At 37.9% G+C, this 101,943-nt stretch overlaps 2 protein-coding genes across 5 annotated transcripts; both read right to left on the bottom strand.

Moving 5' to 3' along the window:
* Nucleotides 1-27,840: 27,840 nt before the first annotated feature.
* On the bottom strand, nt 27,841-55,897 carry Phlpp (PH domain leucine-rich repeat protein phosphatase). 2 transcript variants are annotated; one of them, XM_073967059.1, is made up of 3 exons: nt 55,233-55,897; nt 48,579-48,732; nt 27,841-30,553 (listed from the first exon to the last, which is right to left on the bottom strand). In XM_073967059.1, the coding sequence occupies exons 1-3, from the start codon at nt 55,491-55,493 to the stop codon at nt 27,978-27,980; spliced, it is 2,991 nt and encodes a 996-aa protein (XP_073823160.1). In that variant the 5' UTR covers nt 55,494-55,897; the 3' UTR covers nt 27,841-27,977. The 2 variants fall into 2 exon arrangements, with proteins under 2 accessions (XP_073823160.1, XP_073823161.1); XM_073967060.1 differs by lacking the exon at nt 55,233-55,897 and having other exon boundaries at nt 27,841-28,395; nt 28,453-30,553; nt 48,579-48,726.
* Nucleotides 55,898-84,624: 28,727 nt separating this feature from the next.
* LOC141393696 (uncharacterized) lies at nt 84,625-91,566 on the bottom strand. Of its 3 annotated transcripts, none has more exons than XM_073967058.1 (3): nt 89,511-91,566; nt 86,749-87,240; nt 84,625-86,677 (listed from the first exon to the last, which is right to left on the bottom strand). In XM_073967058.1, the coding sequence occupies exons 1-3, from the start codon at nt 90,324-90,326 to the stop codon at nt 84,950-84,952; spliced, it is 3,036 nt and encodes a 1,011-aa protein (XP_073823159.1). In that variant the 5' UTR covers nt 90,327-91,566; the 3' UTR covers nt 84,625-84,949. The 3 variants fall into 3 exon arrangements, with proteins under 3 accessions (XP_073823159.1, XP_073823157.1, XP_073823158.1); XM_073967056.1 differs by having other exon boundaries at nt 89,478-91,560; XM_073967057.1 differs by having other exon boundaries at nt 89,496-91,560.
* Nucleotides 91,567-101,943: the final 10,377 nt, after the last annotated feature.

Raw genomic sequence — 101,943 nt, 5'->3', positions numbered from 1 at the left:
TAGAAGCCTCCTACGGAGGTCTTCTATTCTATAGAAGCCTTCTATGGAGGTCTTCTATTCTATAGAAGCCTTCTACGGAGGTCTTCTATTCTATAGAAGCCTCCTACGGTGGTCTTTTATGCTACGGAAACCTCCTAAGGAGGTCTTCTATTTTATAGAAGCTTCCTACGGAGGTCGTCTATTCTATAGAAGCCTCCTATGGAGGTCTACTATTCTATAGAAGCCTCCTATGGAGGTCTACTATTCTATAGAAGCCTCCTACGGAGGTCTTCTATTCTATAGAAGTCTCCTACGGAGGTCTTCTATTCTATAGAAGCCTCATACGGAGGTCTTCTATTCTAAAGAAGCCTCCAACGGAGGTCTTCTATTCTAAAGAAGCCTCCAACGGAGGTCTTCTATTCTAAAGAAGCCTCCAACGGAGGTCTTCAATTCTAAAGAAGCCTCCTACGGAGGTCTTCTATTCTAGAGAAGCCTCCTATAAGAATAAAAGACCTCCGTAGGAGGCTTCTATAGAATAAAAGACCTCCTTAAGAGGCTTCTATAGAACAGAAGACCTCCGTAGGAGGCTTCTATAGAATAGGAGACCACCGTAGGAGGCTTACATAGAATAAAAGACCTCCGTAGGAAGCTTCTATAGAATAGAAGACCTCCGTAGGAGGCTTCAATAGAATAGAAGACCTCCGTAGGAAGCTTCTATAGAAAAGAAGACCTCCGTAAGAGGCTTCTATAGAATAGAAGACCTCCGTAGAGGGGCTTACCGTAGGAGGCTTACATAGAATAGAAGACCTCCGTAGGAGTCTTCTTTTAAATAGTAGACCTCTGTAGGAAGCTTCTATAGAATAGTAGACCTCCGTAGGATACTTCTATAGAATAGCAGACCCCCGTAGGAGGCTTCTATAAAATAGTAGACCTCCGTAGGATGCTTCTATAGAATAGAAGACCTATGTAGGAGGCTTCTTTAGAATAGGAGACCTCCGTAGGTGGCTTCTATAGAATAGAAGACCTCCGCAGGAACCTTCTATAGAATAGAAGACCTCCATAGAAGACTTCTATAGAATAGAAGGCCTCCGTAGGAGGCTTCTATAGAATAGAAGACCTCCGTAGGAAGCTTCTATAGAAAAGAAGACCTCCGTAAGAGGCTTCTATAGAATAGAAGACCTCCGTAGAGGGCTTCTATAGAATAGAAGACCTCCGTAGAGGGCTTCTATAGAATAGAAGGCTTCTATAGAATAGAAGACCTCCGTAGGGGGCTTCTATAGAATAGAAGACCTCCGTAGGAGGCTTTTATAGGATAGAAGACCTCCGTAGGGCGCTTCTATAGAATAGAAGACCTCCGTAGGAGGCTTGTATAAAATACAAGACTTCCGTAGGAGGCTTCTATAGAATAGAAGACCTCCGTAGGCGCTTCTATAGCATAGACGACCTCCGTAGGAGGCTTCTACAGCATAGGACACATACGTAGGAGGCTTGCGAAGCATAGAAGACCTCCGTAGGAGGCTTCTGTAGCATAGAAAACATCCGTAAAAGGCTTCTATAGCATAAAGGACCTCTGTAGGAGGCTTCTGTAGCATAGAAAACCTCCGTAAAAGGCTTCTATAGCATAAAGGACCTCCGTAGGAGGCTTCTATAGCATAAAGGACCTCCGTAGGAGGCTTCTATAGAATAGAAGACCTCCAAAGAAGGCTTCTATAGAGTAGAAGACCTCCCTAGTAGGCTTCTATATAATAGCAGACTTCCGTGGGGGGCTTTTATAAAATAGCAGACCTCCGTAGGAGGCTTCTATAGTATAGAATACCTTCGTAGAAAGCTTCTATAGAATATAATACCTCCGTAAGATGCTTCTATGGAATAGAAGACCTCCGTGGGAGCCTTCTACAGCATAGGACACATACGTAGGAGGCTTCTGTAGCATAGAAGGTTAACGTAGGAGGCTTCCATAGCATAGAAGACCTCCGTAGGAGGCTTCTACAGCATAGGACACATACGTAGGAGGCTTCTGTAGCATAGAAGATCAACGTAGAAGGCTTCTACAGCATAGAACACATACGTAGGAGGCTTCTATAGAATAGAAAACCTCCATAGGAGGTTTCTATAGAATAGAAGACCTCCGTAGGAGGCTTCTATAGAATAGAAGACCTCCGTAGGAGGCTTATATAGAATATAAGACCTCCGTAGGAGGCTTCTATAGAATAGAAAACCTCCATAGGAGGTTTCTATAGAATAGAAGACCTCAATAGGAGGCTTTTATAAAATAGCAGACCTCCGTAGGAGTCTTCTTTAGAATAGAAGACCTCCGTAGTAGGCTTCTATAGAATAGAAGACTTCCGTAGGAGGCTTCTGTAGCATAAAAGACCTCCGTAGGTGGCTCACATAGAATAAAAGACCTCCGTAGTAGGCTTCTATAGAATAGAATACCTTCGTAGAAAGCTTCTATAGGATAGAAGGCCTCCATAGAAGGCTTCTGTAGAATAGAAGACCTCCGTAGAAGGCTTATATAGAATAGAAGACCTCCGTAGGAGGCTTCTATAGAGTAGAAGACCGCCGTATGAGGCTTCTATAGAATAGAAGACCTCCTTAGGAGGCTTCTATAGTATAGAAGACCTCCTTAGGAGGCTTCTATAGTATAGAAGACCTCCTTAGGAGGCTTCTATAGAATAGAAAACCTCCATAGGAGGTTTCTATAGAATAGAAGACCTCAATAGGAGGCTTTTATAAAATAGCAGACCTCCGTAGGAGTCTTCTTTAGAATAGAAGACCTCCGTAGGAGACTTCTATAGAATAGATGGCCTCCGTAGGAGGCTTCTTTGGAATAGAAGACCTCCATAGGTTTCTATAGAATAGAAGACCTCCGTAGGAGGCTTCTATAGAATAGAAGACCTCCGTAGAAGGCTTATATAGAATAGAAGACCTCCGTAGGAGGCTTCTATAGAATAGAAGACCTCCGTAGGAGGCTTCTATAGGATAGAAGGCCTCCGTAGGAGGCTTCTATAGGATAGAAGGCCTCCATAGAAGGCTTCTGTAGAATAGAAGGCCTCCGTAGGAGACTTCTATAGAATAGATGGCCTCCGTAGGAGGCTTCTATAGAGTAGAAGACCGCCGTATGAGGCTTCTATAGAATAGAAGACCTCCTTAGGAGGCTTCTATAGTATAGAAGACCTCCTTAGGAGGCTTCTATAGTATAGAAGACCTCCTTAGGAGGCTTCTATAGTATAGAAGACCTCCTTAGGAGGCTTCTATAGTATAGAAGACCTCCGTTGGAGGCTTCTATAGAATAGATGGTTTCCGTAGGAGGCTTCTATAGAGTAGAAGACCTCCGTATGAGGCTTCTATAGAATAGAAGACCTCCTGAGGAGGTTTCTATAGAATAGAAGACCTCCGTTGGAGGCTTCTATAGAATAGAAGACATCCGTTGGAGGCTTCTATAGAATAGAAGACCTCCGTTGGAGGCTTCTATAGAATAGAAGACCTCCGTAGGAGGCTTTTATAGAATAGAAGTCCTCCGTAGGAGGTATTCTTATAGAAGACCAATTGGTCTTCTTATAGAAAAGAAATATATAAGAGGGATTGGTCTTCTTATAGAATACCAATAGGTCTTCTTTTAAAAGACTTAGAGAAGTTCAATAGGTCTTCTTATAGATGACCATTAGGTCCTCTTCTTTTGGAAGACCAATTGGTCTTCTAGGTTATGACGCAGTCGTCCATTGTCGACCAAGTCCTTTTCTTAGTCGCTTTGTTACTTTCCAAGAAATGTGAATGTTTACTGGTGTTGTCATTGTTAATGTTGTTGTTGTTGTTGCTGTTTTCTCTATTTGTTGTAGTGTTGAATATTTACCAATTGATCTTAATGTGACACAAATGATACGACAACTAGTACAGAAACACAACAGCAACAACAGCAACATGGACAATAACCAGCATGAATAACATCAACATCAGCTGAATCAGCAGGAGCACTGACTCGGACATACACACAGGCTCATACATACACGGAAAATATGCAAGCTAAAACGGAAAAATGGAAAACACAAATGCTTACAAACCTTAAATAAACATTAATGCATAGCAATACACACACATTTACATTATGCACACACACACATAAAATATGTGTGTTATGAAAATATTGCACTGCCAGCAAAAAGCTAAACACAAAAATAGGAAAATGGCATCAGATTACCAGCACGTTACCAAGCTTTGGGAGATCGAAATTCCACATTCTGCAACGAAAAAGAACAGCATCTATAGAAAGCATAATGTCTCTATTGTATGTTGGGTTTGTTAGTGTTTTTGTTTTTTTTTTTTTTTTGACTTATACCAATATAAAAAAGACTTCTGACATAGTTGAACTCTTAGATGGAACATTATTATTTTCTGTTCCTTTTTTTCTGTTAAGGAACTTGTTTGGCAAATAATACTTGCCACGGAACCCAGGACAATGGTATATTCTAAAGAAAAATGCTATTGTATTTTGTTTGTAAGTGTGTGTTTGTATGTGTGCATATTTGTATTGGTCACCAAATATTTAAGAATAAATTTTTTTGTGATAAACATACGCACACACACACATGTGTGATTATTTTTTGCTTAGTAAATAGGTAATGTTATGCATGAATATTTTATCCAAATGCCCCCTAGGCATAGACAGATATATTTTTAGATACTGTCTACAAAGTAATTTTCTAAACATTTTGAGGCTTTAAGAATTAAAAAAAAATACTATTGAAAATAAATAATAGACAAAGGTCTAATGAATAACTTCTGTAAGAACAAGGCTTTTAGTCTTCTCAAAGAAAACCTTTTCTTCTTAATTAATATAACCTATAGGCCTTCTATATTGCTCTTAAATAAGAACACTCATTGTGGTTCTATGAGAAGAACTTTTATCCCTCTGTGAAAGTCCTCTACAGGAATACCTATAGAAGGAGAATATGTATTGGCTTCATATAAGAATCCTATTGATATTCTATTAGAAGACTTATTGGTCTTGTAAAAATTTCACGTATTAACCCACCTTGGATCAGGCAAAATGTTTTACAGAGAGCACCATAATCGTGTGGCTAATGAGAATAATTCACAGAATCAGGGTAGGTAACTCCTCGACCAACTAGACAAGACAACCCGAACATCAGCAATCCCACGGCAGCGGGTTCTTTCGTACCGGATTGACACGGAACCACATATCATCAGCGTTCCGGCCAGCGGCTGCCATCTCAGTATACATGTGTTTGTATTTGTTTCGTTTATTTGCATATCCCGGAATGCCTGCTCCGAATTATTTTGGTCCATGCCGGGACGGAGGAAAACCCAGGACCAATTTATTTGTGCTCAGTTTGTCACATCTGCATCTTCACCCATATCCAACCTTCGGTGTGATGCAATAGATGTCAGGAGTGGGTGCATCTAAGGTGTTGCTCTGGACTTGTCCACGTGAGGGAATACGGCAGGGACTATGCTGCTGCATGCAACGTGAATACAGTCCCCAGTGAGTCGTCGTCAGATTACGAAACTCCCCCGCAGTCCCCTCGACAGCAACAGCACACGCAGGATTTAACACCAGCCATTGTTGTCCCAATCCCAGAAAATGCACCCTTTTCACAATTTAATTGCAACGGACTCCAAGCTAAGATCGAGGAAATAGTAGATATCATGAGTCGGAAGAACATCAAGGTCGCCGCGGTGCAAGGAACCAATCTCAACAACAACTGTAGCTTACAACGTTGTGTTGGTTACAACGTGTTAAGGAATGATCGCACCAGAAGTGGAGTTGGGGGATTAGCTTACCTATTGCACCAGTCTGTCCAATACAGACCTATCTCGCTTGAGCCTGTCAATGACCCGTAAATGGAATGTATGGGGGTAGCAGTCAGGTGTAGAACTGCCGAGATAGAGCTGCTAAACGTATACATCCCGCCGGGAAATAGCTGTATCTCAGACTAAGAGCCTGACATTAGTCCGCTTTTGGAAGGGCATAATCGTCTGGTTCTGTGCATTCGACACTTAGAAACGAACAGAGGGGTACAGCACTGGCTAAACAGATTGAGAGCTCTGCGTTTTGCGCGACCAATGAGGACGCCCATACCAGAATTAGAGCAGAGTATCACAGTTCGCCATATAGCCATCGTTTTACCTGGTCTGACAAATGACGTTACCTGGCAACCCTTCATTTCCCTTGGATCAGACCATCTACCCATAATTGTATCCATTAGCAGACCATCAGATTTCATCAGCTCTGAACGCCGCACGTTCGTCAATCATAGGAAAGCTGATTGACCGAGTTTCAGAGAGTTCAACAATCACCGCTTCAGAGAACTGCCCAATCCTTCTGTTGTTCGGGTAGCGGAACGGACGTTCCGAGACATCATCACTGCTGCAGGCGCTCGCCATATCCTATGTGCGTTATGAGCTTCCTCGAGCTAACCCCAACGACCCCAGAGTCAAGGAGCTGATACAGGAACTTAAAAGGCTGATCGTCGAACATATGCGGAACAAGTGGTTAAATCACCTGAAGATTTGCAACATTGGGGCAGGAATAATTGAATTGTGGGCAACGGTTAAGTCACTTTCAAACCCTGGACGGATGGAAGATAGGACCTCAGTCACGTTTGGCGACGTTACGTTGACTGACCCGATGCAATCTCCACGGAAATGCTGAAGCAGCTGGATGAGCCGGCATTGGAGTAACTCACTAAAGTTTTCAACTTGTCGCTAGCCACCCTCATTGTTCCCGAAGTCTGGAAAATGGGCAGGGTGGTCCCGCTACGTAAGCCATGCAAGGATGCCAGCTAAAGTGAATCGTACAGGTCGATTTCGCTTCTGTCGACCGTGGCAAAGACCCTTGAGACCTTAGTCCTTCCCAGTATCAGGAATAGCTATCAAGTTGCCGATCATCAGCATGGATTCCATAAGCAGCAAAGCAAGACAACAGCGCTGCACGCCATCTCCACACATATTTGTCGAAGACTCAACCAGGAACGGCCATGTGACAGAACAGTGTTGGTGGCGCTTGACTTATCAAAAGCCTTTGATACTGTCAAGCACTCCATGCTGTTCGAGGACATCGAGCAGACAACCCTCCGGCCAAGTCTAAAACGTTGGATAATCAACTATATGTGTAGTCGCCAGTCGTATGTGGAATTCAGAAACACGAAATCCAAACCCCGTAGAGTGAAACAGGCAGTTCCCCAAGGAGGGGTGATATCTCCGGAACTGTTTAACCTCTACCCTTCCTGTATTCCCCCCCTCCAGACGGCATCGAGATTGTAACGTATGCGGATGATTGCACGATCCTGGCGTCAGGTACCTTCCCTGATGACATCTGTGAGAGACTGAACTCCTATTTAACCGATCTTACCACCTTTTTCCACGCGGGGAATATGCAGATTTCCGCCACCAAATCTACAACCACTCTGTTCACTACATGGGCAGCGCAGTTTGTAAGAGAATTGAATGTCGTGATCGACGGTAGCAGAATTCCGACCACAAACTGCCCCAACATTTCAGGGGTCACTTTCGACACTATTTTCAAACTGAAAAGTAGGAACAAGGTCCTCAAGTCCCTAGCTGGCAGTCCTGGAGATAGACCCAGAGCCAGATTGATCAGAAGAACAAACATAATAATAAACACTGTTACAACAACAGCATTTTACCTTGTGTGTTACTCCAAATTTGCAATCTAAGATATAAAGTTTATACACATCTTACGATAAGATACGAAAATTTGAGACTACCGTAAAGATGGATACATTTGTTTATGAAATACAATGGAATAACTTTTATCGACGTTGGGCGCCACTTAAAAATCTTTTTGTATTTTATGCAACTAGTCCAACACATCCTATTATACCGTTAGTCAGCAATAAAAAAATATACGAAAAATGTATAACCCGGTCTTTGAGAACTACAGTTGCAAATGTTGTTGACGTTGGTCAGTAGGAGTTCTGACAGTAGTCCATAAATAAAACTTATGTTTCTGTATCTTCTAGGCATTTTTAGTCTTGTAATCACCTGCACCGACTTTAGCGATTTAATGATTTTGCGATTTTCAACCGAATTTAAGGGTTCTAACCCATTATACCAGCATTAAGATCTATTTGCACTCATAACTATGGAAAAGTTAACAGAGACACGCTAACAAACATTACATTAAAGTTATGTATACATTTTTTGCATATGATGCCGTCGCACAGTGGTCCCACTTGTATGGAAAAGAGTGCCAAAAATAGTTCTAATCGAGCTACCGCCTCCAAATTTTAAACGTAGGTTTATAACAAGCCAAAAAGATAAAAACCCATTTTTAGTGGATGTAGGTCCATATTTGGGTATAGCTCCCATAGAAAGGTACCGCCCGATTTGTGGTATTTTGACGATTTTGGCCAAATTAACCAACCGATTTGGATGCTATTTTGCATTTTGAGTTCTGAGTGAATAAACTACCTCCTTGCAAAAAATATTCAATATAGGTCCACGTTTAGGTATAGCCGCCATATAAATGTACCCTCAGATTTTCGATATTTTGACAATTTTAGCGAAATTTTCAACTGATTTGGCTGTAATTTGGCATTTTGAGTTCTGAGTGAACCAAATACCTCCATGCAAAAATGGTCAATATCGGTATACGTTTAGGTATAGTCCCCATATAAACGTACCTCCCGATTTTCGAAATTTTGACGATTTTACCCAAATTTTCCAACCGATTTAGCTGTAATTTTGCATTTTGAGTTCCGAGTGAACAAAATACCTACTTGCCAAAAATGTTCAGTATAGGTCCAAGTTTAGGTATAGCTCCCATTTAAACGTACCTCCCGATTTTCGGAATTTTGACGATTTGACGGGCGTGGTGTAAGAGGAATAACTTAGCGGGTGGCAGATGGGGGCAGCTGGACTTTTTTTAATCGTAAACTGGAGACTTTCCCCTGCATTCTAAAAAAAATTTCGAGACTCACAAATGCTCACAACGTTAGTAAAACTCAACATAAATTAATAGTAATTATATTAAAAATTGCAGAAAAAGTCATTTATTAAGAATTTATTTTTAATGAAGTTAGAAAACGAATTATGAATTTGTTTTTTCGTAAAAACATTGCCAATGCCATTACCTATAAGTTTCATTTTGAAAATTGCACATTTACCTCTCCAATTTGTTATAATTTTACTCATAACCTACGAATGCTTGGCGGATGTATTTTTCGTTTTTAATGCCTCACATACCAATCACTACTTCTTCGACTTAACTTGGCGTATAACCGCTGTAAATTTACAAAAATAAGGCTGGATGTTAAAAATTTGATATGTTTAGAGAATATTTATTTCAATCGCAATAAAATTTGTCGCCATCAATTTTTCGATTTTTGTCCATGGGCGGAACCACTGTGCGTCGCTTACATACCCACATTATTGCTTCTGAAAATATTCGGTACGAATGTTGAAAACGTAGAAAAACGTTATTGAGAAACTTTTTTGTCGATACGCATTGTAAGCAGCAGAAAAAATTACATACATTCAAATGCATAAATATCTAACAGCAGTAGAATACAGTGGTCTGAAATACTACTAAAATGTCCATGATTGGAAACAAGCAAATGCGAGTGGTATTTCGACAAAGATATTCATTAAAAATACACATATTCTTGAAAACTAAATCCCCGACTTAAAATATCCTTGAGGAATCCATGTTGGTGGAACAAAATATATTTATTCAAAGGGCATAGTTGTTAGGACAAATGGTCCTCCGACATAAAATATTCTTTAAAAGTCAAAATTTGGTAGGCCCAATGGTCCTTTCGACTTAAAATATTCTTTAGAAGCTCAGATTTGATAGACCAAATGGTCCTTCGACTTTAAATATTCTTTAGAAGCCCACATTTGACAGACCAAATGGTCCTTCGACTTAAAATATTCTTCAGATGCCCACATTTAATAGACCAAATGGTCCTTCGACTTAAAATATTCTTTAAGAACGCACATTTGGTGGATATTTTGGCCATTCGACTTAAAATATTCTTTAGAAGCCCACATTTGATAGACCAAATGGTTCTTCTACTTGAAATATTTTATAAAATCCCACATTTGATAGACCAAATGGTCCTTCGACTTAAAATATTCTTTAGAAGCCCATGTTTGACAGACCAAATGGTCCTTCGACTTAAAATATTCTTTAGAAGCCCACATTTGATAGACCTTAAAATATTCTTTAGAAGCCTACATTTGATAGACCAAATGGTCCTTCGACTTAAAATATTCTTTAGAATCCCACATTCGAAAGACCAAATTGTCTTTCGACTTAAAATATTCTTTTGAATCCCACATTTGATAGACCAAATGGTCCTTCGACTTAAAATATTCTTTAGAAACCCACTTTTGATAGACCAAATGGTCCTTTGACTTAAAATATTCTTTAGAAGCACACATTTAATAGACCAAATGGTCCTTCGACTTAAAATATTCTTTAGAAGCCCACATTCGATAGACCAAATGGTCCTTCGACTTAAAATATTCTTTAGAAGCACACATTTAATAGACCAAATGGTCATTCGACTTAAAATATTCTTTAGAAGCCCACATTTGATAGACCAAATGGTCATTCGACTTAAAATATTCTTTAGAAGCCCACATTCGATAGACCAAATGGTCCTTCGACTTAACATATTCTTTAGATGCTCACATTTTATAGACCAAATGGTCCTTCGACTTAAAATATTCTTTAAGAACGTACATTTGGTGGATATTTTGGCCCTTCGACTTAAAATATTCTTTAGAAGCCCACATTTGATAGACCAAATGGTTCTTCTACTTGAAATATTTTATAAAAGACCACATTTGATAGACCAAATGGTCCTTCGACTTAAAATATTCTTTAGAAGCCCATGTTTGACAGACCAAATGGTCCTTCGACTTAAAATATTCTTTAGAAGCCCACATTTGATAGACCTTAAAATATTCTTTAGAAGCCTACATTTGATAGACCAAATGGTCCTTCGACTTAAAATATTCTTTAGAATCCCACATTCGAAAGACCAAATTGTCTTTCGACTTAAAATATTCTTTTGAATCCCACATTTGATAGACCAAATGGTCCTTCGACTTAAAATATTCTTTAGAAGCCCACATTTGACCAAATGGTCCTCCGACTTAAAATATTCTTTAGAAGCCCACATTTGATAGACCAAATGGTCCTCCGACTTAAAATATTCTTTAGAAGCCCACATTTGATAGACCAAATGGTCCTTCGACTTAAAATATTCTTTAGAAGCCCACATTTGATATACCAAATTGTCCTTCGACTTAAAATATTCTTTAGAAGCCCACATTTGACCAAATGGTCCTCCGACTTAAAATATTCTTTAGAAGCCCACATTTGATAGACCAAATGATCCTTCGACTTAAAATATTCTTTAGAAGCCCACATTTGATAGACCAAATGGTTCTTCTACTTGAAATATTCTATAAAAGCCCACATTTGATAGACCAAATGGTCCTTCGACTTAAAATATTCTTTAGAAGCCCACATTTGATAGACCAAATGGTCCTTCGATTTAAAATATTCTTTAGAAGCCCACATTTGATAGACCAAATGGTCCTTCGACTTCAAATATTCTATAGAAGCCAACATTTGATAGACCAAATGGTCCTTCGACTTAAAATATTCTTTAGAAGCCCACATTTGATAGACCAAATGGTCCTTCGACTTAAAATATTCTTTAAAAGCCCACATTTGATAGACCAAATGGTCCTTCGACTTAAAATATTCTTTAGAAGCCCACATTTGATATACCAAATGGTCCTTCGACTTAAAATATTCTTTAAGAGCCCACATTTGATTGACCAAATGGTCCTTCGACTTAAAGTATTCTTTAAAAGCCCACATTTGATAGACCAAATTGTCCATCGACTTAAAATATTCTTTAGAAGCCCACATTTGATTGACCAAATGGTCCTTCGACTTAAAATATTCTTTAGAAGCCCACATTTGATATACCAAATGGTCCTTCGACTTAAAATAGCCATAGTCATTAACCACTGTGCCCCTATAAAACCTTGTCTATTCTTTGGAAAATGTTCCTGGGTTATGTTTTTATATATTCCATACTGGTCCTTTGTCAACCATAATAAATCGATATATACAAACATATATGTGTGTTTTTTTGTTTCAATACTGTCGCAAGGATATTTACACAAAAGTCTGTATGTGCGTGTTTTTCTTACATGTGCATACATTTGTGACTTTCTTTACATTTCTTATTTTATGTTCTCGACCAAGTTTTTTCTATTTTTCCTCCAGCTGCTGCTGCAACTCTCTAAACTTTACAATTCAATATTTGCGATTCTTTTTAAGAGTTTCTTCTTTTTTGTGAATTTATGTATGAAAATGTTCCCCAGTTTAACAACAAGAAGAACACAAAAAACGAATATGAACGTTGAGTGTGTCGGTTTTTTATTTCAAAAGTTTACAAAAAACCCCCACATCCATATTTGTTTGTTGTCCCCAATCCTCTAGGAGTAATGTGTGTGCATTGCTTTCTTTTCAGAGGGGGAATAACAGCTGCAACAACAATAATAATAGCAGAAAACAAATACAAGGAGTCTTTTTGTGGGTAGTTGATTTTTTGTTCATCCTCTACTACTTCTTCTTTATTATTGTCATCATTTGTTTTTGTTAGAGAAGAGTTCATCAGTGAAAACATTTCTACATGAATTGTGTTGTCCTTCCCATCTATGCCCTGCCATGAAAAGAACCCGGTGATTCTTCTTTGCCAAAACTACAATTCAACTGCAATTTTAAATACCTTACCCGAACTTGCTCTCTGAGTGGGTGTTGTTGGTGAGAGAGAATAAATATTGGGGTAGTTTTTGAGTTACATTGATGGTTACCCCAAATGGGGAAATTTTTAAAACAAAATGGGGCAAATTTTTATTTTTGCATTTAAAAAATGTAATGGTCCTTCGATTTAAAATATTCTTTAGAAGCCCACATTTGATAGACCAATTGGTCCTTCAACTTAAAATATACTTTAGAAGCCCACATTTGATAGACGAAATGGTCCTTCGACTTAAAATATTCTTTAGAAGCCCACATTTGATAGACCAAATGGTCCTTCGACTTAAAATATTGTTTAGAAGCCCACATTCGATAGACCAAATGGTCCTTCGACTTAAAATATTCTGTAGAAGCCCACATTTGATAGACCAAATGGTCCTTCGACTTAAAATATTCTTTAGAAGCCCAAATTTGATAGACCAAATGGTCCTTCGACTTAAAAAATTCTTTAGAAGCCCACATTTGATAGACTAAATGGTCCTTCGACTTAAAATATACTTTAGAAGCCCATATTTGATAGATCGAATGGTCCTTCGACTTAAAATATTCTTTAGAAGCCCACATTTGATAGACCAAATGACCCTTCGCCTTAAATCATTATTTAGAAGGCCACATTTGAAAGGCCTAATGGTCCTTCGACTTAAAATATTCTTTAGAAGCCTACATTTGATAGACCAAATGGTTTTTCGACTTAAAATATTCTTTAGAAGCCCACATTTGAAAGACCAAATAATCCTTCGACTTAAATATATTCTTTAGTAGTCCATATTTGATGGACCAAAAGGTCCTTCGACTTAAAATATTCTTTAGAAGCCCACATTTGATAGACCAAATGGCCCTTCGACTTAAAATATCATTTAGAAGACCATATTTGATAGATCAAATGGTCCTTGGACTTAAAAATGTCTTTAAAAGCCCACATTTGGTAGACTAAGTGGTCCTTCGACTTAAAATATTCTTTAGAAGCCCACATTTGATAGACCAAATGGTATTTGACTTAAAATATTTTTTAGAAGCCCACATTTGACAGACCAAATGGTCCTTCGACTTAAAATATTCTTTAGAAGCCCACATTTGATAGACCAAATGGCCCTTCGACTTAAAATATTCTTTAACAGCCCACATTTGATAGACTAAATGGTCCTTCGACTTAAAATATTCTTTAGAATCCCACATTTGATAGACCAAATGGTCCTTCGACTTAAAATATTGTTTAGAAACCCACATTTGATAGATAAAATGGTCCTTCGACTTAAAATATTCTTTAGAAGCCCACGTTTGATAGACCAAACGGACCTTCGGCTTCACATATTCTTTAGAAGCAAGCCCACGTTTGATAGACCAAATGGTCCTTCGACTTAAAATATTCTTTTAAAGTCCACATTTGATAGATCGAATGGTCCTTCAAGTTAAAATATTCTTTAGAAACCCAAATGGTCCTTCGATCGTCTGTAAGAAAACTTCCAGGTTTCTTGAAGAAGACCTTGTTGGTGACTTGTACGAAGACCTTCTTATCATCTATAAGAAGATCTTGTAGGTTTCTATAAGGCAGGCGAGGCTTCTTATGTACTTATGGCCTTAAGGGCTTCTATAAGAAGACACTTGTGGTCGTATGTAAGGATTCAGTCAGGGCTTCTTTAAGAAGGCATTTTGTTCATCAGTAAGAAGACCTATTGGGGTTTCTTAAGAAAACCTTGTTCTCTTTTGTTAGAATACCTTAAGAATACCTTAGATTTTATAAGAAGATGTCTGTAACGAGAATTTCTGAGCTTCTTTAAGAAGAATTTTTGGTAGTCTGTATAAAGACCTTCTAGACTTCTCTAAGAAGACCTTTGGCAGTCTGTTAGAATACTTTGGGACTTCTTTAAGAAGACATTCTGGGCTTCTTTATGAAGACCTTTTGGGCTTTTTCAAGACCTTATGGGCTTTTTTTTAATCAGTATAAGAATACCTCTTGGTATTCATTAAGAAGGCCTTTCCGCCTTCTGGTAAATTTTTATAAGAAGGTATTTTTGTCTTTTATAAGAAAACGTTTTGGTCTCGTATTAGACCTTCTGTAAAAAGGCCCAATGTGTATCTTCTGTCCTTCCTACATGCTACTGGCAACTCTGATACCATACGTAGCTCTTCCATGGCTCCTGAGCATTATCTATTTATTGGGAGAAGTCCTAAGTGTGAGTGATTGCAAATATGAGTGGTGGTCGGTCCTTCGTCTTGTTCCTGCTGCTGCTGTTGCCGTTTTTCAAAGTGCTGTGTGGCACTGGCTCAAGACTATTGTGACACCTTATTCCCAAGTCAACAGCAGCAGTTGTTGAGACTTTGTTGGTGTCCTTTCTTTTTCGTTTTTCATTTTTGTTGCTAACGTTGCTTGAGTACCAAAGCAATAGAGATGCCAACCCACAAAATAAAAAAGACAAGCAATAGCCCCCCTTTTAAAATTGACAACAGTATTCCTCCTTCTACCTTAAGTGTCATAAAAACCAAACTTATGGGGCTGATAGTAAACATCCCCATATTACAGACACTTGTACTCTACTCTCTTCCTTATCTAACCTCACCAATACACACAACATATGCTGGTGTGTTGGAAACTCCACCCCTTTATGGCTGCAAAGCCGTGTGCAGAGCTGAAATCCCACCCCCTTTGCTGAAAACTGCTGCTTATCTTATCAGGATGTCAATACCATCGACAAGGTATTTCTTTGGTGATAACAAAATATTCCAGCGCTTGCGTAATGGAAAGAATATTTCCCCTTTTTTACACACACTCAAAACTTTGGGCTTTGCGGTTTTCTAACATGAATTCAGCTTCGTGTTGTGGCTGAATCTGTTTGTGAGACAAATGTTCTCCTCCAGCAATAATTCATATGTGCTTTGTAACTTTTTTTCCAAACGTTTTCCATATTCCATCTTCAATTTTTATTTATTTACAAAGTATTTTTGTGCGTTTCTCTTCCATCTTCTGGGGTTCCATTTAGTCTTCAATACTTCACTTCCTTTTTTGGTACATTACTCATTCCAAAACCCATTTTTTGTTTTTTTTCCTTCGAAAATCATTCTTTGGGCGTTTTAAGCTTATAGAGGGGTTAGGTATGTAGGTAGGATTTGCTAAAAATCTGTTTTTAATGTTTCTTAGGTTGTTGGTTTTTGTTGTTGTTTTTCTACTGTTGCCAAACTTTGCAAATGTTTACACTTCAGAAGTGACGTCTATATAAATTTTTTCCTTTCACTTTATTGATAAGGCAGCGCGAAAGCAATAAGAAAATAGCAACAATATATACATAGATATGTATGTATGTAGATACCTAAGTATGTTTATATGTATGTTTGCACTTAAAAGCCAGTCTCCCTTCGTTTTTTTTTTTTTTTTTTGATACATATTTAATGTTGCGATTTTATTATTTATTTTCAAATATTTATTGATTTATAACCAACAATGCCGTTTTTTGAGAAACACTCACGGAAAAATGTTGGTTAAAGGCGTTAAAGGGCTTTGAGAAGAATTAATAACACCAAGAGAAATTTCAACGATATTTTTGACGAAAAAACAGCCACGTAAGCGTGCATTTTCCTTAATATTATTTGGAAGAACTAAGCAATTATCAACCATCGAGCACGTTGGTCGCCACTTTATATGCCATTCCTTTATACACTAATGAACAGCTTATTATTTCAATCAACAAAGTCTTTGATGTACACTTAGTCATAATCTGTCTTATACTCGTACCACTTGGGTGGGGGTTTTGGAAAATTCGGGACTTTATCGAGAGAAGTATGTAAGATAAAATTTTAGTGTTGTAACAAAGACTACTAAAACTTTAGTCGGAAAGGTGTATAAAGGAGTGACCCAAAATATTGTGGCATTTCGGCATCCCCTAGCAAAATTATATTAAAATTTTAACACCATTCGAAAAAAAGGCCTTAATTGGGTTAAAGAGCACACTTGTTGCACTTCTTCAAAGGAGGTACCTGGACCAACATATGAGCCGCTCAGTGCACACTTCGACTAACTCCACTTTTTGAAAAATTTGAGATTTTAGTGTCAAAGCCTTTGATTACGCCATATCTATTTATGATTATAATATCTTTCCTGAATAATAAAGATGAGCACCTTTAAATAACAAGTTTTTATTGACCACTGAATAATATGCAATTTTTTTCAGTGCACACTTCGATTAACTCCACATTCAAATGTAGCTCTGCTCGCAACGTGTACATTTTTACATGCAATGTTGTTTGTTGAGACCATAGATGGCCTTTAGAAAATTATGACGTATATAACATACATTTTTGATGTATATTACATACGTCGGAAACGTCGTAAACCTAGCCATGAAGAATGACGCTAACATAAAGCTAACATGGATTAATTACAAATATTGTTTTATAACCGAACTGTCAACATTAATTTTTATGCAAAACCTGTAATATATGTGTATAAAACTAAGTTTTTCGTTAATAAAAAAATGCAAGACCTAACTTTATTACTTTTTTCAGTGCACACTTCGATTAACTCCACCATTACCACAACATTACTAACGATTGTTTGTTGACTATTGTTTTTATTTTATTTTATATACCGTTAGATAAAAGCTATACCTGTTATTATGTATTTTACATTACATATTTGAATCCATATTATCAGGGGAATTTTAAAAAACAATATGCACTTCATCATTGATTTTCTCAACTTTTTGTTTTATGGAGTTAGTCGAAGTGTGCTCTGAACGCCTCATATGTAGATCTAATATTGGGAGTCATTCGCTTCTATTCCCTCAATTCTTCCTTATCCACATTTATTGGTCTCATAATGAGCCTCAAAATTGTCTTCAGAATGGGCTTGGAAATAGTCTTTAAAATTCACAATCCACGTTTATAAATCATAGGATGGCATATTAAATTGTCGTTAAAACTCGGAGTTTATAGACCTCAGAAAGAGCTTCAAAATTGTCTTTAAAAATCCACGTTTGTACGCCTCAGTATGGGCTTCAAAATTATCTTTAAAAATCCACGTTTGTAGGCCTCAGTATGGGTTTCAAAATTGTCTTTAAAAATCCACGTTTATAGGCCTCAGTATGGGCTTCAAAATTATCTTTAACAAGTGAGCAAAGGCTATAGTCGGGATGGGGCCGACCATGTGATACCCTACACCACTACCCCTTTGCATAAGCTTTTCACTGCTAAACATTTCTTTTAGGGAATATAATCCGACTACCACCAAAAATAATATGCCTCTTTCTCTCTGGGACCCCTATAAGCAACCAAAATTTCGTGGCCATCCGATCAAAATTACGACCTGTAGCTTGATTGCAAAGAATTGAAGAATTCGATGCATTATCGACTATTGTTGTATCTCCGTTGTTTGACCACCTTCGCCAACCTACTTTACACCAATGTAAACGTAATATTTTCTTCTTCCATTCACAGGCTTTGCCGTTGGAATACCACTACTAGAAGCCGATATAGTCACAAAGAATAAAACTTTGAATTTGTCTCCAAATGAGTTTTTCCCCATTCCGACCCCTAAATATTATCCGACTATCGCCAAAATCAATAGGCTTCTTCCTCTGTGGGGCCCCCATCTACCCTCAAAAATTTCGTCACCATCCGATCAAAATTCCAACTTGTAGCGTGATTACAAAAAATGGAAAAATTGGGTTTATTACTGAATTTTGCAATATCTCGGTTTGCTCACTTACGCCAACATACTTTGCATCAATATAAACGAGATCTTTTCTTCTTCCATTGACGGGTATTCCTGTTGGAATACTCCAACCAGAAGCGGAGATATTCGCATAAGAAAAAAAACGTTGACTCCACATAAACTTTTCGCTTATTCCGACTCCTGAATATTATCCGACCATCACCAAACTAAATTGGCTTCTTCCTCTGTGGGACCCGCATCCACTCCCAAAAAACTCGTGACGATCCGATTAAAATTGCGACCTGTAGCGTGACTACAAGCAAATCAGAAAATGGGATGCATTACCGACTATTGCGATATCTCTGTTGTTTGAGCAGCTATGACAACCTACTTTACATCGTTGTAAAGGTGATATTTTCTACTTTCCTTGCCAAGTTTTGCTTTTGATATACCTCTTAAAAAACAGAGATATTGGATTTGAAATAAAACGTAGACCTTTCCTCGAAATAAGTTTTTGCCCATTCCGACCCCTGAATATTATCCGACCATCATTAAATTCAGTAGGCTTCTTCCTCTGTGGGACTCCCATTAACCCCCAAAATTTCATGACGATCCGATCAAAATTGCGACCTGTATCGTGATTACAAAAAAATCGGAAAATGGGATGCATTATCGACTATTGCGATATCTCCGTCATTTGGTTACCTACGCCGACCTAGTTTGCATCATTGTAAAGACGGGATCTTCTGCTTTCATAGTCAGGCTTTGCTTTTAGAAATGTTACAACTTAAGCTGTGATATTCGTCAATATAATTAAAATCGCAAAAATGAAAAGTGGGGTTTTATTTGCTTCTATTGTGATATCTTCGTTGTTTGACCACCTACGAGCACCTACTTTACATCATTAGAAAGGTGATATTTTCTACTTTAATTGTCAAGTTTTGCTTTTGGTATACCCCATATAGAAGCTGAGATATTCGCTTTGGAAAAAAACGTTGTCTTTTTATCCACCTAAGTTTTTTGCCCTTTCCGACCCCTAAATATTATCCGACCATCACCAAAATCAATAGGCTTCTTCCCCTCCGGGACCCCCATCAACATGCAAAATTTCGTGAAGATTCGATCAAAATTGCGACCTGTAGCGTGATTACAAGGTTTAGATGGACAGACGGACAGACGGACGGACGGACGGACTGACGGACGGACACACATAGCCAGATCGACTCAGCTCGTCGAGACATTCATTTTGGTATATATAAGTATGGGTGTACGACCATTATTTCGATGCGTTACAAACTTTTTGGCCAAAACCAACTTATAATACCCTCCCCACATAGTGGTGTAGGGTATAAAAATCCACGTTTATAGGCCTTAGAGTGAACTTCAAAATATTCTTTAAAACTCCACGTCAATAGGCCTTGTGATGAGCTTCAAAATTGATTTTAAAAATCCACATTTATAGGCCTTAAAATGGGCTTCAAAATTTTCATTAAAAATCCACGTTTGTAGGCCTCAGTATGGCCTTCAAAATTATCTTTAAAAATCCACGTTTGTAGGCCTTGTAATGGTCTTCAAAATTATCTTTAAAAATCCACGTTTATAGGCCTTGTAATGGACTTCAAAATTGTCTTTAAATATCCACGTTTATAGGCCCTAGAATAGGATTCAAAATAGTCTTTAAAAATCCAAGTCTATAGGTCCCACAATGGCCTTCAAAGTTGTCTTTAAAAATTCACGTTTATAGGTCTCACAATGGAATTCAAAATTGTATTTAAAAATCCACGTTTACGGGTCTCAAAATGTTATTTTAAAATCTACGCTCAGAATCGGCTTCAAAATTTTCTAAATTGTCTAAATCCCCATTTCTAGGCTTGACAATGGGCTTTAAAATTGTATTTATAAATCCACGTTTCCAGGCTCGGTGAAGGGCTTCAAAATTTTCTTTAAAAATCCACGTTTATAGGCCTCAATATGGACTTCAAAATTGTCTTTAAAAATCCACGTTTCTGCTTGCAGATTCAAAAATTCTGCAACCTGAACTGGCCTCAGATGGAAGAATTGCACTAAGCCGGATAGGAACCGATGCCAAGATCGTACAATGATCCGCATACATTACGATCTCTACGCCATCTGAAGGGAGTGCAATTTTAGTAGGGTAGAGGTTAAACACTTCCGGAGATATCACCCCGTTTTGGTGACCTCCCCACTTTTGAATTATATAAATGGAGGAAATGCAACTTGATGTTGGACAACTGGGGAAATGCTTCTCATCATGGGGAGGAGTTGTGCCTCTAGAATCCTTGTTACTGGCGACAAGAAGGAGATCGGCCTCTACAATTCACCTCTGCTGGCAACCTTTCCTGGCTTCAGTTTTCCAACGTCCCAGGTTTCTGGTACAATATTGGCTGGTAACGTAGATTGAGGACACTTGTTAAATACTCCACCCCGGATTCATCCAGTTGCTTAAGCATTTCCAATGTGATCCCATGTGGGCCTAACCCTTTGGATGTTTTTGCGTTTCGGACGACGACTGCAACATCAGCCATCGTAAATTATGGTATTACGTCTTCGGCTGCGAGGGCTCTTATATGGCGCTTGACACTCCTCGTCGCCCTATCGCTCTAGGAGGCCTCTATAGAACAGAAGACCTCCGTAGGAGGCTTCTATAGAACAGAAGACCTCCGTAGGAGGCTTCTATAGAAAAGAAGATCTGCTTAGGAGGCTTCTATAAAATAGAAGACCTCCGTAGGAGGCTTCTATAGAAAAAAGGACCTCCGTAGGAGGTTTCTACAGAATAGAAGACCTCAATAGGAGGTTTCTGCAAAATAGAAGACCTCCATAGGAGGTTTCTACAAAATAGAAGACCTCCATAGGAGGTTTCTATAGAATAGAAGACCTCCATAGTAGGTTTCTATAGAATAGAAGACCTCCATAGGAGGTTTCCCTAGAATAGAAGACCTTAATAGGAGGTTTCTATATAATAGAAGACCTCCATAGTAGGTTTCTATAAAATAGAAGACCTCCATAGGAGGTTTCTATAGAATAAAAGACCTCCAGAGGACGCTTCTATAGAATAGAAGACATCCATAGGAGGCTTCTATAGAATAGAAGACCTCCGTAGGAAGTTTCTATAGAATAGAAGACATCTATAGGAGGCTTCTATAGAATAGAAGACCTCCATAGGAGGCTTCTATAGAACAGAAGACCTCCACAGGAGGCTTCTATAGAATAGAAGACCTCCAAAGGAGGCTTCTATAGAATAGAAGATATCCATAGGAGGTTTCTATAGAATAGAAGACCTCCATAGGAGGTTTCTATAGAATAGAAGACCACCCTAGGATGTTTCTATAGAATAGAAGACCTCCATAGGAGGTTTCTATAGAATAGAAGACCTCCATAGGAGGTTTCTATAGCATAGAAGACCTCCATAGGAGGTTTCTATAGAATAGAAGGAGGAGGCTGTAACGTGACCGTAGGAGGAGGTTTCTATAGAATAGAAGACCTCCATAGGAGGTTTCTATAGAATAGAAGACCTCCATAGGAGGTTTCTATAGAATAGAAGACCTCCATAGGAGGTTTCTATAGCATAGAAGACCTCCATAGGAGGTTTCTATAGAATAGAAGGAGGAGGCTGTAACGTGACCGTTTCATACACTTCTCACATCTCATTCGACCCGTATTGATATAGTATAGAAGACCTCCTTAGGAGCCTTCTTTAGTATAGAAGACCTCCTTAGGAGGCTTTTGAAGTATAGAAGGCTTCCGTAGGAGGCTTCTATAGAATAGAAGACCTCCGTAGGAGGTTTCTATAGCATAGAAGACCTCCGTAGGAGGTTTCTATAGCATAGAAGATCTCCGTAGTAGGTTTCTATAGCATAGAAGACCTCCGTAGGAGGTTTCTATAGCACAAAAGACCTCCGTAGGAGATTTCTATAGCATAGAAGACCTCCGTTGGAGGTTTCTATAGCATAGAATCGAAGACCTCCCTAGCAGACTTCTAGTATAGAAGTCCTCAATATGAGGATTCTATAGTATAGGAGACCTCCATAGGAGGCTTCTATAGTATAGAAGACCTCCGTAGGAGGCTTCTATAGTATAGAAGACCTCCGTAGGTTCAAATTTTGGCATTCCTAATATTTTGCTTAAACTTAGTTTAAGTTCGAAGATGGGCTATATCGGTCCACTCCTTCCGGTACCTCCCCCACAAAAGTTCGAAAATGTTCGGAAAATTTGTGCGCACGATAACTCTTGAAGGGAGTAACCGATTTGGTCCATACTTTACCAATCGTAAAATGTGCCAGACTTAGATAATGTTTCAATATAGACTCAATCGGCCCACTCCTTCGGGTACCTCCCACACAAAATTTCGGAAAAGTTCAGTTTAGGGCCATCTCTCGAATCGCTCTGATTTTTGTTGAAGCAACTTGCATTCGCTGCCTCAATTACGATGGTTAACGTTTTTTTAGGGGCAAGTCCATACTTCTTGAGCAAACATCCCGAAGGGTGTAAAAACCCCCCTATGGCACCATATGTAGTGGCTGGAGATCCACTTCCATAATGGTCAATGTAGATCCATTCCTTTTAGTATATCCTCCGCAAAACTTTTGATTTCCTAATGAACATTTTTGTCGGTTTAAATTCCCAAAATTTTTGAAAACCCATAAATACATACGTTTTTTTGGGAAAAAATTGTTTCAATGTATACAGGCTGAGGGTATATCTCTGTCGGCAAAGCCGACTGATACTTTTTTACTTTTCGTTGGGGAAAAAATCATCGAAAGACTCTGGCTACCTGATTTGCCAGGAGTGCGAGACTTTAACACGCTAAAATAACCCCATTTCATCGTTCCACAATCCCTACGGTACCGCCGTTTGAAAGCATTTTTTTGTAGGGTGGGAATGGTACTAGTGACCCCAGCTAGTATTTACATTGTTCTTCTAATTTCATCTTGCCGCTTTAATTCCAAAATTATGGATTTAATACATTCACATACAAAATTCCAATTTTGAGGTGACTCCACCATTAACTGGATTATGTTTTCTTCACTTATTGTACATCCAATTTGGCACTCCAAGTTCATTCTTTCCTCATTAAATCTAGGACACACAAATAAGACATGTTTGGGATCCTCTATATCTTCTGCACACATCGGACAGAAGGGCGAGCTATCGAGTCCAAAGCGGAATAGATATGACCTGAAACATCCGTGGCCACTTAAGAATTGGGTTAAGTAGAAGTTTAAATCACCATGTTGCCTGTTACACCAAGTTTCCACATTTGGAATTAGTTTTTGAGTCCACCTTCCTTTTGTGGATGTCGACCATCTCGTCTGCCACTCCACCACCATGGTTTGACTTGTGACTGCCTCCATGTCACTTTCATTGACCGTTGATCCACGTAATTCGAACGTTCGTTCCGCCTGTTTTGCCAACAGATCGATCGGCGTCATTGCTGCAATAACAAATGCAGCATCATCGGATATGGTTCTGTACGCACAACATACACGAAGTGCCAGAAGCCTATAAACCGAAGTTATCTTCTCTGGATACGATTTGTGTCTCAAGAATTTTGCCCAAATAGGTGCTGCATATAGTATTATACTTTTTACTACTCCTGCTAACATCTTTCTCCTTAGATATTTAGGTCCCCTCGTATTTGGCATTATTCGACATAGTGCTGCACACGTTTTACTCGACTTCAGCTTTATATAGTCAAGATGTTGCTTGAACGATAGACGGTTATCTGTCATGACTCCCAAGTATTTTAAGCTTTCTGCTGTTCTTATTATGCAGTTACCAATTTGTATTTCCATGTACTCCACATATTTCCGGCTTGTTATGAGGATGGCTTCGGTTTTATGTTCTGCTAATTGCAGTCCAGATGAGTTGAGCCATGACTTAACTACTTGAATTGTGGCTTCTGACACTGTTTTCGCTTCTTCTATGGTCTTTGCAACTATCACCAGAGCTATATCATCAGCAAAACCGATACTATTTGACCTTTCTGGTAGGTTTATTCTCAGAACTCCATCATACATAATGTTCCACAACAGCGGTCCCAGAACCGATCCCTGTGGTACTCCTCCTGTGACTTTGTGTACTTTGGCTCCTTCGTCAGTATCGTATATTAAAGCCCTTTTTCGAAAATAGTCTTTTATTACAGCTACTAAGTAGGGAGGGACATTGAGACGAATAAGGGCCTTCACAATGTTTTCCCAGTTTGCTGTATTGAACGCATTTTTGACATCGAGGGTTACAACCACACAGTATTCCTTTGTATCCTTCTTCCAACTTTTACATCTATTGCGGCTCTTGCAATATCAACGACCGTTTTTATAGCCTCCACCGTTGATCTTTTCTTCCTGAACCCAAATTGTCTTTCTGATAAGCCATCCGTAGCTTCAACGTAGTCTTTTAGTCTATTTCGTATAACGCTCTCCAAAAGTTTTCCAAATGTATCGATCATACATAAGGGCCGATATGATGATGGTGTATCAAGTGGCTTGCCTTCTTTAGGTAATAACACTAACCTTTGCCTTTTCCATATTGATGAGAAATATCCATATCGCAGGCAGGAGTTGAACAGCTGTAGCAGTTGATCACCACAGCATTCAACAACTTCTTTAACTGCAGCGTTATGAATGCAGCCTTAACCAGGAGCCTTAGAATCCTCAAATTTTGAAACGGCTATCCTTATCTCCGTTAGTGTAAAGGGTGGGTATGTGAAGCATCCACCGGGGTCGAATGTTTCCCAGGATGTTACCTTTTGGCGTGGAAAAAGATGATTTACTATATCTTCCAACGTTGCAGCTTCTGTAGGTGCGTGGCTTCTATAGTATAGAAGACCTCCGTAGGAGGTTTCTATAGCATAGAAGACATCCTTAGGAGGTTTCTAGAGCATAGAAGACATCCGTAGGAGGTTTCTATAGAATAGAAGACCTCCGTAGGGGGCTTCCATAGAATAGAAGACCTCCGTAGAGGGCTTCTATAGAATAGAAGACCTCCGTAGGGGGCTTCTATAGAATAGAAGACCTCCGTAGGGGGCTTCTATAGAATAGAAGACCTCCGTAGGGTGCTTCTATAGAATAGAAGACCTCCGTAGGGGGCTTCTATAGAATAGAAGACCTCCGTAGGGGGCTTCTATAGAATAGAAGACCTCCGTAGGGGGCTTCTATAGAATAGAAGACCTCCGTAGGGGGCTTCTATAGAATAGAAGACCTCCGTAGGGAGCTTCTATAGAATAGAAGACCTCCGTAGGGGGCTTCTATAGAATAGAAGACCTCCGTAGGGGGCTTCTATAGAATAGAAGACCTCCGTAGGGGGCTTCTATAGAATAGAAGACCTCCGTAGGGGGCTTCTATAGAATAGAAGACCTCCGTAGGGGGCTTCTATAGAATAGAAGACCTCCGTAGGGGGCTTCTATAGAATAGAAGACCTCCGTAGGGGGCTTCTATAGAATAGAAGACCTCCGTAGGGGGCTTCTATAGAATAGAAGACCTCCGTAGGGGGCTTCTATAGAATAGAAGACCTCCGTAGGGGGCTTCTATAGAATAGAAGACCTCCGTAGGGGGCTTCTATAGAATAGAAGACCTCCGTAGGGGGCTTCTATAGATTAGAAGACCTCCGTAGGGGGCTTCTATAGAATAGAAGACCTCCGTAGGGGGCTTCTATAGAATAGAAGACCTCCGTAGGGGGCTTCTATAGAATAGAAGACCTCCGTAGGGGGCTTCTATAGAATAGAAGACCTCCGTAGGGGGCTTCTATAGAATAGAAGACCTCCGTAGGGGGCTTCAATAGAATAGAAGACCTCCGTAGGGGGCTTCTATAGAATAGAAGACCTCCGTAGGGGGCTTCTATAGAATAGAAGACCTCCGTAGGGGGCTTCTAAAGAATAGAAGACCTCCGTAGGGGGCTTCTATAGAATAGAAGACCTCCGTAGGGGGCATCTATAGAATAGAAGACCTCCGTAGGGGGCTTCTATAGAATAGAAGACCTCCGTAGGGGGCTTCTATAGAATAGAAGACCTCCGTAGGGGGCTTCTATAGAATAGAAGACCTCCGTAGGAGGCTTTTATAGAATAGAAGACCTCCGTAGGAGGCTTCTATAGAATAGAAGACATCCCTAGAAAGGTAAAGATTACCTTCGTAGGAGGCTTCTATAGAATAGAAGACCTCTGTAGGGGCCTCTATAAAATAGAAGACCTCCCTAGGAGACTTCTATAGAATAGAAGACATCCCTAGAAGGATTCTATAGAATAGAAGACCTTCTTAGGAGGCTTCTATAGAATGAAAGGCTTTTATAGTATAAAATACCTCCATAGGAGGCTTCTATAGTAGAGAAGACCTCAATAGGAGGCTTCTATAGTACAGAAGACCTCCATAAGAGGCTTTTATAGTATACAAGATCCCACAGGAGGCTTCTATAGTATAGAAGACCTCCATATGAGGCTTCTATAGTATAAAAGACCTACATAGGAGACTTCTAGTATAGAAGACCTCAATAGGAGGCTTCTATAGTATAGAAAACCTCCATAGTAGGCTTCTATAGAATAGAAGATATCCATAGGAGGCTTCTATAGAATAGAAGACCTCCGTAGGAGGTTTCTATAGTATAGAAGACCTCCGTAGGAGGTTTCTATAGTATAGAAGACCTACGTAGGAGGTTTCTTTAGTATAGAAGACCTCCGTAGGAGGTTTCTATAGCATAGAAGACCTCCGTAGGAGGTTTCTATAGCATAGAAGACCTCGGTAGGAGGTTTCTATAGCATAGAAGACCTCCGTAGGAGGTTTCTATATCATAGAAGACCTCCGTAGGAGGTTTCTATATCATAGAAGACCTCCGTAGGAGGTTTCTATATTATAGAAGACCTCCGTAGGAGGTTTCTATAGCATAGAAGACCCCCGTAGGAGGTTTCTATAGCATAGAAAACCTCCGCAGGAGGTTTCTGTAGAATAGAAGACCTTCGTAGGAGGTTTCTATAGCATAGAACACCTCCGTAGGAGGTTTCTATAGCATAGAACACCTCCGTAGGAGGTTTCTATAGCATAGAACACCTCCGTAGGAGGCTTCTATATAATAGAAGACCTCCCTAGGAGGCTTCTATGGAATAGAAGACCTCTCTAGGAGGCTTCTATGGAATAGAACACCTCCCTAGGAGGCTTCTATAGAACAGAAGACCTCCGTAGGAGGCTTCTATAGAATGGAAGACCTTCGTAGGAGGCTTTTATAGAATAGAAGACCTCCGTAGGAGGCTTCTATAGAATAGAAGACCTCCATGGGAGGCTTCTATAGAAGAGAAGACCTCACAATAACAAGAACTGTTACTACAAAAACAACCACATCTTTACGGAGTTAAGTCAAAAGTATTTCCACAAGAATATTCTTCTATTAGTAACTTCTTTATTAATTCCTTACATTTTCTTACTTCTAAAATTTACAGGCTCCGCGAACTGAGTATTCTTAAACAAATATCCAAAAACTTATTTTCTTATTTACAAAACAACAACGACAACCACAAGCTCAAAGTTCCGTGGTGGCTACACCCCAATATTTACGCATACGATGTTCATGGTCATTGAAATCATCATCGTCATCATCCTCATCGAGATAGGAGCGTTCTTGGGTCACGGCAAAATCATATTCCAAATTGTATGGCATCAGACGTTGTAAAGAACCAAAATAGGCAGCATTGGGGCCACCACTTAACTTGCTGTAGCCAATACCACTCGACAAGGAATCGCGGCTTTTGGAATCCGAAAAGAAATTGTAACCCGCACCAAATGATCTGGCACTGCCGAAATGTTTCGAAAGAAATGAGACCTGTGACTGCTGCGGAGCACCACTCGTGCCCGGAGAGCTGTTGGCCAAGGGATTGGCAGCTGGATTTAATAATCCCACATTGGTTTTCTTGACCTCCGAGTAGAGTAACTGGGGTGAGCTGGTGGAAATAAATTTTGGGGTACTTGTCTTTAACAAATTCGATTTGTAATCATACCGCTCGGGGGTGGAACGTTTCCTGTCGGCATTGCGATTTTTGGTAAAAGATTTTGATATGGTATTCAGTTCCTTGTCGAACAGCAGTTGGGTATTCTGTTCCAGCATATATTCCCAGCATTTAAATTGTTCCTCGGAAAGGGCGGAATCAGTTTCATCTAACATTTCCATTTCGGTGGTCTCCTCCAGGACGCGGGCATGAGCCAAAATGTATTCGTTGTCACCATCTAGTTGTTTGGGATTGGCAACACTTAAGGCTGGGTCACTTTGTCCGCTCGGCGAGGAGCGATCACTGCCAATGCGTCCCGCAATTGAGGGTAGTTGTCGGGTGGTACCAGCAAAACGATGTCTACAATTTAGCGTGCGATCACAGCAAGCCCTTTTGCAAACATTTGGCAGGAGGGCCGTGTTCATGGAGTTGGCCACCAAGCTTTGAGGCTTTCGTCGTACCGTCTGCTTAAGCTCCTTGATCAGGTGATCCACATCCGTGCCTATGTTCTTGAAACGTATTACAATAACGCTTAGATTTCCCTCGGCGCCAAAACTTTGGGCAATATCTTGCACCCGCTTGGCCGCCAGCACAACATTCTCTTCCTTGCGCACTTCTCGGGCAATGCGATCAATGTCAAGAACGGACCGCACGCCAGTATTGCAGATTACCAGATATTCATCGTCATTCCCCAGGATCCATTCGGCCACAGAGGGATCGTTGAAGGTTTGTGAGCTGCTGGTTTTAAGTGTGGCAGGCCTGGCAATCAGTTGGATATTATTGGTACGCCTTATCAGGTAGGCTCCAATATCACCCAAACTGGCAACTCTTAAAACGTAACGCTTGGTTTTTTGAGGCCTAACCATGTCAAGTTTGGTTCGAGTATTTTCCCGAGATATGTGACAAAGCAAAGAGGCGGCGGGTGGTTTATCCGCCGACTTTTGTTGTGCTCCCAGCAGGGTATATTTCATATAATCACCCATATTCTCCTTGACCGTTCTCTCTTGCTGCAATAGCTTGGGAATCATTTGAGCCATTTTGCTAATGTGAGAAGATGTGTTGCTGGCGCTAATGAACATGCCGAACAGAGCCTCATCTGTGCGAAATTTACCCTCCCTCAATTGGATGACCAAAAGTTTGCGCCATTTTCCAGGGGTCTCGGAGAAACCCACCAACCAAGGGGGTTTATGACCCGCATGCGAATCTTTGGTCTCTGCCGTCTTCTTTGTGGGCAAATTAATGCGATTCTTTCCCGATACATCCACCAAACTCCATTTGCGTTGACTGCGGCACACGTTCACCTGCTGCTCATCCACCTGCAGCTGTAGATTACACGACAAGTCCAGGTATTTGAGATTTTGTGGGACCAAACTCATCAAATCCAAATGGTCCAAGTGATTGTGGGCCAAATCCAGGACTCGCAAAGTCGACAATTTACTCAGGGTGGGGGTAATTAGCAGGAGATTCGAATGGACCCTCAAGACTTGCAGATTTTTCAGCTCACAAATTTGTTCTGGTATTTGTTGTAACAAATTCCCCGACAACATCAACTCCTCTAGGTTTTGCAACCTCTCCAAACACCCCTCCGTTATTGCCGAGATCTTATTATAGGCAGCATATAACAGCTTCAGATTTTTAGCCTCTTTCAATACGTCAAAAATGCGATCATCCAAATTGTTGCTTGTCACCAAAAGGCGTTCCAGCACAAATTCGCTGTTCTGCAAATCTTTTTCCTCTATGGGTGGTAAGATTTGCAGCTTGTTGGATGATAAGTTTAACAGCTTCAGTGAACCCTTGGTTATGGCAAATAGATTGTCGGTCAATAATTGCAGTTCATTGCTTTGTAATTGGAGTTCTTCCAGCAAACGAAATCGTTCCGATAGCCGTTCTATGATTCGCAGATTGTTGTACGATAAATTCAGTTGTCGTATCCGATTGGTTTTGCCGGTAAGCAGGAAGTCGGTTACCTTTTGCAGCTGATTATGCGAGGCATCCAAAGTCTCCAACATTTCACATTCATTCAACCATTTGGGGAGTTCGGTGAAGTAGTTATTGGAGATATTCACATGATAGAGTTTGTTCGGTACCGGTGAGATGTGTATCAAATGGAGACCTGAGGAAGAATAAAAGGTTTGATTAGAAGAGGTTAAAATTTACTAAAGTGACGACGACTTCGTGGAGTTTTGAATAATGTTTCTTTTGATATTACGCTATCTTTACACGTGCACAACCGTGCCAAATGATGTGAACCTCCCTTGTGGCATCATTCACAATGAACGAGTGTGTAAACCATGTTATTGCTTGCCAATCAAACCCGACTATCTCAATCTTCAGAGCCAATCCTTTTGCCTAAGTTACGACTTCAATTACCTACATTATTATATCGACTAGAGACTCTGCACCTTGGAGACCAGGTGGGCATATTGTTACGGCCTGCTGAGAAGTTTGCGTGACCCCACCATAAATTTTCAAGATACGAGGAGAAAATATCTACCCAAATCGATGGCTCCTCTAGTCCATCTATCATATCTCTCTTCGAAAGGCTTCCGTAGTAGTACGACTATAAAACAGAAAAGAAAACCCTTTCGATACCTCTCGACAACTTCTTTATGGTCGCTCCTGTGGTTAGGATGAGCACAAGGCTCATATTTAATAAAAACGTACATATGCTCAACATGTTACGGAACTACTATTCGAGGAACAAGATCCGTAGACCTCTATTTAGCCAGAACGTGTATGTAAACCATATTATTGCTTCCCAATCAAGCCCGACATCTCAATCTTCAGAGCCAATTGGATTTTTAAGAATATTTATGCTCCTGAATTTTTAAGAATATTTTTCCTGGACTAGTAGATGCTCATTCATTTTTGGTAGTTCTTTTACTGGTCTATTATATACTCGTGGATTTTTAAAAATTTTTTCGTGGCCTAGTAGATGCTCGTAGATTTTGAAAAATATTTTTCCTGAGCTAGTAGATGATCGGGGATATATACGAATATTTTGCCTGTGTTAGTAGAGGCTCTGGAATTTTTAAGAATATTTTTCATTTGCTAGTAGATGCTCGGGTATTTTTAAGAATATTTTTCCTGTGTTAGAAGACGCTCTATAATTATTCAGAACATTTTTCCTGGACTAGCAGATGCTCGGGGATTTTAAGAATATTTTTCCTGTGCTAGTAGAGTCCTGAGAAGTTTTAACAATATTTTTCCTGTGTTAGTAGATGCTCGTGGATTTTTAAGAATATTTTTCCTGGGCGAGTAGATGCTCAAAGATTTTTACAAATATTTTCCTGGGCTAGTAGATGCTCCTGGATTTTTAAGAATATTTTTCTTTGCCTAGTACATGTTCCTTGATTTTTAAGAATAGTTTCCTGGGCTCTTAGAATGCTCCCAGAATTTTGAAATATTTTTATCATCGATTTGTAAGGTTTCGGCTTTCTCATAGTCCTCAGCCAACCTACATTTACAACTGGGCTTGGAATTGACTCTGGAGGATCCACCCACGAAAATGCTATATATTTTTTTTTTAAATTAGGGATCTTTTTGTAGTACCCTTCAGATTCTCCAGTCCTATTGTCGTTGTTTTTGTACAGCTGAGAGAATATGTTAAGATTGTTTCAACCCTAAGGCCTCTAATCATTCGCTATGGCTGATAAAATTATTATTATTATCGGAAGGAACCAGCTGCGAGCTCAATTTTGCGTCTGCCAACACGTTGAGCCGAATTTTCGATAACTTGGTCACACTTCAGCCGAAACATTTCATAATTCCCGTTCAATCTTCCCTTCAATCTGAGCTCTTCCAACTCGGTTTTTTGGTAAGAACCAATGAATCGTATTCCCAAAGAAAAGAGTCTAAGGGCGTCAACTCACACAAACGAGGCGACTGGGCCAACAGACGTACATTTAAAAAATATTTTTCCATATACCAACAGGCGTGGATTTAAAAAAAAAAATATTTTTTTCGTAGACCGTCAGGCGTGGATTTAAAAAAAAAATATTTTTTTCGTAGACCATCAAGCGTGGATTTTTAAAAAAAAATATTTTTTTCGTAGACCATCAGGCGTGGATTTAAAAAAAAATATTTTTTTCGTAGACCATCAGGCATGGATTTTTTAAAAAAAATATTTTTTTCGTAGACCACCAGGCGTGGATTTTTTAAAAAAAATATTTTTTCGTAGACCACCAGGCGTGGATTTTTTAAAAAAATATTTTTTTCGTAGACCACCAGGCGTGGATTTTTTAAAAAAATATTTTTTTCGTAGACCACCAGGCGTGGATTTTTTAAAAAAATATTTTTTTCGTAGACCACCAGGCGTGGATTTTTTAAAAAAATATTTTTTTCGTAGACCACCAGGCGTGGATTTTTTAAAAAAATATTTTTTTCGTAGACCACCAGGCGTGGATTTTTTAAAAAAATATTTTTTTCGTAGACCACCAGGCGTGGATTTTTTAAAAAATATTTTTTTTTCGTAGACCATCAGGCGTAGATTTAAAAAATATATATTTTTTTCGTAGAACATCAGGCGTAGATTTAAAAAATATATATATTTTTTTCGTAGACCACCAGGCGTGGATTTTTTAAAAAATATTTTTTTTTTTCGTAGACCACCAGGCGTGGATTTTTTAAAAAATATTTTTTTTTCGTAGACCACCAGGCGTGGATTTTTTAAAAAATATTTTTTTTTTCGTAGACCACCAGGCGTGGATTTTTTAAAAAATATTTTTTTTTCGTAGACCACCAGGCGTGGATTTTTTAAAAAATATTTTTTTTCGTAGACCACCAGGCGTGGATTTTTTAAAAAATATTTTTTTTTTCGTAGACCACCAGGCGTGGATTTTTTAAAAAATATTTTTTTCGTAGACCACCAGGCTGGATTTTTAAAAAAAAAGATTTTTCCATTCCCCGACAGTCGTGGATTTTTAAAAAAAAAGATTTTTCCATTCCCCGACAGTCGTGGATTTTTTAAAAAAATATTTTTTTTTGTAGACCACCAGGCGTGGATGTTTTAAAAAAAAGATTTTTCCATTCCCCAACAGTCGTGGATTTTTTAAAAAAATATTTTTTTGTAGACCACCAGGCGTGGATGTTTTAAAAAAAAGATTTTTCCATTCCCCGACAGTCGTGGATTTTTTAAAAAAATATTTTTTGGTAGACCACCAGGCGTGGATGTTTTAAAAAAAAGATTTTTCCATTCCCCGACAGTCGTGAATTTTTTAAAAAAATATTTTTTTGTAGACCACCAGGCGTGGATTTTTTAAAAAAATATTTTTTTTGTAGACCACCAGGCGTGGATTTTTTAAAAAAATATTTTTTTTGTAGACCACCAGGCGTGGATTTTTTAAAAAAATATATTTTTTGTAGACCACCAGGCGTGGATTTTTTAAAAAAATATTTTTTTTTGTAGACCACCTGGCGTGGATTTAAAAAAAATATATTTTTTTTGTAGACCACCAGGCGTGGATTTTTTAAAAAAATATTTTTTTTGTAGACCACCAGGCGTGGATTTTTTAAAAAAATATTTTTTTGTAGACCACCAGGCGTGGATTTAAAAAAATATATATATATTTTTTGTAGAGCACCAGGCGTGGATTTTTTAAAAAAATATTTTTTTGTAGACCACCAGGCGTGGATTTTTTAAAAAAATATTTTTTTGTAGACCACCAGGCGTGGATTTTTAAAAAAAATATTTTTTTCGCAGAACACCAGGCGTGGATTTTTAAAAAAAAAATATTTTTTCGTAGACCAACAGGCGTGGATTTTAAAAAAAAAAAATATTTTTTCGTAGACCACCAGGCGTGGATATTTAAAAAATATATTTTTTTCGTAGACCATCATGCGTGGATTTTTTAAAAAATATTTTTTTCGTAGACCACCAGGCGTGGATTTTTTAAAAAAATATTTTTATCGTAGACCACCAGGCGTGGATTTTTTAAAAAAATATTTTTTTCGTAGACCACCAGGCGTGGATTTTTTAAATTTTTTTTTTCGTAGACCACCAGGCGTGGATTTTTTAAATTTTTTTTTTCGTAGACCACCAGGCGTGGATTTTTTAAATTTTTTTTTTCGTAGACCACCAGGCGTGGATTTTTAAAAAAAAAAAAAAAATTTCCTAGACCACCAGGCGTGGATTTTTTTAATTTTTTTTTTTTTCGTAGACCACCAGGCGTGGATTTTTTAAATTTTTTTTTTTTGCGTAGACCACCAGGCGTGGATTTTTTAAAATTTTTTTTTTTTCGTAGACCACCAGGCGTGGATTTTTTTAAAAAAAAATATTTTTTTCGTAGACCACCAGGCGTGGATTTTAAAAAAAAATATATATTTTTTCGTAGACCACCAGGCTTGGATTTTTTAAAAAATATTTTTTTTCGTAGACCACCAGGCTTGGATTTTTTAAAAAATATTTTTTTTCGTAGACCACCAGGCTTGGATTTTTTAAAAAATATTTTTTTTCGTAGACCACCAGGCTTGGATTTTTAAAAAAATATTTTTTCGTAGACCACCAGGCGTGGATTTTTAAAAAAATATTTTTTCGTAGACCACCAGGCGTGGATTTTTAAAAAAAATATTTTTTCGTAGACCACCAGGCGTGGATTTTTAAAAAAATATTTTTTCGTAGACCACCAGGCGAGGATTTTTAAAAAAATATTTTTTCGTAGACCACCAGGCGTGGATTTTTAAAAAAATATTTTTTCGTAGACCACCAGGCGTGGATTTTTAAAAAAATATTTTTTCGTAGACCACCAGGCGTGGATTTTTAAAAAAATATTTTTTCGTAGACCACCAGGCGTGGATTTTTAAAAAAATATTTTTTCGTAGACCACCAGGCGTGGATTTTTAAAAAAATATTTTTTCGTAGACCACCAGGCGTGGATTTTTAAAAAAATATTTTTTCGTAGACCACCAGGCGTGGATTTTTAAAAAAATATTTTTTCGTAGACCACCAGGCGTGGATTTTTAAAAAAAAATATTTTTTCGCAGACCACCAGGCGTGGATTTTTAAAAAAATATTTTTTCGTAGACCACCAGGCGTGGATTTTTAAAAAAATATTTTTTCGTAGACCACCAGGCGTGGATTTTTAAAAAAATATTTTTTCGTAGACCACCAGGCGTGGATTTTTAAAAAAATATTTTTTCGTAGACCACCAGGCGTGGATTTTTAAAAAAATATTTTTTCGTAGACCACCAGGCGTGGATTTTTAAAAAAATATTTTTTCGTAGACCACCAGGCGTGGATTTTTAAAAAAATATTTTTTCGTAGACCACCAGGCGTGGATTTTTAAAAAAATATTTTTTCGTAGACCACCAGGCGTGGATTTTTAAAAAAATATTTTTTCGTAGACCACCAGGCGTGGATTTTTAAAAAAATATTTTTTCGTAGACCACCAGGCGTGGATTTTTAAAAAAATATTTTTTCGTAGACCACCAGGCGTGGATTTTTAAAAAAATATTTTTTCGTAGACCACCAGGCGTGGATTTTTAAAAAAATATTTTTTCGTAGACCACCAGGCGTGGATTTTTAAAAAAATATTTTTTCGTAGACCACCAGGCGTGGATTTTTAAAAAAATATTTTTTCGTAGACCACCAGGCGTGGATTTTTAAAAAAATATTTTTTCGTAGACCACCAGGCGTGGATTTTTAAAAAAATATTTTTTCGTAGACCACCAGGCGTGGATTTTTAAAAAAATATTTTTTCGTAGACCACCAGGCGTGGATTTTTAAAAAAATATTTTTTCGTAGACCACCAGGCGTGGATTTTTAAAAAAATATTTTTTCGTAGACCACCAGGCGTGGATTTTTAAAAAAATATTTTTTCGTAGACCACCAGGCGTGGATTTTTAAAAAAATATTTTTTCGTAGACCACCAGGCGTGGATTTTTAAAAAAATATTTTTTCGTAGACCACCAGGCGTGGATTTTTAAAAAAATATTTTTTCGTAGACCACCAGGCGTGGATTTTTAAAAAAATATTTTTTCGTAGACCACCAGGCGTGGATTTTTAAAAAAATATTTTTTCGTAGACCACCAGGCGTGGATTTTTAAAAAAATATTTTTTCGTAGACCACCAGGCGTGGATTTTTAAAAAAATATTTTTTCGTAGACCACCAGGCGTGGATTTTTAAAAAAATATTTTTTCGTAGACCACCAGGCGTGGATTTTTAAAAAAATATTTTTTCGTAGACCACCAGGCGTGGATTTTTAAAAAAATATTTTTTCGTAGACCACCAGGCGTGGATTTTTAAAAAAATATTTTTTCGTAGACCACCAGGCGTGGATTTTTAAAAAAATATTTTTTCGTAGACCACCAGGCGTGGATTTTTAAAAAAATATTTTTTCGTAGACCACCAGGCGTGGATTTTTAAAAAAATATTTTTTCGTAGACCACCAGGCGTGGATTTTTAAAAAAATATTTTTTCGTAGACCACCAGGCGTGGATTTTTAAAAAAATATTTTTTCGTAGACCACCAGGCGTGGATTTTTAAAAAAATATTTTTTCGTAGACCACCAGGCGTGGATTTTTAAAAAAATATTTTTTCGTAGACCACCAGGCGTGGATTTTTAAAAAAATATTTTTTCGTAGACCACCAGGCGTGGATTTTTAAAAAAATATTTTTTCGTAGACCACCAGGCGTGGATTTTTAAAAAAATATTTTTTCGTAGACCACCAGGCGTGGATTTTTAAAAAAATATTTTTTCGTAGACCACCAGGCGTGGATTTTTAAAAAAATATTTTTTCGTAGACCACCAGGCGTGGTGACGTAGGGGATGGAAGATACCAAGGAACGGTCCTGACCGGTTTTAACATGGCAAAGCCCAGGATTTATCTTGGTCCCTCTTTCATCCCAAGTGGACATTGACCTCCCCGTGGTGTCACCTGGGGAACTGCCTTTAACACCCGTTAAAGGTAGTGAGCTAACATGTGCCGCGCGTTCACCCATAAGAACGTTAAAAACTTGGGTTTGGGCGTCGGGTTAGTAACCCTCCCCTAGAAAAAACAGCCTACTATGAAAAAACGAAAGAAAAGAAAAACAAACCCCTCTAAAGTTGACGAACCCCGCAAACGTTTTAAGGACCATGATCTGCGAATCTGCACCTGGAATGTTCGCACTCTTTATAGAGAAGGTGCAGTCTTCGCATTGGCAGACGTACTTGAAAAGTACAAGACCGATATTACTGCCATACAGGAAATACGATGGATTGGGAAAGGCGTCACAACAACACCTAAAGGTGACGCACTGTATTATAGCTGCCATGACGTAAAGCATGAGTTTGGTTGTGGATTCGTAGTTAGTCGGAGACTAAAACATCTTGTATCCAGCTTCACTCCAGTGAATGAAAGACTTGCTGCAATTCGAATAAAAGCTAAATTCTTCAACATCAGCTTTATTTGCGCTCATGCTCCCACTGAAGAAAAGGATGAACAGACCAAAGATATATTTTACGAGCGCTTAGAAGAAACATATGACCGTTGCCCTGCCCATGACATTTAAATCATTCTAGGCGATTTTAATGCCAAAATTGGAAAGGAGAATATCTTTGGCCCAACAGTCGGGAAATTCAGTCTCCACAGTGAAACATCTGACAATGGTATGAGACTGATAGACTTTGCAGCTGCAAAAAACATGGTAGTTAGCAGTACCAGATTTAATCATCTCGATATTCATAAGGGCACCTGGCTGTCTCCAGATCAGAAAACAAGAAACCAAATTGATCATGTTGTGATAGATGGAAGACATTCATCGAGCGTGTTGGATGTACGATCGTTCCGAGGCGCAAACATTGATTCGGACCACTACCTTGTTGCAGCAAAGGTACGCACCCGCTTAAACGTAGCAAACAAAGTACGAACAGACACAACACGAAAGTTAGACATCGGTAAGCTGCAATCACAACAGATAGCCACAGCATATTCCACTCAACTAGCCCAATTGCTTAATCAAAGCCCTCCTCATCCCGATAACATATCAGCGCAATGGCAAAGCATTGCCCACTCCATGCAAACAGCCGCAAAATCCATACTTGGATACCAGAGACCTCCACCAAGGAATCCATGGTATGATGAGGAGTGTCGTGCTGCCACCGAAGAGAAAAATGCGGCATATAAGGCTACTTTACAATCCGTAGCAACGCGTAGCGCACGAGAGAGATACAGGGAGAAAAGGAGAGAGGAGAAACGTCTTTTCCGCAGGAAAAAGAGAGAGATGGAAAAGCGGGAGTGTGAAAAAATCGAGATGTACAGGAGCCAGAATGAAGTCCGAAAATTCTACCAAAGAGTCAAGCATCAAACAGATGGCTTTGGTACAGGCACATCCTCCTGTAGAGACCAGCAAGGTAATTTGGTAACTGATACAGATAGTGTACTCAGGATATGGAAAGAACATTTTTCAAATCTGTTGGTATCCGATAGCAGCGAAGACGACGAAGATACCACAGTCCCAATCCCAGAAGATGGTATTGAATGTATACCGCCCAGCCAAGATGAGGTAAAGACAGCAATAAATCGGCTGAAGAATAATAAGGCAGCAGGGGCCGATGGCTTACCAGCCGAGCTGTTCAAAACCGGAGGCGACACGCTGATAAGGTGTATTCATCAGCTAGTTAGCACCATCTGGCAGGAAGAACGAGTACCCGACGATTGGAACCTGAGTATCCTGTGCCCCGTCCACAAGAAGGGAGATAAGACTGTATGCTCTAACTATAGGGGCATAAGTCTACTCCCTATTGCCTACAAGATCGTGTCAGGGATATTGTGCGAACGACTAAAGCCAATGGTCAACGAGATTATTGGACCATACCAATGCGGCTTTAGACCTGGCAAGTCCACCATTGACCAGATATTTACCCTGCGGCAAATCCTGGAGAAGACCCAAGAGATGCAGATCGACACCTACCACCTTTTTGTCGATTATAAAGCAGCCTTCGACAGTCCGCTGCGCTCAAAGGTATTCCAAGCCATGTCTGAATTTGGTATTCCCGCAAAGCTCATCCGGCTTTGTAAAATGACTTTAACTGACACGAGGTCCTCAGTTAAAATAGGAAAGAACCTCTCCGAAGAGTTTGGTACCAAAAGAGGTTTCAGACAAGGAGACAGGCTTTCGTGTGACCTCTTCAACATCCTGCTAGAAAAGGTTATACGAGAGGCAAACGTCAAAAGAAGTGGCACAATCTACACCAATAGTCACATGTTACTTGCTTATGCTGATGATATAGACATCATGGGTCGATCAGTAAAAGAAGTAACTGATACCTTTATAAAAGTCGAAGGAGAATCTGCTAAAGTGGGTCTGGCGGTAAACGGTGAGAAGACCAAGTTGATGGTGTCGACGCGCAATGCGTCCATTGAGCTCGGACCGACTGTGGAAGTTGGTTCCTATAATATTGAGGTAGTAAAAGACTTCGTCTACCTCGGCACCTCCGTCAACACAACAAACGACATCAGTTGTGAAATAAAAAGAAGAATTGTATTGGCCAACAGATGCTACTTTGGATTAAGTAAGCAGTTTAAAAACAAAGCCACATCTCGTCAAACAAAAATAACGCTCTACAAAACACTGATACTACCCGTGCTGATGTATGGCTCCGAAGCCTGGGTACTTGCGCAAGCAGACATGGCAGTGCTTGGTGTGTTTGAGAGAAAAATTCTTCGAAAGATCTACGGACCAATCTGCGTTGACGGTGAATATCGACGTCGCATGAACCACGAGCTGTATCTGCTATACAACGACATCAATATTGTTAAACGTATCGAGATGCAGCGATTGCGTTGGCTAGGCCATATCAAAAGAATGAGCGATGATGAACCCACTAAAAAGGCGTATGAATACATGCCACATGGCGGTGCACGCAGAATTGGCAGGCCAAGGAATAGATGGCGCAAACAAGTGGATGATGAGATGACAAGGCGCGGTATTCCAGAGAGCAAAGCAACAAATAGAGAGGAATGGAGATCTCTTCTTAGTTCGGCCTATAGAACAAATGTTCTGTAATGGGCCAGCTAAGTAAGTAAGTAAGTAAGACCACCAGGCGTGGATTTTTAAAAAAATATTTTTTCGTAGACCACCAGGCGTGGATTTTTAAAAAAATATTTTTTCGTAGACCACCAGGCGTGGATTTTTAAAAAAATATTTTTTCGTAGACCACCAGGCGTGGATTTTTAAAAAAATATTTTTTCGTAGACCACCAGGCGTGGATTTTTAAAAAAATATTTTTTCGTAGACCACCAGGCGTGGATTTTTAAAAAAATATTTTTTCGTAGACCACCAGGCGTGGATTTTTAAAAAAATATTTTTTCGTAGACCACCAGGCGTGGATTTTTAAAAAAATATTTTTTCGTAGACCACCAGGCGTGGATTTTTAAAAAAATATTTTTTCGTAGACCACCAGGCGTGGATTTTTAAAAAAATATTTTTTCGTAGACCACCAGGCGTGGATTTTTAAAAAAATATTTTTTCGTAGACCACCAGGCGTGGATTTTTAAAAAAATATTTTTTCGTAGACCACCAGGCGTGGATTTTTAAAAAAATATTTTTTCGTAGACCACCAGGCGTGGATTTTTAAAAAAATATTTTTTCGTAGACCACCAGGCGTGGATTTTTAAAAAAATATTTTTTCGTAGACCACCAGGCGTGGATTTTTAAAAAAATATTTTTTCGTAGACCACCAGGCGTGGATTTTTAAAAAAATATTTTTTCGTAGACCACCAGGCGTGGATTTTTAAAAAAATATTTTTTCGTAGACCACCAGGCGTGGATTTTTAAAAAAATATTTTTTCGTAGACCACCAGGCGTGGATTTTTAAAAAAATATTTTTTCGTAGACCACCAGGCGTGGATTTTTAAAAAAATATTTTTTCGTAGACCACCAGGCGTGGATTTTTAAAAAAATATTTTTTCGTAGACCACCAGGCGTGGATTTTTAAAAAAATATTTTTTCGTAGACCACCAGGCGTGGATTTTTAAAAAAATATTTTTTCGTAGACCACCAGGCGTGGATTTTTAAAAAAATATTTTTTCGTAGACCACCAGGCGTGGATTTTTAAAAAAATATTTTTTCGTAGACCACCAGGCGTGGATTTTTAAAAAAATATTTTTTCGTAGACCACCAGGCGTGGATTTTTAAAAAAATATTTTTTCGTAGACCACCAGGCGTGGATTTTTAAAAAAATATTTTTTCGTAGACCACCAGGCGTGGATTTTTAAAAAAATATTTTTTCGTAGACCACCAGGCGTGGATTTTTAAAAAAATATTTTTTCGTAGACCACCAGGCGTTGATTTTTAAAAAAATATTTTTTCGTAGACCACCAGGCGTGGATTTTTAAAAAAATATTTTTTCGTAGACCACCAGGCGTGGATTTTTAAAAAAATATTTTTTCGTAGACCACCAGGCGTGGATTTTTAAAAAAATATTTTTTCGTAGACCACCAGGCGTGGTGACGTAGGGGATGGAAGATACCAAGGAACGGTCCTGACCGGTTTTAACATGGCAAAGCCCAGGATTTATCTTGGTCCCTCTTTCATCCCAAGTGGACACTGACCTCCCCGTGGTGTCACCTGGGGAACTGCCTTTAACACCCGTTAAAGGTAGTGAGCTAACATGTGCCGCGCGTTCACCCATAAGAACGTTAAAAACTTGGGTTTGGGCGTCGGGTTAGTAACCCTCCCCTAGAAAAAACAGCCTACTATGAAAAAACGAAAGAAAAGAAAAACAAACCCCTCTAAAGTTGACGAACCCCGCAAACGTTTTAAGGACCATGATCTGCGAATCTGCACCTGGAATGTTCGCACTCTTTATAGAGAAGGTGCAGTCTTCGCATTGGCAGACGTACTTGAAAAGTACAAGACCGATATTACTGCCATACAGGAAATACGATGGATTGGGAAAGGCGTCACAACAACACCTAAAGGTGACGCACTGTATTATAGCTGCCATGACGTAAAGCATGAGTTTGGTTGTGGATTCGTAGTTAGTCGGAGACTAAAACATCTTGTATCCAGCTTCACTCCAGTGAATGAAAGACTTGCTGCAATTCGAATAAAAGCTAAATTCTTCAACATCAGCTTTATTTGCGCTCATGCTCCCACTGAAGAAAAGGATGAACAGACCAAAGATATATTTTACGAGCGCTTAGAAGAAACATATGACCGTTGCCCTGCCCATGACATTAAAATCATTCTAGGCGATTTTAATGCCAAAATTGGAAAGGAGAATATCTTTGGCCCAACAGTCGGGAAATTCAGTCTCCACAGTGAAACATCTGACAATGGTATGAGACTGATAGACTTTGCAGCTGCAAAAAACATGGTAGTTAGCAGTACCAGATTTAATCATCTCGATATTCATAAGGGCACCTGGCTGTCTCCAGATCAGAAAACAAGAAACCAAATTGATCATGTTGTGATAGATGGAAGACATTCATCGAGCGTGTTGGATGTACGATCGTTCCGAGGCGCAAACATTGATTCGGACCACTACCTTGTTGCAGCAAAGGTACGCACCCGCTTAAACGTAGCAAACAAAGTACGAACAGACACAACACGAAAGTTAGACATCGGTAAGCTGCAATCACAACAGATAGCCACAGCATATTCCACTCAACTAGCCCAATTGCTTAATCAAAGCCCTCCTCATCCCGATAACATATCAGCGCAATGGCAAAGCATTGCCCACTCCATGCAAACAGCCGCAAAATCCATACTTGGATACCAGAGACCTCCACCAAGGAATCCATGGTATGATGAGGAGTGTCGTGCTGCCACCGAAGAGAAAAATGCGGCATATAAGGCTACTTTACAATCCGTAGCAACGCGTAGCGCACGAGAGAGATACAGGGAGAAAAGGAGAGAGGAGAAACGTCTTTTCCGCAGGAAAAAGAGAGAGATGGAAAAGCGGGAGTGTGAAAAAATCGAGATGTACAGGAGCCAGAATGAAGTCCGAAAATTCTACCAAAGAGTCAAGCATCAAACAGATGGCTTTGGTACAGGCACATCCTCCTGTAGAGACCAGCAAGGTAATTTGGTAACTGATACAGATAGTGTACTCAGGATATGGAAAGAACATTTTTCAAATCTGTTGGTATCCGATAGCAGCGAAGACGACGAAGATACCACAGTCCCAATCCCAGAAGATGGTATTGAATGTATACCGCCCAGCCAAGATGAGGTAAAGACAGCAATAAATCGGCTGAAGAATAATAAGGCAGCAGGGGCCGATGGCTTACCAGCCGAGCTGTTCAAAACCGGAGGCGACACGCTGATAAGGTGTATTCATCAGCTAGTTAGCACCATCTGGCAGGAAGAACGAGTACCCGACGATTGGAACCTGAGTATCCTGTGCCCCGTCCACAAGAAGGGAGATAAGACTGTATGCTCTAACTATAGGGGCATAAGTCTACTCCCTATTGCCTACAAGATCGTGTCAGGGATATTGTGCGAACGACTAAAGCCAATGGTCAACGAGATTATTGGACCATACCAATGCGGCTTTAGACCTGGCAAGTCCACCATTGACCAGATATTTACCCTGCGGCAAATCCTGGAGAAGACCCAAGAGATGCAGATCGACACCTACCACCTTTTTGTCGATTATAAAGCAGCCTTCGACAGTCCGCTGCGCTCAAAGGTATTCCAAGCCATGTCTGAATTTGGTATTCCCGCAAAGCTCATCCGGCTTTGTAAAATGACTTTAACTGACACGAGGTCCTCAGTTAAAATAGGAAAGAACCTCTCCGAAGAGTTTGGTACCAAAAGAGGTTTCAGACAAGGAGACAGCCTTTCGTGTGACCTCTTCAACATCCTGCTAGAAAAGGTTATACGAGAGGCAAACGTCAAAAGAAGTGGCACAATCTACACCAATAGTCACATGTTACTTGCTTATGCTGATGATATAGACATCATGGGTCGATCAGTAAAAGAAGTAACTGATACCTTTATAAAAGTCGAAGGAGAATCTGCTAAAGTGGGTCTGGCGGTAAACGGTGAGAAGACCAAGTTGATGGTGTCGACGCGCAATGCGTCCATTGAGCTCGGACCGACTGTGGAAGTTGGTTCCTATAATATTGAGGTAGTAAAAGACTTCGTCTACCTCGGCACCTCCGTCAACACAACAAACGACATCAGTTGTGAAATAAAAAGAAGAATTGTATTGGCCAACAGATGCTACTTTGGATTAAGTAAGCAGTTTAAAAACAAAGCCACATCTCGTCAAACAAAAATAACGCTCTACAAAACACTGATACTACCCGTGCTGATGTATGGCTCCGAAGCCTGGGTACTTGCGCAAGCAGACATGGCAGTGCTTGGTGTGTTTGAGAGAAAAATTCTTCGAAAGATCTACGGACCAATCTGCGTTGACGGTGAATATCGACGTCGCATGAACCACGAGCTGTATCTGCTATACAACGACATCAATATTGTTAAACGTATCGAGATGCAGCGATTGCGTTGGCTAGGCCATATCAAAAGAATGAGCGATGATGAACCCACTAAAAAGGCGTATGAATACATGCCACATGGCGGTGCACGCAGAATTGGCAGGCCAAGGAATAGATGGCGCAAACAAGTGGATGATGAGATGACAAGGCGCGGTATTCCAGAGAGCAAAGCAACAAATAGAGAGGAATGGAGATCTCTTCTTAGTTCGGCCTATAGAACAAATGTTCTGTAATGGGCCAGCTAAGTAAGTAAGTAAGTAAGACCACCAGGCGTGGATTTTTAAAAAAATATTTTTTCGTAGACCACCAGGCGTGGATTTTTAAAAAAATATTTTTTCGTAGACCACCAGGCGTGGATTTTTAAAAAAATATTTTTTCGTAGACCACCAGGCGTGGATTTTTAAAAAAATATTTTTTCGTAGACCACCAGGCGTGGATTTTTAAAAAAATATTTTTTCGTAGACCACCAGGCGTGGATTTTTAAAAAAATATTTTTTCGTAGACCACCAGGCGTGGATTTTTAAAAAAATATTTTTTCGTAGACCACCAGGCGTGGATTTTTAAAAAAATATTTTTTCGTAGACCACCAGGCGTGGATTTTTAAAAAAATATTTTTTCGTAGACCACCAGGCGTGGATTTTTAAAAAAATATTTTTTCGTAGACCACCAGGCGTGGATTTTTAAAAAAATATTTTTTCGTAGACCACCAGGCGTGGATTTTTAAAAAAATATTTTTTCGTAGACCACCAGGCGTGGATTTTTAAAAAAATATTTTTTCGTAGACCACCAGGCGTGGATTTTTAAAAAAATATTTTTTCGTAGACCACCAGGCGTGGATTTTTAAAAAAATATTTTTTCGTAGACCACCAGGCGTGGATTTTTAAAAAAATATTTTTTCGTAGACCACCAGGCGTGGATTTTTAAAAAAATATTTTTTCGTAGACCACCAGGCGTGGATTTTTAAAAAAATATTTTTTCGTAGACCACCAGGCGTGGATTTTTAAAAAAATATTTTTTCGTAGACCACCAGGCGTGGATTTTTAAAAAAATATTTTTTCGTAGACCACCAGGCGTGGATTTTTAAAAAAATATTTTTTCGTAGACCACCAGGCGTGGATTTTTAAAAAAATATTTTTTCGTAGACCACCAGGCGTGGATTTTTAAAAAAATATTTTTTCGTAGACCACCAGGCGTGGATTTTTAAAAAAATATTTTTTCGTAGACCACCAGGCGTGGATTTTTAAAAAAATATTTTTTCGTAGACCACCAGGCGTGGATTTTTAAAAAAATATTTTTTCGTAGACCACCAGGCGTGGATTTTTAAAAAAATATTTTTTCGTAGACCACCAGGCGTGGATTTTTAAAAAAATATTTTTTCGTAGACCACCAGGCGTGGATTTTTAAAAAAATATTTTTTCGTAGACCACCAGGCGTGGATTTTTAAAAAAATATTTTTTCGTAGACCACCAGGCGTGGATTTTTAAAAAAATATTTTTTCGTAGACCACCAGGCGTGGATTTTTAAAAAAATATTTTTTCGTAGACCACCAGGCGTGGATTTTTAAAAAAATATTTTTTCGTAGACCACCAGGCGTGGATTTTTAAAAAAATATTTTTTCGTAGACCACCAGGCGTGGATTTTTAAAAAAATATTTTTTCGTAGACCACCAGGCGTGGATTTTTAAAAAAATATTTTTTCGTAGACCACCAGGCGTGGATTTTTAAAAAAATATTTTTTCGTAGACCACCAGGCGTGGATTTTTAAAAAAATATTTTTTCGTAGACCACCAGGCGTGGATTTTTAAAAAAATATTTTTTCGTAGACCACCAGGCGTGGATTTTTAAAAAAATATTTTTTCGTAGACCACCAGGCGTGGATTTTTAAAAAAATATTTTTTCGTAGACCACCAGGCGTGGATTTTTAAAAAAATATTTTTTCGTAGACCACCAGGCGTGGATTTTTAAAAAAATATTTTTTCGTAGACCACCAGGCGTGGATTTTTAAAAAAATATTTTTTCGTAGACCACCAGGCGTGGATTTTTAAAAAAATATTTTTTCGTAGACCACCAGGCGTGGATTTTTAAAAAAATATTTTTTCGTAGACCACCAGGCGTGGATTTTTAAAAAAATATTTTTTCGTAGACCACCAGGCGTGGATTTTTAAAAAAAATATTTTTTCGTAGACCACCAGGCGTGGATTTTTAAAAAAATATTTTTTCGTAGACCACCAGGCGTGGATTTTTAAAAAAATATTTTTTCGTAGACCACCAGGCGTGGATTTTTAAAAAAATATTTTTTCGTAGACCACCAGGCGTGGATTTTTAAAAAAATATTTTTTCGTAGACCACCAGGCGTGGATTTTTAAAAAAATATTTTTTCGTAGACCACCAGGCGTGGATTTTTAAAAAAATATTTTTTCGTAGACCACCAGGCGTGGATTTTTAAAAAAATATTTTTTCGTAGACCACCAGGCGTGGATTTTTAAAAAAATATTTTTTCGTAGACCACCAGGCGTGGATTTTTAAAAAAATATTTTTTCGTAGACCACCAGGCGTGGATTTTTAAAAAAATATTTTTTCGTAGACCACCAGGCGTGGATTTTTTAAAAAAATATTTTTTTCGTAGACCACCGGGCGTGGATTTTTTAAAAAAATATTTTTTTCGTAGACCACCAGGCGTGGATTTTTTAAAAAAATATTTTTTTCGTAGACCACCAGGCGTGGATTTTTTAAAAAAATATTTTTTTCGTAGACCACCAGGCGTGGATTTTTTAAAAAAATATTTTTTTCGTAGACCACCAGGCGTGGATTTTTTAAAAAAATATTTTTTTCGTAGACCACCAGGCGTGGATTTTTTAAAAAAATATTTTTTTCGTAGACCACCAGGCGTGGATTTTTTAAAAAAATATTTTTTTCGTAGACCACCAGGCGTGGATTTTTTAAAAAAATATTTTTTTCGTAGACCACCAGGCGTGGATTTTTTAAAAAAATATTTTTTTCGTAGACCACCAGGCGTGGATTTTTTAAAAAAATATTTTTTTCGTAGACCACCAGGCGTGGATTTTTTAAAAAAATATTTTTTTCGTAGACCACCAGGCGTGGATTTTTTAAAAAAATATTTTTTTCGCAGACCACCAGGCGTGGATTTTTTAAAAAAATATTTTTTTCGTAGACCACCAGGCGTGGATTTTTTAAAAAAATATTTTTTTCGTAGACCACCAGGCGTGGATTTTTTAAAAAAATATTTTTTTCGAAGACCACCAGGCGTAGATTTTTCAAAAAAAAATATTTTTTTTCGTAGACCACCAGGCGTGGATTTAAAAACAATATATTTTTTTCGTAGACAGCCAGGCGAGGATTTTAAAAAAAAATATTTTTTTCGTAGACCAACCCTACAGACGTGGATTTTTTAATTATTTTTGGGAAACCTAAAAGTTGTGCTTCTGGGTCGTTCGTCACTACAGTGAGCCTTTAAATACGAGCATATAGTATTTAATTCATCTGCAAGAATTGTTCTAATCCATTCACTCATCAACAAGTAATCCATAATCAAGTCAACCTAAATCCATAACCCATCAATAAATTGTCAAGCATAACCATGTCACGGTGCCACTTGCAGAGGCGTACTTGCATTCTTTTCTTTCTTTTTTTACGTTCTAATTGAAAATTCAAAACTCCATTCCGTCAATCATATTCTCCGCAATACTTACAATTCGAATCAGCCACCAATGAGGTTAAATTACTGCCATTAATCATGAGTTCCAACAATTTATTGTGACTGCACTTTAACGTCTCCAACTGGGCCAAAGAACTTAAATCCAAGACTTCCATTTCGTTTTCACTAACCTCCAATTGGGTCAAATACTAAAATAGAGAGAGAAGAGAACATTGATAAAATATTTGCAAATAATTTAGTCATTTGTGGAAGAGTTGCAAATTGTATTTTGAACTAAACAAGTGATCCACCACGCATTGTTGTCGGCGGCGGCGGCTTGTTGTTGTCTTTGTTGTTTGAGAAAACTCAAAATTATGTAATTTTGACAAAGCAAAGGGGGACAGGCAATGCAGACAACGGTGAGTGATGGAAATTCATAAGCGTAACGGGGCTTTAACACAAGAGCTTAAATGTTAAATAGAAATGTTTAATAAGACAAGCAGGTCTGCCACAGGTCTGCGGACAAAAAATTCGTTTAAGAAAACCAAATAAATATTTTTCCCTTTTTTGAAATATAGAAATCCCCGATTATATTGGTCCTTCGAGCCGGATCAATAACCATAATCAAGAATGCTGGAAAGCTGAGAATTTGCCTGAATAGGAAAAATATTTGCTCAGCAAAACGAAAGAAGACAGTAAAAATTTAAAATGAAATAGAAAGACTTCTGGGTCTCATTAACTGGGCGATTGAAGACATTAATTAAACTCTTTACTTCGGATTCGAAGGCCGAAATTAAGAGGAAACCTGAGAATTTGCTTCATTGGTCCTTCGAGGCGGATCAATGGCAGAAAGTGAAGGGAAAGCTAAGAATTTGCCATAATATGGCAGCATATTCGGTCAGCAAGAAGAAGCAGTGGTGTAGTCCAAAAAACTATCATCCAATTCCGGAGATTGTCCAGAAAAAGAAAATTACATTCAATGAACTGACAGCAAAAATTTTTGATGAAGTAGATTTCTTGATCTCATCAGCTGGGCAATTGAAAACATCAATGAAACCCAGTTTGAAGAGTACCACGAAGAGGCACAAGAGTACGTCGATGGTCATCTAACTGCAGCTTCGAAGAATACAGCAGAAAATAATACTGGACTGAAGATAATGCATCGATTAGTTTCTAAGAAGATTTTGTTGCGGCAACCAGTAATACGAAGAAAAATGGAATACAATAAATTTGCTGATGTAGCCATGTCATGGAAGGAACATAAAGGCTGGCGCATGAGTACATCGATGGTCATCTAACTGCAGCTTCGAATAAGACAGCAGAAAATAATATTGGACAGAAGATAATGCATCGATTGGTTTCTAAGAAGATTGAGTTTCGGGAACCAGTAATACGAAGGAGGATGGAATAAAATAAATTTGCTGATGTAGCCATGTCATGGAAGGAACAAGAAGGCTAGTGAAAAAGAAACCCGACAACAAGTTTTGGTAGATCAGGGAGAATATGAAACGTCAAATTAGCATGAAGAAAACTGAAGAAGCTGAAACAAGACTTAAAGGTACGGTGTGCACTTAATTTTGCGGTGCTACTAGCTTAAATACGGGATAAAGCCGTATAGGTCAAAAACGAAGTCTGTGTCTTGAACAACCAATGCTGCGTCAAAATGAAGGAGAAAGGAGACAGAACTTTAAGTTGACATGAAAGAAACTGAAGAGGCAAAATCAAGAGTTGAAACTTCGGTATGCACTCAATTTGGGATGCTACTACAACTGCAGTATAAAACTGCAAAGGCCAAAAATCTAGTATGTGGCCTAGACGTGGACAACGCAAATCGGCGGTAATGGCTATGAAGCAAACGGAAGGTGAGTTCACTGCAAGACATAAAGCTACTCTGCACTCAATTTGGGATCCTACTAGAACTACAGGACAAAGCTGTAGAGGTAAAGGAAGCCGATGACCTGAAGAAACAAATGGAGGAGCTCACAGAAATGAAGGGGAAAGGAGACAGAACTTCAAGTTGACATGAAAGAAAGTGAAGAGGCAAAAGCAAGAGTTGAAACTTCGGTGTGTACTCAATTTGGGATGCTACTACAACTGCAGGATAAATTGCATAGGCCAAAAATCTAGTAAGTGGCCTAAAGAAACAAGTGGATGAGGTCGCAGCCGACGTGGACAACGCAAATCGGCGGTAATGGCTATGAAGCAAACGGAAGGTGAGTTCACTGCAAGACATAAAGCTACTCTGCACTCAATTTGGGATCCTACTAGAACTACAGGATAAAGCTGTAGAGTTAAAGGAAGTCGGTGACCCGAAGAAACAAATGGAGGAGCTCACAGACGAATTGAACATCTAGTGGTTGGACCGCAAAGCCGCGATGCAAGATGAGAGCATGGTAATGGAAGAGGCCATGACATCATAAAAAAAGAGAAATTAGGAGAACATTTCAATAATGCTCTGCTTGAAGTTGAAGAAGCTAGGACAGCCTACAAAGAAGTACTAAAGCTCAACCCAAAAGCTTTTAGAAGAAGTTAGAAAATTAACTGAAGCTCGCAACCAAATAAAAAACTAAGAGCATATCTCAAAAATGTTCTGAGAGAAGTTGATGAATCTAAGGCAGCCTAGAATAAAACACTAACGTCCAACCAATAAGCAGAGCTAAGGGTTAAGGCTTTCAGGGCAAAAGTTAGAAGATTAACTGAAGCTTTTAAGACTTCAAAGAGGACCCGCCAATCAGCTGAAACCGAATGAAATGAGTTGGTGGCAGAAATATCAGTCGATGAAAAGGCAGATATTAATACCAGGTGCATGGAGGACAGAATAAAGCTGGAGGACAGAATAAAGCTGTGGCCTGAAGAAGCAAGTGGATGATCTGGAAACCTAATACAAAAAAGAGAAACTGTAAAACTAAAAGAATATATTAATAATTCTCCGCGTGAGCTTGAAGAGTCTATATCAGCGCAAGAAAAAATACTAGCGGCCAAGCAAGAACCAGAGCGAGAGGTCAAGGCTTTGAGGACGGAAGTGAGAAGATTTACTGAAGCTTTTGAAAGTTCGGAAAGGGCTAAAACAGAACGAGATGAGCCGGCGGCAGAAAGATAGGCCAATAAAAAAAACTGATAAGACGAATGAATAAAACAAGCGGATAAAAAACAAAGCCGCAGTAGTGGCTATAAAAAAATGGAAATTATCTCACCATGGCTATGGGAAACACCATTATGTCATACAAAAAAGAGGAAGAAGATGCCTCGCAACTTGCTCAGAAGATAAGAGAACAGCTATGTAAAGCTTTGCGTGAATTAGGAGAAGCTAGATCAGCCCAGAAAGAAATACTAGCTGCCAACAAAGAACCAGAAGTAGACTCAAGGCTTTGAGGATAAAAGTGAGAAGATAAACTGAAACTTTTAGGAGTTCGGAGATGGCCCGTCGTTTAGCTGAAACGGAATGACGTGAGTTGGTAGCAGAAAGATCGGCCAAGCGAATGGAACGTTAAGTCGCGGTAGTAGCTATAAAAAAATGAAAGGTGAGATCATTCCTGTGGTAGACGTCATGAAATCAAAAAGAAAAAGAAAGAAGATGCCTTCTAAAATGTTATGAAAGTAGGAGATCATCTCAATATCTTTGCGAAAAGTTAAAGAGGATAGGTCAGCACAGGAAGAAATACTAGCGTCCAACCAAAAAGCAGAGCGAGAAGAAGTCCCTTTAAGGACTTCTTAAAAAATCCCGTATAGGTCTTCTTATAGTAGGTCTTATGGAAGCCCCTAAAACATTCTTATAGAAAAACCTTGAAGGTATGCTTATAGAAGCCCTAATATGTTTCCTAATAGAACCCTTAAAGGAAAAGAAACCCTTAAATGCTTCTTACAAAGGTCTTCTTAGAAGCCCTTGAAGGTCCTCTTATAGAATCCCTTGAAGGCAGAGAAGGAAGCCAGTCGGCTGAAAATCTGCGGCGCGCCGCCGCCGCTCGTTTTCTTCGAGTCGAGCCGCCGCCGATTTTTTCGGCTCAAATCGGCTAAAAATCGCCAGTCGTCAAATCGGTAGAAACGGCGCGCGCCGATAATTTTCAGCAAAAATCCATGAAATTTCGCGATATACATAGTCCCTGTCCACACTAGACTGATTTCATTGAAAAAATTTCATGAAATTTTGCTTCCTGAGTAATTTTATGAAATTTCTGTAGTGGAGAATTTGATCTAAGAACGTCTAATTTCATAAACTTTTTTAATGAAATTCATTCTAGTGTCTACCGGCACTAGTTTAAACTACATGTAAACTAAGCTGAAATTTAGCCGCGAGTCGGTAAATAAGACGGCGCGCCGCCGCCGATTGTCTTGCTCAGACGTGAGCGAGCGAGCCGAAAAAATGGTCGGCTTCGTTGTCTGCTTGAAGGTGTTCGTATGGAAGCCCTTGAGGCCTGTTTATAGAAACCCTTAAAAGTATCCTAATAGAACCTATAAAGGCCTTCCTATGTAATCCCTCAAAGGACTTCCTATAGAAGCCCTAAAAGGTATTTTCATAGAAAATCTTAAAGGTCAAATAGAAACCCCTAAAGGCCTTCTTGTAGAAGCCCTTGAAGGTCTTCTTATGGAAGTCTATAAACGATTTCTTATAGAACCCCTTGAAGGTCTAATTATAGAAGCCATTGAACATGTTCATATAGAAACCCTTGAAGGTCCTCCAAAACAACCCCTAACAAAGAGGTCAAAGCTTTGAGAACAAAAGTGAGAATATTAAGTGAAGATAGGCCAATGAAGACGCAGGCATTAAGACCAGATGCTTGGAATCTGAGAAAAAAGTATGCTAATGAAATATTAGGCTAACTTGGGTAAGGTCAATCGTGCTAGCGAGGCTTAAATGTCTTCTTAAAGCAGACTTTAAAGTTAATTTAACTGTAGAAGGTATATAGAAGGCTTGGAGAAGACGTTGACGGTACTCATAAAAATATTCCTATAGCAAGATTTAAAAGATCTTCTAATGACCTTCTTTTAGGTGGTATTAAATGTGTTTTGTGAAGAAGTGAAGAAGTCATTAAGGTCTTTTTATAAAAGGCCTGAAAGGTCCTCCTAAATATATCAATATAAAACGCCATCAAAGTATTCATAAATAACGTGTTACCGATTTTCTATAGAAAGGTATAATGGTATTTTTATGGCAAAGCTTAAATGTTCTTCTAAAGGCATTCCTATAGAAGGCCCTCAAGATGTTATTTTTAAGTTCTAAAAGATTATATTTTCGAAGGGCTTAAAGGTGATCTTTTAGAAGACCTTAAATATCTTCCTTTAGATAGCCTTAAACGTAATCTCCCTCAAGGCCATAAAGGCCTTCTTACAGAAAACTTTCAAGAACTTCTTATAGATTGTTGTAAGGGTCTTTATAGCCTTCTTCAAAAATGCCGTGATGGCTTTCTATCAAAAGATAATGCTTTCCATAAGAAGGTCTCTATAAAAAGGATGTTGTAGGAATGTTTAAAAGTCTTTTTAAAGAATGCCTTAAAGGCCATACTAACACTCTTCTTTTAGAAGGTCTTAACGAATCTCTTATGGAAGATCTTTAGGTTCTTTTTAATGGAAATAGTTAGTAGGGTGTTTAAGGCATTTCTAAGAACACTTTTAAAACCTTCTCATAGAGAGAAGCCTCCCTTTTCCTATCGGGAATGTTGAGAGAACATATATACATATAGAATACCATTATGGATTTCTTCTTATAAAGGGTGATTTTTTAATCTATTATTTTTTTGGCAACACTGGTTTAAACAGCTGTCGCACGTTTCGTGTTTTGTTTCACTGTCAAAAATATTCAGTTTAGTCTATAATTTAACAATGAATCGTCTTACAAATGAACAACGCTTGCAAGAATTGAAGCCGAACGACCTACCGCAACGTAGAATTTTTGGTGAATGGGCTCTTGGAAAGTTGGCCGAAGATCCACTTTTTTATCGAAAAATTGTGTTCAGCCGCCTAGATCGTGCGATTTTACGCCTTTAGACTATTTTTTGTGGGGCTATGTTAAAGCTCATGTCTATACACACAGGCCCGCTTCAATTGACGCATTGGAAGACAACATTGATGAATTTATTCACGCGATACCGGCCGAAATTTTGGAAAGAGTATGCCAAAATTGGACTAAGCGGATGGACCATTTGAGGCGCAGTCTTCAAACATTATATTATATGGACCGTACTATCGATTCAAATAAAGATTTCATGAATTTTATGTGTTTTTTTTAAACTTTCCTAAAGTTCTTAAAAAATCGCCCGTTATATGTATGGCCTCTTATGTGTCCATTATAGAAATCATTAAAGGAATTTTAGAATGCCTTAAAGGTCCTCTCAAAAAATCTTATTAGAGTTGGCCTTATAAGTGGCATTAAAGGTCAACTTTTGTAAGGTCCTCATGAAGGTATTTCAATGGAAGGCCTTAAATGTCTTCTATAGGGTACCTATTGTGATATTCATAAAGAAGACCTTGAAAGTTCTTATAGAAGGTATTAAAAGTCTTCTTATAGAAAGTCGTATAAGGTCTTCCAAGAGAAGGCCTCAAAAGTCTTCGAATAAAATACGTAAATGTCTTCTTTTTTATAGAAGCCTGAATGTAGGGAGACATAGAATCCTTTAAAGCTCATATTTAATAAGCCCTTAATGGTTTTCTTGAAGAAGGTATTAAGAGTAATAGATGATGTCGAACCTATTCCGCTTCTGAAAACTTCTCTTACATTATAGTTTCCAATTAAAATGCTTCCACTCAGCTGATTGCCCTTCAGGCTAAACTTTTTCAATGGCTGTTGTTGTTGTTGGTGTTGATCGATAATTGTTGAAGCGCCAGAACCAAGTGAATCGGAATTGGTGCACACCAATGCCTCGTCATTTGGTTGATGATCGCTGTTTCCATTCTTTTCATTCGATTTCATTTTATTTAATTTGGTTTTATATGAATCCGCTGAAGGTTTCTTTAAAATTTTTGTGGCTTTAATCATGCCGTTGTTGGTGGTGGTGGTGTTATTGCCGTCACTTTATGGTGATGTTGTTGTATTTAATGGTTTTACTGCTGTTGTTTTTGTTGTTACTATTGTGGACTGTTATAAAGTGTTTTGCGCAAGATCTTCGTTCTGCATGAACGATCCTTTAACATACGACCGAAGTTTATGCATTTTTAATTGCGATATTTCAGTTGAAATTTTTGGATTTTAAAATTTTCCTATTTGATTTTAGAATAAGATTTCTTTAGATCTTTAAGAATTTTCTATTTTTTTGTTATTGATTCTTTTACTGATCCACTTATATTTTGGAGATTTTCTTTTACTTAAAAGAGGTTCACAATTTACGGCACATTTAAACCCGTCGTAGCCCGTCTTCAGCTTTACGCAGTCAATTCAAAACTGAACAATTTCAAATGTAACATGTTACGCCTCAGAGATTTTTTCTTCGTTGCTCTGTTGCTTTTGTTGTTGTTGTTGTCAGTAAGAAGATATAACTTCTTTTTGTAGCAAACAACCACCAGTAGCTAGCTGTAGCACGCTCCGGCACAAATACCATGACAACCAACTAAATGGACAGTGGTTAGCAAAATAAAAAAACCAAAGGGTCTCCTACAAGATCTGATCTAAACCAAGAATGCTTGATGGCTGAGAATTTGTCTCAATAAGGTTAGCAAAGCGAAGCAATGTTGGAGTCGTACAAACTATCACCCAAGTCTGCAGATTGTTCTTAAGGAAAAGGACAGCCAATCACGCTGTGTCACAATGAGACGACAGCAAAACTTGAAGATGAAATAGAGAGACTTCTTGGTCTCATCGACTGGGCGATTGAAGACATTAATAAAAAACACGAAGAAACGTATGGGTACACCGAAAGTCCGCAGGCTGCAGCATGGAAGCCGGGAGTAGAAAATAATATTGTAAAGAAGAAATTGATCCGATTGGTTGCTAAGGAGATTGAGTTGCGGGAACCAGTAATACGAAGCGTGAACGTTAACATGATAAGGCCCGTGAAAGAAAACACCGGCACCAAGCTTTGGAAAAATCTCAGAGAGCAGTGGCGAAATTCGGGAAAATTCAAATTGACATGAAGAACACTGAAAAAGCTATAGCAAGACTTGAAGATATGCTGAGCACTCAATTTAGAATGCTACTAGAACTACAGGATAAAGCTGTAGAGGCCAAAAATAAAGTCTGTGGTCTGAAGAAAGAAGGGGATGGAACGCAAAACTGTGGTAGCTGCTATGTGGAAAATTGAAGGTGGCATCTTGGCAAGGGAAGATGCTATGATATCACACAAAAAAAGAGGAACTACAAAACTAAGAGAACATCTCAATAGTGCTATGCACAAAGTTTAAAGTACCAGGTCAGAGATCATGGTCTCTTTATAGAAGGCCTTTGGTCTTATGACAGAAGCCCTTAGAGTTCTTCTTATAGAAACCCTTAAATATCTCCTCAAAGAAGACCTTAAAGGTATTCTAATAGAAACCTTTAATTTTCTTCTTATGGTCTTCTTATAGTAGGTCTTATGGAAGCCCCTAAAAACATTCTTATACAAAAACCTTGAAGGTCTGCTTATATAAGCTCTAATAAATTTCCTAATAGAACCCATATAGGTCTCACAAAAGAAGCCCTTAAAGGCTTCATACGGAGGTCTTCTTAGAAGCCCTTGAAGGTCCTCTTATAGAATCCCTTGGAGGTGTTCTTATGGAAGCCCTTGAGGCCTGCTTATAGGGGGCTTATATAGGCACATCTTTAAGGTTTTATATAAAAACTTTCTGAAAGAATGGGTGCTTCTATAGACCCTTACTGAAAAAAGGTGCTTCTATAGACCCTTTGTGAAAGAAAGGGTGCTTCTATAAACCCCATCTGAAGAAAGGGTGCTTCTATAAACCCCATCTGAAAAAAGGGTGCTTCTATAGACCCTTTCTGAAAGAAAGGCTGCTTCTACAGATCCTTTCTGAAAACAATTGTGCTTCTACAGACCCTTTCTGAAAGAAGGGGTGCTTCTGTATACCCTTTCAGAAAGAAAGGGTGCTTCTACAGACCATTTCTGAAAGACAGGTTGCTTCTTTAGACCCTTTCTGAAAAAAATATTGCTTCTATAGACCCTGTCTGAAAAAAATTTTGCTTCTATAGTCCCTTTCTGAAAGAAGGAGTGCTTCCATAGACCCTTCCTAAAAGAAAGGGTGCTTCTATAGACCCTTTCCGAAAGAAAGGTTGCTTCTATAGACCCTTTCCGAAAGAAAGGTGCTTCTTTAGACCTTTTCTGAAAGAAAGGTTGCTTCTATAGACCCTTTCCGAAAGAAAGGTGCTTCTTTAGACCTTTTCTGAAAGAAAGGGTGCTTCTATAGACCCTTTTTGAAAGAAAGTGTGCTTCTATAGACACTTTCCGAAAGAAAGGGTGCTTCTATAGACCCTTTCCGAAAGAAAGGGTGCTTCTATAGACCCTTTCCGAAAGAAAGGGTGCTTCTATAGACCCTTTCCGAAAGAAAGGGTACTTCTATAGACCCTTTCCGAAAGAAAGGGTGCTTCTATAGACCCTTTCCGAAAGAAAGGGTGCTTCTATAGACCCTTTCCGAAAGAAAGGGTGCTTCTATAGACCCTTTCCGAAAGAAAGGGTGCTTCTATAGACCCTTTCCGAAAGAAAGGGTGCTTCTATAGACCCTTTCCGAAAGAAAGGGTGCTTCTATAGACCCTTTCCGAAAGAAAGGGTGCTTCTACAGACCCTTTCCGAAAAAAAGGGTGCTTCTATAGACCCTTTCCGAAAGAAAGGGTGCTTCTATAGACCCTTTCCGAAAGAAAGGGTGCTTCTATAGACCCTTTCCGAAAGAAAGGGTGCTTCTATAGACCCTTTCCGAAAGAAAGGGTGCTTCTATAGACCCTTTCCGAAAGAAAGGGTGCTTCTATAGACCCTTTCCGAAAGAAAGGGTGCTTCTATAGACCCTTTCCGAAAGAAAGGGTGCTTCTATAGACCCTTTCCGAAAGAAAGGGTGCTTCTATAGACCCTTTCCGAAAGAAAGGGTGCTTCTATAGACCCTTTCCGAAAGAAAGGGTGCTTCTATAGACCCTTTCCGAAAGAAAGGGTGCTTCTATAGACCCTTTCCGAAAGAAAGGGTGCTTCTATAGACCCTTTCCGAAAGAAAGGGTGCTTCTATAGACCCTTTCCGAAAGAAAGGGTGCTTCTATAGACCCTTTCCGAAAGAAAGGGTGCTTCTATAGACCCTTTCCGAAAGAAAGGGTGCTTCTATAGACCCTTTCCGAAAGAAAGGGTGCTTCTATAGACCCTTTCCGAAAGAAAGGGTGCTTCTATAGACCCTTTCCGAAAGAAAGGGTGCTTCTATAGACCCTTTCCGAAAGAAAGGGTGCTTCTATAGACCCTTTCCGAAAGAAAGGGTGCTTCTATAGACCCTTTCCGAAAGAAAGGGTGCTTCTATAGACCCTTTCCGAAAGAAAGGGTGCTTCTATAGACCCTTTCCGAAAGAAAGGGTGCTTCTATAGACCCTTTCCGAAAGAAAGGGTGCTTCTATAGACCCTTTCCGAAAGAAAGGGTGCTTCTATAGACCCTTTCCGAAAGAAAGGGTGCTTCTATAGACCCTTTCCGAAAGAAAGGGTGCTTCTATAGACCCTTTCCGAAAGAAAGGGTGCTTCTATAGACCCTTTCCGAAAGAAAGGGTGCTTCTATAGACCCTTTCCGAAAGAAAGGGTGCTTCTATAGACCCTTTCCGAAAGAAAGGGTGCTTCTATAGACCCTTTCCGAAAGAAAGGGTGCTTCTATAGACCCTTTCCGAAAGAAAGGGTGCTTCTATAGACCCTTTCCGAAAGAAAGGTGCTTCTACGGACCTTTTCTGAAGGAAAGGGTGCCTCTATAGACCCTTTCTAGCCAATTTCCGAAAGAAAGGGTACTTCTATAGACCCTTTCCGAAAGAAAGAAGGGAGCTTCTATAGACCCTTTCCGAAAGAAAGAAGGGTGCTTCTATAGACCCTTTCTGAAGGAAAGGGTGCTTCTATAGACCCTTTCTGAAGGAAAGGGTGCTTCTATAGACCCTTTCTGAAAGAATAGGTGCTTCTAAAGACCCTTTCTGAAAGAATAGGTGCTTCTACAGACCCTTTCTGAAAGAATAGGTGCTTCTACAGACCCTTTCTGAAAGAATAGGTGCTCCTACAGACCCTTTCTGAAAGAATAGGTGCTTCTACAGACCCTTTCTGAAAGAATAGGTGCTTCTACAGACCCTTTCTGAAGGAAAGGGTGCTTCTATAGACCATGTCTGAAGGAAAGGGTGCTTCTATATACCCTTTCTGAAGGAAAGGGATCTTCTATAGACCCTTTCTGAAGGAAAGGGTGCTTCTACAGACCCTTTCTGAAAGAATGAGTGCTTCTATAGATCCATTCTGAAAAAATTGTGCTTCTATAAACCCTTTCTGAAAGAAGGGGTGCTTCTGAAGACACTTTCTGAAAGAAGGGGTGCTTCTATAGACCCTTTCCGAAAGAAAGGGTGCTTCTATAGACCCTTTCTGAAAGAATGGGTGCTCCTATAGACCCTTTCCGAAAGAAAGGGTGCCTCTATAGACCCTTTCTGAATGAACGGGTGCTTCTGTAGACCCTTTCCGAAAGAAAGGGTGCTTCTATAGACCCTTTCCGAAAGAAAGGGTGCCTCTATAGACCCTTTCTGAAAGAAGGGGTGCTTCTGTAGACCCTTTCCGAAAGAAAGGGTGCTTCTATAGACCCTTTCCGAAAGAAAGGGTGCTTCTATAGACCCTTTCCGAAAGAAAGGGTGCTTCTATAGACCCTTTTCGAAAGAAAGGGTGCATCTATAGACCCTTTTCGAAAGAAAGGGTGCTTCTATAGACCCTTTTCGAAAGAAAGGGTGCTTCTATAGACCCTTTTCGAAAGAAAGGGTGCTTCTATAGACCCTTTTCGAAAGAAAGGGTGCTTCTATAGACCCTTTTCGAAAGAAAGGGTGCTTCTATAGACCCTTTTCGAAAGAAAGGGTGCTTCTATAGACCCTTTTCGAAAGAAAGGGTGCTTCTATAGACCCTTTTCGAAAGAAAGGGTGCTTCTATAGACCCTTTCCGAAAGAAAGGGTGCTTCTATAGACCCTTTCCGAAAGAAAGGGTGCTTCTATAGACCCTTTCCGAAAGAAAGGGTGCTTCTATAGACCCTTTCCGAAAGAAAGGGTGCTTCTATAGACCCTTTCCGAAAGAAAGGGTGCTTCTATAGTCCCTTTCCGAAAGAAAGGGTGCTTCTATAGTCCCTTTCCGAAAGAAAGGGTGCTTCTATAAATCCCTTTCTGAAAGAAAGGGTGCTTCTATAAATCCCTTTCTGAAAGAAAGGGTGCTTCTATAGTCCCTTTCCGAAAGAAAGGGTGCTTCTATAGTCCCTTTCTGAAAGAAAGGGTGCTTCTATAGTCCCTTTCTGAAAGAAAGGGTGCTTCTATAGAACCTTTCTGAAAGAAAGGGTGCTTCTATAGAACCTTTCTGAAAGAAAGGGTGCTTCTATAGAACCTTTCTGAAAGAAAGGGTGCTTCTATAGAACCTTTCTGAAAGAAAGGGTGCTTCTATAGTCCCTTTCTGAAAGAAAGGGTGCTTCTATAGAACCTTTCTGAAAGAAAGGGTGCTTCTATAGAACCTTTCTGAAAGAAAGGGTGCTTCTATAGAAGCACCCTTTCATCCAGAAAGGGACTATAGAAGCACCCTTTCTTTCAGAAAGGTTCTATAGTCCCTTTCTGGATGAAAGGGTGCTTCTATAGTCCCTACAGACTCCTTTTGAAGCCTTTTAATGACTAATAAAATAATAAAAGCCCTTAAATTTTTTTTATTTTGGTCTTCTTATAGAATGCCAACTTCAGTCACATAAAAGACCTTAAATTCTCTATAGGAAGGGATTAAAGCTATTCTAAAGATGTCAACTTTTGTAGACCTTAAAACCACAGTGCAACTGCCACGACCACCACCACCATCACAAAAGCTACCGCTTCATTGTTCATCATCGTCGTCGTCGTCATTCTTCATTGTTTTTAACCGACAAACACCTGTTGTAGACTCGGTCTTACCCCATACTCTGTCTGATACTCATACGGTAAGAGTACACTTTATTGTTGTTGCCGTTGCGGTTTCCGTTTTCATAAAAAACACTCTCTTGCAACAAAGCCGAAGTGCTCTGGGCAATGATTGCAAGTGTTTAGCGGCGATCATGTTAGGCAAGTGTAAAATGCCATCGTATTGCACCCACGAGGGTAGGTAATTTATAACTTCAAATGAGGTATTTTCTCTCGTTTTAAAGAAGGCACTTTTAAACCTCACAGACATTCTTTTAAAAATATTCGTAGTTCTTTAGAGGTTTATAGGATTCTTAAGGACTAAATGTTTCTTCTATAAGGATATGTACGATATGTTTATGGAAGCTAACTTATTCTAGCGTTATATTCAATGAAATCATCCGTTACTCTTCCGTTATGCTTGGTTTACATTACGAAATCCACTGATTTCAACTGTCAATTCCTTTGCGTATACGTCAAATGAAAACTCATCTCAAATCAATTGGATTTCGTTTGACGTTTAATCAATGGAATTGACAGTTGAAATCGAGTGGAATTCGTAAATGTAAACCAAGCATTATACCGATATATGTAAGTGATCGAACAAATAATTTTTATTCCACTTATAAATTATGAATGTTCACTTGCGGGAGATTTTTCACTTTCACTTTCTCGCCCTTTTACAAGGGAATTGGGAAAAGCCAACAAGAACCGAAAACTTAGAATTTTTGAAACTTCTTTTAAAAGTATCTCTACTTTTCTTTCAATGAATTTTGTAACATTCCACTCCACACCCCTCTCAAAGAGAATTAAAAACTCACCCACATCTTCGCTCTTTCTTTTCATCAGTTCCGTTGTGTTCATCAATGAATTCCACCATTAAGCTTTGCTTGCATTATTCTCCCTACAGCTCTGTGTTACACTTCAAAAAATGTTCCATGTAATGACATGGTGTGGCACACTAACCAACACCACCACCTAGCACCACTGCTATATGCCGTTGGTGTTAGCTTCGTTTTGTTGTTGGTTAGGCTCATCACCAACATTTAACAAGGTTTATTTTAGTTAGAAGGTAGTTAAAGCTGTCTTAGTTTTAATTTCCGTAATTAATGTAGTCGGCAACGATCATCAACAACAACAACAACTCCAAGAGTAGCAGCGACAGCAAGTAACATCATTGGCTTTTTAATCATAAAATTATGAGTTATTTGCAAAAGCTACTATGCTTTTTATGGAGAGTTATATATCTTCTCTTCTCAGAGATGCAAAACAGATAATAAAAAAAAATGGAAATTGTTGCAATTGAAGGTTAAGTGATGTGGGAATTAAAAATGATCTTCTTATTGTTAAAATCATGTTGGGAAACTCATGTTGCTCTGTTTTTCGAGAAGCCCTTAAAGATCGTCTCACAAAAGGTCTTCTTATAGACACCCCTGAAGCCGGAAAGGTCTTCATATAGAAGCGCTTAAAGGTCTGCTTATAGAAAGAAGTCTTTAAAGGTATTAGCATAGATGTCCTTAAAGGTCTTCTTGTGAACGCTCTTACAGGTCTTTCTATAGAAGCCCTTAAACACCTTCTTATAGAAGATCTTGAAGAGTTTATTATATATGTATGATCTCAATGTTCCTCTTGTACAGCCCCTTAAAAACCTTCTTAAGGGTCTTCTTATAGAAGTCCTTAAAGGGTTTCTTCTTCTAGAAGCCCTTAAAGGTCTTGTTATAAAAGCTCTTAAAGGTCTTCTTATAGAAGTTTTGAAAGTCTTCTTATATAAGGCATAAAATGTCTTAAAGTCTCCTTATAGAAGCCCTTGAAGGTCTTCTTATAGAAGTCCTTAAAGATATTCGGATAGAGGCTCTTAAAGGTATTCTTATAGAAGCCCTTAAAGAAATTTTTAAAGAAGCGCTTAAAGAACTTCTTAAAGAAGCCTTAAAGGTCTTCTTATAGAAGCCCTTAAGATCTTCTTATAGAAGCGCATAAAGGTGTGCGCATAGAATGAAGTCCTTAAAGGTCTTCGCACAGACTTATATTGACCCTTAAAAGTCTTCTTAAAGGTCATAAAGGAGAAAGGTCTTCCTATAAAAGACCTTAAGGTCTTCCTATAGAAGCTCTTCAAGGTCTTCCAATAGAGGCCCTAAAGGTCTTCTTGAAACAAACTTTAAAGGTATTCGTATTAAAGGCCTTAAATTCTTTTTATAGAAGCGTTTAAAATTCTGCTTATAGCAGTCCTTAAAGGTCTTCATATAGAGGCCCTTAAGAGGTCTTCTTATTGAAGCCCTTACAGATTTTCTTCTTATAGAAGCCTTTAAAGGCCTTCTTATAGATGCACTTCAGCATCTACTTATAGAAGCCGTTAAATATCTTCTTGCAGAACCCCTAAAGATCCACTTATAAAAATTCTTATAGACATATAAAAACCCCTAAAGCTATTCTTAAAGAGGATCTTTAATGTGTTCGTATAGTAGTTATGAAAAATATTCATACAGATGCCTTTAAAACGAAAACTGTTGAACTTTTGCAGAGGTGGATACCTGAAGGAATACACCGAAATAGTCAATCCCACGGCAACAGGTTCTTTCTTACCGGATTGATCCGAAACCATAGTGCTTCGGCCAGCGGCTGCCAACCCATCATCAAACCTATGCTTCTACGTCAGTTTTTATGCTGCTACAACAACCGACATAGTCCATCTTGTAACTGAATCTAATTTGAGGATTTATTCCTTTCTATATAGCCCATTTATTTGCTAAATCCAGCCAAAATCTACCAGATTTCCCATACAAAAATAAATCCTCGTATTGGGTGGATTTCTTTTAAATCTGGCATAACTCCTCGTATACAACTCTGTTCTTTGCAACATGTTGTTAAAAAATACAAAAAAATGCAACCTGGCACAATAATTGCTACACTAGATGGTAAAACTGCGATAAAATAATTCTTTATTTGCTCTTTAGTTAGCATTAGTACCATAATGTGCTAACATTTTCAGTAATAAACAATAAATTTGTAATTTAACGTATGTTTGTTTTTATACCCTCAGCATTTATGCTAACGAGGGTATATACACTTTCATACGGGCAAAATGTGCCTCATCGAAATAATGGTTTTAGACCCCAAGTATGTTTGGACGAAATGTGTTTCAGACAATTTGGAGTCAATTGAGCAATGTCCGTCCGTCTGTCTGTGTGTCTGTCTGTCTGGCTGGCTGGAGCGCACGATAACTCTCGAACGGATGAACCGATTCGGTTCAAATTTTGGCTTTCGTAATATTTTGCGCAAACTTAGTTTAAGTTCGAAGATGGACTATATCGGTCCACTCCTTCCGGTACCTCCCCCACAAAAGTTCGAAAATGTTCGGAAAATTTGTGCGCACGATAACTCTTGAAGGGAGTAACCGATTTGGTCCATACTTTGCCCATCGTGAAACGTGTACCAGACTTAGATAAGGTTTCAATATGGACTCAATCGGTCCACTCCTTTGGGTACCTCCCACACGTTTTCGGATAAGTTCACTTTAAGACCTGCTATCGAATCACTTTGATTTTTGTTGAAGCAACTTGCATTCGCTGTCTCAATTACGATGGTACAAGTTTTTTCAGGGGCAAGTCCGTACTTCTTGAGAAAACTGTCCGAAGGATGTAAAAACCCCCTATTGCACCATATGTAGTGGCTGGAGATCCACTTCCATAATGGTCTATGTCGATCCATTCCTTTAAGTATCTCCTCCGCAAAACTTTTGATCTTTAATCCTAATCAACATTTTTGTCGGTAAAAAATGTTTTAATGTACACAGGCTGAGGGTATATCTCTGTCGGCAATGCCGACTGATACTTTTTTACTTGTTTGAGACGAATTCAATTTACAAAAAATTCTTTTGACGTTTCAAATTCGATCAGATGGGCTGATGCATCTACCTTGGTATTTGTGCTATGAACAAAAAACAGCTGACTGTCATTTAAATCCTCCAAAATGTATATCTAAATGCAATGAGATTTGTACTGGATTTATTAAACCGAGGATTTATGGCTAGTCTAAATGAGCTTATACTTATCGTGCCAACCAGGGGCCTAATTACGACATTCGATTCGTTGGCGTATTTTCTCGTGAATGAAAAAATCGAACTATGAAAACCTATGTGTTCTTCAAAGAACATTAAGAAGGTAGATGACAAAAAATGTGTTTATTTTAAAACAAAAACTAAATTTTTAATGAAAAAATGGAAATATTTGTTGAAATGGTTGATTAAATTTTTTGTAATAATTTCGGAATGTAGTTGTGCTAATGTACGAAATCATTTATTTTTGTAAAACTTCTTGACATTGTTGTAACAAACTGCTAATGCATCTACCTTAGTAAATGTACTGATAGTGGCGCGAATAGGTTTTCATAGTTCCATTATTTTATGCACGAGCAAATACTCGATCGAATCGAATGTCGCAATTAGGCCCCAGCCTTTGTAATTGCTCACCATATGATTTTTAGAGCTATGGGATTATTATGTCAGGACTCACAAATTAAAAACAAAAATTAAAACAGTCCTTCAACTGCACATAAACGAAAATTTTGAATTTTTGTGAAGCAGATACAAGTTTCATTTAAGTGAATTAAGTTTAGGTAATGTTTCAACTAAGGGTAGTCGATTTGATACACTTCAGTTATAGTCGGAATTAATTAACTTTTATTAATTTTGCATACCTATAAAATTCTGTTAAAAATAATACAATCGACTGGTAGCTGGTATTTACGAATCTTACCCCTTTCTTTCCTAACAAAATTTGGAATACAGGACCTCACTTCTTGACTTATCCCAAGAGAGACTTTACCCATAAATATTTACAACAATGTTCGCATTCTGGAGGGAAATGGTATTGTATGCAATAAAAAGAACCAAGAATAAGAATCCAAATGCGAAAGGATAATATATTTGAAAGATTTTAGGTGAAAAATTATGAGTCCTCTAAGGACTCCATATCCTTTTCCCTAGGAAAGTAGCATAAACCGGATAGGAACCACTTTAAATGGATGATTTATTAACTAACAATAATTACAACGTGGAAATAGACCCAAAGAAAGCATATTTCCATTGTACGGATGAATCTACATGTTGCTTTCTATTGCATACAATATTATTTCCATCCAGAATTCAAACATTGCACAATGGATCGACTTGTATGGAGGAAGTGGTCAAAAATATTTAGAGTGTAAAACTCAAGCCAATGCGCCGGTTACAACTTTGTGCTGCTGCGAAGAGTGTTTTAAGAAACCACGAGCGTAACATTCTCCCCCCTTTCCCCTCTGGAGGGGGTATACGGTAAGAATTGTTTTATGCTGTTAATACAAAATGACATGAACAAAGGTCCCGATTATCTTATGATGCAATAATAGGCTTGGGGAAACAAAACAATCTCCAAAACAACATAAAATCCAACCAATTTAGCGGATTAACAAATTCAAAATTTTTGTACATTTTAAACATTTCATCCCCCGTTGTTTACCAAAGGAAATATTCTCTCAGAGAGGCTAATGCAAAACATCCACCAAACTCTCTCTCATTTATTTTGAGAGAGGATTATTAAGGTAGATGTATCAGCAATCCGTTACAACAATGTCAAAAAGATTTTGCAAGAATTAATAATTTTCTTATTTTCATAGCACAACTTCATTTCGAAATTATTATTGAATGTATTGTTCAACAAATTCCACAAATATTTACATTTTTCATTCATAATTTTGTTTTTTTTTTTTTTTGTTCTTGCTTTCAAAAAACACCTTTTTTACATCTACCTTCATAATATTCCCTATAGTACACATAGGTTTTCATAGTTCGATTACCGGTTACTCTCGAAACATTCGATCAACGATTTCGATCGAATCTCGTCATGCCGCTTTTTTATCGTGTCGAAATCTTTTTCACGAGCAAATACTCGATCGAATCGAATCACGTAATTAGGCCCCTGTTTTATTTTTACATAAAAAAGTGTCAACTTTGGTACTGCGCCAATCAACGAATACTAACGTTATTTACAAAAACTAATTATTTTCAGATGACTTGAGGTGTTTTTTATTATTCTGCGCAAAAAAAAGTTACAATTTCGAAACTTCAAAAATAGGGCTTTGGCCAAAAATTTCCTGATTGAAACCTATGTGCAATGGCTGGGTCCACAGTGCATTGTGGTAAATATTTATGGTAAAAACGATGACAATAAGCTACGGAATGCATCTTGGGATATGTCAAGAAGTGAGGTCCTGTGTTCCAAAATTTTGTTACAAAAGTGGTAGGGGTAAGATTCGAAAATACCAGCTACCAGTCGATTGTATTATTTTCAACAATATTTTATATGCAAAATTAATAAAATTTAATTATTTCCGATTATAACTGAAGTGTATCTATTATTATGAGCAGCAAATCTACTACCCTTAGCTGAAACATTACCTAAACTTAATTCATTTTAAATGAAACTTGTGTTGGTTGTTGATTGCTATACTTTTGAAGAGATTGAAGAGGTATTAGATAACTTCGCAAGTAAAAAGTTCTTACAAAAACTTTTTTCTCAATTCGCTCTCTTGTACTGAAAAATTGGTTATCAAACAGCATTTTGTAAAAGTTTGTGCAAATTTGTACAAATTTTTGAGTTGTCGTACAGACAGACCTATCCTCAATTTCTTTAAATAAATATAACGGGTCTATTGAACTTTCAGGAAAAATTTACAAGGTGTATCTATTATTTTGAGCAGGTGTGTATAATGAGTTTGTTTATCGGGCATGTTCTGGAATTCACCGTGCATCCATTTCACATTACACATGCACTTCACCTGTGAAAGCAATTGCGTTTCTGTATTTCACGTGAAAAGAGCTTTCATATTTCACGAAAGAACTTTGGAAAGCTTTATTAGAGCTTTCAAACTTTATCTTTAACAATAGGTCTGTACGATTACTCAAAAGTTTGTACAAATTTCTACAAACTTTTACAAAATGTTGTTCGATAACAAACTTGTTCAGTAAAAGAGAAATGAGAAGTAGTTGCACGTACTTGCAAGAACTTGCAAATACTTTTTACTTGCGAAGTTATCGAACAGGCCTAATGAAAAAATATCAGTCTGTGTTGGCGCATCATCGAATACACATGCGTGTGTGGGTATACCCACATATCGACGCCTCCAAACAATAGTATGCTAAGTCGACTTAGCATGTTTTCAAGTTCTTCCCATTTTTATATTTAACGTCCTTTAACTTAAATTGTGTCAAATTTTGGTAATGATCGGATAATCCGAACAGAAGTTATAAACAAATATTTACTTAACATAGTACTGAAGGTCAAAGAAATTTCCAAACTTTTAGAGCTTGTCCTGCAAAACGTGCTTTTCAGAATTAGCAAACTATTATTTGGAGGTGTCGAACGTCCTTTAACTTAAATTCTGTCCAATTTTGGTAATGATCGGTCAATCCGAACAGAAGTTATAAACAAATATTGACATAGCATAGTACTGAAGTTCAAAAAAATTTCCAAACTTTGAGAGCTTCTCCTGCAAAACTCACTTTTAAGACTTAGCATACTATTATTTGGAGGTGTCGATATATGTACGCTTTGTTCGTTTGGTTGTTTACGAAACAGACGTAAACAAAGAAACGAACTTCTACAAGAGCAACACATGTTAAATTTGGTACTTTAAGAAAAAATACATTTTTAAATCATATTTTGTTAAGAAAATTAAATATTTTTTTTAAATGCTCATAGAGAACACATTAAATTTTAGTCCAGAGTAGATGTCATTCAAATCAATTTATTTTTTATTATACCCTCAGCCTTTAGGCTAAAGAGGGTATTTACACTTATGTGTAAATAATGGTTTTAGACCCCAAGTATGTTTGTACGATATCCGTTTCAGACAATTTTGAGTAGATCTAGCAATGTCCGTCCGTCTGTCTGTCTGGCTGGCTGGTGCGCACGATAACTCTCGAACGGATCAATCGATTCGGTTCAAATTTTGGGTATCGAAATATTTTGTCCAGATTCGATTTAAGTTCGAAGATGGGCCATATAGGTCCACTCCTTCAGGTACCTCCCCCACAAATGTTCAAAAATTGTCGCAAAACTTGTGCGCACGATAACTCTTGTAGGGAATAACCGATTTGGTCCATACTTTACACATCGTGTAATTTCTACCAAACTTATATGAGGTTTCAATCGGTCCACTCCTTCGGGTACCTCCCACACAAAATTTCGGAAAAGTTCAGTTTAGGACCTGGTCTCGAATTGCTTTGATTTTTGTTTACGCAAGTTGTATTCGCTGTCCTCTATACGACGCTGTAAGTTTCATTAGGGGCAAGTCCATACTTCCTGAGAAAATAGCCTGAAAGTTACAAAAAACCCTATGACTCCGTGTGTAGTGGTTGGAGCGCAAGATAATTCTCGAACGGGTCTGCCGATTCGGTCCAAAATTTGGCTTTTGTAATATTTTGTCCAAACTTAGTTCAAGATAAAAGATGTATTATATTGGTCCACTCCTTCCGGTAGCTCCCCCACAAAAGTTCGACAATGTTCGGAAAATTTGTGCGTACAATAACTCTTGAAGGGAGTAACCGATTTGGTCCATACTTTGCACATTATGAAATTTCTACCAGACTTAGATGAGGTTCCAATATGGACTCAATCGATAAACTCCTTCGAGTACCTCCCACACAAAATTTCGGAAAAGTTCAGTTTGGGACCTGCTCTCGAATCGCCTTGGTTTTTGTTGTAAAATCTTGTATTCAATGTCCCCTATACGAAGGTACAAGTTTCCTCAGGGTCAAGTCCATACTTCCTGAAAAAATAGCCTGAAAGTTGAAAAACAAACCTATGACACCATGTTTATGGGTGAAAGTGCAAGATAATTCTCGAACGGATATGCCGATTCCGGCAAAAATTTGGCCTTCATAATATTGTTTTCAAACTTAGTTTAAGTTCGTAGATAAGCAATATCGGTCCCCCTTCCTCCTTCAGGTACCTACCCCACAGATGTTCAAAAATATTCAGAAAATTTGTGCGCACGATAACTCTTGATGGGAGTGACCGATTTGGTCCATACTTTACACATTCTCATAATATCTACCAGATATAGATCAGGTTCGAATATGGACTATATTTGTCCACTCCATCCCGTACCTCCCACACAAAATTTTGGATAAGTTCACTTTAAGACCTGCTATTGAATCACTTTGATTTTTGTTGAAGCAACTTACATTCGCTGGCTCAATTACGATGGTAAAAGTTGTTTCAGGGGCAAGTCCATACTTCTTGAGAAAACAGCCCGAAGGGTGTAAAAACTCCCTATGGCACCCCCATGGTCTATATCGGTCCTTTCCTTTAAGTACCTTTTCCGCAAAATTTTTGAAATTTAATCCTAATCAACATTTTTGTCGGTTCATACGACCAAAATTTTTAAACACATAATACATAAGTTTTAAACAAATACATAAGTTTTTTTGTGAAAAAAGTTTTTCAATTTGCACAGGCTGAGGGTATATCTCTGTCGGCAAAGCCGACTGATACTTTTTTACTTGTTAGATTTGTTATTGAAAGGTTTTAATGGATTTGAGAGGTTTCTATCGGATCTGCCGTTTTCTTCATAACAAAGATTTCAGCTTAAAAAAAAAACAATACTGTCGCTGCTGTCCAATATGTATGAGTGTTCAGGACTCAGTTCTTTAGAGTAGACGACAGCAACCGTATCTTCTATCATTTTGCATCGGTTTGTATAAAAAAACGCACCATCCAGGGTTGTTGTTGTAGCAGTACATGTGTGTCGCTGACCAAAACCTCCTGGTTTTAGAGCCAATCCGGTACATAGAACCCGCTGCCGTGGGATGGTCATTGAAAGGTCGGTTACTTCGTTGGCATATACTCATCAAAATCGCGGTTTTGCAGACCATTATCTACAAAACATCAAAGAGGCACGAAAGATTAATAAATAAATGAAATAAATATATTATACAAACTTCTCAATCTCGAATGATGTTCGCAGCTCACCCTCAGCCTTTAAGGCCTCGCCACAACCACAGGAAAAAAGTGTAAGTGATGTCAAGTTTTCTTTTGGAATTTGCATGTGGTTGTTGTTTTTAAAGCGTAAAACGACACTCAGCGGGCCGATTAAGTGGGGGTGGCCTTTAGGCCCACTAGGTGTATGATTAGATCTAACATGTTTGGACGGAATCCGTTTCCGACAATTTGGAGTCGTCTATCTGCCTGACTGGTGCTACGATCAATTGAACTCGTAATATTTTGCCCGAACTTAGATCGTGTTTCAAGATGAGCCATGGGGTTGTTCGAGTATAGTTTTTTTGTTTTTAAGGAAGGTAATCCTCTTTGTGACCCTTATTATTGCCAAACACTGTCACTAATCCTGCCACAAAAACCACCAAATAAAATGCCATTTTTATTTCTATGAAGCAGACAACACATTTTATTTTTGAATTTTCACGTTTTGTTTGTTGTAAACTAGTGTTATTATTAATCTTTTGTTGTTGTTTTTTCTTTTTTTTAATTTATTAAATTTATGTGTATAGAGAGTTGTTTTTTTATTAGACCCATTAAACATTAACTATTTCTGGTTTTACACAATAATAATTAATTAATTAATAATAACATTTTTTTAAAAAATAATAACTGTGAAATTTTTTTTTATTTTTTTTTTCTCTTTTTTTTTTTTTGTTGACTGGATGGCGGTATGTTAATGCAGGAAAAACAAATTTGTCTTAATTTTGTTGTTGTTGTTTTTAAACAATAGTTATTTGATTTGCAAAATTAGAAACATTTGTATAAACTAACTAAATGTATTTATTGTATGTATTGTATATAGAACTATTGACACAAAAAAGTTTAAAATAATAAAAAATTAAATATACAAGCTTATATAAATATATAAACAATATTGGGGAAGATAAAAAAACAAAAAAAAACATAATAAAACGGTGATAAAATTTTCTTAAAAATAGTGTTTTTATTTATTCATTTGCTATAGTACACAATATAACACATGGAGTGGAATGTCAAGGGGCCTTGACGAGGGGGTAGTGTTTATATGAAAAAAGGAAGAGGATATTTTTAGAAGTAATCCAATGGAAACCCCTTCAAGAACCAAACAAGTAAAAGGTATCATCCGTCAGCTTTGCCAACAGAGTTATACCCAGTCTGTGACTGTACCAAAAAACAGCAACAGGAGCGGTGAACCTAAATATGCTAAGGAAGGAATAAATAGAATTTCCCTAAAAAAATTTCCCTAAAATCATAGCATAATGGCAGTGATGTATGAAGGAGTGGGCCTAAATATTGCGTCATATGTAGGCCCATATCTTAGGAAGTATTGGGGGTTTGTCTTTCCGTCGTTTCAACTTAATGGGGGAAAGTGAGAAAACTCACTCACTCCTCTAGCGAAAAAATACAAAGACAACACGCCAGCCATTTTAGTTGGTCACCGTAGGATTTTTAGAACTTTGTGGGTCACTATGTTAGGAAGCATGGACTTTCCCACGAAAAATGTTATATTGTTGTAGTCAGAATCACAAGGACTACCCTGTTGAAAATTTCAAAACAATCCCCGAAGAGCTTTAAAAGGGACTTAAGTGAAAAATTTGAACTTTTGTGAGGAGCCGCCGGAAGGAATTATCCGATGTAGTCTATTTTCGAAATTGATTTAAGTTAGAGCGAAAGATTAAAAAAGTATCAGTCGGCGTAGCCGAGCCAGTGTGAATTGAAACTATCATCAATTGACAATATCGAATCGAATACCCGCTAGGCAACCAAAATCCTTTTCCTCAATAATTATATATTAAGAAGAATTTCTGATGTTGTGGCCTTTTTTGGATGCATGAGCTTGCCGAAAAAAAAATATGTAAATTTGGATTAATGCTCAAGAGTTTTGCGTAGGATATACCTAAGGAAATGTGTTCATTTTGAAAGTGGATCTTATTTTTGGAGTAATTTCTTTTCGATAGATATCACGCCCACCAGTCATTTTTGAGAGCTTTTGGACCACTATGTCAGGAAGCATGGACTTGCCCATGAAAAACATAATATCGCTGTAAACAGGACCACAAGGAGTAACATTGGTATACATTTCCAAAGGATCCTCTAACAGACCCTAAACTGCACTTACAAATTGTTTTGAACTTTTGTGGGGAGGTGCCCTAAGGAGAAGACCGATATGGACCATTTTCGAAGTTAAACTACATTTGGACAAAATATTAGGAGATCCAAAGTTTGGACCAAATCGTTTTCTCCGTTCAAGATAAACGTGAGTATCGTTGTGGAGAAAATGCGTTGCACTTTTGAGGGGGAAATACAGGAAGAAGTCAACCGATATTGTCCATCTTCGACCTTAAACTAGGTATGGACAAAATATTACGCTGGCCAAATTTTGGACCGTTTCGGCTGATCCGTTCGAGAGTTATCGTGCCACCACATATGGGGCCATTGTGATTTTTACATCTTACGGGCCACTTTTCTCAGGAAGCATGGACTTGCCCCTGAAAAACTTGTATCATCGTAATGGTAGCAGCGAATGGAAGGAAGTTGTTGTACAAAAATCAAATCGATTCGAGAGCAGCTCTTAGACGGTACTTTTCTGAAATAGAAAGCCCCGTAGGATCCTTCTAAAGGATAGAAGGCCTCCCTAGGAGGCTTCTATACAATAGAAGGCCTCTGTAGGAGGCTTCTTTAGAATAGAAGGTCTCTGTAGGAGGTTTCTATAGAACAGAAGGCCTCCGTAGGAGGCTTCTATACAATAGAAGAACTCCGTGGGAAGCTTCTATACAATAGAAGGCCTCCCTAGGAGGCTTCTATACAATAGAAGGACTCCCTAGGAGGCTTCTTTAGAACAGAAGGTCTCTGTAGGAGGTTTCTATAGAACAGAAGGCCTCCGTAAGAGGCTTCTATACAATAGAAGACCTCCGTGGGAAGCTTCTATAGAATAGAAGGCCTCCGTAGGAAGCTTCTATAGAATAAAAGGCCTCCGTAGGAGACTTCTATAGACTAAAAGGCCTCCGTAGGGGGTTTCTATAGAATAGAAGGCCTCTGTGCGATTCTTCTATAGAATAGAAGGCCTCTGTGGGATTCTTCTATAGAATAGAAGGCCTCCGTAGGAGGCTTCTGTAGAATGGAAGACCTCCGTTAGAGGCTTCTATAGAATAGAATACCTCCGTAGGAGGCTTCTATAGAATAGAATACCTCCGTAGGAGGCTTCTATAGAATAGAAGACCTCCGTAGGAAGCTTCTACAGAATAGAAGACCTCCGTAGGAGGCTTCTATAGAATAGAAGACCTCAGTGGGAGGCTTCTATAGAATAGAAGACCTCAGTGGGAGGCTTCTATAGAATAGAAGACCTCCGTGGGAGGCTTCTATAGAATAGAAGACCTCCGTGGGAGGCTTCTATACAATAGAAGACCTCCGTGGGAGGCTTCTATACAATAGAAGACCTCCGTGGGAAGCTTCTATAGAAAAGAAGGCCTCCGTAGGAGGCTTCTATAGAACAGAAGGCCTCCGTAGGAGGCTTCTATAGAATAAAAGGCCTCCGTAGAATACTTCTATAGACTAAAAAGCCTCCGTAGGAGGTTTCTATAGAATAGAAGGTCTCTGTGGGATTCCTCTATAGAATAGAAGGCCTCCGTAGGAGGCTTCTGTAGAATAGAAGCCCTCCGTATTAGGAGTTGACCAATATGATCCATATTCGAAATTGATCTAAGTATGGACAAAATATTACGAAGGCCAAATTTTGGACCGATTCGGCTGATCCGTTCGAGAGTTATCGTGCCACACTACACATGGTGTGATAGGGGTTTTATCATTTACCGGGCCATTTTCTCAGGAACTATAGACTTGCCCCTGAAAAAACTTGCAACGTTGTAATGGGGGCAGCAAATACATGTTACTACAACAAAAATCAAAACGATTCGAGAGGAGGTGCTGAACTGCACTGTTCCGAAAATTTGTGTGGGAGATACCCGAAGAAGTTGAGATATATATTCCATATTATAAACTGATCTATATCTGTTAGAAATATTACGATGTGCAAAGTATGGACCAAATCGGTTACTGTCTTCGATAGTTATCATGCGCACCATGTTTAGCGAAAAATTTTGAACTTTTTTGAAGAGGTACCCAAAGGAGTGCACAGTTATTTGATTTAAGTAGTTTGCGCAAAATATTACGACTGCCAAATTTTGAATCGAATTGGTTTATTCGTTGGAGAGTTATAGTGCGCTGCATCCATTACACATGGTGCCTTAGCGGTTCTTACAGATTTTGGGCCATTTTCTCAGGAAGTATGGACTTGCCCCTGAAAAAACTTGTAACGTTGTAATGGGGCCAGCGAATACAAGTTACTACAATAAAATTCAAAACGATTCGAGAGGAGGTATTAAACCTCACTTTTCCCAAAATTTGTGTGGGAGATACCCGAAGGAGTTGACATACATATATAGTCCATATTATAACCTGATCAATATCTGTTAGAAATATTACGATGTACAAAATATGGACCAAATCGGTTACTGTCTTCGAGAGTTATCACCACGTTTAGCGAAAAGTTTTGAACTTTTTTGGAGAGGTACCCAAAGGAGTTGACAGTTATTTGATTTATGAATTTGATTTAAGTAGTTTGCTCTAAATATTACGACTGCCAAATTTTGAATCGAATTGGTTCATTCGTTGGAGAGTTATCGTGCGCTGCATCCATTACACATGGTTCCTTAGCGGTTTTTACAGTTTTCAGGTCATTTTCTCAGGAAGTATGAATTTGCCCCTGTAAAAAGTTGCACCGTCATAATGGGGGCATCGAATACCACTTGTTACAACAAAAATCAAAACGATTCGAGAGGAGGTCTTAAACTGCACTCTTCTTGTTAGGTCCCTGACATTTCACTCGATGTGTTACAAAATTTTACTTATAAATATTTTTTTGCTATTGTACATTATATGTTGTTGTTGTTTTTTTATTTTTTTTTTCATTTCTTTTATCAGAGTACAGTTTTTTGTTGATTTTATTTCTCTTTCACTTTCTTTAATAAAGTTAACCTAACTTTTCTTTTGTTTATTTATTTTATTCTTACACTTTTGTCTAATATATAATTTTGTTTGTGTTTCTTTTTTATTCATATATAATTTTTCTTAGTCTTTAAACACTTAAAGAAAATACACTAGGTTTTATTTTTGTTTTTTTATTTTGTTAATTATTTTTCTTTTTTTCACTAATAAAATTTTTATTTCCTTTTAAATATAATAATTTTTTTTGTTTGTATATATATTTATATTATTTATTACTTAATAGAGTAAATTTTTGTGGTTGTTTTTTTTTTAATTTACTTACTAATTTAAGAGACAAAAAATGTATTTTTTTAAAAAGAATAATAATTAAAAAAGCGTGAAATTTGATTTCCGCTTCTTTTCCTCTCTTTTTGTTGTTTTTATTTTCTCAGTATATGGTTGGTTTTTAAAATTAAATAAAAATGTTGTGATTAAATTGTTATAATTACTACTAAGTTTTTTTTAATGTATAAAAACACATACACATTGTTATTAGTTTTATTATCAAATCTACAGGATGGTGGGTGGGTGGGTGGTAGTTATCATCATACTTTTTTTATTCAATGATGATAATGTTATTTGGAGCTAATTGCCACCCATCTTCTCTCCAACTCCAACCCACCCACCACTTTTGTAATTGTTCCTTTTTTCTTCTTCTTATTTATATATATTTGTATATATAGTATTTACTTTTAGGAGGGGATGTGTGATGGTGGTTTGTTTTGTGGCTTATCAAACAAACAAAATAAACCGCCAACAAGAACACTTCTTTTTTTCTCAATTTCTCGCAGTGTTCCATCGAGAGAACATTTACTTAGAGGATCTTAAATATAAATTATCGTGCCAGATTTTTGTGAAGACGACGACAACAAACGAACATTTACCACAAAAGCATATTAGAGAAGAAACATGGATTTAAGCTAAAAAGTTATACAAACCATCATACATTTACACAATCGTACAATACATACATGTGTGCGTGTTTTCTATAACTAAAAAAAAGAGAAAAAGTTATCAAATTTAACCAATTCTTTTATGAATTCTCTAACCTTACATTTCTATCGTTCAAGAAAGTGAGGTTAGGTAGGAAATGTTATTGAAAAATTACAACATTTTGCATCCACAAAGTCATATTTTTTCATACTACAGTGTAGTCGAATATGGTTGGAATAATTTTTTTTTTAAAGTAAGGATATGGCAAGGTTAGATTAAAATAATATCAAATCAAGCTCAACATATTTTTCTGAAATTTTGAGAATGCTTGGGAAATGGTGCGAAATATTCTGTCTTATACATAAGCAAAAGCATGAAGGAGTCAATAATCACAAAATAACAGTCCAAATAAAGTAAAAACAAGTCTACAGAGATTGGGGAATTATAACCCAGAGACCAGAGGTACTTAGGCTCTTATTATCAGAAATAAGAATGAGTTCCTCCCTCATCTGAGAAGTATGAAGACAGAAACCAGTATTCAAATAATACCCTTCCCACATTGTGGAGTAGGGTATAAAGAAACTGAGTCAAAATCTCTGTTTTAGATTCATTTGTTTATTTTTTGGAAGTTTTGTAACTTTTGAGAAGGGGAAAGTAAAAGTCAAATTTGTTAATAGAGATAGAGCCTGAGGGCTGTGATAGCACAAAAAAATAAATAACTGGAGCGGTGAAACCAAATGTGCTAAGAGCAGATACCTAGTTCTAATAAGCTGCAATTTCCTAGGCAAAAAATATGTTTTGGAAGTTTTCAACGTACATTTTAGGCGTTTGTGGGATAGGTATCATAAACAGGGGTTTAATTTTTCCACTGACAGGAGTAACCAAAACATAGCCTACGCAGAATAAAAATATCGCATTGTAACATAGCATTGTAACTAAAAACTTTAGTGCAGGAATTATATGAAGGCGCAGCCCTAATGACCACACGCTTTTAAAAATTTCCACACGCCATAGTCCATATATTCGAATTGGATTAATTTTTCGTGTCCACGAAAAAAAAATATATTGTTGAAATTATAAGACAACAAGTAAAAAAGTATCAGTCGGCTTTGCCGACAGAGATATACCCTCAGCCTGTGTGAATTAAAATACTTTTTTCTCGAAAAAACATATGTTAGGGGGGTTTCAAAATTTTGGGCGTATGAACTTTTCTACAAAAATATGGACTAGGATAAAAGCTCAAAGCTTCGAGAGTTGCCATGCGCTCCAGACACTACATATGGTGCAATAGGGATTTTTACACTATACGGGCTGTTTTCTCAAGAAGTATGGACTTGCCCCTGATAAAGATTTTACCGCCGTAATGGAGACAGCGAATGCAAGTTGCTTCAACGAAAATCAAAGTGATTCGAGAGCAGCTATTAAAGTGAATTTATCCGAAATTTTGTGTGGGAGGTACCCGAAGGAGTGGACAAATACAGTCCATATTCGGACATGATATATATCTGGTAGATATATTACGATGTGTAAAGTATGCACCAAATCGGTCACTCCCTTCAAGAGTTATAGTGCACACAATTTTTCCGAACATTTTTCAACTTTTGTGGGGGAGGTACCTGAAGGAGTTGGGCGGCAACGTTCCACTGGGGTTTTATCAAAACGTGAACCAATACCAACAATTCTCTGTACAAATATTTCGCAAGACCTGGCGAAGACTAAATACCAAATATCAGCTACATTGGTTGTTTAATGTGGTTAAAACCTTGAAAATACCGAAAATCGCGCGATACCGTTCTATTGGAGCTATATCAAAACGTCGACCTATGTACATAATTTTTATCAGAAAAGTTTTTTGGTCCATTGGGAACCCTCAATGCAAAATTTCGGCGTATTTGGGCGGGAAACATATGTATCTATATCAAAACGTGGACCCATGTCCATAATTCTTATCGGAAAAGTTTTTTGTAAAGTGAAAACCCCGCATCTCAAAATTCAACCAATTTGGTTGATAAGTTTAGCTAAAATATTCAAAATATCGAAACATTAAGAAGTACCGTTGCATGGGGACTACCCAAAACGTGGGCCGACTTTCCCAATTTTTTGCTCGCTACATTGTCAGTGAACTATAAGTATTTATACCAAAATTCATCTGCCAACGCCAACTCCTTTTATATTTGGCCACCGTTTATTTGAACTCGGGGACATAGTGCAGCGTTTTTTTTTTTTTGAGGTTATGCGCCATTATCTCGGGAACTATGGACTTGCCCTCGAAAAAAATTACAATAAAGCAACGCGGGCCGCACGAACATCCTGTTACAAAAAATTTCATAACGATTAATGAGGTGTCACTAAACTGCACTTATTTTAAATTTTGTGTGGGAGGTACCTGTAGGAGTGGACCGATATAATCCATATTTGAACTTGATGTATGCCTAGAGGTAGTATTACCATATGCAAAGTTTGGTTCAATTCGGTTACTCCCTTCAAGAGTTATCGTGCGGACAATTTTTCCGAACATTTTTGAACTTTTGTGGGGGAGGTACCTGAAGGAGTGGACCGATATGGCCCATCTTCGAACTTAAATCAAATCTGGACAAAATATTTCAATATCCAAAATTTGAACCGAATCGATTGATCCGTTCGAGAGTTATCGTGCGCACCAGCCAGACAGACGGACGGACATTGCTAGATGGACTCAAAATTGATCTGTTTCAAACATACTTGGGGTCTAAAACCATTATTTCGATGAGGCACATTTTTGGTCGTATCAAGTGTAAATACCCTCTTTAGCCTAAAGGCTGAGGGTATAAAGACTACCTTCGATAAAAATTTCAAAACAATCCTCGAACAGACTTAAACTACACTTAAGCGAAAATTCTTGTCCGATATAGACTTTGTTCTTGGAACTTGAACTTCGATAGTCATAGTGCGGGTTGACAACTACCCTTTTAAGGACTCCCCTTTGATAATCTATAATGACTCCACTTTGGTCGCCCCTTGGTCATGCTCTTTTGAAAAGCTTGACTTTAAAGCCTTTCTTTTTAGACATCTCATAATTGTCGTTTGAGTAACTTGACCATACCAACTCAAGTTGGTACTGATAGTTTATTCTTCATTTCCACAAATACACCTCCCTTTCTCTCTCTCTGACCATAGCATAACGGCGAATAAACTCTACAAACCATTACATCTTATGTAGGAAACTCCGAGAAAACTAGAGACCCCTGAATATGGCTTCGAAAATATGAGGCCCAAATGGAAAGATGACTCCCCAGGCCATTAGCCGGAGAAGGTGTGGATGTACACTGTAGTGACCCCGTGCAAAAGACAAAAGGGCGTGACTACTTGGTAGATACGAGATAAGTACTCTTGCCTCTTTCTTAGATTTACGTAAATCCTCACTTCTTGTAAGAGAGTGTCATGGCTTCTTCTTCTTCACCCCTAATTTTACTTTCATAATACCCAGCACCGACGTAGCCAGGGGGATTATCCCTTAGTACTTTGCCCCATAGAGGAACTTCCCTTCCTTATCGTCCCCTCATGGAGCTCAATGGACCCATGTTAGAAGGGTGTGCCTTAAAAAATTCCTGGCAGAGTTGTTTGACATGGAAGAAATGCTTAGGATGGTCATGTTATGTGATGTTGTCTGGCTGCATACCATTGCACCCCGCACTTATATAATTGTTCCACGAACATCCCAGATGGGACAGGGGAGACTTCTCTCATATCAATGAGTGCACCCCGAGTCATATTAGATCAAGGATATGGGACCTACTGTTTATCGCCGAGTCCGAACGGCGTGTCTTAAGACACCACTTGTAGAGAAGTTTTACACGGTTGGAATACTAAGGAAATGTCGCCAACATTGCTGAGGGATATTTAGCCACCGTTGAAAATGGTTTGATGTTGCTTGGCCGGAGAATCGAACCCACGACCTTCTGCGTGCAAGGCGAGTGTGCATACCATTGCACCACGGTTCCACCCCGCACTTGCTTAGTCAAAATGTAGATTATCTATAGGAATTGTACTCTGGGCGTCGATATTGACTGCTATTTGTTTTGTGTGTAATCTGTCAGAACGAACCTGGATAGAAGGTATCGAAGTCAATCTGTTCGACAATCTCAGGACGAAGAACTATGTCCCTTCTCCCCGAGCTCCGACTTACTCGCGAGTGAAAAATTGGTCATTTTTTTGAGTGCAATATTTTTGGTTGGTTTGGGGCAAGTTTATGTGAGGGTGGGAAAAGTTTTTGTTTTGCGCTGGAGAGGGGGCAAGTTGCCCCCCCTCAACTTGGGAGTATTCGGAGCTCTGCTTCTCCCACATCGCAAATCAGAGATCAGAATTGTTATAGGGTTAATTACTGCAGCGTAATATAGCAAGTAAGTGGGAGAACGACAACGTTGAGTACTTCAGGCTATGTGAAGATGTAGAAGAGACGGAAGCAATTGAGCTCCTTTTCTGTCGGTGTCATAGATTGACAATCAAAAGACACAGACTGTTTGGTGTCCATGATATTGCATCTTCCATAGATCCTTCGGCGCTGAAGGAGCCGTAAGTGGTTATAAGTTCAATTAACCACTTTTTCTTCCCTAGCTCTATGTTTTATCTAATTTCCTCCTCCCCTTTTTTCCTGTCCTCCCCATTGCTTTACCCAGATTTGGTACACGGAACTCAGATGTAAGGTTTTCAATATTCTTCGAACGAATTTCCATAATCAAACCAGACATAAAACTAGCAGTAGGACTAATCACGGGTAACTGCAGAATCAGATTTATGTCTCGCGAATGAAGAAGAAACAAAAACAAACGATCAATAATATCGCTGCCCAATTCTCACAACCAAAACACTGTGAATCATGGGTGAACGTACAATCCCTGTAAGTGGTTATGTGTCGGGTAATCCTAGCTAGGCTCAATAAGTTCAATTAACCACTTTTTCTTCCCTAGCTCTCTGTTTTATCTAATTTCCTACTCCCCTTTTCCTGTCCTCCCCCTTCCTTTACCCAGATTTGGTACACGGAACTCAGATGTAAGATTTTCAATATTCTTCGAACGAATTTCCCTAATCAAATCCGACCTAAAACTAGCAGTAGGATTAATCACGGGTCACTGCAGAATCAGATTTAAAAGGGATGAAGTTGCTGACCATGGCAGGCTATGCGAAAATGAAGAAGAAACAAAAACAAACGAGCAATTATGTCGCTTACCCAATTCTCTCAACCAAAAGACTGCGAATCATGGCTGAACATACAATCCCTGACAGTCTGTCCACAATATCTTTTACAACTTCTCTTTCAACATTCTTCAGGAAGAGCACAATGGACCATAAGGTCTCCGAGTGAAGTTGCTGACAATTGAGACAGCTACGCGTCATTAAACCTAACCCAACGCTGGTCTAAAGGTACTGTGGCCGAATTTAATCGCCTATGCTCTCTTTTTTTTATTCATTTTTGAGAGCCTTCCGGATCATATTACATCAATTCGGAAGTGAATTCTTTTAACCAGGATCTGTATCCTTAGGTTTTTTCAAGTGATTTTATCTGCCTATGTAAATACTGTGACCGAATTTAATCGCCTATGCTCTCTGTTTTGTCCATTTTTGAGAGCCTTCCGGATCATATTACAACAATTCGGAAGCGAATTCTTTTAACCAGGATTTGTATCCTTAGGTTTTTCCAAGTGATTTATCTGCCTATGTAAATAACCTTGTCATTCCAGACTATCTTAAAAAATTTGTTTCCCAATTATTTTTCTATCTTTAAAAAAATGAATGCTTTTTGATAAAAGGGAAGTCTAGGGTGCCACACTTCTTTTTAAACCTTTTAGTAATAATAGTAATTTATTAAAAATACATAAAAGTGATAGGTTCCCAACACATTAGCAAATCCGCAATATCATTGTAGTCATCGATTTTTAGGGGCATAAAAACATATTTTTCACAACATTGCCATATTTTTGACAGCCAAGTCTAATATGTACCCCTATTAATAAATAAAAGAGAGATCTAAATAGACCAATGAAGGTTTCCTTCGTAACTCAAAATGTTAAGCCAAAATGTGATAATATACCAAAGAATATAAGGAAAACGAATTAGGTGGGAATTTGGGTACCTTAATGAAAAAACGATTGCTTTAATCTGGAGTATTCCCCCATTGGCATAACTTCATCGGTGAAAAAAGTTCCCGCACCAACAAGGTTTACTAGGGGCGTTTGGATAATTTTTTTCTTACTTTCTTCATTTTGTTACAACACGTTTCAAATAATTGAAAATGACAAAGAATGAATTCAAAGTATTAAAGCTTTGATCACAGTTTAGAAGACGAAACGACAAACAGCATCATGAAATAGCTCTTTTGCCATTGATACTTTGACATATGTAGATGATAATTAATAAACAAAAATTTACATATAAAAAAGGATAGACCTAAATGTTGTTTTTTTTTTTCAGTTTGGGTTATCTCTAAAAAGTATTTGTTTTTTATTTTTTTGTACAATATTTTACAATTTTTTTTGTTTGTTTTCTTTTTCTTTACTAAAAATAAATTAAATAGACAGTTTTTTTTGTTTGCCAAAATTAACAAAACTAGAATAATTAAAACATTTTGCTGTGTGATTTGTTTAAATATCAATAATTAATAATAATTAGATTTTTTTTCTTTAACCAAAAAAAGTTGTCAAAGTTAAATTTACTTAAAAACAAATATGCTTATGTCAAATAACAACATAGGCATATTATTTATTTCCTTCTTAAAAACAAGAAAAACACGCTCTTATATATATGTACTTAATATACAGGCAGGCAACTAAACGGTTATAGGGAACACTGGGGGGATATTTATTTTACACTTTGAGATAGTCAAAAACGTCTCCCCTGTAGTAATTTTCGTAATTCGTTATAAACATTTGATTTTATGCATGGTAAGTCCATCACATAAATTGTAAGTTGGTGGTTAATGGCTTTATAACCCTGCGTTATAAACCTTCTTAATAAGTATAAATAACATAGTCTTGTAAAGAAATTTACAATGTTCTTTTAACTAACAATTGCTTCATTGAAGTATTGATTTGGTTCACTATAACCGTTTTTTTGCTATTTATATCTCAATTTGTTTTGTTTTTGTTTTGATTTTGTTGTAGTTGTTTTTATATCACTATAATAATAAGTGTTTTTGTTGTTGTTTCTTTTTTTGCGAACGTATAACCTTACGCTTAAATCCAGTTTAAACCTATTAGCATCTATCTCTATATATACGTATGTGTCTGTATGTAGGTGTGTGTGTGTTTGTATATATATATAGTTATGAATAGATATATATATAGTCTTACGTCTTCATCGTCTGATCATCGTTGAACACCATTTATGTTTTCATTTCTATCTATGAAAATAAAACACTCACTTTGTTGTTGTTGCTGCTGCTGCTGTTTTCTCTTCATTTTGCTCCCGCTGCTGCTGTGGCCACCGCCGCTGCAGTTAATGCTGCATTTGATACAGAGGCCGCTGATGCTACCGATGATGAGGATGATAGGGAATTAACAGCGCTGCTGTCATGACTTTTATGTTGCGTTGTTCCTGACGATGATATTGACGATTCGGATGCACTGTTACTTACAGATTGTTGCTGCTGTTGTTGGGAGGAATTTGTGGAGACGACATTTGCAGGTGTTGAGGCGGCGGCACTTGGTGTTCCCGCCCCCGCTCCTGTTGCGGCTTGGGAATAGTCTAATTTATAAATGGCGCTACGTGTTACATCGTCCATGGAGGCTTCTTGACATTCCCGGCCACTGTGTGTCTGGGAACCGCAATTATAGCAGGACAGAGGTTTCGTGCTTAAACTCACACTTAGTGAACTGTAGGGTGAGGCTAGAACTGTGGCTTGTGGTGTTTGCTGTAACTGTTGCGGCTGTTGTTGGGCCGTCGTTTGTTGGGTTGGCGTTGGAATTTGTTGTGGCGTTGGTGGCGGTTGTGTCACTGCTACTGCTCCTCCACTATTCGTACTCCTCAGGGTGCCGGGTGGTGCACCTGGTGGTGGTGCTGGGGCTCCCGATAAAAACGCTATACCGGGTGGATGATAAGTTTGATACAATAGCTCACCGCCATTGGGTGGCAGCTGGAAACTAGGCACACGGAAAGTACTATGTGGTGGAGGTGCCATACCTGGATTGTGGGTCATTATTGGAGGACGTGTTGTGGCTGCCAAATGTTGGGCCGCTGCAGCTGCCGCATGATAAGGATATGTGGCATTATATTGCTGTTGATGGGACTGCAATAACACCGAATTCGTTGACAAGACATTGCCTAAGGTGGCTGTACCAGCACCGGCCGAGGGTGAACTGATGAGCACGGTGTTGTTACCCACCATATTATTGTTGCTTGAAACCACATTTCCAGCAGGATTACCACCGGGATTGTTATTGGTCATTGAGGTTTGCATGACATTTGTTGTGCCCCCATTTCCGGGCCCCAACAACATTTCGGCATATATGGCTTGTTGGTTGGCTGACTGTTGTTGCTGCTGCTGTTGTTGTTGTTGTTGCTGTTGCTGCGCAGCAGTCTGGGCATAGAGTATAGCACTGGCATTCATCACATTATTTCCACCACCACTTCCACCGCCACCACCTCCTCCACCAACGGAGTTCATTTTTTCCGATCTACCATTTAAACGTTGCAGACCCATTTGCTTGTTATAACTCAGCTGTGAAGGTTGGTGATGTTTTTGTGTTGGCTGCTGTTGTTGTTGCTGCTGTGACTGTTGATCACCACCTCTCATGGCGGGATTCGTGGTGGCATTGTTCATCATTAGGGTTGGGGTTTCTGGTGGTGATATTTCCCCAGATGAACCAATGGAACTGCCGGAATCACTGCCTGTACTCTTATTGGAATTCATGCTCATCATATTACCATCCATGCTATGATGACCACTGGATGACATGACGTCAGACATGTTCATATTTTGCATGGCATATGTAAGACCTGTGTTGACAGCAAAATTACCCTGATAGTGTTGATTGACTGGAGATTGTTGTTGCTGCTGCTGTTGTTGCTGATGTGGTGGTATGTAGGTGTTGGCCTTAATGCGCGGATGATTTCCCGAACGTGTAAAACCGTTGCGTATGAGATTTTGTAATTGATTTCCGGTAGTCTCATTGTTCATAACGACCTAAAAGAGTGAGGGAGGGAAGAGGAGGATTACAATACAACCCACCTAGGAAATAATATTTCCGTACTTACCTCCTGTATATGTTTCATGTTGGTGGGCATTATCAATTCACTACCCACCATCTGGGACATTTGAGGCGGTGGAGTTGTCTCAGCCGATGGACGTCTTATATTCTTCAGCGTACTACCCGCCAAACGTTGTGACATATTACGCTGTGTCTGGGAGGGATTTTGTGATGGCGCTTGATGTTGATTCGGTGCCATGCCATCGCATGATGATGTACGATTGGGGCTAGTGGCACGACTACTTGATGGTGACGACTGTTGACTCAACATGGGCGAAGAGGCTTGTGGTGGATGATCAATTAAATTGGGAGCTCCGGTCGGTTGCGTTGTTGCCTGATGATATTGACGCATGGCCCATGATGCTGCATTGGGATGTGTTAGAATTGTGGCGGCACCATTGTTTGCGTCTGGAATGATGTTGGAGGAAATCATATGTGGTGGTAGACCATCAACGAGTTGATGCTGTAATGCCGTTCCATCAGCTGTAGGTGGTATTAACTGGAAAAAGAAGGGGGAAATGGGGAAAAATTTGAAATTAGTTTATTGTTCAATGTTGTGGAAGGATTTTCTAATGGAACTACAACCTCTTGTGGCGAAATTGATTTTTTTTAAAAAATAACTACTTTTACTTTACTTGTCTATGGAAGATCAGTTATCTACTGAAGAAGCTATAAAATGTCATTCTTCTACATATTGGGCATCTTTTGAAGAGGTTTTATTTCTATTGAAGGTCGTTATGAGGGCACATCTAGCTATACACGAAGAACTTTTGAAGAGGTCTTTTAACTATACAACACAATTTGAAAGATCGAGGGACCCTTCTAAGTATGGAAGGTTTTTTTAAAGTGCCTGTATATATATAAATATGGTATTGGAGTTGGAGTTGAGTTCAAAAATGTGTGAATTCGACTTTTTTCTTTAAAGACGACATCTGAAGTGGGGTCTTCTAACAAACATTTATCTCATCTTTGGATCAAAATGCCAGCCCCGTTCAAAAGATATCGTGCGTTCTATTTTAGTGACATTTTTTAAATATTGGGGGGAAGTACCGTAAGTTGTAGACCGGTATTGCCCAACTTCAAACTGAAACTAAGTTTTTTTACAAAATATGACGAAGTAAAAATTTTGGACCAAATCAGTTGATCAGTTCGGGAGTTATCGTGCTCCCCAAACACTACATATGGTGCCATAGGGATTTTTACACCTATCGGGTTGTCTTCTCAAGAAGTATGGACTTGCCTCTGAAAAAACTTTTACCGTCGTACTGTAGGCAGCGTATGCAAGTTGCTTCAACAAAAATTAAAGCGATACAAGAGCAAGTCCGAAATATTGTGTGAAGGTACCCGAGGGAGTGGACAAATATAGTCCATATTCGAACCTGATGTATATCTGGAAGATATATTACGATGTGTAAAGTATAGACCTAATCTGTCACTCCCTTCAAGAGTTATCGTGAGCAAAATTTTTCCGAACATTTTTAAACTTTTGTGGGGGAGGTACCTGAAGGAGTGGACCGATATGGCTTATCTTCGAACTTAAACTATGTTTGGACAAAACATAGTCACACCGTGTCATAAGGGTTTTGTGCAACTTTCAGGCTATTTTCTCAGGAAGTGCGGACTTGCCCCTGATGAAACTTGTACCGTCGCATGGGGGGCAGTGACTACAAGTTGCCGAAAAAAAATTAAAGCGATTCGAGATCAGGTCCTAAAATAAACTTATCCCAAATTTTGTGTGGAAGGTAGCCGTAGGAGTGGACCGATTGAGTCCATATTGGAACATCATCTAAGTCTTGAAGAAATTTCACTATGTGCAATGTAGGGACCAAATCGGTTATTTCCTTCAAGAGTTATCGTGCGCACAATTTTTCCGAACATTTGGGAACTTTTGTGGTGAAGGTACCGGAAGGAGTGAATCGATATAACCCTTCTTCGAACTTAAACTAAGTTTGGACAAAATATTACGAAAGCCAGATTTTGGACCGAATCGGTTGATCCTTTCGAGAGTTATTGTGCGCTCCAGCCAGCTAGACAGACACAATTTGCCCTATGAAAGTGTATATACCCTCGATGACATGAGGGAATAAAAAATATATGTCGTTCTATTCTAGGCATCAATCTACCTCAACAGAGGACTAATCAATGTAACCAATTTGGAAAATTTCTTCTATCTAAAGAAATTTCTTAGAAATCTTAGAAAGACGTCGTACGATCTTAAAAAGAATTTCCAAAGTATATCAACAAATTATCCATTGAATCTCCGGAACAAATTGAATACTCTACCAGCTAACGGAAAAAATCTGAAAATTTTTTTTAAATTGTAAGTTTTTTCTAAGTAGGCGGCCTTCGGCCGGGGATTTAAGGTTTTCTCCTATGACAGGAGCCAATTTAGGGCACGAAAACAACATTTTTTTAAATTTAATTTTTTTTCTTACTTTAACAAGGGAATTTTCGCAACTTCAGGAAAAGTTTATATATGTATTTGTGATCAGGACAACAAGATCTACCTGTGGTAATTTTTCCAGATTTTTCCGCCAGGTGGGAGAGTATTCTATTTATGCCGAATCTCCTACATACAAAAAAGATCTTTGGAGCCACTACTTTTATCTACAGAAAAAAAACATGCACGACGAAGAAAGTATTCTACGCTAATTTTTCAATGACTATCGCACAGAGGCCTCCGAAAAGCGGAATTATGACACAAAAATACAGAGAGAGAAAAAAAAGAAATTTTACCGATTCTTCTTCACATACATATACGTAGTTTACCTTGGCCAAGTGACTCTGGGGATAACTGAGCGGTATTGTACCCTGGGCCAGCATTTGCATGGGAGTTGGGGCCAACAACTGATGATGTTGACCGGTGGCGTGAAGAGCCGCATGCAGAACATGTTGTTGCATCAATTCCTGTTGGGACGGTGGTGGCGGATGTTGATGCATTTGTTGCTGTTGTGGATTCATAGGCAGCGTCTGGTTATCCATAGTTGTGGCAGATATGGTGGCGGCATTTTGATGGGGTGTTTGTGGATGGATATTAGATTGTTGCTGCTGCTGTTGTTGTGATGGTGGTGGTGTTGTAGATGGCGGTGGATCAGCCACCAATTTATTTTCTTTGATTTTTTCAAATATTTTCATAAATTTAAGATGTTGTTCAAACTCAAATACCGGATGATTGGCAGCCATGGTATAGACCAAAAGCAACTCCTTTAACGTATCAATATCAGTCATTGTTGAGAAGTCGAGTTCACCCCACGACTCGAGGGTACGAAAGATTTCGGTAACATTGGTACGATTGCAGGCTCGTATTAAGGCCAAATATAATGCCATTTTACGACGTACCTTCATATCGGTTGGTTCACCCTTTTGGCAGGCAATCATATCCGTTGCCAAATCTTGAGGATTATTGGCCCGCAACTCCATGCCGCGCAGCTCCTGGGAGTCACGACGTCCCAACTCCTCTAGGCATGTGCCCAGGAAACGTAATTCGAATGGCAAACACATATTGAGCAGCGTGCACATAGTGTCTATGCGCTTATAGCTCTCCAGGGCTCTAAACCACATTATCACATCGTTCTTGGTAATCATTTCCACGATTTTGATTTTTCTTGCGAATGATGGCTGGCTGACTGACTGGAGGTGTTTATTGGCAACAAGCGTTGGCAGCTGCGTTGGCTTCGGCGACGTTCGGCAATTTGCTTTTTTGCTAATGTCGTGTTATGCTCTCACACAGTCGTCCTCACAGACCTATGGCGGCGCGGCGGTGACTTTCTAGCACTGCTGCTAATGCTATTTGTCCTCTAATTGTCTTTGCAATTGTTGCTAGTTTGATGGACTTGGATTTGTAATGGTCTGAACAAAGCCGCATTACTCTGATGCCTCTGATGCATTGAGACTTACTTATGTTAGAATATTCCGCAATTGAAACGAATGCACGGCCAAACCGTTGATGTCTAAAACGGCGGAGGCGTTGTGTGTTCCTTTGTTGTTTTTGTGTGTTTTGTTGTTCTTTCAATTGCCACTGTGTTACAGAATCTGCTTTGAAAATACCCAGAATGTTTTTGCAAAAATAGTCGTGTTTATCAGATGATTCCAGGTCTCCTCCAAGTGGCAGGTGGCGGTACTTTGATATTGTTTTCACATTTAGCCACAGCGCGAACACCTTTACCCAAATACACAATGAAAATAAACGTTTTGTCTCCTTTTAACAACTTGTATGCTGGGAACTGCTACCGTTTCTCATCTGCACGGGTTCGAGATATGCAATAAAATAGTTTTTTCTTCTTGTTAATCTCTGGTAACCTCTATTTTTTCACTTTGCACAATTCATTTGTAAACACACTATGGACACTATGGAACAGTTTTATGGTTGATAGGAAGCGCACATTTAAATAATCCGTCCTTTTATGAAAATATTTTCTCGAAATAGATGCTCTCACTACAAAAAAATATTAAAAAATAATCATCACACAAAAACGCGATGTCCAAAAAATCGTTCGCGACTCGCTTTTGTCGCATTCACTCGTTACTTCAATGTCTGTCACCTCCTCCTTTCTTCTTTATTCTTGCTTCTTCGTTCTCTCTGCCTCGTCCCTTCATTCAGCTAAAACACGTTCAATTCAATGCCTTTTGCCACTTTTCCGCGTTGCCTTTCAATTTTTTTTATTATTATTTTTGCTTGTGTCCTTTCACTGTGTACTGTGTTTTTGTTAACAAAAAATTAGTTTTTAAACAGCAATATAATTTCTTTTGTTAATTAAACGTTGTCTTTTTTCCTGCGGTTGTATGTGATTTTGGTTATTGAATGAAAAAATCTCATTCGACTATCGATTACTTATTCTACTTTGGTACAAGTAGTTGGTATTTGTAGTGGTGTTTTTGGAGGTTTTTGACTTTTGTGGTTGGTGTAGCTTCTATGAAAACGTAAAATATGTGTGGCAAAAGTTTAACCGCTGTCTCTCAAAAACTCAATTTACTTTATCGAAATTTATACGTGTTACTACTGACGAACGAATAAAATTGTAGCAATTTGATATTGAAATGTAGGTAGAATGCATTTTACACTTGCATTTAAAACAGTTGTTTATGAATTTACGTCATTTATTTGATAGCTATTCTATGTCGAAGGTCACACTAGAGTGGTTTCATTGAAACTTTTAGGTATTTATGAATCGAGTTCCCCACTACAGCAACTTTATGATATCACTCTACTGTGAAACTCTACCTACGAACCCTTGTTTTCATGAAATTGTTTCAATGAAACTCTCTAAAGTGACATTCGACTATGGAATTGACAATTTAAATGACGCGACGCATGTTTTAAACACATGTAGATGTGATTGTACGCTTGGCCTGTTCCTTTACTTTTGAAAATGGTAAAACCGGCAAAAGTAGCAAAAGCTGTAATCTGCTTCCATATGAATTGTATGGTGTCTGAAGTAAAGAAACGTTTTTCGAATAAAAAGTTGTAAAACTTGAAGATTCTTGCACGTAAAGGAACAGAGCTGCTTATTTATATACACACAGCTAGCATGCACTCCATTTTCGATCCAAATCAGAGCTTTTGATGTAGTCGTTTGCTTTGAATTTAAAGGCACTCTTCGGATTGTGTTTTTAATCAATCTAAAGATGCAGTAAAAAATGCAAGCTATTGCGAAATATCCCAGAAGAAATAAAATGAATTTATTATTTGTGTTATGCTTGGTTTACATTTACGAAATCCACTCGATTTCAACTGTCAATTCGATTGATTAAACGTCAAACGAAATCCAATGGATTTCAAATGAGTTTTCATTTGACGTATAGGCAAAGGTATTGACAGTTGAAATAGAGTGGATTTCGTAATGTTAACCAAGCATTACAAAGAACTTTACTATATAAACACAAATTAAAAAAGTTTCCGTTAAATTCAATCACAATTGAGAGTACTTTCTCCTCCTAAAGGTTTTTTTTTATGTTGCCTTCCCATCAGTAGTTCTGCTTTCGTCTCCAACTCTACTCCATTAAAAATTTCCGTCTCTTAAATTACCAAAAAAAATGTTCGAACTTTAGTTTGTATTTTTTTATAACAAATTCTTTGAAATACAGTGAGTGTCGAAAATATTCGGTTTTCAATTTCACCAATAATAACACCTCAGTATTTTAGAAGGCCATGCCCAATATAAAAAAAAAAACAAATACCTAAAAAATGTTGGTCCTGTGGCAATTAAAAAGTGTATGTAACATGGATCCATGGCAACCCTACAAGCGAGAATAACAAAGAAAACGTTGTTAACCCTGTTTTCTATGCGTCAAAAATATTAGGTTTTTGCAACTTTTGTTAATATTTTGCCAAAAAAACCGGCCATTATCGAACTTTTTCTGCAATATTAGTATAGGGTAAGTGCACCTAATGTCGGCATGTACCAGTAGTCGGCACCTTTTGAATTTGAACTCAAATAACTAAAAATTAAAAAAACAAACTAGGAAAATAATCCTTAAAATTCTTCAACAATATTGTCAGCTAACTTTATATAAAATTTCATTGAGCTAGGACCAATTATTATATCGAAATTTAAGTTTTTGTCAGTGAGGGGTTTTCACCACAACCGAAAATGCATGTTTCTTAAGAAAAAAATTGTGGAGATGTTAACCTTATAAGCTCTGTAATTATTTTAAAATGAAGAAAATAGGTAGAGAACAGTTAAAAGAACACTTCAGAAAAAGAAATTTTTAAAAAATATTTATAATTGTGCAATTTTTTCTTATGCCGACTTTAGGGACAAAAAAATATAAAATTTGCCTGAAGTCGGCATGGGGTTATAAATATTGATTTTTATCGATTACTTTTAGCTAAAAATTTTAAAAAATACTAAAGAAATACTTTAAAGGCTAATTAATAGAAAAATATTTTCAATTTGAAAGGAACTTTAGCGATTTTAAGCAATATTAGCCATGATTTGAAATACGTACGTTGTGGGGTGCCGACAACTGGGTAATAGATGCCGACTACTGGTACGAACTAATTTATTTAAACAATATGTTTAAATTTCCTTATTTTTTGAAGTAAAATCAATAGAAACGTATGTCATAAACAAGAAATGTATAAATAACTAATGTTTAAGCTATAGTTCTTTCAAATATTTAAGAAAAAATGTAAAGTATGCATTTTTTCTTTATTTAAATATAACATGCCGACTACTGGATCATATCATGCCGACTATTGGGGAATGGTGCCGACTACTGGTGAAAAAGCAGTATTTCACTAAAATTGCATTTTTTGCATGCTGAACAGAAATAATCAAAAAAATTGTTTATATAATCTAAAACTACACAAAATAACGAATCATAACAACTTAAATTTAATTTGATTGGATATTTAGGATCGGAATGACATACGGCTGAAGATACGAGAATCCTTAAAGTGCCGACTACTGGTGCACTTACCCTACATTTTAATAATTGCGAATAGAATCTATGTTCCTGTGTGCAAAAATATTATATTTTATAGCAAATTATTAAAATTTAGGGCTAAGAAAAACCCTATCCCAGAAATGGGAAAACTGGTCATATTTCATTTTAAAAACAGCAGAAATAAAAGGCATATTTGCTTATTTTTGAATATTTAGTCGAATATAGTTGAAATAATATGCAAAAGTCACGAAAATATAGAAATAATCGATTTCGTGAAACACATAAGCTAGCCAAAAACAAGATCTGGGAGGGAAGGTAGAGGAATCTCCTGAAAAATTACGGCTAAACCTCCCTTAATTTTCTTGAAATTGGCCACTGAGTCCTAAATGACTTTCAGAAGACAGAAAATATTCACTTACATTACAAAAAAAATCGTAAGGATAAAGCCTTTCATGGCCTTGTAACACATCACAAACCATCGGCTTTTTTACGTAACCAAAAATTTAGTTCAAGTTTCGCCTTGATGTATCTTCAAAACTTGATGTAAATCAGAAACTTGGTGAAATGGAGTTAGTTTTGAAGGCCTAAGCAGGAAAATCAGTATACCACCAAGTTTCCGGCCTTTCTTTGTACTCCAACACAAAAAGTACAAAGGAGCTTCTAGGAGACATGTATTTATCAATGACTTATGATGTGTTACAAGGCCATGAAAGGCTTTATCCTTACGATTTTCTTGTAATGTAAGTGCATATTTTCTACCTAATGAAAGTCATTTAGGACTCAGTGGCCAATTTCAAGAAAATTAAGTGCGGTTTAGCCTTAATTTTTCAGGAGATTCCTCTACCTTCCCTCCCAGTTATTGGTTTTTGTTGGCTTATGTCTTTCACGAAATCGATTATTTCTATATTTTCGTGACTTTTGCACATTATTTCAACTATATTAGACTAAATATTCAAAAATAAGCAAAATTTCCTTTTATTTATGCTGTTTTTATAATGAAATATGACCAGTTTTCTCTTTTCTGGGATAGAGTTTTTCCTTAGCGCTAAATTTTAATAATATGCTATAAATAATAATATTTTTGCACACAGGAGCAAAGATTCTGTTCGCAATTATTAAAATGTATACGAATATTGCAGAAAAAGTTCGATAATGGCCGGTTTTTTGGCAAAATATTAACAAAAGTTACAAAAACCGAATATTTTTGACGCATAGAAAACAGGGTTAACAACTTCTTCTTTATTATTCTCGCTTATAGGGTTGCCATGGATCCATGTTACATACACTTTTTAATTGCCACAAGACCAACATTTTTTAGGTATTTGTTTTTTTTTTTGGATATTGGGCATGGCCTTCTAAAATACTGAAGTGTTATTATTGGTGGAATTGAAAACCGAATATTTTTGACACTCACTGTATATTTCCCTGTCCAATGCAGCCCTCTGAAGTAGGGATAGGTAAGTCGACTTTCGGTTAATCGACTCTTTGCAGTTAAAAACCTAAAAATCGTAGTCGACTTTTGTCTAGAGTGAAAATCGCATAATCGATTATCTTGTGATCGATTTTCGAGTTTGCCCATAGATTGTGGCATGGCGGTTTTACACTTTTTGCGGTTTTACAGTTTCAAAAGAAAACTCGAAAATCGACGAATAGTCGATTATAATCGATTTTCTGCGGTTATGAAAAAGTCGAAAGTCGAGTTTTAAGACATCTGAAATGATCGCAAAACCGAAAAATCGCATTTTTAGTTTTAGACCAAAATCGAAAAGCCGAAAAATCGATTATTGCTTTCCATTACCTATCCCTACTCTGAAGTTGTTTTCAGGTAAAACTAATATATGGACTGATAGCTATTCGAGAGGCCTTTAATTTAAGCCAAGTTTCGTCCGCCCATCTTTTATAGTTCTGGCACAGTGGGTTGTTATGTTCAATGTGTACTTCATAGATGGGCCCAAGGTAGATCCCTTAAATCGCAAAATACGGATCTCTGAAATCGTTTTCAAATATGTAAAACCTACAGTGACACAGAAAAGTATACATACACCCTACAAAAATGCAGTTTAGGCTAAATCGTTGGGGTTTTTACAGCAACAACTGCACTGTGTGGCTCATTGGTGATAAAATAACCATAATTACACAAATTTATTTGAATATAATACGTATATTTAATACGATTAAAGAAATTCAATTTTCACAACACAGAAAAGTATACATACACCCCAAGAAAATACGAGTATTATCGCAAAATTTATGGAATTAGTAGCAAAATTTATACATTTTTTAGCTTTGGCGAATGTCTCTGGGTGTCTGAGATATTTTTTAGAGAAAACAAATAATTTTTGGGGGTTTAATGCCGTTATTTAAGGTCGGACTTCTTGTATAGCTCATTAAATCTGACCCTTGCTTAATTCTTTGCGTTTTTAGGTATTTTAGGTATTGTATGTAATTTGCGACAGGAATTTCGCGGAACTTCCTGAGAAATTTTAAGGAAAACGTGTATTAATCGACGTCCAGGAAGGAATGTTTTGTTCAATAACAACTCCAAAGGTTTCTAGGATCTCAAGATTTGCAACCTGAAACTAATTTTGTGCTTTTTATAAAGTACAATACCTAAAAACGCAAAGAATTAAGCAAGGGTCAGATTTAATGAGCTATACAAGACGTCCGACCTTAAATAACGGCATTATATCACCAAAAATTATTTGTTTTCTCTAAAATATATCTCAGACACCCAGAGACATTCGCCAAGGCTAAAAAATGTATAAATTTTGCTACTAATTCCATAAATTTTGCGATAATACTCGTATTTCCTTGGGGTGTATGTATACTTTTCTGTGTTGTGAAAATTGAATTTCTTTAATCGTATTAAATATACGTATTAGACTCAAATAAATTTGTGTAATTATGGTTATTTTATCACCATGGAGCCACACAGTGCAGTTGTTGCTGTAAAAAACCCAACGATTTAGCCTAAACTGCATTTTTGTAGGGTGTATGTATACTTTTCTGTGTCACTGTATTTACAGTATCGGACAAAACATTTGCAACTGACACAATTTAGTTTTGGGGCTTTAATATTTGTAAAAACCAACTTTCTGTTCAGTTTTTCAGCATTAGAATGTTCTTCATACTCCGAACAAAACACACACAATTAGTTTTTGCACCTTATAACGGTGATCCACTTTTAAGCCAGATAAAGCCACTGGTCGTTTAAACGCCACAAAAAATGGTTGCAAAATTTGACGTAAAAAAACTCTGGTTTTTTCGAATAATTTTGTGGGGTTGTTTGCATTTTGTTATAGTATTGTCTGTTATCTGTTATTTCACGCTTATAACGCTTCATTTGACTTACGCATTTCCGCGCAATTGGCCTAAAACCTAAGCTATTCAAAAAAATCGACTTTTTTTTAATTTTCGACTTTTGATGAAAATTTTAGATATGCGATAAAAATTTAATCATAAATATTAGAATCACATAAAGTCCGGGATTTGTTAGGAATATGGTAAGAGTATTTTCTCAATGAAAAACCAAGGGATTGGCATGTAAGGATACACCAATATCACCATCCATAGTTTTTGGCACTTTTAAAAGAAGGCCCGATTGCAGGCATACCCACAATTTGGTTCGAATCGGTTGATCCGTTCGCGAGTTGTCGTGTTTACCAGCAGACATACAGACGGACGGACATGGGTAAATCTACTCCTTGTCTGAAAGGGATTTCATCCAAACATACTGGGGTACCATTATTTCGACGACGCACATGTTGCCCGTATGAAAGTGTGAGGTGGGTGGTGATGGTATAAAAACTTAATTTTTAATTAAGTCAAAAACTCACCTTATGGGATGGGGTGATGGCTTTGGGCGGCGTATTCGACACACACTTTATAAGAACAATAAGAACAAAAACACAAAAGCACTGCGGCTTATATTATATTTTCCTTTTTTTTTGCTTGGTTTTCTTAATTGCAATGACAATTGAATTGACAATGCAATGACACAACAATATGGGTTGCTTTGTTTTTTTTTTTTTTTTGAAATAATAGAAAATTGTAGTCTGCCATGATGTTCGAAATTAAACTCCTCCGAAACAGGTGGACGTATGTGGAGTTTTTAGGTCTGAGAATAGGTTTGCTACAGTGAATCACAGTCAAAAGTATCCACTTCAGTTTCTTTCATTAAAACTGCGATTGCTAAGAATGGGTTAATGATAGCGACTTCATTCTTTTTTATATTTTTGCATTAGTGTCTTAACTTAAATATAATGAAATAAAATTAACGAAATTCAAGTAAATTTAGATAAAAAAAAAAATATAAAAATGGTTAAACAACATCGATTTCTACCTCACAGTGAAAAGTATCCACTCTAAAAGTTTCATGAAACAAAAAGGATTTTTTAGGGTTTCAGCCCTTGGAATGACATCCTTTGTTATCTTTACAGCTTTTAGCCTTTTTGCAAAAATTTAACTAAATTTTCGGTGCAAGATGTCATAATTTTTCCCCATCCTTCCTGCAAGGCATTTTTCAGGGTTTCTATACTTTAGATGTTACGATTTTTTATATTTGTCTCCAAAATACTCCATAAATTATCTATAGGATTCAAATCCGGGGATCGGGGAGGGGTTGGAATCACTTTTGGACAGTTACATAGCATCCATTTTGGAAAAATATGTGATTTGTGCTCGGGTTCATATATTCATAAAATTGGAATGTTGTCACAAATCCCATTTTTTTCAGCCCCTAAATTTCAAATTATCCTTCAGAATGTTTAAATAATACATATTATCCTTAATTCCTTCGATAAAGACACGATTTTCTACACCGGAAGTACTCATACAACGCCATACCACAACAGAATCTTCTCTGTGCTTTACTTTTGAAATTGTGTGTTTGGGGTCCAAGGCGGTATTTGCCCTATGACATACCTAATTGGTCCATATGACCTAAATTTCAAATTATCCTTTCAGAATGTTTAAATAATACATCTTATCCTTAATTCCTTCGATAAAGACACGATTTCCTACACCGGAAGCACTCATCTAACGCCATAACACAACAGTCTCATCTGTGCTTTACTTTTGAAATTGTGTGTTTGGGGTCCAAGGCGGTATTTGCCCTATGACATACCTTAATTGGTCCATATGACCAAAACAGGCTGCCAATGAAACTTTAACCTGCAACATATTTTTAATTATTACTTTTTAATTTTCAGATGCCTACTAACAAAGTATGTTGTGTCCCGCTGTGTGACAGTAAAGCACCCAACCCGTATGTGTTATGCTTGGTTTACATTTACGAAATCCATTCGATTTCAACTGTCAATTCCTTTGCTTATATGTCAAATGAAAACTCATCTGAAATCGATTGGATTTCATTTGACGTTTAAGCAAAGGATTTGACAGTTGAATTAGAGTGGATTTCGTAAATGTAAACCAAGCATTATTCCATTCAGTGAGAACTCCTTGGAAACAAATGCTTAAAGAAAAATATGATTTACTTGAAAATCAACTCAAATACATTTGTCCCAAGCATTTTCCCCTCTCAATGCGTTCCGGCGGAAACAACCTTTTTCGTCACGTAATCCCAATATACCACTTTCCAGAAGTTCATGTGGCACGAACAATTGCAGAGGGGGTCGAACCTATTCAACAAAATGAAGGTCAAGACATTTGTGTAGAAATAATACAAGGGGAACAGATGCCAACCTCAAATGGGATTGTCATATATAATGAAATTGTACCAACCTACAGATCGGAGGAGGTGCAATTAGTTCCACAACAAAACGTTGAAGAGGAACAGATATTACCAACCTCATCTGGGGTTGTGGTATTATCTAACGAACTTATTGTACCAGCCTACCGATCGGAGGAGGCACAGCATATAGCTCCACAAAATGACGAATACGTTGAGGTACTTCAACAAAATGAGCCATATCTTCCCCATGACATGGGGTTAGAAATAGTGGAAGAAATGGACCAAGGTGTTAATGAAGATCCAATTGTATTAAGTAGCAGTTTTCATTCTATCGAAAATAGTAATAGCAGTGCTACTGGACCCTATTCGCCTGAAGACGAAAATTTACTTACAACGTTGGTACTTTCTTCCAGACTCACTTACAATTATACGAAGAATGAACTAAGTTTCACAATTCCCTCACCAGACATTTTAGAAGCAAAATTTCCGAAATGCCCTATAGGTTTCGATGAACCAACAGCAGTAGTTTTGCGCAGAATTTTTAGTGAATGTCAGAAAATGAACGAATTTGTGTTCTGACATTTGAAGCAACGCCCGTTTCTCACAATGGTGATGCTTGCGACGGATTTGCTTTCCAGTTACATACTCTTTTCTATGACTGGGAATTATTAATAGCAGTAAAGGGTATGACCGAACTTTATACAGCGGACGATATCCGTTGTATTTTGTTGAAAGTATACCAAGCCGCTAATGATATAAATGCAGAGATAGTATTGAACTTTTGTGATGGGGCGTCAGTCAATCAAAATGAAATGTCGGACATCATAAGTACAGGTTCCACATGTGGTGAAATTGTGCCAGGGTACAATTTACCTTGTGCATTTGATTTAGTTCACCTCATACACAACTTGCTTAAAGATTTCGCTAATAACTGTATAAGCTATAAAGGTACAAGCATTGATTTCCAATATGTAAAAGATTTTGCATTTAATCGTAGCAAGTTGAAACTAACTTATGCATATGCAAGTATCACTTTTGTGGAAGACATCTTCAATGATGATGTTGAAGAGTTACTGTACGGTACTAATCTTGAGAATGGGCCAGGATTTAAAGAAACAAGAGAGTTAGTCATTCGTTTAATGCCTTTTGTTCAATTGTTAACAAATGAGCATCCATTTTCTCTTGACGAAAAAAGACAATTTTAAGGGAATGTGCGGAAATTTTAAGTGACATACGTTTCCCCTGTACTTATCCGTTTTCAATTTCTTTAAAAACAGTGCTTCGCATATTGGAAAAACATGGAGATGTTTTATAAGTTATTATTTATTTATATGTGTATTTATAATTATTTATTATTAGTAGTATTAATGATTTAATTATTAATAATAAAACTCATTTTTTAATTAATAAAGTGAACAATAGAATAATAAAATTGAAATATAATAATTAAAATTTATAATAATTATTTAATAAAGTGAACAATAGAATAATAGAATTGAAATGAATAATAATTAAAATGTAAATAAATTGTTTAAATTTTACTTAATTGTATATTTTTGCTTTCAATTCAATTATTACAAATTGCTACAGGACTACTTATTATTTCCTTCTTATTATTACAATATTCATTTGGCCGGGGGGCCGTGAAGTTAGGTTTTTGAGCTTATTCTTTTTTAAAATAACTTTCTATCATAGTATCTGTATTTTAATTGTAAACTCATAGTACATGTATAATTGGCCATGAAGGCTTTCTATGTATTGAAATCGAATAAAATAAAAAAATTACGGTGCCATCATCATCACTGGCAAAGTTATCATCTTTTTCCATGAGAAGATCTTCTTCAGGAGCAGTAGTACCACCACCAGCAGGACCAGGAGCAGTAGTACCACCACCACCAGTGGTGGTTTTGACCTGGGTTTTGGCGATGCTCCTTTTGGAGACGCTTGGCCGGCTGGGACGACGTTTGGTGGTGGTTCCGTTTTCCATTCCTGATGGCTTTGGTCGGCGGGTTCTGGTGCGGACCTCGAAGGCCACCTTGCATGCCTGCCTGTTGCATTTGCCCATACAACATGCCTTGCTGCTGCATGCCTTGCTGGTGCTGCTGGTGGTGGCTTCTTCAA

Source organism: Musca autumnalis, unplaced genomic scaffold, assembly GCF_047663935.1.
Source record: "Musca autumnalis isolate F117 unplaced genomic scaffold, ASM4766393v1 scaffold_2, whole genome shotgun sequence".
Taxonomy (NCBI): Eukaryota; Metazoa; Arthropoda; class Insecta; order Diptera; family Muscidae; genus Musca; species Musca autumnalis.
The sequence above is the reverse complement of the archived record's forward strand: the minus strand, read 5'-3'. Positions and strand labels throughout refer to the sequence as shown.

Excerpts from the sequence above, each read along its gene's own strand:
- Phlpp (XM_073967059.1), bottom strand. The coding sequence starts at position 55,493 with ATGATTAAAGCCACAAAAATTTTAAAGAAACCTTCAGCGGATTCATAT. Across the intron at positions 48,733-55,232 it reads TTTTAATTGGAAACTATAAT|TATTTGACCCAATTGGAGGT; the intron begins GTAAGAGAAGTT and ends TCTCTATTTTAG. Across the intron at positions 30,554-48,578 it reads ATTGGTGGCTGATTCGAATT|GTCTCCATTTGATACACATC; the intron begins GTAAGTATTGCG and ends ATTCTTCCTCAG.
- LOC141393696 (XM_073967056.1), bottom strand. The coding sequence starts at position 90,326 with ATGATTACCAAGAACGATGTGATAATGTGGTTTAGAGCCCTGGAGAGC. Across the intron at positions 87,241-89,477 it reads ATGTATGTGAAGAAGAATCG|TTAATACCACCTACAGCTGA; the intron begins GTAAAATTTCTT and ends TTCTTTTTCCAG. Across the intron at positions 86,678-86,748 it reads ACATGAAACATATACAGGAG|GTCGTTATGAACAATGAGAC; the intron begins GTAAGTACGGAA and ends TCACTCTTTTAG.